We start from the raw sequence: 144179 nt of genomic DNA, 5'->3' as shown, positions 1-144179 counted from the left end.
ATTACATCCCGGCCCTTCTGCTGGCCGTGTCTCTGTGTTTCTGCCGTGTTTTCGCAGAAGAATTTCCACACACTGGTTGCCAGAACACACACACACACAAAAATGCAGAAACTATTTTAGTGCTGCTGAAATTGTGCGTCGCAGTTTTACTCTTTAGCGCAAAGAAGTTTTATGTGGCGGTTTACAGGCCTGTGATCTTCACTGCTCTGTTTAGGTGCGACGGCAGAACTGTGTTATGGGTCGTCTCTTTTTTTTGTTGTTTTTCTCCTTGTTTGTTATTGTATTTTAGACTTGGAATACGTTTGCTTCATGAAGCTGTAAAAGCCATGGCTTCTCGCCATGCTGACAAGGAGGACTTGTCCATAAATAATCAGATTTTGGCAGCAGCGCTGCTGCAGGACTGAGGCGAGCCGGAGCGTGAGCGAGAAGGAGCCCGTCCTGTTTTCTGTGAAACTACATAACAGATGTGTCGAAAAATTTGTTTTGCCATTAAAACTGCAAGTAATGAGCAGCCTGAGCCGGAGGGATGCATGCGCCGCCGTTCCCGACGTCTTGTAGCTCGCAGCTGTGACTTTTGAAGTTCATTTATTGAATTTTGCCCTGCGTGCATCACACCTTTTCCCATTTTAAATCTTTGGTTTTCTTCCCCTCCTCGGTGCCGTTGTTCTGTGGTCGTAACTCTCCTAATGCACAGTTAGTCATTAGCTGACACGTGGTTGTTTTTGCGTTTTCTTTTGGTCATCATTTTATTTGCATTGCTAAATATGTTTTATTTCCCATGTATGTAAAGATATTTTGCCGTTTGTACTCAAATCTCTGCCGTTCAATGAAATTTTACGTCCTGGTAGTTCTGTCCTTTTGATTCTTTGTAGTTGATTTCATTTCTTCGTACTCTGTCAGTTTCCTTTTTGTCATTGTGCTTTTCTTATTGCTTTGTAAGAGTCAAATTCCTCTGAAGTAATTCTTCTGTAGTTTTTGCAAACTCTTGTCGTTGTTTCATCTTGTTGTTTCACTTTTCTCTCTGTGACCGATCATATCTGCAGCTGTTTCGCTTTCCCTCTGGTGCTATTTTGCGATTTCCCTCAGTTGTGTTGCGATTTGTCGACTAAAATTAAGGATGTTAGAAGTTGATTTCTTATCCTTTTTCTTTGTAGTTTAGATGTGAAATTTTAGCCTCTGTGCTTTGAGTGTCACCTCTACGTCACATTTTAGGCAGCCGCTGTCTCCCCTGTGTCTGCTATTTGGAGTGCAGCCAATCAGGCAAATGCCACCCTTGGATTGGCTGCTTTATAAACGCCAGCCAATAGCGTGTGAGGTTGCAAAGTGCTAGCATTTCAGCTTCCCAAGCCCTGAATAAGTTACGTTCTGCCAACACTGAACCGTAAATAGACGAAGCTCCGTTCATTGAGTGATTTATTATTAAATAATTAAAAAAATAAAAACATTTTCTGAAAATAAATATAAACATCCAATGTGACATTGAGTGCACTCGGATTAATGGATGAAAATTTCTGAATTTAAATGCATTTTTCTTTTAGCGCGTTTGTACTGGCGGTCTCTAGAGTCACAGCGAAGGTTGCTGCGTTTCATTTAAACTCTCCTTGTAGGTTTCTTTCTTCCTGTTGTCTTGAGGTCGCTTCAGCCAGTTTGTAGCACCCACACTGCGCTCTTTAGCGTCACGTCTTAGAAATAATCGTGAAACGTGTGTAACGAGGGGCCCTCCAGGTCGCGTCTGAGTCGCCTTGTATGTAAAATCTCCGGACATCGTCGGGTCTTTATGTCTGCTGAAATGCCCCAAAATATCTCCCAAGACGTCAAAACGGATTCCATTTCCTGTAAGCACAAAGAGGTCACATGAAAACTGTGCCACAGCGTCGTTAATCTGCGAAACAAGAGCGCCGTAATTACATTCTTGTTTGCGGCCTATTTAACCAGCAGGTCATCGTGGCCTTTTAATTTATCGCATGTCAATGGAAACTCGTATCAGGAGAAAGGATTCAGCCGAACCATAACTGGGCCTGACCTGCGGTAATTGCATTGCATCCTGTGCGGGTTTTATTGTTCATTTCCTGGCTGTGGCACACATGCGTGTATCTCTTTAAGAACACGCGAGGTCTTTCACCAGCTCTGACCTTTGGCCTGCACGTCAACAGTCGCACCAAGTGTTTGTCAATGATGTTTGCATTCAAGTAGGTGTACTTGCTTTCTTCTCTCTCATATAAATCCTCCATTTGTGGAATATTACAAACACACACACACAAAAAAAAGCCAACAAGGAAAACCCTCAATGCACTACCTTGTTCTGCTTTTTCATGACCATTTTTTCAAAGAGACCGTTTAGGCCACGTGACGTCATCCGCAACATGGTGCTAACGAGAGAGGCCTGTAAACATTGACTGAGGGGAAAACTAGAGCCCTGGGGGCGGCATCTTCTCCTCCAGGGTCAAAAGTCGTCCACGTCCGAAGCTGTTGAAAATATTTATGCTTCTTGCTGCCATCTGCCATGTTCGGTGGCCTAGTGTTTGCAGTTCGCCGTCTCTCTCTCTTTCTCTCTCTCGAGTGTTGTAACTCAGAACGTTTCCACCTTTAAATGTTCCCTTCGAAGATAAAACGGTGAAAATTTGGTTGGCGGAGTTCAAAAGTCACGAATATCGCGACCCCATAATGTCGACCAGAACTCAAGAACCGCTCTCCGTCAGAAAACAGATAAATAAAACACAGAACAGCTGTACTAATTCACTGTAATTTATAACCAACTGCTGTCAATATTTGCCCGGTTTTGTTATTTTTCTCGGGATATGGATCACATTATTCACAAACAGGAAGTTTACCCCATTCAAATAAGAATCACTGAAACTACAAGTCGATTTTCAAACAATTAAAGGTCAGTCTGAGTGTCACAACACCAAAAAGTGCAAATATCTCATTAAAGGAAATCTAATGCAAGGGCTGCATTAATTCAGATCAGAATATTTTTTTTTAACATTTAATTTCTTATTTGTTTTAAACCTCAAATCCTTTCAGCTTTTGTTCCAGAATCTCATTTTGCATTTGGGAGAGCCCTTATCAAATATTCCTTATTGTTGCTAAATTTGCACCAATCTGCCTTCAGAAACGCCTGGACTCTCCGTGGCATTGAACCAGCAACGCGTTGGAGACGCTCCACACTCCCACACACGATGAGAACGCCGTCGCTCAGCGATTTGGAGAAAAAGGTTCCTCTCTGTTTCGGTGTGGCGAGAATGGAGATTGAAAGAGCAGACTTTCAGGAAAGAGATTGTAGGAGTTTATGATGTCGGGAAAAGAAGAATGTGAAACCGAGTCTGTAAGCAGAGGACATTGAAGAAACGGCTAAACGTGAAGGGCAAAAAGTAAACAAAGACCACGAATCATCCGCTCTCTGGAGGGATGAGTTTGAAACCGACATTTTCAGACACATCAACAGACAACAACTAATGCTTCGTTTCCTATGAGCAGCCCGGTGCCGGTGGGTGTGGTTCGGCCCGCCAGTTTGTTTGCTTCCCTCGTAAAGATGCCTCATCCAAACCAAGTGGCACCACAGCATCAGTTTGTTGGCGCATCGAACAATAGGCTACGGTTCGGGTCACAGAATGAGTTTTACTGCGAATCAAAGGAAAACAGGAACATTCTTCAAAGGCACAGTTACAGAAATCCGGGCCAGGTCAAAGTTCAGCGCTTGAGCTCACTGTGGTGGCTTGGAACAGAATGTACCTACAGGAAACCTTTCAAAAACATCCCAGCTAAAAGTAAGATGTAGCAGCACTCTGATCTCCAACGTCACAGACTGGTAGGCGTCTGCAAGAAGTGATTTCATTTTAAGCTGAAAACACTTTTTATTCACATATTCCACTGAACAGACAAACCATTGCGTTATTTTAAGTACATTCAAATCTCTCGAGCTTTTACATGCAACTATTTGAACACAATAAAGAACTTCGTACTGATCAAAGTGTCCTAATTGTTTCACATTACTGTATTTTTCCAAGAGCACCGATGGTGTTAATAAAGAAAACCAAACCATCCAACTCCACGTCCCGTATTAAATGGGGTATTTAATTCCTTTGTTCGCCACTAAGACTGCTTTCGTCTTTCAGGACTTTAAGACTCTCGGGGGACCGCTTCAGGCTTTGTTGGGTCCAGGCTGACTGCAGCGGAGCCGCCAAACAAACGAGCGGATCCAGATTCGGTGACTAATGAGCCGTAATGCAGCTCAGTGCCGGAGCTGGGGACACGAACTGGGTCTGCTGGTGAGCTAAAAGAAACCAGTCAGGCTTCAAGCTTCACTCCTGTTGCCTTGAGGCTGCAAAGAGTCTATTGGTTATTACTTTTTTGGTGTCAAAGGTGTGAAATTAAATATAAATATAAAAATATAAATTATATATATATATATATATATTTTTTTTTTTTTTTTAAATCTTCGTCTGCTCTAAAGTTATAGGACCTTGGGTAAGTGAGTTGAATCTTCAAGGCAAGCACTGTTTGACAAAAGTAGATATAAGTGTAGAAAACCTGAGGTGATATTGAGTTATTAGAAAGGGCTTCTATCTTTCACAAAAATGTCTCCTTTGGGAAATATCTAAACTCAATAGATGAAAAGCTCTTTCAGAAACTCAAGAATACCGACTTCAGTCTCAAGGTTTCCAGCTTTGGAAGCATTGAGATGTAGATATCAGCTTGCGTATCAAGAGCAGCATTTATTTATTTATTACAGAGGCGTTTCTTAAATTGCACACATTCAGCAACTGGGCAGCTGTTTCAGAGTATGCCATAAAAAAACTGGTACTCTAAAGATTCTGGTTCTGGGGGATGCAGAGCAGACCAGAACCAGAAGGCCTGAGAGGTCTGGAAGGGTTGATACGACGACAGCAACCAGTTTTTTGACGTTTTAAGCCCGACACAATAAGCAATAAACAAATTAATCACATGATAAATGAAAGAAAAGTGCAATAATTCCCATTTGCATGCTTGTTTGTGTAGTTAATTTATACGTTAAACATTTGACAATCAGCACAAAGTAATCAAATCAAATTTTATTTGTATAGCACATTTCAGCAGCAAGGCATTTCAAAGTGCTTTACATCATAAACACAAGAACACAAAGTCATGCAACATAGAATAAATATTAAATATTACATTTCAAAAACAATTCTAAACAGGTGTGCTTTTAGTTGCGATTTAAAGGAAGTCAGGGTTTCTGCTGTTTTACAGTTTTCTGGAAGTTTGTTCCAAATTTTTGGTGCATAGACGCTGAAAGCTGCTTCTCCTCTTTTGGTTCTGGTTCTGGAAGGTTGACACAACAGCAGATCTTTGATGTATTGTGGTGCTAAACCGTTCAGTGATTTGTAAACCAACAACAGTATTTTAAAATCTATTCTTTGAGCTACAGGGAGCCAGTGGAGGGACTTATGTCTCTATCTTCCTGGTTTTAGTGAGAACGCAAGCAGCAGTGATTTGATCATTTTTTTACAGTTTTGCCTGTTTTCCTGTCCTGAACCTGTTCATTACTACACATTTAATTTTGTAGAGACTGCGTAGTACGTTTTATTTATTGCTTTGTTTAATTATTTTGGATATCTGAAACGTCTTCCAGTTCCAGTGTTATATGGACATTAAAGTTCATTGATCTGACAGGGTTTCGTTGTGACGCCTTTACCAACATGTCAGTTGGAAATGCTCTCAAAATGACAACATCATCATGTATCGCAATCATTTCACAACTTATCGTTCACAAAGATTTGTCATCGTGATACGAACCTGAAGCTGACAAAAGCATTTTTACGGCTATTCTGAACTGTGTGAATTTAATGTTGGACACTAAAAGACAGGAGAGTAGAGAACAAGTCAAAAGTTGGACGGACACACCGAGGCTGACATCAAGATAGAGGACTAATCTGTCCACAGGTCGTGATTTAAACCCAAGGTGAGCCTCATGACATTTTGAGCTGATTAGGAATTTCACCAGCCTTAGCCTTTTGTGTTGTGTCAACTGCTTTGACATTGCACTATGCAGTTTCATTATCATGCAGTCACATCTAATAAGGGCGACCATCCTCCAACCTGGTGAGGAACAAGAAAGGGGGGAGAAAAAACCCCTAACCCTTTTAATCCACGGTGGCCTGGGAGGACGGCTAAGAAGACAAATCAAGCCTGTAACCGCTAGATAAGTGCGACTGGGCTTTTGGCCCAGAACAAATTGCATTACTGTCACATTATGTCCCCAGTATGCATGAATTAAGCAGTGGCAGGACGACTCTCAACCCTTCCTGTTTGACTCTTCCTCCACCCCTCAAAAAAAATCCTTCTCCTTTCTTCCTATTATTTATTTTCCACCAGGAGGGATAGACGGGCCCCAGTCGCTGACTTTCTGTTCTTCTTCCTGTCCTATTTGCATGGGGAACAATCTGACACTTTCTCCGAGCCGCTTCTGGAATGTGAGAATTGCTCTGGGGGACGAGTGCGGTCAGTCCGTGGCCTTTCGCTGCTGATTCAAGCATTGCGAGTTGATGGGTGGGGGTTGATTTCGTAGTCAGAGTGACTCTTCAGCCGACTCTGCAGATATGCATTTTTATTTTTTTTTCCACCCAGGTCAAATGTCAGCCTTTTAGTTTGTTCTCGGAGTAGAGCATGCAACTCAAGAAAAAAAGAAGAAGAGAAAAAAAGAAGAAGAGAGAGTCGCTGTTGCTTTGTAAGCAACGAGGAAAAGACGGCCAAAGACTTCTGGGAATACGCTTTCTTGCTCTCCCACCGGCGAGTTTAAGAGCTCCGAGCAAACCTGGAGTGAAGCGCTTTGTCATGCTAAGACTGACAAGTTGTCCAAACATATTACATTGCCATGGTCACTCTGCAAAGTGGACAAAAGCAGAAACAACCCTTCGGGCACCAAGCTGTCTGTCTCAGTCCCATCCTTCCAGCACGTGTCCCCTCTTGTGTCCAGACTTGGCTGCTGATGAAGTCTTCTAGGTAGACAAACATTCCCTCGGAGTAGTCCAGACGTCAGGAAAGTCACATCCTCCTGACACATGTGCGGCCGAGATAGGAGTTGGGCTGAGGGGGGCCGAGCGGATCGAGGGGAAGGGTAGAACAATGCGGGGACACGAACCGCGCTTTCGACCGTCCACGTCTGTCTAATCGTTTGTTTCCTGAGTGATTCAGCCGAGGGATGACACAATGAGGTAGGAAAAGAGAGTTCACATCAGCACGCATCGTCTTGCTATTTAAAAAGCGGGGAGGGGAAATCGGAGCGGCGTGCAGCAACAATGCGAGGCACCACGGCGCCCGTGCGCCACACATCCTCCTCGTGTCATCCCTCTCTCCTGCCATTAGCACTGAAAGCAGACTATTCTTAGCCGGAGGTGAATTATGGATGAGATGAAAAGCTCATAATGATATTTAGCTGATCGAGTATCGCACCGAAATGCCACTTAAAAGTGTGATACGGCTCGCTGGGACGGCGAGCTATCCTCGCTGACCTCTCCCCGAAGGCACTAAGCGAAGCAGCCAGACAGGGTAGAGAGAGGTGGGAAGGGGGGTGGGGGGGTTTGTTGTTGGGTGGAGGGGTTCATTTCATCGAGGCGGCTGAGCAGACGAGATATGAGGCGGCCAGCGTGGGTGACACACAAACAGCCGTGGTCAATGGGGGCAACCAGCAGGGAGAAACACTGTCTGGGTGTAGATAATAAGCTGCCGCCTCGCTTGGTTATTGCACCACAACCAATGGCAGATCCCCCCCCCCACCGCCGCCACCCCTGGAAACCAAATCCTCTGTTACTTAAAGGCAGAACCGACCCATCGGTGTCCGACACGTGACTCGGCCAGGTGTGTGTCCTAGTAATTTGGAATTTTGTGGCTTTGACTTTTTGCTGAATTTTAAACACGTCTCAGGGAGAACTGGGTTACAGCCTCGTAGAAGGTACCGATAAGAGTCCAACAGTCAGCTGTAAATGTGAAGTTCACGCGTGACGCTAATATTTTCCTGGCTGGCTGTACAAAAACCTCACCTTTACAAGGTTACGCGCCTTCGTCAGATCAGTGTTATCTATGGGCGAGACATGATGTATTTCCTCACGGATTGTTCGGCCTATCTCAAGTCTTGACCCTGACACAAAGCAGGTCAAACAAGAAAGGGCGCAGTTGCATTTTCAACAATGACATTAATCATTTTCTTCCAACAGCTGAGGTTCAATGGTCTCTCTCCTTTCACATAGAGATTGGAGCAGTTCCAATCCTATGTGGATATGATTGGTTAGACAGCGGAGAAGACATTCACAAACCTAATCTTTTCTATTCCATTGGAGGCATTGTGCTAAGGTTGAAAACGATGTCTGTTCATGACAAGCTCAGGAGCGTACAAAGAGGTTCAACGTGATCACCAATCCCAAGAGGTTGGCGATTTCCAAAAGGATCTAAATTATAATTAATCCAGACAAGTAACCAGGAGTAAAGGTTGTTTTAGTTGACTTGGACTGAAATCAATGCAGCATCGTTGTCACTTGATCATTCATGATAAAGGATTGCTGGCAAAGTCAAATGACTCCATGACCTTCCTTTGATAGATTTGATAGACTTTTTACCAATGCATCTTCCTGTGCTATTGTACAGGTACGTCTAAAAAAATGTGAATATTGTGAAAAAGTTCAATATTTTTGCCATGGATTTAAAACACATGTCTGTAATTTGGATGGTTGTGGCTTATGAATCATGAAAACGCAAAAGTCAATGTCTCTGAAAATGTTAATATTACATAAGATTGATAAATAAATTTGCGTAAAGTACTGGCAATGAGGCCATTGAGGTGGTCAGAGAGCCCCCGTTGCTTTGGTTGCATCTTTCAAGATGTCTTCATTGTTGGATCTGGTGTCTCTCATCTTCCTCTTGACAGTCCATGGAGTCTCGCTGGGGGGGAAAGGTCAGACTAGTTTGTGGGTCAACCATGGAACACCATGGTCAGGTTTTGGCAATTTTATAGTGGGGCTAGGTGGCACGACCTGTTGGAAAATGAAAGCGTCTCCTTAAAGCCGGTCAGCAAACCGAAGCATGAAACTCTTCTGGTAGACAACTACGTGGACTTCAGAAAACCCTAAAGACCAACACTGGCACATGACATGGCTCCCCAAACCATCACAGACAGGGAACTCATCTCAGACTTCAAGCAACATGGCTTCTGTATCTCTCCTCTCTTCCTTCTTTAAACTTTACTTTTAAACTACTGAGCAAAAGTCCAGTTCTTTTTCCTCTACTGAGTTCAGGTAAGTCGCATCGGACGTTGTGGCTCACGAGTGGCTTGACTCGAGAAATGTGTGGCACACAGTTCATTGAATCCTGTTACAGTGAAATTCATCCAAGTTTCAGCCCATTGACGCATTTGGCAGATTTAGCGTGGAACGGAGGACTAATCTATGGAAAAGCACTTCATGCCTGTTGTTGTGAACGGCGGAGAATCCGTAACGCTGCGGGTCTGTTTCTTCTCCAAAAGGCCCTGGGAACCCTATCAGGGCGCATGGCATCATGAACTCTGTGAAATACCAAGACATTGGGAAAGAAAGAAAAACACACACACAAGATACAAAAATAACCTTCCAAGGCCCCAGACATAAATCATATAGAAAAACTATGTGGTGAGCTGAAGAGAAAAGCTCATAAGAGAAGACCCAGGACTCTAGAGAGAGTATGTGAAGAAAATACTGTATTTTCCGCTGCATGCTCCAACCTGGTGATGTGTAGAAAGAGTGCTGTCATATTACCAAAGCAGGGCCCATTCAGAGTGGTGTTACCAACAACTCTGCAAAAACAGGCGTTCCTTAAAGTGTATTATTCCCCCCACCCCTGTGAGCAAATGTGCTCAAATTAAGCATTCTGTTTTACTTACAGTTTCAACGTGAGAATATATAGCGCTGCAATAAAAAAGCACATTCATTTTAAAGCTTTCTACAGATCTTAACCAGGGTTGCCAATAAAAGTTTCCAGTACTGTGTGTGTTAATTACCTCCTGCGGGATTTTTTTTTTTTCTTTTGCCTGTGCAGCTATTGCCACGTTGAACGCCTCCCTGCATGCCAAACGCAACACGACCCACAGCAGGTGGGGCCCCACGTCTCCCAACAGGCCAGCTCTCAATGTGCACAGCGATTAATGCGCCAAGAAAAGTTTCCTTGTGAATACCAAAGACGCGAGGTGTGCGTTGGCGCATCTCGAAGGCGGGCGCTGTGGACAACGTTCAAGGTTTCTTCGTCATGCTCGCGGCGTATGCTGATCCGTTCGGTCAGATTGTCACACGCTTAACACGACCTGACGGCTATGTCTGTCAGACAAGTATTCATTCTCATCACCTTATGATTTGATTTAATCAGCATCAGAGGATCATGACGTAGATCGTCATATACTGCTGTGTGACATCCTGACTTAGCGGTGAAGTAGGTTAATGAGTTTTAGCAGCTGCAGCTATACTCTGCTTTGAATGCACTTTGAAACCACGACAATACATGCATGTCTTTCTAGTTGTCACAGAAAAGATTTTACTGATTGACGTTCGTCGTGACGTGTCGCCTATGCTGAACCGACAGCTCCTCTCACGGTCGGACTTTTTAATGCGCGGGCGTGCAGACTCGCCGCATGATTCTGACAGAACACCGGACCGTCGGGCGTGAAAACACCTCGAGCATGTTGCGGTTTTAACTCTCTCTGCCTACTTCATGTCGTCAGCCAGGTTCTGTTTCAGCGATTCCCGGCAGCAGTCAACACCTGGAGAGGCTAATCGAATCAATGAAACCAAACAGTTACTAGGATCACCTTTTTCACGCACATTATTTTGGACAGATTTATTCCCAGTGTGTAGAAAGCCACTGTTTTTGCATGGTAAAAAGCTCTAAGACGAGAAATGCTGCAGCACAGAGTCGGAGTCAAGCTGTAGAACATCAACAGAGACGAGAACCCGTTTGGAAGATTTGTGAAGTGGTTTTTAAAAGGCCTGAAGAAGTCACATGCTGTTGGATAGTAAATGTTTTCACAGCTTCTTTTCATTGCGACGGCGCATAAATCCAACATGACAGATAACTGGAGAGAGTCTGGTCCGCCCTTCACCGGCGTCCCCCGGACACAAGAGGAACACAAGAAGTCCTCTGCAGTTTAATTTGCACCGTGTTCCACACGGCGGAAATAAATCACACGTTCATACTGTAAACACGTTTGCCCAAGTAGTAGCAAGGCATGCTGGGGGTGAAAACGCTGGAAGGTTACCGCCACAGAACACAATGAAATCAAATAATAATAATAACAGGAACGCACATGGAGCTGGAAGCGTACGAGCGAAATCGAAGGGGGTGTGGAGGAAAACCTGCCAGGCCAAAAGCGTAACCCACATCACCACGTCCCCTCGCTTTTTATTTACAAGCTCTCATTAGCAAATGACTTTCACACGGCCCTGCGCGCCACGGCCGACTCCTCGCTTTTGTTTTACACCAGAGAAAAGAAAATCCACGCAGACAGCGTCCTGGGAAATGTGGTCATAAATGCTGCGAGTTCTCAGGGTACTGCGAAGAAATTTTAAGAAAGGAAGAAGGAAAAAAATAAGTAAAATCCTCCGGTGTTCATACAAATCGGAGCAATTAACCTGCAGGAGAGAGCGCCGAGTTTCGTTTCATTGCCGCCCACAGGCATGGCGTCTGTTCAGAGAAGGGCCCTGTTCAGGGGCCCCCAGCATGCGCGCGCAGACCGACCAGCTTTCACCGCTCCACGTTTGCAACAGCTTCGACATGAAAGAGTCGCCTGCCTGCTCAGAAAAACAATAAAATATGAACAAAGGCGTGGCGAGCTCTTTTTTCTCTCTCTCTCTTTCTCTGCTTGGTAATGCTGCTACAAGTTTAACATTTTATCCCGGCCTCGCCGGCGGTGAAACCCATCCGGCGCCCCGGCTCGAGCCGATTGGACGACTGCTGCGTGCCCAGCGGACGGCTGCCTGCCAGGCGGATGCATTAACGCCTGGCATGTTGAACACCTCCACCTCCCCTCCGACTCTCCCTGCCGACAACCTCTGGACGCCTCGGCGGAGGAACTTTTGACGTTTCGTCCTCTGCGCACACCGACAGCGGAGTCGCTGCGGTGAAAACACGCTGTCAAAAACGAGAAGGACGCTACGTGGCGTAATGCGTCGGGAGGACAGAGAGGAACCACAAATCGATGCTGGCGTCGTCATCAGACGGTCACTCTGGATGGAAACGTTGCCTTCTTTGGACACCGCGACGCCGTTCGCTTCCTCCACCTTACGTCCCGAAATTGATCTCAAAAACTTGTGGATTTTATCTGAGTTATATGCGATCTGTTTAAAGCCTTCAGTTAATTGCTTGGTTCGCTCAAACTCAGACTCTGTTCACATGGAGGTGATTTTAGGCGAAGGCGCAACGTTTAGCTGTCCATCCACACGGATTCGGCTTCCCAGGAGAATGGAAACTGTCGTTTTTCAAACTGGCTGCCATAGTGAATAAATTTCAGAACTCCAGCTTCTTGTTTCTGTGTGGCAAAGCAAGTTGCAATTATTTATTTATTTATTTATTTATTTGTTCAAAGGGGCAATTTTATGTTTTCCAGTCACATAGTGCCATTTTATAACTCAATAAAGTGACTCCAGTTGTTCTAAAATTGCTGCATAAATCTAATATGATTACCAAGAAATTGGGCCTCTGTCTCTTTAAGAACCTCTTGCTCTTTCTCACGCTCCGCCTTCAGGAAGTGTCATTAACTCTATAACGAGATTTTTACCTGTGATGCACTGAGAAGCAGCTCCTTTAACGAGCTCAGCAGATGCTCGGTTCCACCAGGTGTTTGCTAATTGCTGCTGGCTAGTCTGAAGGAGCCAAGAAAGTCTCAACATTCCAGCTGTGTTTTTGATGAGGGACTAACTTTTTACCATGATACAAAGTGAAAAATATTTCATTTTACAATACACTGCCCCTTTAAACAATACTGCGGTAGCCATAGCACCATTTGGTGTTTTGTTGTATGTCATTCTCTAGCATTGTTACAGGGCCGCTGATTAACCAAACGCCTTGAGTTACCGGCTACGTCATTTTTTGTTGCACCTCATTTGTGCATAATCCTCTCATCTCTACTTTTTCCACTTCATAATTATGTAATATTTTGTGCTTGTCTGTCACGTTAACTCCCGCCCAAAACCCGCAAAAGTAATTCATTTTTCTAACTTTCTTGATGTCACTTGCAATATCTCTGTCAAAAACCGATATCATTTATTTAGCCTTTTGTTTTGAATTTGACGGCTTTTCGGAGCGTGAATACTTTAATATCCTGCAGGATGTCTCGGCTTCATGCGACTTGAACCCCCCGCCTTCCTCCGCCTCGGCTTTCCGAAAGGCAGGCTCTGTGTTTACTTTACGACCTGCTTTTCTTTTTAAAGCTTGTCAAAACCAAGAGGCAAACCGCAGCAGCGCGGCTGCAGGCAGCTGTAGTGCATAAAGTTCAAAAAGCAATTAAAAATAGATTTTACAGAATCCTGTAATGAAATGGCAGGCTCCATCTTAAGGTTCCCCGTGACAGCTTTTCTATGTTTAAAGAATGTGCGGAGATAACGCGGCGCTCCGAAAAAGAAAACAGAAGGAAAAAAAAAAAAAAAAAATCAAAGGAAAATGACAAAACTGTCCATAAAAGAGTTATGGCAGAAAAAAACAATCGGGTGACGCAAGACAGCTGGAGGAACGCAGGAAATGAGCAAATCTGCATGAAATTCGGCTTCACGTGTCTCCATCAGGCGCACACACACACACACACACACACACACAGGACCAGAAGATGTGTGTGTACCAGAACAATAATTCCACTAATGTTTTCTCTTTTGTTTGCAGATCTGTGCAGGTAGGAAGTGGCATTACTTTGGCTCCTGTGGGCCCCTAGGAGCCCATCAAGAGACGCATCAGTGTTTCCCCCCCCGCCCCTCTCTCCTGTTGATGTCATAGCCCTGCAGAGCACAAAGCCAGAGCGTTTCCTGTTCATGTTATTATGCTAGTGCCCATCTGTGTGTGCAGTACCCCCAACACACACACACATAAATCATAAGACCCAGTGATGCACCTTCACCCTCCCCCTGAACTGAGTCCCTACATGGGGATGCACTATGCCGGCTTCCTGTCCAGCTCTGCAGATCTCACCTCCCTGCAGCTCCCAGCGTGGGGTCGAACATTCCCAGTGAAAGTGCAGAGAGTTAATGGAGCAGAAGCGTGACGCCTCACACCGACCAATCGGGCTGCAGGATGGGGAACGTTCCCCGGCTTTGTGATTCGATGCAGGTTCGTTATGATTGACGAGGGTTCTGAAGCAGTTCAGAAAACTGAAGGATTTGGTTGGAATAAAGTGTTTTCAAAGAGGAAGCTTGGAAAAGTGACAAAGTATTGTACTTTGTGTAAAATCCATCCATCCATCAATTTGTACATCTGTGAAGCTGACTGACAGCTATTGGATATCTATTCATCCTCCACTTGTCAATCATCCAACCAACATCCATCCATCGTCCATCCTCCACTGATCCATCCGTCCGTCTTTCAGTCATCTAACTTAATATCCATCCACCCGTCCTCTCTCTGTGTCTCTCCGCCTCCAGACTTTTTTTTTTTTAGAACTATCTGACCTAAATTCAAGGTGATTTTTCAGTTCAAACTCTAATAAATTGGTCTATAAAGCAGCTAAGAACTGTGGAAATTGGAGCATGGAAAACCGTGGCGTTTGAATATAAAGAATGAGTGGGAACTTTGCTTAGAACAACACACTCACGCTCGGGGACCTGAGGCCACACAGCAGCAGTTACTCGTTGTTACTGTACGTTCCTGGAATGGGCTGTGTGCTCAGCTTGAGAAGTGCTTAAACGCGATGAGGTTACCGCGGCGATAAATAAGCAAAGAGCAAAGATGCGTGTGGGAAGTTCTCAGGCGTTCACAAATGTTGCGTCGTCCGCTCCGAATCGCTCGCTTCCGATCAGGCGCTCGTTTCATTGGCTGCCGTGACAGGAAGTGTTTCGGAGAGACGCCGTCCTGCTCCCGGAGTGTGAAGCGCCCTCTGGAGTGTCAGATGAAACCGAGACGGGAGCCCGCGCGGCCATAACGCCGGCGGTCGGTCGAGCTCTCTCTTCTGAGCTGCCGTTGGTCGCAGGCTGTGTGCGGCTACCCGAGGTCGCCCGTGCGTGCAGGCGCCTCATTTTGCGCCCGGTATCTGGGCGTGCGAGAGCACAGCTCGCGGCGCTCAGCGACGCGGCGCTTTGGACGCACGGGAGTCGAGCCGCCCGCTTCTTCTTCTCTTGTTTTTTTTTTTTTTTTTGTGGGGAAAATGAATATTAATAATTCAAAAGGGAGGAATCTCCAGCTCGCCGGCTGTTAAGCGTTTACCGCCAGATGAACTGATATTGCCTCTGCATGCAAGGCCACCAGCAGGCAAAAAGGCAAGAAAGGAGAAACTGTGAGGCTCCTCTAAAAGGCCCCCTGAGGTTGCTACTATCGGCTCAGCTGGTGTGGTAGATTTATATTGCTTTGAAAAGACAAAAACAAACCCCTTCAGAGCTTCCAGAAAGCAGCGGATGTTTATCATGAAAGCTGCTAAAAAAAAAAAAACCCAACAACAACTCAATCCTCTTTTCAAGGGGCAGCGTTGTGTAAGATCAACTTTTTAAAAGATTTACATCACACTGTGATATAAAACATACCTGGAGTCTTGCTTTGATTCTTTCGTTCATGTTTGAGAAATCCGTAATCCTCTCGTGGCGACCGTTGTGTTTGTTTTCCAGGCACATGGTGTCACTTTATAGCACAATCAAGCAGCTGTGTTACCTTCAGTTGTTACACAAAAGCTACAAATACAACAATCTGGCTTCATAATTTGACGCCTTGAAATTGGACTCTGTCTCTTTAAAAACTCCTGCTCTTTGTGAAACTTCGGGAAGTCGTCACATCGCTCCTCTAGTAACCCTTTAGCAAGGTTTGTACTGAGTACCAGCTTTTCACTGAGCAGTAGCTCCTATTAATGGGGTCAGCAGATGGTGTTTGCTAATTGCTGCTGGCTAGTCTGAAGGAGCCGAGTGAGAAAGTCGCAGGGGGAGGGATCCTTCTGGGGAACCGCAGCCCGGAGGACCAGGAGGAGCTGCGTCTCGAAGGCGGCACTAAGTCCATCCAGACGTATTGAACATAAAACATAAAAGAATCAAGGTGAGGGAATAACATAACATGAAGTAAAGATAAAAAAAACAACTAAATTTTTGGTAATACTGCCCCTTTAGAACATTTGCTGGTTCTTTAATTGCGTTAGCCAATGGAAAGTCCATCTGGAATCAGATTAAACAAATACGTCCCATACTTTTATTTCTTTGAATTTTTGAAAAGACGCGTGCGCCGTTACAGAAATGCAGTGCTTTGTCGTGGTTGATGACAAGTTTGCTGTGAAGCACAGACAGCTGTTTGGGCGTAATGTTATAAATGTGAAAGAGTTATAAATGTCTGCTCCACCCTAAAAAAAGTAGAAAAAAAAAAGATCCAAATTCCCTTCTTTTCACTCTCTGTCTGCCGCTGAGCCGTATTGACCTTAATTGGACCTTATTTTCCGAGTCGCCGGAGGCAGGTGCCCAACAAGAACTTTGTGTGAAAACGACCCCCTCCCCCACCCTCAAGAAGGTTGGCTTGACCTGCTGTGGCACGGCGGGGTTCGATCCCCGTAGTGCAGTGGGAGGGCGTTGAATCCAAGTCACACCGCTGAGTCTGGACGCATCTGCTTTCACCCTGCTGGCGCACAAACTACCCTCATCTGTCCGGGTGATGTCACACAGCGGCAGCTGTAGTGTGTCGCCCTCACGACGCTCGCGAGCAAAAGAAAGACACAGAAAAACATACGTGTGATCAAATAGAGTATTGTTAGACTGCGGAAGTTCTGTCCACATGAGTTGTTAACCAAAGATACTTCAGTGTGAAGTTAAAAAAATAAAAATAGTGGCGTCTCTCCGACATTAGTTGTATTGTGATTACTAAAAATGTCTGCCTTTCATCTTAGTAGTTTAATTAGTTTAACACTCAACAAAGTCACTGTTAGAATTTTTTTTTTTTTACACTTGTCAAACTACTTCTTGAGTATGAGTGTCACCACTTTAGAGAAGTGCTATTCCACACGCAACTCTATGCACACGCTCAGTCTGCACTGAGATGATTCACTCACCTCTGCATGCTGAATTCTTGAAATGGCAGTCCAGCATGTTTTCTGGTCAGAACAGAAAATTAATCAGCAAATAGAAGAGTGATTCCCAATCACTCGCTGGTTGACGGTTGCACACCTGGCCATGGAAATAAAAATGATGCTTGTCTCTCTATACAAACCTTTTGTCATGATTAAATTACTGGACAGATTCAAGTGTATCAATGTAAATAAATAAAAAAAAGGGAAGAAGAAAAAGTAAATCAATGCAGAAATACATTTTTTTGCACCATTTCTCTGCTCTTTTGCAGATGATGTTGTTCTGTTTGTGTTTTCAAGCCATGACCTCAACCAAGCATTGAAATGGTTGGCAGATAGATGCTAATCAGCCCAACTATCTTGGCCTCTTGTTCATGGTGAGGACAAAAAGACCAAAGAGCAGCAACCTAAAATCAAAGCTTGTTGTTTTACTGTGGTTTCTGTTTTACGACTCGACTTCTGGTCACGGGACGGAGCTCGTAAACAAAAGAGCAAGGCACAAGGTCCACGCTGCTAAAAGGTGTTTCCTCTGTAGGGGTGGAAGTGGAGTGGACTTCCTTTTAAGATGCATCCTAAATGTCTCCCTTTGCAGACGGCAAAGTTCGAGAAAACAATCTGGGAGCCTCAAAATTAGCTTGTATACCAATTCCAGTCCACGAGATCTGCTAATCTGAAACATTTAGATGCATTCCTGCTTCTATCAAATGCTATTTTTCATGACCTTTGCTGCCGGTGTGTTGGAGAAGAGAGGCATGGAAAAGCTGCAGGATAGTAGATCTCAAAGACTGGACTTGATTCACCCTTAATCCATCCATTAGCTACATCTCATGCAGCTTCATTTTTGTTGGGCAATTAAACTTTTTTAATGTGGAGATAAAAGCACTCCATTGATTAAAGCAGTTTTTTATTTAATTTAAGGATTTTGGTAGCTCTGGCTCTCCATACATGTCATGTCAACAGATACAAGTAATATCTCCTCTAATGACGTCGCTGATGACGTAGGGTGTTGGGCGCGTCAACGTAATCCATATTTCGATCCGTCCATACGTCCAGAGTTGCTCTACATGGAGAGAAGACGAGATGGCTTGCTGTTCCTGTGTAACTCAAACGTTTCGGCAAACATATTATGTGGACATTTGACCCCCTTCTTGTGTCTGGTGCAGATTGGAGGCCCATTTGAGACATGTGTTTCCTTTAAGGAAACATTTTTGTGCAAATGCCGAGCTTCATTCGAGGGACACGCAACACCGCGGCTTAATGGAAACAGCTTGCGCTTAAATGGTGTGTCTGCAGGGCATGAATTATACAGGAGGTTCCTGCCCAACAATCAAAAATAGAATTAGATTAGAATGCTGAACGTGGAGTCGCTGAAGTTTTCCCTAAATGGAAACATTGCTGTTGCAAAAATGCATCGATTAGAATTGTTCGGTGTGAGAAAGTACAGCGAGTTTCCAAAACAGTGAAAATCTTGAGTGTTGCTGGCAGCCGATGTAATAAACTTTTGTTGAAGAGTTTTCATATAATGTCCTACATTTTAGAGAGTACCTATCCTTTATCGTGGAAATGCTATTTATACCATTTTTGGAAAACACATCCCAGATATGAACTGTACATCATTGGTCTTTACAATGTCATTGAAAAGTCATCATCCGAGATGATTAGCTTTCCCTTTCCTTCCCAACTGAAGAAAAGAATCCAAATTTTTTCCAAATTTTTTCTTTCTCTGCCACACATGTTTTGCACATTGACCTGCAGTTTGATTTAATGTCCAACATAGAAGGACTTGTGAAGCCCCGTGTCACTGTTCCAGCGACTTGTCATTTGTTGACACCTTCCTTACTGAGGCAGGTGTTTCCTGCCATTATGCTGCATCCATAATTTAACAAGGCTCAGGTTTACAGGTCAGCACCACCTGATTCTGCCGTTTCCCAGGGAGCCTTTGAAGGAAGTATGCAAGCTATTTCACCTTGTTGCAAAGGTCGAAATTTTTGGTAATTAGGTCTGTTCCAGGATACCAGGTGATTTGAACAGACAAGCCGACCCAACTGAAGTTGAAACTGTCGGATTGGGTTCTTAACAAGACTTCAATCCCCTGTTTTGTACTTCTTGAGGGAGCAAACTTAACCTCGACCCTAAAGGAGCAGCCGAGATTTCAGAGGAAGCAGGGGAGAGTTAGGGGGTTTCCTTGAGAGTTTGGCTGACGGACCTAATTGAATAAGTTAGAGGATGTTTTTGAGAAGCCAGACATGGACGGTGAAGTGGATTGATCTCAGATTTATAGTCCGTACAAGCTCGAAACCACATAATGCTTGGATAATTGCCCCTGGAGCCAGAGAGGCAGCTGTGCTTCTCCTCACGCCCAAACGCAATACATGTGCAGGTGAACAGCCACTCCGCTTAGCATGCTCTCTGTCTCCCTCCCTGTGCTATCGCCCAGCTTCAATTTCAGCAGTTTGCACAAATCCATATTAAGCCGTGATATGTCTTTGGGGCCCGGCTCCGGCATCCTTGGCTCTTTCAGAGGCGAGGAGATGAGAGTTGACCTGTTAAATATTAATGCTGGACCAGATGCCTGACTGGTCGCTGGCATTTATCTTAACCTGCTCCAGCAGGTGTGAGCCCAGCGGGTCCCGCCGGCGTTCCGGGAGAAGCGCTCAACCTCTGGATCATTTGAAGGCGTTAAAGGATTATATCTGCGCTGGACCGAGACTGGACCAATATGCCCCCGAGGGGCAGGGGTAAAGGGGACGGACGAAAGGGGCCGGCGGGAGGGAGAAATGATTGTGTCTCCGCTTGCGAGTGGGGAGAGATGGATGGGGTGTGGCAGCGCGCCTGGGCAAACACTCCCCCGCTGTTTGCCTCCCTCATTCCTTCTAACTCCCAAGGGCAAACGGGGGAATGGAGCCGGCTGCAGCTGTCTGCAACGAGCAAGAGTGTGCGAGGGAGTGCGAGCGCTTCAAGTTGACCTCCGTAGCCTCGGCATAAGTACCAGGGAATCACCACCAACAAACCTCCCTCCTGGGGCTCCTGGGCACTGGCCTCCATCATTACTCCCTTGAGATCCCCATGCGGCAGCACAGCCCCCTTTGTATTAACGGTAATGAGGACACCGCGGCGAGGAGGAGAGGAAGAGTCCCAGCATGTGTCACCTAGCTTGAAAACGCAACACATCCTCCCTGCTCCCCCAGTTCTCATTGCTCATCCCGAACCACTCTTATTTTCCTTCGCCCCGGCTTTTCTTTTCTTTAGTTGGACAGAGGAAGCGCACTCAGTGGCATGCAGCAGCATCCAACCGGAGCGTGTGCTTGTCAGATCATCAGGGCAAGCAGCTGCGCATAAACCAGGGGAAACCAATCAAGTTGCTGTGAAGTTAAACGGCGGGGACGTTTTTAATCTGATGAAATTGAAAAGGCACACCCCCAAACACGAAAAAAGAAAGAATAACGAAGCATGCCTTTTCTGCTTGAAGATAGAATGAAAACCAATCCCTTTTTTTTTCTTTTTAATAAGAAATCACAGGGTTGGAGGAGGAAGAATCCCCGGCTGTTTGTTTGAAGTGTATATTTGATTCTCAGCACAGAGGAGACGGGGAGGTTGTAGAAATAATAAGAGCACAGGAGTAGAGAGGAAAGACCTCTGACTGATCTACGGGTGAACTGCACTGCTGCGCTCTTATGTTTCTAGTACACAATGTCTCAACAAAGAATTCGCACCCTGATTAACCTTTTCACGTTTCTTTTTTTTTTCAAATCGATTGTGCCTTTTGGGATTTTCTCCGACACGTCTGCACAGAGCGGTGCGGTATTGTGAAGTGGAACTAGTGACTCGAACGTTTCTGGAGAAGGGGCCCGTCGAAGTGCGCGTGTCGGTTCTAACCCGGCGCTCTGGTGGCGAAAATTAGCAACAGCAAAGGTGAACTAAAACGTCAACCGCATGTGGAGAACCGTTATTATGTTGACTGTGATATGCAAACAACGGTGTATAAGCTAGAAATAGCTAAAATGCTGAAGTTAGCTTAGATGTCAGTAGCATGTTGAGTTAATCTATTCAGTATGATAAACATTGCTAATGAATCAAAAATTTGCTAAAATGCTACAATTAGCATGAGGGCTATCATTAGCATAGTCATTAGCATGTTGGTACTACCAGCGAGATGAGAGTTAGCATGTCGACTAACAACAAAATATAATCATTCAGTGTGCAAACATTAGCATGAAAGCTAAAATTAGTGAAAATCTTAAGGTTGATGTAAACGCTGTCAGCAGTATGTCGGGTGTCACTGGCATGTTGACTCACTACATTCAATAGGCCCAACATAGAAAACATCAAAAATTAGCTCAAATGTTTATTTGGGCATAGTTATGTCACCGCACAGGCATCCAATAATTTGCAAAGAAATAAAACTATGTCAAGGCCCCAAATAGAGTCAACCGGCGAGTAATTTAATGTGGAAGTTGGATGGCAAGACCGACTCTATCTTTAAGTTGGTTGAAGGTGTTTCCTTGGCACCTATTTCCATTTTACAGCACAACTGAGTACCTGATACCTTCATGTTTGTTATGTCAAATATGTCTTCAGAAATTTGACTGTGTAACTTCACACCTTGAAATTGGGTCTCTGTCCCTTTAAAACCTCCTGCCCTGTCTGAAACTCCGCCTTAAGGAAGGCATCGCGACACGCCTCCTCTGTTAACCCTTTCAACGTTTCATAACCCTGACTATCAAGCAAACGTTCATTGAAACAGCCTGACTCTTTGAGTTTCCTATTATAACAGAAAAATAACTCAAGCAAAAAAAAAAAACAACATATATATAACAGAGACAAAACTTTCCTGGCAAAATGTATTTCGGACGTTTTGTTGCTCCGGAGGAACGTTTTGGATCCTTGCTAAGTCAAAAGACCGTTTACAAGCCATCTTCAGTGTTCCTCCTGAAAGAAGGAGATGTTTGTGTAAGATTTATTGGCACCAGGCTCCGTCCATCGACCCATTAGGTTTCCGCAATTGTGATTAACTGAGGGGCCGGGGTTTTTCGTCGTACTCAGCATTTTCCCTTCCCCAAATTTGCTGCAATCTGTGTGCAACAGGGAAACGAGGCCAAACCCTTGGAGACAGACCTCTTATACACTTATTATTAAACCTGTTTAATCTGCCTAATTTTAATCTGTTTGATGTGGGTTTTTTTCTTCTTATTGTCTGTCCTTTTTAAGTTCTCTGTGCGATCACTTCTAATTGCTCTCAGCAAAATAATGCTCACATAATTTGTAGCTCGACAGATGACGGCTGGTAAAAATGGCTGCTTTGGCTTCAGGTTTGGTGTCAATGGTCAAGGTATAAAATTGGAAATAAGACAGAAAACCATAACCTTGAATCATTAAAACTGACGATTATGTCAAATCAAATGCCGGTTTGTGATGCTGTAAGTTAACCCTTTAAGTCCCGCTGTGAAGAATATTTTCTGACAAACTTAAGAACATTTGGAGGAAGGAACTGAAGTGATCTTTCTAAAAACAAAAAGAAATCTAACCGTCCGTCCTCCGACTAGGGATGGCTGTGTGTTCCTTCGCTTTCCACTAATGGTTTGGGATTTTTGAAGTGAGATCCTATTAAAATATTATAAAACGGGTAACAGAGCCCTTGTGGTGTCTTCACTGTACGAATCAATCTGCTTGCCGGTAGCGTTCCACCAAAAATCCTTCTGTGTCGGGTCGCTTGCTCATCCAAAATTGCATTGGGCTTCCTGTGTGAGATCTACTTTCATTGGGCAATACAGACACTTTGCATTTCTAGTGTATTGATTCCAAACAAGCTGGTATTTGAACTCTTGAAATGTCTCAAAGTACTCTAAGGTGTAGAGCCTTGTCATAAAGACCAGGCAGTTGACTGGACAAGCGAAGCCACATTGTGTTCAAATTCCAATCCTTTTATGTGGATCTTCATTCCAAATTAAATGTTGTTTTTCATAACATCTTCCCAATATGTCTTTGTACATCTTGGCCATTCTGTTGTTTTTGAAATATCCACTGTTAGCTTAGAGCCGCTTTGCAAATTCCACTGAGGAAGTTTCTCCGACACGGCCGAAGACCCAAGACTTTAGGATATTAAAGATGGCAATAAGAACACCGGTGGTTTCACTGAAAATCACTTTTTGAAGTTTTAAAGAGGTGGGAATTCAACTTGGTCTTCCTCTCTCTTGAACCAGTCATTAGCTTCAGTGACCAGACAAACTGGTCATGATCTTCCAGCTGAACGCATCTGAAATAATTTCCATGGTGAGTCGAAAATTTCCCCCAAATCAGTTTTCCTCTTAGGAAGAAGCGTAAAAACACGTTGTTCAGTTGCTTTGTCCTGCTGCCCCGTCGACGTCTGCGACTCTTTTCTCTGAGGCGAGTCTGTCGACGTCTTTAGCCCAACAAGCCTCTCTTTGATTTTCTGTGCTTTTATCTAACAACCGCTTTCAAATAGTCTGCGTGTCTACTGAAAATGAGCATTTCGAATGCTAAGTATAGAAAAGAACACCCATGTTTATATTCGTTCTTCTTTTCCTCAAAATTTCTGTTTGTCTTTTTGACACTATTTTAAAATAGTTGCAGCAAATTTATTTTAAGGGCACACGCAAAAAAAGTATATATATATAAAAAAATGTAAAGGTCAACACCAGCTTATGTCTATTTATCTCCTGGGGGTAAAAAAAAAAAAAAGCATGGGTGAGGTTTGGTACCACAGAGAGGCCACTAGAGAAGAGGTGACCTTACTTAATATTCCAAAATGGGCTCCTTTTGTTGAGACGTTCACTTGGCATTTTAGGATTTTGCAAAGAAAAAAATAGCAAAATCTGATAGCATGATCTCAACAGCATGTGTGCTTTTTGAGATAGTGGCATGTTTCCTTTTAAGGCGGTATTGTCGAAAGCACTCTTCAGTAAGTTCTTCAAAATGTGCTGGGTGAAACGTTGAAGGTCACGACTACTGAGAGGAAACGTGGAGAAAAAAAAAACATTCGTCGGCCTGGTGTGTGTGTGTGAAGTCCCGGTTTCGCCTCAAATAGCAGATGGACGACTGATGGCCTCGCGTAACGTGAAGGTGTTGTGTCAATAAACCACGTTCCACCTCATCTATCAGCCTCTGGTGACCACTGTGCACATTTCTACACACCACTATCTGCACGTCTACACACACAGGCACAAAGTGCACCCCTCAATACCTGGGCTATATAAACACAGAACACCCACACAGACATTTTGAGCCTATGCAAACCCAGATGAAGCGCATACACACACACACACACACATATAACTTGCCTCTCCTCCACGCTCCTGGCTTGGATACGCGCAGTGTGTGGGACAAGGCTAAATGTTGCTAAGCAGACCATGAAGGTACTGAGGTTTCCACGTGTTGCCTGCACTTACGGCTTCACCGCAGAACGGTGCGAAAATAATTCTCTGGTTGCCGGCTCGGTTTTCTTTTAAATGGTCGGTGAGTTTCCACCCACTATCAGTTACACTCTAAATTCGTACTGGAACCCAACACCGTACGGACCGTCATACATGACGTCGCATTTTATTCCGTTACGTTTTTTTCCCCCATGTGTACGTTGAGCTCCCTTTCACCTGAAACCTCGAAATATGCTCCACTACCTTGTTACCCTGTTTGTGAAGTAAGTCCACCTGTCGTGTTGTCTTGGTACGAACAGAATCCTCTTATCTGTCCGTCGTCTGAAAATGGAGAGTACGGCACAAAAGCAAACGTACGGAAGGAGGAGAGTCTTTTTTTGGCGATTAAAAAAATAAATAAAAACATGCATTCTTTTTTTCATCGTCAGTTTTACAACTACGGGCTGCTTCCTCACGTTTGTGGTTGTAAAATACAAATGACCCACAAGCAACTTGACTTATTCCTTCATTTGTCGAAACCATTTGCTCTGACTCATAACAGAGCAGAGAAGCGGCATGAGACACAGGCAGGTGTGTTTGCGGGTTGCAGATTTTACTGAGAGAGACCAAAGTAGGAGTCTTTTGAGCGTGAGGTCAGAGATCTGAGCGTAAGCAGATCAACACCTCAACTTCAAAACAAGCATCTCAATGGACAAAAGATGGTTGTTTTCTTCTGAAGGTCCGTAATTCAGAGATATTTTGTGACCGGATGTATCACCTGTCACTTGCTCCTGTGAGGAAAGGGAATGTCTTTAAGCTAGTAACAAATAAAGGAAGTGGGCAACTCTGGGCTGTTGTGCGCTCAAGGAACAGTCCAATCACTTTAATCACGTTGAGACTTTGAACAGTAACAACTCTTAATGGAGAATGTTAGTGGCTTTAAAAACCATACGCTTTTCAAACATTAGCTAGACTTGAAGCAACCAGGAAGGGATGAAATACCTCTTCAAGTTTAAAAGAAAGAGAAGCACAATCGATATGTTTCCAACTGTAACGTAAAACATTTATTAGACTTCCCATTAAACTTTGGATATCAAAGACACACAGCCTGCTTCAAGGGCAAATGATTGCAGAACAGTGAGCTTGTTTTCCCGAACGCAGCTTCTGTGTGCAATCCTCAGATATGCAGAAATGAAAGAAAAACCAGAACTTTTAATATTGGCTGCAGTTATTTCCATCTGTGTGCCGTCTGTCTCTGCAGATTAAATCGTCGTCAGCGTCAGACAACGGCCGCCTGTCTGCCGTTTCTCCGTGTTTCCCAGACAAAAGAAAGAAAGAAATAAAAAATACACCCACGGCCCTCGTGACATTATTACTCTATCTATAAGAGTCTACCTCCAAATGTCAGGCCCGCGCCCCGAGGAACGCTACGCAACCACCGGCCCAATATGAGACGGGTCCAGCTGCACAGACTGTAAACACACGCAGACAATGCTGTTGTCCTTTGGACTTTAAACAGGAAGTTTTCTGCACACTGCCAGCAGACATCACTCACAGAACTGCCAGGCAAATCACAAGCGAATTCATTTTGCTGCTGCATGTTTTTTTTGTCGTTGTTTTGTTTTGTTTTGGGGGTTTTTTAGACCGATTTACTAAAGCCACGGTGCGTCACGGGGCGCGCGCATTACCAGTCATATAGATCACAATAAACGTCTCAGGACTTGTTTCCAGCTGTAATAGTCCTTCAAGGTTATGGAGGGTGCGGCTGAGTGCAAGATCTGTCTGCCGCGGAAAAAAATAACCCCAATTTTGCAGCAAAGGCCTCTAATGGCTCATAATACCATTACAAGGCTTAAGTGAAGGGAAAATGATGCCAGTGTTTTGATGCCAGTTGGTTTAATGTTTGTCTTTTTGTTGTTTTTAACAAAACGCAGCGTTACCGAGGTGATGGAGGATGTTACGTAGACAGGCACAACAAATGACTAACAACTGAAGGTAACATCGGTACCTGACTGTACTATAAAACGGCACCATGTGTCTGGAAATCGCATAGCGCTCTAACTAGAGTCCCCAGACTCTCTGAGGTTTGTGGTTGCAGTTACACAAAACGTGAAAACGTTGAAAGAGCGTCGATGTTTCTGCACAGCTCGGAAACGGCGCCGTTCAAACTGTAACGTTGTAAAGACGGAGACTTCGCTAGGGAAGCCCGCTTCTTTTCTCAACACACAAACAGTCGATACCTGCGCCGAGGTCTGGGCGAAACAATCCTATCCATGCGGTCATCACCTCCGCCTCGGGCTCTCTAAGGCCTCGATCTTCTCGTTTTGCTCTTTAGAGCTTTTCTAGCTTTTAACCGGCCGAGCAGCCTCTTCTGCGGCTTCCCTCCCTCGGCCCCGTTACGTGTGACGCGATGACACTGAGAGCGGACATATGGACGCCCAGGTTGCTTGGGTAATTCCTGGTCACGCGGCCGACAGGAGTTCTGGGCTGCCATTCATCAACCACGGCAGGTTAAACCCTGAGCACAATCTGTTTGTGTCGATAATTATGAAGCGTCATACAGCCTGAGGGTGCGACTACATCTGCTGCTGGAGCGTCAGCGCGAGGTCAGGCGTAGATGTGGGACGGTCTACGGGTTGTGTATCTACCGCAGGATGAACCCTTTGATAGGCGCATTAGTTGTGTGTGTGTGTGTGTGTGTGTGTGTGTGTGTGTGTGTGTGTGTGTGTGTGTGTGTGTGTGTGTGAGAGAGAGAGAGGAGGCTGGGAGGTAGAAAGCACGTCTCTGTCTGAGTGGACAGAGACTCTTTATTTCTTTCTACAACATTGGCCACAAATTGAGCTGTCATTCCGCTGCATCCAGGACCGGGCCTCGCTCCTGTGATGGAAATATTTCAGCCGCGTGATTTCTCCTCCAGGTCTCTGTTGGTCTGGGAACCCCATCAGGTTTTGATCACTTCATCCAACCTTCAGGGCAGCGGGGCGGAGCAAGACAGAACGAGGAACAGGGGAAATGTTCACACTTTAATATGAAAAGTCTCTGTGACATTTTTCTAATTGTCTTCAAATTAATTCGTTTTCGCCATAAGTCTGAAATGTGAACAGGATAAAATTAAGAGGGGCGGTATTTTGCAAAACTGACTCTTTTTTTAGTTTTATTGTTTTTAGCTTTATATCATGTGATAATGTTGCTCTCTCATCCAAAACATAGCTGGAGTGTTGCCTTGATTCCTTCATGCAATATTTGAGAAATCCTTCCACTCCTCAGTGAAATGCTGGGAGCAATGCTGTGATGACTTCCTGAAGGCGGAGCTTCAGAAAGAGCAGACGTTTCTTAAAGAGACAGAGGCCCAATTTCAAGGCTTTAAGTCAGGAAGTCAAATTAAGTGTAGGATCACTTAATTTGATCCTACATGTATCAAATTAAGTGATATCTGATACGTGTAGGATGACGCAGGCGACATAAGCTCATGGATGTGCCTGGAAAACATATTGATGCTCTTTATTATAGCAAGAATAAGTAAAACATTCCTACATATATATTACTTGCACACATGCTTCATGCTTGTTTGAAATACGAGCTAAACAAATGAAAGACACTTTATTCTGAAGGACCATCAGTCCAGTTTAATTTAGCGACACCGACTCTTGTTTAGGCTGTTTCCAGGGCAACCCGGTCATTTCCAGATGTAACCAGCCACTGTCTTCTGCTTTCAAGGTATATGGAGGTTTTAAACGCTGCATCTGCAAAAACCTTTCTACCTAACTGAGTCTGTCACTCAAGGACAGTCGAGAGCTCTGGGTAATTGTCGCAGCTGTATTCGTCCATGTTTATTTTAAAAATGATCTTTTTCTAAAAGGATCAGAGGCCAAAGGGCCAATAGTACGTTTATTAGAAAAAAAAAGTTTTTAGTGTTGTAAAGGATTCTGTACTTGACCATTTGGGGAACCGGAAGAAAATATGTGTCTTTGCCTTAAGCTTTCGGCCACACGAGACGGTATCAATTGCTCTGCTGGCCCTAATCTTCCTCCCGTTGCCACGGCTCCCAGAGGTCACAGAAGATTGATGATTTTGTCACCTTCCATTATATTGATTGTTAAATTGCTATATTTCACGATCCCTGCCCTTTTCTGTCTCGGTCCGCTGTAATTCATGGGGTGCAACGCCTCTATTAGCGTCTCAATGTCAAACCTTTGTAGCCAACAGGAAATGCAGCACAGGTTCCAGCAATGGAGACGGGGCAGAGTTATACATTTTCCAGTCATTTTACTGCACATTCAAGCAACTGTTACCTTCAGCTGTTCTAAAAGTGCTATCAATATTAAAGAAATGTGACACCTTGAAATTGGGCCTGTGTCTCTTTAAGAAGCTCCTGCTCTGAAACTCCGCCTACAGGAAATCATGCATGAAAGAAGCAAGAATTTTATTTTTTTTTTAATGAGGAAATAGTGTAATAACTTGATGAGAAGCTAAAAAAAGTTGATTATTCATAACAAATGTCCACAAGTGAGAAATGTTCTGTAATTTAAACAGAACCAGCATTTTATTTCTATTTTTAGGTTTAAACATAAAGCTATAGGGAAAAAAAATAAAAGAGTATAGATTCAATTTCTTCTGTGGGATGTGGATTTGTGGAATTAATAACAAAAGGGTAAAAATGAATAAATAAAAGTCTATAGTTTCCAACACTGAAAAAATATTAAACATCTTCAAAAATCTGACTTCATTTTTACACTGCTATTTAAAAGCATTAGAGAGCTCTTGATAATTTACAGCTGAAGTTATTAGGAGTCAGAGATCTGACCTGAACCGACAGGTCAGAAATCCAGAGGGTGGAATACAAAAGCATGCCACACTTTCCAGTGTTTATCTGTGGATATTATTTTTATTCCACATGACATTCATACACCCCGCTGTGTTCGCGAATCCGACAGAATGCGCTGGGTTTAGTGTTGGTGGCTTGTTGAAATGAGCCTGCGGCGCGTTTATATGGATGTAAATATTACATTTGGTGAGAAAAACAATCATCTTATCATCATTCCGACTGAGCCGTGTCTTCCTTTCTCTTCTTCGTGACGTTACAAAAGCTAAATAGGCTGGAGGGTTTTTTTTGTTGTTTTGCCGCCCCAGGATGGCGAAACCGCCGTAGCTCCGGTTTCCCGAGGGCCTCTGGGTACAGTAAACGCAACAATCCAGAGAGCAGCACACTGCTTGTGTTTTACTTACTGTCTGTAGCGCAGCAGCAGCGAGCGAGACGTCGCCTAATGGCATAATGATATTAATGAGAGCCCATTCATCACACAGACTCATCACTTAAGTTGATGAATACCAGCAATTCATAGCAGAGACTCGAGTGGAACACGAGTCTCTGCTAACCTCTCAGTCCATTATGCCGCGTCTCTCTCCTCTGGCTGCCCACCGAACGGACTGGCGAACCGGGCCGGGAAAAGAACGTCGCGCAAGAATGACGACTCTGACTTCCCCGTAGGCGGAGAGACAAGAAACCGTGTCTGACTGTGAACTCTCGGTCAGTTTGTCACTTGTCACTGTACCTGCGCTTTACTCTTCCCCGATCTGGTCATCCGGCAGATACTGTTGTCACTGCGGAGGAACGACGCGCAAGACGTGGAATGACATTTCCACGGACTTTTCGGCGCAAGACAAAACGCAGTCGAGTGTTTTCAGAATCACATTTACGGAATTTAGTTCTGTGTTGATACAGTTGATGGATGGATGGATGGATGGATGGATGGATGGATGGATGGATGGATGGATTGGTGGACGGATGGAAGGATGAATCTTTTGCTGTAATTAAAGACTCAGAAGCTGCAGCCCAGTTTGAAACCTTTAAAAAAACACAAAAACAGACAGAAAGCCTAAAATTAGAAGACTTCATAACTCACTCTCCTTTTAGAATTTCCTTTTAGTGGCACATTAATTATTCATGCAATAAGAGGCATGTTTTTATTACTGAGCTGAAGCATTTAGAGCCTTTGGCTGCTGTTGTTTTTTTTGAAGCGCATTTGTTGATTTATTTTTTTATTATTTCTTGCTCCTCTCTCCAGCAGCGACAAAAGACGACAAGCGTTTGGAGAGATATTCCATTTGTGCTCTGACTCGCCTTCCTCGTTCCGAGGTATCAGACTGAAACGAGCTTCAACGACTGCGACTGGATGCCTAAAAGAGACGATTTGCCTCCAGACGGCGCGCGCCTGCAGCCTCACATTTAAAAATAGCGGGGCGAGTTTGTTTAAGGGCAGTCGAATGATGCAGCTCCCCCCAACCCCCAAAACCAAATAAACAATCTATTTCTGCTGTACATGGGCTGCTGCTGCAGGGCTCACTTTTATCAGCCGAAACGCGGCGCCGCGCGCCAACCTCCCGCTCCCTCGCGAACGCGATTCATTCTGCGCCGAAAATCTTCTATCTGTGACTGTGACTCACCTCTTCCAGGCTTTAAATCCAGCCCCCTAAAACGGAAGCGCGAGCGAGCGCGACTGCCTTCCTTCTCCTCATTAAAGCGCGCCTGCAGATGATTAGCATTTATTCAATCAGAGCTGCATGCCGAGGACAAAAGGAAACTGTTAGCTGGGCTAATTTACTCGGTAATGAGCGCATTAGCGGCAACGTGATTTTTTTTTTTTATTTTTTTTTCGCAACGCCCCAAAGCAGCGTTGGATTCAAAGAGGCGTGAATTTTAACAGCCTGCATGCGCTCCTGTCGGCTCCTCATCCCCTTCACCCACTTTGTCCTGTTTGAGGAGATGTGGGCGCCACGGACCAACAGAACACAATGGCGTTATGGAAATAGCGTTTTTTTTCTCTTTTTTTCGTCCGTGAAATTCAGGCGTGACGGCAGCATCGAGATATGTAGGCTCACGCTAGAGATCAAAAATGTTTAAAGGCATACATAAAAAAAAGGCAAGATGAGCAATAATAACAGTGTTGTGTAACGGGTATTAAGATGAAATTCTTGCTAAAATGTTTTGTAATTACCATGTGATGAATGGTTTTTGGCGCCCCCTACTGGTTGCCTATAAATACAAAGCTAAACCGTAAATTCCACGCAGTCTGTTGAGCGCTCTACTGTGGTAAGTCACCAAATCCAGTTCTTTTCTGAATAGTCATAGTAGGTGTGCTCAAAGACTGACGTGGAGTTTTATTGCAGTATGCGGAGAGCTGATGGACCAGTAGTGGAGCTCACTGTACTAATTTGTGTTGACCATTTATTACAGGTAATTATATTATATTATTTATTAGTAAATTATTTTGTCAGTTATGTTTGTCAGTTTTTCTTCAGTTGAGTTGTCGGTTTGTCTGTTGTATTGTCGGTTTGCTGTATTTACCAGCTTGTCAGTTTGTTTGTTCCCTGTTTCAGTTAGAAGTTACTGTTAATTAGTTTATTAGTTAAATTTGATTGTTGTCTGTCTATTTTTTTTTTTATTTATAGGAAATAGACCAGATTGTGTTAAATTAATTTTAAAAAGATTAATAATCAAATATCACTATACGATCATTTGTTAGAAAAATATGTTGTTAAGCCAGATTGTAATGATTGTTTGTGACGCAGTCTGTTGAGCGCTCTACTGTGTATACGGAGAGCTGATGGACCAGTAGTGGAGCTCACTGTACTAATTTGTGTTGACCATTTATTACAGTTATTACAGAAAATTCAACCAACTGGCCTCCTCTGTGTGTATGACGGGACGGGCATAAAGGGGAAGCTGTTACAGTTGTACAAAACAGAGCTTAAAAATGACTGCAATGCTGTACAGTTAACAGAAGTGGAAGTGTACTTGCAATCCAGTGGATGTCCAGTTGAGTAGATTGACTTTTTAAATTATTTATAATGTGCAGTTGAAACAATGGGGGAAAAAAGATAGCCACTTGTCAGTGCAGAAAACAGATGTGCAATAGTTGTTGAAATGCAAGCAGGGACGTTGATCTTGTCAGAAGGAGCTTTGATTTTGCCGCTCTTTGCGCTCCGGACGAGTTGAAATCGCCGAGCTGAGGCCTTCGGATTGTTGGAAGTATCGTGCTGTCGCCAAACATTTTGTTTTGCCCAGACGAAATGTATCACGAAACGACAGTGAACCTTCTCTTTTGCCCGTCGCGTTGAAACGCTGGGACCGTTGCGCAACCAATGCAGGAAGTTAGAAAAGCAGCTCCTCCGAACGGATGAGCTCCAGAACGGAGTTGTGTGTTTTTTGTCGTGGTGAAGTGAACTCGCTCGGCACTGATGATGAAAGTTTTTATCAATCAGTATGACGCCTTTCAGGAAAAGCGTCCTTCTTTGGGGTATTTAAACATAAATAAACAAAATGCAGCTGCTGAAATATTGTACTTTTATTAGAGTTTAAAGAGAAAGTAAAGCAATCAGTTCCAGTCTTGTGCCTCTGTCACAGTTTTGCATATCAGCCTTGAGTTCTTATAAGGCACAAAGATTTCAGGCTGTATGTAAAACATGTACAAAGGTCAGACACCATATACAGTCATATTCAATAAATATGAATATGTGTTTATCAGATTAAAAGAGCCTTTTGAAAGTAAAGCCAACATTATGTATTGAATGTTTATATATATATATATATATATATATATATATATATATATATATATATATATATATATATATATATATATATAAATATATTATGTAATGCTATGACTTTAAATGCCATGTTTTTATGAGCTGCAAACATTAATCATCCTAACAAATAAAAGCTTAAATCTGTACATGTGTAATTAATTCATTTAGCTGCAGTTACTGAAAATCTACTTTCTGCTGCACATTTCCAGTGCTACTCAAATGTCGCAGCAGCAAGTGTTTGCTGTGCTGTGCGGACGCTCTGTCTTCACCGGTGAAGATTCTCGCCTCTCAGCATTCTTTGACCTTACGGTGGCTCCAGCAGGAGCTCATTTCTGCTACTAATTATACGGCCACTTAAATTATGTCAGTTCTGACAGAAACTAATAAAAAAAAAAGAAGAAAAATCGTATCGGTTTTTTTCAAACTGTACACCCAGCACACACACAAGTGACTTGCTATGACAGCTCACAGATATGAGAAAAAGACTCTCTGAGACTCTGAGACACAGGAGACAAGATGAGGAACAGTCTGGCTTCAGATCTGAGCTCGCTGCTGCCGCATCCTGGGAAGAGGATGTGCTTTAAATCGCTCAAGATCCAGGCCTATACATGTCGGAAGGCTGGATTCCAGACGCGCGTGTAGCTTCGTCTCTTTTTGTTTGTCTTTTGATTTTTTCTCGACTTAATCTCCGTCCCAGCTGTCGTTCATTTTCCCCCTCACACTTACGCGGAAGCTCGGAAGAAAGCTACAAAGTATGAAGATGAACTAAAACGAAAGGGTTTCCATCAAAGAGCCGTGACGTTTAGGTTTCACACCGTGGCTGTCGACAGTCTGAGTGCCGCGAGACGTTTTCACGTCACCGCTGCCTCTCTGTATCTCAACAATGTCATTTTCATCGCTCCTCTCCGACCCCATCCGTCATTTTCACCCCCTCCCTGCCGGGTGCGTGGACAGGCGACGCACAAGAGGGAGAGCACACAAGAGCACGATGGCGCTTTCATCACTGTCTCCACTCCACGGTGGGAAGTATTTTACCTAAATACCAAAAATGAAACATCCGTGGAAACAGCCATCCATTGAAGTATTAATGAAAAGATATTTACATAAAAAGAAATGAAAATAAAAACGCCGTTCAGTTTTTCCACTCGTGTGAAATGTCTGACAGTAAAATGTCTATTTTCTTCAGGGAAAGACATTAAGAGTGAATAGTAGCTTGTTCTTATTTGCAAAATGAATAATTATTTGTAAAAAGCAGAACATACAAGTAAGCCGGCAGGATTAAATATAAGTAAATAAGTTTAAATAAGTTTATGCTTCTGCCTACCTTCTTTACAAATAGCAGGGGGAAAAAATCCTATTGTGTTTAAATTCTGAATCTGAATGTTTGAATCAAATACATGAATTAAAATGGCTCAAGTTTCCACTGAGTGTTATTAATGCATATTAATACTCATTATGTATTTTTTCAGAGTGTTCTTTAAAGTATTCACGGATTTCAGTTTTTTGCAGGCAGACATGGTCAACTAATCTCTGTGGATCTTAAGTTACCAAGAATTTACGCTGCAGTCCAATTCTCATTCAGTCTTAAAGAGGCAGTACTGTGTATTTTCTTGTCACATAGTGTCACTGTAAGGCACAATCATGTAACTATGTTACCTTCAGTTACAAAATGCCATATATATCAAATATTTCTTTAAAAAGAAATGTAACTTTGTAATTAAGGCCCTGAAATTGGGCTTCTGTCTCTTTAAGAAACTCTTGTTCTTTCCAACATTGCACATTCAGGAAGACATCACAACATAGCTCCTCTACTAAGCCTTTAACAACATTTTTATCAGCGTTGCACTGAGAAAACAGTGCAATGTTTAACGAGCTCTTCAGATGCACAGTTCCATCAGGGCTTTGCTAAATGCTGCAAGCTAGTCAGAAGGAGCTGAGTTGCTAATTGCTGCAGGCTAGTCAGAAGGAGCTGAGTTGCTAATTGCTGCAGGCTAGTCAGAAGGAGCTGAGTTGCTAATTGCTGCAGGCTAGTCTGAAAGAGCTGAGTTGCTAATTGCTGCAGGCTAGTCTGAAGGAGCTGAGTTGCTAATTGCTGCAGGCTAGTCTGAAGGAGCTGAGTGGGGGAGGGTTACTCTGTGAGGCTGGATCTCAGGAGCTTATCTGAGGAGGAACGGTGTCCTGAAGGCGGCATGAAGCCGCCACAAACATTGCTGAACAGTTGCCACAGGAGACTCAGCGATTTCTCAAACATGCATTAAAAAAAAATCAAGGCGACACTCCAGATATGTTTTTGATGAGGGAATAACATTATAACATGATGGAAAAAAAAGAAGTTGCTTTTACATAACACTGCCCTTTAAGCATTGTCTCTATTATGTTGTAATATTGAACATCACAGTGACCTCTGTCTGATTCTCCATCTCGGCACGAAGTGAGAGAACAGCACCGAGGCCACGGCCCATATCTGCCTCCCCTGCCTCTCCACTGAGCAGCTGTGGCGATCTTTTTCTCTCTTTTTTATTTTTTTGTCATGAGTGAGCTTCCACTCCTCACATCTTCCTCATTTATCACTCCGTACCTCAATGGAATCTTTCCCTCCGTGTTCAGACGCATCCAGCGGCTCCATAACTCACCCGTCTGACGGGCTGACAGCCCCGTGCAGAATTATGAGCGTCTTACCGGGTTTCTGCGCCACTTTGTGTGGGCCGTACACGTAGGTGTGCGCATGCAGACATTTTGTGGATCCGTGTGTGTGTGCCTGGGCATTAATCTCCTGTCTCGTCACACACACACTCGCACCCATACGCCACACAAAGGTCTTTCTGTTCCACTCCACACACACACAAAAAAGTAGTGCTGTTTCTTTTCTGAGGACGTGACAGGACAGGTGTAAAAGGCTGGTGGCAGCAGCTCTTGGCAAAGAGAGAGTAGGGAGGGGGTAATGTAAACAGCCAAGAATGTGATCCACATCACAGCCACTGATTTAGGAGCGGCCGGGGGTTTGGCGGGGTGAGAGGTCACTCCCTGCAGTGCAACAAAAAGAGATGAAACATTATCTCCCGTGACAATTGAACTCTGTTCGAATCGTTCCCCCCCAACTTTTTTTTTTTTTTCAAACCAATTGCCATTGTCTGTCAACTTCCCGTGTGAGTAATGGATGCTTTTAGCCTCACTTATGATTTATGTAGATTAAATGTATCGCCGTGGCACAGCTGACTGCTGGGAGCGCCGGGCGTTGAGAATAATACTGTGAGGAATGACAATAACAGATGGGCTGGTTCGTCTTGGATGTATTTATTATCGCCAACATGCCTCATGTACGTTTAGGCTTCATGTTTCTGCCATTGGACTTTTTTTGTATTTTATCATGGAGAAAATGGATGACGTTAACAGAAAAATGATGAAAAGTTTGGGTTTGAAAGGGTATTTTGCATTTTTGAAGCGGGATTCTATGGAGCCGTTATTAACAGTCGGCATCATCAAAAAAAATTTCTAGATATGTGGAGTGATTTTGAAGTTAACCCAGCTGATTTAACATATTCAATTTATGAGTATTGTTTTTTTTAAGTCATGTTGTGAAATTTAACAATAAAGCAAACACAATAAAATCCTACTTGAAGTTTTTTTTTGTTCTTTTTCTTCAAAATCTCACCAAAAAATCCCAATGTGACCAGCATTTTCTCTACGAAGAACAGAACAACACAGCGCTGCTCCTCCGCACCTGTTGCTGCTTGCTTTTTACTTCGCAGTCCAAGAGGAGATATTGTCCGTTTCCCTTTCTCACTGCGAAGGAGTCGCGAATGGGATTGTCTGCAAACATTTCCGGTCGTGACGACGCCAGTCACTGTCCAGGAAACAAACAGAAGTGATCAAACTACATGGGAAACCTGACTCATCAAGCCGTCGTTTAGAGCTGTTACACGCACGTAAATGTTCGATTAAAAAAAGAAACAGTTTGTTTGTTTGTTTGTTTTTCTGGGATAACTCCTGAATTCTGCGGTGGCGCCGCAGCAGCAGCGACCACCACGCTGGCCCGGACGAGCGACCCTGACCTGCTCGCTCATCTGTGAACTGACAAACTGAAAGGGCAGCGGGATTAGTCACTTATTAAGCCAGGGAGGCTCGTCTCTTTAATCACTGGGGTTGTTTAGTGGACAGGGAAAGGCTCCTGGACTCGGTGAGTCACCGCTGCGGCCACGGAGACCGAAAACAGAAGTCCAAGAATAGCTTCGTGACAAAAGGAAAGAAATGAATAGATTCTGCAGCGACTGACCTCCTCATTATTTCCTCCATGTCTTAAAGACACTATGAAAATCCCACGACTTGCAACTTCAGCCCCTCGCTGTATGACCGCTTGTCATGACAGCAGATTAGATGAAAGACCTGGACAGTGCACTGCTGGGACTGGACTGCTTGGTTTTTCTTTTCTTTTTGCAGATGCTTCCCCATTCCCTGGCTACGACCTGAACAGCATTCGCGTGCGCTAATTACTACTAAGAACATGAGAGGGCCTTTGATTTGCTGGAAACGAGCTCTGCGCAAACGCGCCCCGATTCGAATCGTTCCACTCCACGATCAGATGACGGCAGAAGAAGAGATCGAGCGAAGCCGTGCGCTGTTTTGGTAATAAAAAGGGAAAAAAAGGCCAGATTTATATTGCACTGGCGTAGCCCCAAAGCCATGAGTGTTTCGTGTGTGAACCATTTCGGATGCGTACTTCAAGGCCCATTTAAGCTACTATCACAACGTACTTGACAAGTTTGTCATTTCTCTTGAAGACATTTCCTATTACCGTTTAACACTCTCTGCAGAAGTAATTAGTGACAGCCATCTGGTCGTGACTCCGTCACAGAGGAGCTCGAAGACGGCTGGTTGGCGTGAGACCAGAGTTTTCATCTGAATCCACAAAGTGAACATTGACAAAGAGAAGAAAAAAAACGCCTTTGAGGTCACAAAGTTTTTGTATTTGACTTATTGTTGTTCTCAATGTTTCACATTCATGCGTTTTGTCAGCAATACGTTTCACGTCGGGCTCCGCAGCAGTGCAAATGTCAGCAGCGAAGCTTTGCTGCAAAACGGATTGGGTTTCTGCATGTTCTCCCTGTGCATGCGTGGGTTCTCCCCGGGGACTCTGGCTTCCTCCCACAGTCTAAGAACACGAATGCTAGATTCATTGGTAAGAATGGGAAATGGTCTGTGTTCGCTTAGCGCTACATTCAGGCATACACTAATTCACACATCGGCAGGGATCAAACCAGCAAGACAAACTCTTACCATAGCCGTCATTGCCCTACGGTGTGAGTGTGTATTTATGGTTCAGAGAACCTGGACAGTCTCTTCCACTTCTGTGATCAGATTCCATTAAGCTTCTTTGTAGTCCAGGAAGCTTAATGGAAGAGCCTGGTAGCATTAATAGCATATCCACGTCTCTGTGGATTGGTTGTTAGAGAGCTTAAAGGAGAAAAGGCCAAATTTCAGCCACTAGCTCACATCTAGCTCACGTCAAATATCTTAATTTATGGTTACAGATTCACCAAAAAACGTCCAAAAGTCCTCCCTCCTCTCAGGAGCCGTGGCTTGAATTTGAACCACATCATTTGCAAAAAACCCAACCATAATGTTCCCGAACCAGTCACCCAGCTCCCCATGGTTACACCCCGAGGTCATGTCCATGAGCACCAAGAAGAGGATCATCGCCGTGAAACACAAGGCCAATGCTGAGTTTCCCTCTGCATTACAATAAAATCCCCCCCAAAGAATAAAACAAAAATTTTACTGGGCACACACATTGCTCAACCAGACATAAACCTATACACATATTTTGTTTTCAAACTCCACTGAAGGTCATTTCACGCTTCAGGCGGCATCAAAACAAACCACAAACCGTCTTTACAGTGAAACACTTTTGTGTAACTATTTTTTTCATTCATCCATCACCCCACCCTGCAATGGCACTTCGCCGCCCATAGGGGGCGCGATCCACACTTTGGTAACTGCTGTCTTAAAGGAAGTGAAATAATGACATCCCTGCCTGGAGGAATGTAGCATTCCTCTCTTGTCGAAAGATTTATTACAAGAGCAAATTAATCTAAGTGCCTTTAAGAAAGAAGACTAAAGCGTACAACACTGGAAATTGCTCTGGCAACACGACAGCGCTGTAATTGCTAACGTGTTGAGAAGTGTACCGGACGAAGACGAAAAAAGCTAAACAGCCGCAAAGGCCTCACAGATCCCGTGAAGAAAGCCGTGTTCGGCTGAGGTGAGGAGTTAAAAGCAAACTGCGGCTCAGGCAGGTTCCGACAGACCTCTGGCAGAGCGCAGAGTGAAACTGTATCATCCGTTGTCACCGATGGAAACAGATTGTCCTCAGTTTAGACTGGGGCTTTGTCTCGTTGGCACTCTGGGATTTCAAAACACAGCGCTTACCGCGAAGATGAAACCAGAGAGCAAGTCTCTGCTTGCAGCGTGTGGACGAGGCCGTGTCCTTCGTCCTCGACACTTTGTGAGGATCCACTTAAAAACGTCCCTCACTGATTGTACCTCTCGCTCACATCCCACGATTACGCCGAGGCTCTCGTATTTAGGAGCAAGCGCTTTGTTTTGGAGCACACGTCTGCGAGCGTTCCTCGCCGACAGCTCCTTGGCTAAGATGCGCTCGGGAAGACACAGAGGCCGGCGCATCAAAGTGCAGGTGGCGCGTTAGCGGCATAGGGGCAGAGCGGGATGGAGGCATCGCATCGACAGAGATAAGAGGCCAAAAACAACACCGCAGCGCCGGCAGGTTCCCCGTCGCCTCTCACCCGCTCACATCGACCTTCAAAAGGTCTTGTTTCATCTTTAGTCTACAAAGTCTCAGCCAGCTGGAGCGGGGAGGAACGTGCTGCTGTCTGCGAGCGATCGCTCAAGGTTGTGTGTTACAGTGGCAGGTGAAACAACAGAGCCAAGTTCACCTGCACTTGCAGGGAGTGTGTGTTTATCTTGAAACAACGCGCGCTCGGTGTTTGTGTCCATGCCGATACCTTCTACTTCTCCTTTCTGAAGCCTTCAGCTCGATTGAGGCGACTCCATGAGCTCAGACGTCTCTAAAGGCCAGACAAGGCAGCCGTCAGTCATGTCTCCACACCGGAAAGCCGACTTTATGCATCAGACGGAGGAGATGCGACCATCGTTCCTGATGTTGATGCATCCCGGCATGAATACTCAAAATGCTCCCTGCAGCAAAAGCTGCGGCGGATCTGGAGGTTTCTGGCTCACCCTTTGACCGGCTTCATACCTTCTTAGTGGACCGAGCCGAAGCGCTCACCTCTCCTCAATCTTTAATCACTCAGAGCGTCGCCAGCGCAGATAACTCAATCTCTAAATGTATTAAGGCTAAAGCCCAGTCTGGCAGGTTGATGAATTAATAATGATGTTCACATGAAGGTCTATTCAAAGTGGGAGAGAACAGCGGAGCGACTCGGCGACCCGTCAGCACCAACACCTTGGACTTAAGGGACATAACTGTGCTTCATAAACCTGTTAAAAGTAACTTGTAATTTTTTTAAAGATATATTATTCGGAAGGAGCATTTTATGTGAAATTACACTTTATCTCATGTTGTGCTTTTATAACTGCAAATTTAAATGTGACAGCGTGACATTTGGGATGTAACTTGATCTCAGTCGGGTACTTTTTAAATATTTCCACAGATTCCCCCATTGGATTTCGGTCTGGACTTTGACTAGGCCTTTGCACCACATAAGTATGCTTTGATCTAAATCATTCCATTGAGCCTCCAGTCGTTCATGACCTTTAGAGTGGACCTCCACCCCGGTCTCGTGTCTTCTCCAACCTCAGAGGTTTTCTTCCTGGACTGACCTCAGAAAGTTCCCTCAGCATGATGCAGCCAACACAAACCAGGGACGTCCAGAAAACCTCGGCTTCGTAACAGCAGGCCCGAAAAAACTTTCCGCTCACCGCATGATGGGCTCCTTCAGTTACATCGTGCCACCTTAATATCTGTGTGTTGTTTTAATGTTTTCTTTCCTTTTGAAGCGCCTAGTTGATGGTGTACATTTGAGTCACAGAACAGGAAGGAAAGATGGAGAACCAACATACGGCTTTGTACTTTGCAGTTCTAGTACATCCTCGGACGGTACCGTCTGCCTCGCAACCCATGAACAACAACGTGAAACTCATCTTGACTGACTCTGTGTACGAACGGTGGAGTACAGGCAGACCTGCCCCGGGTTGCCTCTGCTCCCCGTCCTGTTTGTCGTCTCTCTCCCGCTGGAAGGCCAGATGTGAAACGGAGCAGCCGCTGTTCAAGCACACCCTCGGGTGTCGCATCGGCGTCGGAACCCCTGATGGAAACGGCAGCTTCGCCGTCGGCCCAGACGGCAAACGCCGCATCAGGCCGCGACTCGGGATCGATAAACCCCGAGCTCTGCCAGCGCTGAAACGAGAACTCGCCGGGTTTTGGATTTCGAGAGCATATCTCTATTCAACATCTGTAAAACATGTGGAGACGGTGGGATGACACGGGCGCATAAATCGCTTCAGAGGGCCCGAAACGTTTATTGGCGATTTAATGGAGAACATAAGCGTCTGGACACAGTTCTGGAATTTGTGGCTCTAAACTGTAATCTGCTCTGCTGTCTAGTAGCTGAAGACAAACAGGGTTTTTTCTTTCTGTCTGTGTTAAAAACATTTACTGCACTCACGAGTTTTTGACCTTTTTTCTCCTTTAACAGCCTCACAAATGCAAAAGCAGCAGAAAAGACCAGAGAGTCTAGGAAAGCACAACTTCTCCAAGCCAAAGCGCATCGGCGGGGACGCCCTGCACAGCCGAGCTGCTCTCACTCAACTTTTGCGGCCGGGACCTCAGTCGTCATGGCAACGGTGTCCTTCTCTCCTCGTCCTGCCTGGCGCTGCGAAGTGCCGTGATTTTCTCGCCGCCGTGCTGCTCATCAGCAGGTACGCGGGGGCGTGCCTGCAGAAGCGGCGGGTGACCGGCCGTGACGACGGCTCTCTCTGAACGGCTCAGCGTGCGGCCCCCTGAGGGCCCCCAGGGGCCCTCAGGGCCCCCCCGGCTGCTGCAGCCTGTCTCAGCACTTCTTCTCCGTCAGTGGGAGGCGGCGCAGCCCGCAGGGTAGGATCAAATTGGCCAGTAGGAGTTGGAGGCTTTTAAGGTCAGGGAGGAAACAGGGTGGAGAGGAAAATGGAGGAGGTCCGGTCTTTACAAATCAGTCCAGTTTGGTTTAATACGTCGGTTTTGTCAGTTATTCCCAAAGATGATTTAACTGTATATTCCGACATGCAGTGAATGACTCAACCATCTGCCATTTTTGTTGTCTCACTCATTTGGACAATTTTCTCAAAAGACCAAAGAAAAATAAAAGTTGTATCTTTCTTTCTAAACAAAAACCTGCAAAGTGGTATTGGTAAAGGTATTCAGTCTCCGATGTCGGAAATCTTTTCAATTTGCATCGTTCATTTAAGCAACAAGACAGTTCAAAGCGCTTCACCCTATAAAAACATAATAGAGTATTATGTGCAACAGCACCCGGTGAACCAGAGCCAAACAGCATGTGTGGCTCCGGCTCAACTGGATGATAGCACCAGATGATTGGATGGAGATGTAGAGTGGACTCCACTTGATGCAGCAATAACAACAACAACAACAACAGGCCTCGGATGTATTTCAGCTCAGTGACTTATAAGCTAATAGAAACTTGTGACGCTCTGAGCGTTCTTATCGACCTCTTTGGACGGCGTCGTTGCGACTAAAGATGAAAATTGGGTTCTGCGCATCGTTTTCTTCTCTTCACAGAGTCGATTACGTTCTATTACTCCGGGCTTTGTTTGGCGCTTCGTGCCACCTGAGAGGTGCTGTTCTGATTTGTTGCTGTGCTTGTCTTGCAGCTCATTTCACATCCCTGTAATTGTCTGCAACACAACTGCCAACTTTCTACCGCGTTTTGCAGCACTCAGCCTCTGGGCTTTTCCATAATCTTTCCTCAACCGCCTCAGCTTAGGAACTGCCACCCCGGCTTCTCCCCTGCTCTAAGCATGTTTTCGGTTATTGTGCATTAGTGTGCAGCTTGGCCTCCTTTTGGCTGTTCTCTGTGTGGGAAGGGCCAGGCGTTTCAGATGGAAAGGCACGCTTAACCCGCCGTACGCCGGCTGCCCTGAAACAAGACCTCGAGGGAAGTCAGTTGTCCTCAGCAAGCTGCAAGACGTGGTGCGGCGTTCGGGTGACGGGGAACCCAGACCAAAGTCGAAAGCCGAGGTTTCTCTGACTCCGAATGGATTGTGATGTTACGACTTCACGGTTTTGCTGCCCGAGAGGCAGAGTGTTTGCAAACGCATCACTGATTTAGACGCAGGAAATGTGAAAGCGCACTGTCTCGTGAAGCATTGCAGACCCTTGACCCTTTCCATGTCCACTGTCGTGGGTTTAGAAGTTGATAAATCTTTAAACGGTTTAGCACCAGAATACAGCAAGACCTGTTGTTGTTGTTGCATCGGCTTAGAGGTCATAATAACCAGAACACTGATCAATACACTTGACATTCATTTACACTTTTAAACCTCCTTGTTTCGTATTTCTGCAGATTTTTTTTTTAATGCACAAAGACAGAAAAACGAAACTCAACACGGGCGACAAGCTGCTGTTGTCCTCCCCGCCTTAAACGCCACTTATCATGTGAAAGAGTCGACGATTTATTGGCGATAAGGTCAACACAACCTGTTCATCGGTCACTAATAATGCGACCGATGGCCTTCGGAGGTCTCATCATCAATCCAGCTGATTTGATCACAGAGCGACCACGGCGACCTGGACACGGCCGGTCACCTGACCCGACAAGGAACGCTTTAATCAGAGAACCGTTTGGCCTAGTCAAAGTCCATCCGAGAACCGTTGGAGAGACTTAAAACCTGTACAGAACCGATCAGTTCAGCCTGGAAGAGTTTGAGGTATCTTGATTAAATATTAAGTGGAAAAAAGAGTCTCTTAAGTGTGAAACTCAGACAGATCTGACGGACTTCCTGCCGCGATGTCGTGGAATATTAAAATGTATTTTAATAACGTGGTTGCAATGTGAGGAAAACGTGGGAAGATATTCAAGGTCTATCTTCCTGTTTTATCTCCCAGAATGCACTTTCAAAGTCCGCGAGTCACCTATTAAAAAAATCAAGAAGCCGTTGACTTGTAACCAATGAAATGCGTCGGTCGGACTGAAACGACAAACACTGCAAATATGCAGATAAAATATGGGAAGGAAATTATTACTAAAGGCATGTTGTCAAAAGAGAACCAATTATCTTGGGAACATGAATCTTTGGTGAAAACGGCTGAAAATTGTACCAGGGGAAAGAAGACCCCGTTAGAGCCGTGCCTTTAAATAGAGTCATTTATTACGGAACATGAAGTTCTGTAGAACCCAGCAGTGTGTCACTGAGAGCTTCTGTTGTGTTGATGGGGAAAAACACTGAAGTTGTGCTGTAAGACTGGAGATTTTAACTTTTATAAATAAATATATATATTTATGAGAGTACAAGTCAAGATAGATACTCTGTGAAAAGAAAAGTGGTCATGCATCCAGAAATTCACAGTGTGGTGAGAAACAGTCAATCACAGGTAGGAGGAGATTCTCAGCATTGTCAATCATTCTCGTGTACGTGCTGCCTAAACCCTCTCCATTGCTCTCTGCTGCGCTACAGCTGCCGCTGATGATGAGGCTAGTTAGCATGTTCTTTTCTGTTTCAGATGCAGTTTCTCCAACGTTAGCGCATTCAGCAGCATCTACACGACGGCGCCAGGACCCGCCTCCTGGCTCTGATTGGTTGTTTCCAGCCGGGAGCTGGAGGTATTTCTGCAGGTGGCTGTAGGACCAGATGGAGGTTTTTTTCTAGTGATTATTTATACCCGCCGTCTCTCTGGCGCCACCCTTTTGACTGCAGGTGTAATTGTCCTGGGCAGCCTTTTAATTCAACTTCCCTTTTCACGGTGTGTCTCGAGAGCCGCGCGTGCAAGAAGAAAGCACGCGCGACGCTAAGTGGCAGCATTTTCCTTTCCCCCAAATCTTATTTTCAAATTAAATTCAACGTATTTTAAAATCCTGCCTTTGTTTGGGAAGGTTACGTACAACAAGCTCCAGCTATTTTGGCAAAAGTAATGGTAAAAGTGAAGCTAAAAAAAATCCCAAACTTTAGTCGTAATTTCTTCAATTAGCAATTTTAAGCCACAGCAATCACAAAAAAAAAAAAACAACCCTGGGAGATTTTCTCAATTGCTGTTTCCACCTCCCAACTCAATAGATGCTTCATTCTGCTGGATTGTCTTGAGCGTTTCATACTGTGTTTACTTTGTAGTAGTTTTTTTTTACCCCATCAATCAAAAATAATTACAGTTCTTGTCAAGATAAGGAAAAGAAAACACTTGAAAATACTCATTCACTGTATTAAAAGTTGCAATTTTAATCACACTGGGGTCTATTTCCTAATGATGTAATTAAGAAAAGAGAAAAATTGAAACCAGAAATGTTTGAGAGGTAAAAAAAAAAAAGGGGGGGGGAAATTGCGGTGTGAGGAATGAACGTTCAAAGTATTCGCTAATCTGATCAAAAGTTTGGCTTTTTCTCAGCTTTGCTGGCCTTTCGTGAGTTTAAAAGATGGTTTCTGTGTTGCAGAATTTTGAAAGCAATACCTGATTATTGATTAAAGGGCAAAAAAGTCTGAGAGAAGAGAAAAGAAAAAAGCAAGCGTTTGGGAAGAGCCAGCAGGTCGCTCTGCGGCGGGCGGGCGGGCGGTCCGGGCCGGGTCTCTGCAGGTCGATGCAGGTTGCTGCGCGTTAGGATGCTTTGCTAGTTTAGATCGAACTGAGTCGGAAATGAAGAAAAATGATAAGAGTGTGTTTCATAAAAAGTTATTAGGTATCAGAGGTGGATGGAGGGCGATTAGAATCTTGTAAAGCAAAAATGGACAGATCACTATTTTTGTAAAGCACACACATTCATACACACATGTATGCATGTGTGTATGCAGGCACTATGCATACACTATGCATACACACTGTGTGTGCATGCATACAGTGCATGCACACTTTTATTTTTATTTTTTTACTGTAAACTAATAAAAATCTGAAGTTGGTAAGACCTTAAATCTGCTCAAGCAAAATTTCTCTTCATGTCTGGTGACTTGGTCTCAAAAGTCATTACGGAATTTTTTTTTTTTTCACTTTTATTAAAAGTGTAACGACATAGTGACACTTTTAACAAATACATACGACACATTTTTTGAAGTCAAAGTTACATTCAGCTGGCTTTAAGTCAGAAAAGTTAATATGACCAACCAACTTTTTTTTCAAGTTTAGTTTGTTTTAAGCAAACACAAAGAAAATCAAACTACACTTATTAGAAAGAATATGAATATTAGTGGCTTATTGGCTATTGCTAACGGTAACCACTAAGCTTTATTCCCTGCTTATGAAGAATGTTTTACAGGAAGCTGATCTTGCACTTCATTGATGATTCAGTATTTGTTCACTTTTGCAGATAAAGAAATCAGATGCAGTGACACATCTCTCTAAAACCTTCGCATTCTGTCGTATTGTGACCAAAAATGTGCTTCACTGCTTTATGGCAAACTGCATAAATAGTTCATAACAGAGAATTACAGGAAGATCATAGCTTTCTAAATGAAAAGTCTGGGAATGTGTATATATATATATATAATATATATATATATATATATATATATATATATATATATATATATATATAATTTGTGCAGTTGCTGACTAGAGAAATAGCAAAAGAAAAAGATGCGCTTTGTAAAAATTTCTCTGTAGTGATTTGAAATAAAAAGGTTTTTCAAACGATTTGCATAATTATGTTTATCTTGTGAAAAAATTGCACAACAGGAGCTGCTTCTGCAGACACACACACACACACACGTGTATCGTGTTGCAATTGACTCCATTGTGCTTGTTGCACATCAGAGCTCGCCAAATTGTTTGTCTGAGCACAAGGTTGCGAAACGCTCGACGCGGCGCGGGGACTACGCGGTGACTCAACGAAGCGTGATGGTTCTGCGAGCAAAACCAGAAGGAATACGTCAGCGGAGAGATAAGTGGAAGGAGGGGAAGGGGAAGGTGGGGGGGGGGGGCTTCAAACGGCAGGCGAAGGCCCGGGGAAACCAAAATGATGTGGAGGCCTTAATGCGGCCCTGCAATAAACAAAATTACAGATCAGCGTGGCTTTGTTTCACTTTTCAGAAACCGCAAAAAAAAAAAAAAAAAAGTTGATCTCCTGTTTACTGGGATGGGAAGATAAGAGACTTGAGGCAGAATTCCAACTCATATTTCATCTGTCTTTAACACGAGTGCTTGATTTCTTTTTTTTTTTTTCCCTGACTCGACGTCTGTGTGGCAACGCGCCCATGACCAGTCATGTGACTGTGTGTGTGTCATGGTGGCTTTGGGGCTATGAGAGCTTACAGAGCCAACCAAACTCCGCCTTGGATTATGGGTGGATGTGCATATTTGTCCAGAGCCTTAACACTAACAGCCAAGGTTTATGGTGAGAACCCTGCAGGGTGCGCTCTCACAGCTGATGGACTTCACAAGAGAAGTGGGAGGACACGTGGCAAAGGTCACCAGGTCAGGAATCGAACCTGCGACAACCACAGGTCTCCATATGTGGGTTGTGCTTAATCCCTGCACCACCACAGCACCCCCAGGGAGAAGCTGCTTTCAAGGAATTATGGGGCTTCACACCTTCACGGATTCCATCTTTTTCTGTCTTTTGTGTTTTATTTGAATGTTTTCAATCACCAAACTGACTTAAATATCAAATAACCATACAAAATGCAGTTTTCAAAGGATTGCCTTTTTTTTTAAGGACAATAAGCTATCCAAACCAATGTGGTGGCATGCGATAAAAGTAATTGCCTCCTTCAGCCAATAGCAGCTTGCTCGGCCCTTTGGCGGCTTTAGCTGCCATCAAGTGTTTGGGATAACTGGTAATGAGTCTTTGGAGGTATTTTGGCCAGATCTGTGGTTCTGATTTCTTCTAATTTAGCCGCATGATGTGGTTTTACAGCATAAAAGGTCGGCACTGCAGCGTCTCAGAGTGGATTTATGAACTTGGAGTGAGCCCCTCCAAAACGCCATCTTTTAGTTATTAAGAGGTGGTGTAATGGATTGTTCTGCTGTTAGACATTCAAAAACAATAATTAAAAAAAAATAAACAGATAGCAGGACTTTTCATGGTTTAATACCAATGAAAAGCAAAAAAGAAGACCACCTATGTTTGTTTACTTAAATGATGTGATAGTTTTAGGATGTAACAAGGTGCTCTAGTGTTTCCTTTGCTTTTGTTTTAAATTAATCTATAGTTTAATTCTGTCATTAAAATAGGTTCAATTAAGTCAAACTCAATCTAAACATGTATAATTTTGTCCCGTCAGTCCACAGTAGACCGCTCCAAAAGCAGGAAGCAGACTACATCGCAGGGCATTCTGGGTAAATGTGAGAGTCTAAAGCCGGCAGGAGAAATGGCAAAAGAGAAATCCTACAAATCGCTACATTGTGACATCAATCCATTTTTTTTTTCTATTCCATTTCGAGACGAAGGAAAGTTGGGTCTTCTCCAGAGGTTTCCTCCAGTGCAGCGCCCCCACAGGGCGGGAGGGGCAGAACTAGTATGGTGTGCTGCAGAGGAGATGGGAGCTCAGAACTAAAGTACATCTTGAATAAATACTAATCCAGAGCAGACTGTAAAGAAAAGCCCAGGCGGTCGTGACAGACGGATCGTCTCAGCGATGACTCCAGTCAACACCGGGGTGTTTCAGTGACCGGTCCAAACAGAGCAGAGAAAGAGGGAGAGAAAAAAAAAAAGAGCTACAAACAGCTGTGCTGCGGTAATGAAACTGTTCACATTAGTGTGTTATTACCACCCACTCAGGCGCTCGTCCTTGGCTCAAAAAAATCGAAAGGTTAGAATAACTTTCTGGAAGTGAAGCTGCTGCATTAAAGCTCATCAGACCTAAAGAGAAACACTTTCAAACTGCTGCAGTCCTCGCCTTGCTTCGCGCACATTTTCAGAGACGGATGCCTTCCAGAAACACAAACCAACGCCGTATTAATTAGCTCTCCGCTCCGCGCGGGAGGTTAATATTTCATACGCCGCAACCTTTAGTTCAAGTGAAAAAAAAACCCAAACAAACAAAAAAACGTGTGCAGAGGCAAAGTCAGAGGTAATTACAGCGCGCCGAGGCTCACACAGTGCCTCTTTTGTTGTGTGACAGGAGTTTACGCAATCAGCGAGAAATGCGAAAAGGTGAGCTTTTCCCCCACCATCCCCCAGGCCGGGCCTCTCTGACAGCCTCAACTCTCACTGCTATCAAAATACATCGGCTCTTTCCTGAGTGTCGGCCCGGCGGCAGAACACAAGACGAAGTCACCCCGGTCTCCATGCATGAAACATTATACAATAGCCAATAAATTTTGAACCTAAGCCCTGGCCTTAAAGCCTTAGCCCATAAATGTAAAACGACCTGAGTTGTCAGGAAACACCCCTTTAGCACCGGTGGGACGGAGCGGCTGGGTGGGAAAGACTTGTTGGAGTCAATCAAGGGGGTTTGGATTGCGGGGAGGCGTTGTCTGTAGATCATTAAAACAATAAAATAGGATCTGAAAGAGGCATTAACGATGAGAACAAAAGCCCCTAAACGGGGGAGTTTCTTAACATCTATCTATCACCCTGTTTTGTGATTTGATTCCCAGACTCTCCGACAGACTCACCGTTTTTTCCGAGAACAGTGAGTGAGTTGTCTTTCTGTCAAAAAATTAAATTCCTCATCCGGCCATAAAAATGCAAGTAACTCATCGGATAAGCTATGATTTGAATAATTAAATGGATACTCTGTATTCCAGCCACGTAATGCATTTTGTTGCACAACCAACTATCTCACCTTCAGTGGTCGTTGAATATGACTTAAAGGAAATTTGACCTTGAAATTTAATGCCTTGAAATTGGGCCTCTGTCCCTTTAAGACCCACCTGCTCTTTCTGAAACTCCACCTTCGGGAAGTTATCACAACATGGCTCCTCTTTTAATCCCTCATTAACGGTTTTGCCAAAGTTTCACTGAAAAGCAGCTGCTATAACGAGCTCAGCAGACCTACAGGTCCACCAGCTGTCTGCTAATTGCTGCTGGCTAGTCTGAAGGAGTTGAGAGGGGGAGTGGAGAAGGTGCTCTGTAATCCCGAAGCTTGAAAACTGTAGCTTTGAGTTAGTTGAAGGCGGAGTTAGGACCCCCCCGCCCCCCCCAGCCTTTTGAACAGCTGAATGGTTGCCATGAAAGACTCAAAACAACACTCCAGCTGTGTTCTGATGAGGTAACAACATTAAAACACAATGCAAAGCTCAAAAAAAGGAGATACTTTTTTAAATGAGATTTTATGATTTCCTTCCTTTAGTAATGATTCAGAAGGGTTATTGTTTGATCTCAAAATACATTTTAGACCAGAAGATTACTGGTTGTATGTATCTTCTTGCAAAAAAACACGGTATAGAGGAAACTTTGTGTGCAAAGCTTTTTTTTTTTTTTTTTTTCTGAGGACATGACGAGACAAATGCACTTAATCTGCTGTCAAACATGCTTTAGGAATGAAAAAGGCAAGACAAGCCAGACTGGGATATGCCAAGGATTTACTTCCAGCACCCGACTAAAAAAGGTTTTAAAAATATATATGAAGAAAATACGAAAAAGTCAAACGACGTTCTTGACTGGAAAGGCTCAAGTCACCTGAATAGTGCAACCATCGCAAAAAGCCACACACACTGAAACACAATATGCTGCGAAAGACAAAGTATGGATGTCCTTTTTGTCTCTGGCATTCAAAAGCTTCGGGAGGGAGGGAAGCGCTGATGGAATCAGATGCATCTACTCTTATCAGATTTGAGCTTGTTGACGGTGCATTCAGTCCCAGAAATGGAGCGTGAACTTGTCTTCCTCTCAATCACAGTATATTTAGAGTGACAAACACAGAATCTGTGCGTGTCACTCGGATTAGAACGGAGCGGAGTCTGGGGTTAAGTTGAGTCAACTCTTTTTGCTAAGGAAATGGTTAAAAACATTGATCATGTGACCAACTGGTTAGGAGACAGGCATCACTTTTCTGAAGTCTGTGAAGTGAAGAACCACACTAGTATATTTGGGAGACTTTAGAATTAGATATTTCTATATTTATTTGATTATTAGTGATTATTTATTCTGAGTTACAACAGGAGGTCAGAAACCGAAGGTAAAAGTGTGGCATTTCAGTTGTGAGCACAAATAAAGTGGAAATGGTAGCTTTGGGATAAGTTGAGCCACTGGCATGTCATGGAGCCTCATCTTGACAAGGATGAAGATACACAAGCTAGCGCCCAAACTTAGGGTGCATTCACGCTAGCCCTGTTCAGTTTGATTTAATCAGACGATAGTCTGTTTTGCCTGGAAAGTCCAGTTCACCTGGGAAGGTGTGAATGCACAGTCGAACTCTGATGCCGACCTAAAAAACAAACATTGCTCCTAATAAAACTTTAGGTCTCAGTTCGATTAAAGTGAACGCTGGTGGACCAGAGACTGCTCTAAAAGCAAGAAATAGACTACAGCGCCGGGCATCCTGGGTAAATTCAGCCAAAACAAACTTGCGAGTCTCACGTCTCGTCGTCTTTTGAAGCAACTACAACGGCTAAAATCTGACGCCACTCCATTTCTGCTTACATTCCGAAATGTCTTCTTCAGAGTTTTTTGTGCTGCTTCCTTCAGTAGTTTGCGGCGCAGCGCCACCACAGATGAAGGGCCTGAAAATGTTTTTTCAGCTAGTCTTGATTGTTTGAGACAGTGCTATGAGAAACATAACCACACCAGCTGAAACTGGGACAAATGTTGCAACTCTGGTCCATAAATCAAACAGAGTCTACCGGACTTTCAGGTGGGAAAACATCCTAAGGTTGCCTTGATGTAGGAATCCTAAACATGAGAAATGGCTCGTCTTACCCCGGCCTCCCCTATGTGACTGCTTGTGCTCCATTCTTACAGGAGATAAGAAGAAGAGCCCAAGCTTTGGTAACAACATACGGCACATCTCAGTATTTTGTCGCAGGAAACAAAGCCTGCAATGCAGTTTAAAGAGCGACTCCCGTTTGCAGCTGTATCATGGAGCCATTTTGTGCTAAAACGCCGTCGTCAAAGCAAGCCCCGCTCGCTTTCTGCCTCGGAGCTGGAACACAGTCGTCTGGGTGTGACGCCGTTCCCAGCACAGAGCTCTGGCTTCAGAGGCGAATGGAACGCAGCATTAGCTCCCCGTTGGGGCATCCATCAGATGTGTAGAGGGGACATCTGCAAGCCACTGAGTCACCCACCTCTCGAAATAGAGCCCTGACAGGATGCGCGCCGAGCAGGCAGCGCTATCTCACTCTCTGGTTACACAGGAGAGGATGTTTGTCAGGCTGAAGCTTTCACATTAGCATAATCCACGCTGATGCATTTAAGATTAGCGCAAGTAGAACAACGGGTATTACAAGGAACCTGTGTGGGAGAGACTGAAATCAGATCGAAATGATCCGTCGGATAGTTTATCCAAGGAATGTGATTGAAACTGTGCAATTGTTCCACTTTTGAGACGCAGGAGATGCAGTTTTGAGTTAAACTCAGACGAAACTTATTTCCAAGATGCTTAAGGTGAAATGAGTGAGAAACCTTTAAAACCCAATCACTGAAGAACATCAACATCAGTAAATATGAGCATCTTTTTTTCTTTTTCTTTTTACAACCATTGGTAGAAATATTTAAGGTATAGTTTCAATCATTGTTATGTATTATGCATGTAGGACGTCGTGTTAAATGTGGAACCAAGCAGGCTGTTTGCTGACACAAGATACGTCTCAGTCGTCGTAAAAGAGCAGCTGAATACATTTGTTTGAAATGTGGAGATTATCGAGCACCAACGAGGAGTTAAAGCTCAAGTCAATTAGACAAGCTCAGCGGCTAACAGGAAGCTCCTCAGACCCCTTCAGGTGCGAGAACCACATTTATCAGACCAAATCAGTTTTTACATTAATGTATTTTATTATTATAGACATATTTTAGGACATTTGGATACCAGGAACAACAGCCTGTCTGTCCTCCTTCCAACTCAGTTCCGCTCGATTCTCATCTCCCTTCAGGACTCCTTGGATTTCTCCCATTGAGTTTGATTTCTCCAGCTGAATTTCAACCAGAGCCTATCAGCAAACTGAGAGGGGAGTTGTGAACGATGACATCGATTTTCTGCCCTGTTTTAGGATTGTAGTCTGTCTCCGTAGGGTTGTAGTTTGGTAATGGCAGCAGAGGAAACTACTGAGTCAGTGTTGGCGACACTTCCAAATGCGGAGCAATTAAAATCAGAGCAAACAAACAAGAGGAATGTTTAGGATTTTGTTGCTGTTAAACATGTCGAGAGCCGACTTGCCACGGGGTTGTTAACAGCAATGTCGGTTCAGCATTATCATACGTCATGACTCAATATTAGCGGTTGGGTAAACTCAGATCTAATTGTTTAAAACCAACAGAGTCCACGGCTCCAGTAATCAATCGGTTTCTCAGTAATATACAGCAAGTTTCACAATCGACTTTCCTAGTTTTGCTTTTAAACGAGCCACCATCTTATTTATTTAATTTTTTTTAGAAAAAACATTGACAGGATGTTGGTGTCTGGGATGGTGAACCTCGATGGCATCAGGGGAGAACTTGGCGGTCTATGATAACCATGGTTACTTTGAGCTGCCACTACTCTTCTCTGCATTGTAACATCTTCGCAATTCCACGTGACGAATCTACTCAGCCACGTCCACGCTCACTCCCCATAAAAACAACCGAACAGGTCAAAGGTCATGCAAATGCTTCATTAACGAAGGCTTGTCTGCTGACGCCCAATGGATCATCCCCCTGAGTTCACAAGGTTGATCAAGAAATTGTGCTCCAATGTACGGATATCGTAGCGCAAAACTCCCGTGGCACATGCAGGTACGGTACGTCTGGAGGACATTTGAAGAAAAATAAATAAACGTGGTTCCTCCGCTATCTTTTCTGCTAGGCGCTGCAGAAGTCACCCTGTGCAACTCAAACCAGTTTCAAGCCATTAATCTTCCCACCAACTGAACAAACTCAATCTGACTTGTAAGCTCGCCCTCGGGGAACACTTGTGACGCGGTAACGACAACAAAACCTCTTGGTGCCACATGTTTCCCTGCTCTCCACAGCGCCGGCTGATTTATTAGGAACAGCCGCGTTTTAAGAGTTTAATACGGGAGTGATACAGCAACCCTCTGTTGCAGCCTGAGGACGACAATTACTGCGTGTCAACAAGAGCAGTAAATCAGCTGTCTGCTTTTTTATCTCCATGATGCATGACCAGTTAACTAGACTGAGGATTGACACGTTTCCATTTAGCATAATTATTAGATTTATTGCTTATTTATTCGCTTTGTTGACTGCAGTTGTGCTCGTTCATAGGCATTTGTGCAGCCAATCATCTTCAGAAATCTATTGGTGTATTTCAGGGTGCTCTAGTTGTACATTTATGACTGTGTTTTAAATGAGAAAAGAAACATTTGAAGTCAATCCAGCTGTTTTCTTCATCGGATCTGTATCGCCCAATACTCGCTTCAGATATCTGATACTGGAAGTGTGAAAGTGTTTTCCTACCCACCTCTGTGTAGGGCTACGCAGGTGACCTCTGAAGGCAAATAAATTTCATTTTGGAATACACCTAGCTCCTTCCACTCTTGTTGTGTTTCTCTGTCTGATGAAATCCCAGTGAAACTCACCGGGAGTCCAATGTGGCACAATGTGGACGAGTTAAAGGGGTACGAACACTTTTGTGAGGCACTGTAATCCAAAAGTCTCTAGCAGGTAGCTACATTTCTTCCTCAGGGTGACCTTCCTCTGTTTAATCTCAGCTGCTCAGGCTGTGGAAGTGTGTGAGTGCCATAGCAGCAGCTGATGAGCCATTTCAGGGCTGTGATGCATTCAACAGCTGGTGGTGCCAAGCCTGGGGTGGGTGCAGGAAGGCGTACGAGGCAGGCCGGGCGGGGCGCGCGCGGGGTTGCCTCTACGTTGAGGGATGTAGAGCATGTCGGAGGGCAGGAGAGAAGCCAATGGCTAAACAGAATTCGTGGAAGTTAGAGCCAATGGCGCATTGATCTGACGTCTGCATCTATAAGCTCCCTTCACTCCGATGACCCAGTTATGCATTCCATTCTTTGAATGTCTAGCTTAACATGCTGGACGAAAGGTATGCAAGCATGTTGACACAAAGAGTCGGGGTGGGTGTATCCATCTAATTATCGATACTATTGAATATTAGTATCGGATTGCTGCCCTGATGAGACAGAAGTTTTGGCTCGCAGTTTTACTCAAATTTCTTCTAAGAGTTCACACACAGAAATTAAAATACCAAATGTCGAGAACTTACATTTTACATTCACATCTTTCAGCTTGAGAGCAGGATTTCATACCTTTGTAGTGTTTGCACTCTAGACGTCTGCTTTCTTTAGGAAACAATCTGTTGAACTGCACCATGGGGAAAGCTTTACTCCAATACTGTCAGAGGAAACACCGTACCACTCTGTCTTGGCTATTTTAGCGTCGTTCTTATTCAGGCAGCTGAAAAACATCTGACACTCAAAAGTAAAGATTTACGTCAAACTTTATCTGTAGATAAGGCTGAATGTGACAATGCTTTTGTTTTAGGTTACATACAGGTTACAGTTTCAGACTCGGTTATAATAATAAACATTTGTATAGTAGTGCATTTTTTGATATCGACCAAGTAAAGAGCCAGTGTGACTGATATCGATAACATACCGATACGATAACTCCTTTTGCTCCCAATACTTTCTAAGTTTGATACATAATCAGACTTTTGCCCGTTTTAATAATTTTGTTCAAACCGAGGATCAACTTTGGACATAGTTTAAAGATGTTTACAAAATGCTTTCATAACATATTTGCATGACAAACGGTAACAATAGAAAAGCAAAAACGAATGAGTGTGTTTTATGTTACTTCCTAAACACATTTCAAAAAATTATCGCAATGTCAATTTAAAACAAAATCTTTATTGAGGGAGAGTTGAGAAATGGCAATGCAAAAATAAAATTCAGTTTCAAGAGGAAATCAGTTTGATACTAATATCAATTTGGTATCGATATTTCCACTCTCCAGTAGAAAGTAAAAAGAAAATTGTTGAAGTTCAGTTCGGCTAATTTGTAGGTAAAAAAAAAAATCTAGTTCACCTAAAATCTTTGTTCTGTATTTGATCATAAACAAACTCAAATTATTCAATGATAATGACATTTCTAGAAAAATGTATCATAGATACTAGCCTTGTATTTGTAAGCATCATCTATGCCAAAATTTCCAATATCACACCGTTAGAGTAAATGCATTTTACACAAAAAACCCCCCATAAAAGTTCAATTCCAGCAATACCAAAACTCTCAGTATTGAACACCCTCCACCATTCAACAACATAAGAAAAGCAAAAGTGATCAGTAAGTCCCTTTACTCCCAACTGTAGGTTTTCATAAAATCCGCTTTAATGCTGTCTGGTGAAGGAAAACCCTGTCAGCCTGAATGTTTACAGAGACTGGGAGATGAGAGCGAGGGAGCCGTTTAGTGCTTGACCTTAGTCTGGAAACATCTCCACCCTCTCGGTGTACCTCGCTCCAGCAGGATCCTCCTGCAGAGCCAGATGTTCCTCTGCTGCCCTCCTGGAGCTCTTTGGCAATTTAGAGAGCGAGCGAGCGAGAGAGAGAGAGAGAGAGAGAGCGAGAGAGCCATGGGAAGGCGGAGTTCCCTGTTGAGGCAGATCTCAGATGTAAATCCACCCGCACTTCTGATCTGACAATCTGGGAAGAGACTCAGTCCACCTTTATGTTTCACTCAATCACACGTCCCGCTGTGTGTGCTCCGAGTTCTCTCTGTCCTTACTAATGAAGCACCCTGTGTACTCTCCGGGCCCTGTGAGTGTGTGCGTGCTTTAAGAAGTGTCTGCAGTGATGACATGACAGCTGAACAAATGAAGAAAGAGATAAACATTGTTGGAGTTGGACACGCCAGATGGGTGCCGAGTGGCATCCAGACGGCGCTGACGAATCAGACGGCGATGCACGTCTTTATTTCTCTATTTTTTATTTATTTTTTTCCCCCCGATGAGAGACTTCAAATCGAAGCTCTTGTTTAAGAAGATGTAAACATATTTTATTAAAAAGTGCGTCCCGCACAGCTTGACGTTGCATGTTGAGCACAGTGCAGAACACGAGGACATATCTCGGGCACTAGACTTTCACGTCAGAATCAGCCGAAAGAAAATGCAGAGGTAAACAGTCAGTGAATCAAGAAAAATGTTTATGGATGAGTTCAAACGGGCCAAGAGATTTTGTGCCAAGGCACTCACTGTATGGCAGGAGTAAACATGCTGATATAATCATAGTCACTCACAGAAGTCAGTGCAGTGAACCCCCGACCGTTCAGGGCTCAGTCTGCAGAAGGAAAACGTGACAACTCACAGATTTTTTGCACATAGTGCTCCAAAGACGTGCATCTTGGGAAGCTGAAATACAGAGACACAGACACTCGACACTATGACGGAAAGAGCCAATCCAGGAGTGCCGTTTATTTATCTTGGCACTGATTGGCTGTATGTCCAACAGTGGAAATAAGGAAAAATGTTGATATTAGCTACTGCGGTAATTGTGGTATATAGTGTGTATTATTGATGCATATGAAGGAATAATTGGCATCTCAAGCATATTTTTGGATGTTATCTATTAGTGGCTGGTTGTGGCTTCTGACCGGCAGTTCTGCTGTGTTGAACTGGGAAAAAAAAGAGCCTTCATTCATTTCTACAGACGAAATGAATGAAAAACAACGGCGACTGAGTGAGGTAATCAGGACACCCCGTAAAGGCCTGTGTGTTTTTCCAACATACTTGGACACATTAATATCAAAAATCTGTTTTAGCAAAAGAGAGATTTAGAAATTCCAGCAACTATCATCCCGACAAATTCACTTTGGGTCGTATTCAAGAATAAAACAACAGCTGTAAAAAAAAACACAAATGAAAAAAACATTTGACATTTGCTCCAAAAAAAACCCAAAAACTGAAAAAATACTTTGATGACTGACCAGACAAATGTGGATCTTTTGTGAGGGTTCTGTTAAAAAATGTATCAAACTACCAGTCCAACATGGTGGTGGTGGTTTGATGCTTTGACCATGCTATAAAAGATGAAGCCATGAACTTTGCTCTTTATGGAATCATCCAGTCAGTCAGCGACCTCAAGGTCAAGCAAACTCATCCAACAGGACAAAGCTCTAAATTCCTGTCTGAACAGATTTTAAATTTTTTCCTTTGGGTCATAATACATTTATTTAGTTATTTATTCCAGTCACACCACATGAAGAAGCTGATTGGCTATCGGAGCGGTTCTGTCTGCAAATAGGATATCTAAAGATGGTAACATAATTGCCTGATTGACCTTATCCTGCGTCTGGCATCAGGACGGACATGTTGCTTTCACAAAATATGAACCTGTGTTGGTATGACCTTTGGCCTTTTTTGGTGTTCCCTGTTTGTGCTAGAGTGTTAAACATATCTCTGATTTGCCTGTGAAATATGAAGCAGTCTTCATAGTGAGTGATTACTTTGTGTTTCCGGGACCAGAGCGATTTGCTTCTACGCTGCTCTGCAACAAACAAACTCCCTGAAAACCTGACACGCGCGTGAACTCTTTTAAATCAGAACTGGAAACTTTTTTTCTTTTTTTGTTTGCCTGCTGAGTGAATGATATCGAATCAGATTTACATTCACCTTTATTTTTACATCTCTTCCTCCTACACGATGCTTTCCTGCTCATGTTGTGCTATTTCCTTTTTCTTTCCCCTGATGTCCCTTCATTGTCAAATTAATTCCATTCAAAAATGCTTCATCACTTTTCATTGTAACCAATGGACCTATCACCTTAAAATAATTTTTTGTATATTACATTCAAACTTGTTGACCTGGCAAAACAACAAGAAATCTTTAAAGGGACAAATACTCTCTATAAATGAGGAAATATTTCATATTAGTAACAGTCACTGCCATAAACTTATAACCTCATATTCACTCTTTCCCTCAGTGCAATACTTCTGTGAGCCTCCATATTATGAAAATCAGTTAATTTGTCCCATACAAAGTTTTCTCCCTGCCTGCTTCCTCTGTTCTGCGTTGCTCTGGCAGCATTCAAGTAGCTTTTTTGTTTCAGATTATTAGCTCCGATGTCAGTCACGCTCCGCGCCTTCAGAAGTCAAAATTGCTTCCAGTGACTGCTGTTTTTAGTCAAAGCCAGAGCAGAGACCCTGCTGCTAGCTACCGTTTCGGTGGTGTCGGCTCCGTGTTGACTCAGTATGGAAACGTAACTCTCGACGCCGCCAGCTGTCCTTGTGTGTTTCTGACGTTCAGATAATCGGTAAAAGAACTCCCCCCCCGCCCCCATTGAGAAAACTGAGTGTCATTAGGTTAGCAAGCATTTTCCTTGACGTACTGTGGGTTTGACTGAAACGGGCTTTCACTTTGACAAACGTGCTTTCAAAATACAACTCTTCATGCTTGCAGATATGACAGAGAATACACACGATTCATACTTTTGTCCCGAAAAGTCTCACTAAAATCTGCACCGGAGAAACATCTTCCTTTTCTAGCAAATTCCACTTTCATAAAAGAGTCGCTGCGATTAGCCTTCGTTTCAAACTGGGGTAAGGCGAGACCTGGTCCCATATCCTTATTTGACACTCTAGGCACCTTCTCCGGTGCACCCACGGTGTGCCGATGAATATTTCAGGATGTCAAAATGGATATTACTCCTGAGTCAGACATGCTGGCACAGCCTGCGGAGTCACAGGTGGGGCATTAGTGCCGGGCACGCTCAGAGAGCAGGGATAATGTATCAAGATGTTATGGGGCCGGGTCACCCCGGGCTTTCATTTTACCCCCCAAAGTTTGATAGAGGAAGGTCACATGTTTATTGAGCCGTTAACGAAGGTCACATAAGAAGCAATATTTGGGTCATATAGTATAAATTAAAGGATAAATCAGAAAATACTCAAAATCAATCAATCAATCAAATTTTATTTGTATAGCACATTTCAGCTACAAGGCATTTCAAAGTGCTTTACATCATAAACACAAAACACAAAGGCATGCAACATAGAATAAAATACCAAGTTTTTTTTTTTTTTTTTTTCCTCTTTTTTTCCCTTTCTTCCCCCTTCCCTTTGACACGGAATTTAAGCGCCTGTTACCGCCGGACTCCCGCCGTCCGTTTAACCGGGTATTCGCCGGGCCCCATTGCCCACAACAGGAAAAAAAAAATAAAAATTACATACATATCCACAAAATCAAATCCATACATATTACATTTCAAATGCAACTCTAAACAGGTGCGTTTTTTACTTGAGATTTGAAGGAAGTCAGGGTTTCCGCTGTTTTACAGTTTTCTGGAAGTTTGTTCCAAATTTTTGGTCCATAGATGCTGAAAGCTGTTTCTCCTCTTTTGGTTCTGGTTCTGGGATGCAGAGCAGACCAGAACCAGAAGACCTGAGAGGTCTGGAAGATTGATACAACAACAGCAGATCTTTAATGTATTGTGGTGCTAAACCATTCAGTGATTTATAACTAACAACAGTATTTTAAAATCTATTCTTTGAGCTACAGGGAGCCAGTGGAGGGACTTTAAAACTGGTGTTATGTCTCTATTTTCCTGGTTCTAGTGAGAACGCGAGCAGCAGCGTTCTGGATCAGTTGCAGCTGTTTGATTGATTTGTTGGACAGGCCTGTGAAGATGCTGTTGCAATAATCAATGCGACTAAAGACAAACGCATGAATGATTTTCTCTAGATCTGGCTGAGACATTAGTCCTCTAATCCTGGAGATGTTCTTCAGGTGATAGAAGGCCGATTTTGTTACTGTCTTTATGTGGCTCTGGAGGTTCAAGTCAGAGTCCATCACTACTCCCAGGTTTCGGGCCTGATCGCTAGGTTTTAGTTGTAATAACTGAAGCTGCGCATTGACTCTAGATTGTTCCTCTTTAGGTCCAAAAATAATGACTTCAGTTTTATTTTTTGTTCAGTTGGAGAAAGTTTTGGCACATCTACACATTTATCTGCTCTAAGCATTTATTCAGTGATTGGATGGGTTCAGAGTCACCTGGTGACATCGTAATGTAGAGCTGTGTGTCATCCGCATAGTTGTGGTAGCTAATATTATTTCCTGTTATGACCTGAGCTAGTGGGAGAATATAAATATTAAATAAGAGGGGTCCTAGGATTGAACCTTGGGGTACCCCACATGTGACCTTTGACCTCTTTGATGAGAAGTTTCCAATTGAAACAAAGAAATCCCTGTTCTTTATGTAGGATTCAATGTGGTTGTTTCACTTTGAATTGCTAACTAAAGATTTACTAGCCCTAAAGCGTGCTTATATCTACCTTCAAATGATTTTGACATAATTTCCACGTTACGTCATGTTGTTAAATGTTGTTTTTTTATCTTGTTTTTCGCTGTCTGTGTTTATTTTGTTCCTGTATGCTTCTAGTTTAAAATAAAGTTATTGGGGGAGGAGGGAAGAGAAAGAAAGAGAATGGGAGGAGAGAAAATAGAACTGCTGTATAAACTCACCCGCTTCAAAATAAGAGCATGGCTACAAATAGTTAACAACATGAAGAAACAGTCGATAATCAAAACTTCAGCCCAGAAGTTGCACTTTATTCAACTGAAAGTTTTCGGAAAGGCCAAGTAAATTGGAGTTTATCAGAAAAAAAAAAGGTGGGAGAATCTGTGTGCTGGAATTTGTCCGGTGCACATCATCCCGAACACACCACCTCTACTCTGAAACACGGTGGTGGCGACGTCATGCTGTGGGAACAAGCATTTAGAATTTGTACCACTAGAATTTATTTTTGTTTTTTCAAAACGATGGATCATTTTCCATCTCCTTCACACTTGTGTTGTAATTTCCTTAGTTCATCACCTCAAACTCTACTAGATTTAGGTAGCAACACGACAAAATATCCGTACTCGTGTTTCCCCATCTTTGTAAGCGTAGACCATTACATCAGCTCATCCGACTCCTGCAGAACTACGATATGATACAGTCGGCATGCTAACCCCGCAGCTAAAATTTTAGATCACGACTTTATCTCCAATTCCATCCGTGCCATTCGAGGGTGTTTTTTCTCTCTTTTTTTTTTTTTCCTTTCCCTTTTTTTGTTTGCAACAAACTTCTCTCGTATCTCTTCAAAAGATAATCCCGCCTCGCAATGGTTGCGCCGCAGCAGACAGGTTCTCCGGTTGCTGGTGTGACGCCAAGCACAGGAACTGCCTTCAGCCAGTCCGTATAAGTAGTCGGTAGACGTAATCCGCCGTGGCTGAAATGAGCCTGGGCGTCCTCCAGCCGAGTTTAACGGAAGACAAAAGGAAGATGAAAACGTGACACCTGGCTCTCATGCGCCGCTTTCCGCCCAAGTGAGCTTGACAACCAGTAACGTTGGGCATATAAAGAAGATATGCAGCCATAATTGTGTGGACATGTACAAAGCGCAGGAGCTATTATTTGGACATGAGAGGCACATTATGCTTGGCTGCTGGGCTCTAAATATGCAGCAGGCACTTTGACTGCGCGTACAAAAGTGCTGGGAGCCCTGTTCAGTTTTTCCTCTCATCCCTCTCACGCTCATTCATGACAATACATCTTATCTTCGAGTGTCCATCTGCTTTCATGTCTCCGCTCAGGATCTAAAGCTGCGTCGTAAGTGCTGTGCCATGATTCAAGTGTGCTTCTCCCAATTTATTTTCCATACGGCCGCATCACTCGGGCCTCAGAAGTAATAAGCCGGCGCTGCTGGTGAAGACATTTGCAAAGTAAATAAGGCCTCCGGTTCCAAACGCCACAAATCCGTGCCGGTAAAGTACGGTTGCCACAGCACCGCCTGTCTGCGTCGACATCACCGGTGTCGCCATGGCAGCGCGGGCTGATGTTAATCTTTTGTGCGGGTGACAGAGTCTGCTGGTCGGAGTGGGAAACCCCAGAGCACCGTTATGCAGAATGCATTAGAGATACATCATGCAGGTACAAACAGAGCGGAGGGGGAGGCCACGGCGTCGTAAGGGACAAATTATTTGGGTTTCGAATTTTACTTTTGCGCAACTTGATTCAAGTGACATGAAATTTGGCCATCATGTGTATTTAAATTTGTTTTACTTTTTCTCAAGGTTCACCATGTACTACAGCAATGCTGGTGAAGAAAAAGAATTGTAAGAATAAAGTCATAAAATTAAGTGAATACAGTCCTAATATTACAAGAATAAAGTCATATTAGTATAAACTCATATGAAAATAAGGCCATAATATTACAACTTTACTCTCGTAATGCGACTATTTTCAAATTAGTATTACTTTATTCTTAAAATGTGATTGTTCTCATATTATGACTTGCTTTGTTATAATAGGACTCATAATGCTATAATTTATTTTCAAGATATTTTGACTTTATTCATGTATGAGTTTATTCTTATGACTTTGAGCCATGTTTACTCTGTACCACTGACTGATCAATTATTATTATTTTTTTTTAATAAATTCAATTTTACTAAAATTTCACAAAAAATATTTGCATTTTTCATGCATGATCATCGCACACAAGGTGGATATATTTTTCTATGTTCCCTAAAATCTACGACTTTGCAAATCTTTTAAATAATATATTTTACATTTAAGAATATAAAAGAATGAAAATACTTTGAAAGTAAATGTTGCTGCTCAATTTGGAGGTTCCGAGACTCCCAGGGGAATGCGTTCACTCCACCCAGTCTTTGTCCAAAATAATTCAACTTTGATAAAACAAACAAAACGAAGGTTGTTTATGATACATGGTCAGGACTGAAGTTAACAATAGGATTTATAAAAACAAGTTGTAGAAAATGTATACAGATAGAAGATATTTTTTTGGCAATCTTCTCAAGGCCATTCCATGTGTCCATATGACAGAGACGGACACCGAAGAAAAGTCTGATTTAATGTTGCTACCGATTTGTGACACTCCAAGGTTTGGATAGTGTCCCTCTGAAAGCACATAGCCTTTTTAGATGATAAAAATATATTAGTTTTAGGGAGTAAATTGTTGTTTTTGGCAACAAACAATGAACAGATTAAAAATTCTGGAAATTGAAGCGGTGTAAGACATAGCAAAAGAGCGGATTTGTCCTTGACGCAAAATCTGAGCTCAGCTCTTCTGGCTCTTAGCTCAACCTCTGTCCGTTTCCTCTCTGAAAAGTGTGAATGAAGGCCACAAGGTCTGAAAAACCTTAAAAAAAAGAAGAAATCTTTTATTATTTGGTATGTTGAAAAAACATTTAAAAATGAAACAAGAAATAGTAACATAAAATGTTGGAACCCAGCTGATGATCTTCGATGGAGAGACAACAGTTACGCCACAGTGCTGTCTTCCACGGGTACCTGAAGAAAGCTGACATCCCATTGTTATCATTGGAAAACAACTCAAGATCGGCCTGAGTTAAGAGAAGAAACCGGAATCTCGGTTCTCAGAGAAAAGACCTGTAGAGGCAACTATTGCTACTCACAAAATAAAGCAACAGCCCATAAAGCAATGCCAATAAACGTGATCTGCCAACCTGATCCCATCTGGATTTGTTAGCCACCGAAGAATGCGTAATGTCTGAGCTCTGACATCAGGAGAATAACACCTTCGTCATTTGAGGGATTGATGCTAAACAAACAAAAGCTTTAGGATCTTGGTCATGAATGAAAAGGTGCGGGCAACAAAATGCAGCTGGATAAAAGAATTGCGTGAACGAATGGCACTCCAAATATTCCCGACACCCTTCAGAAGGTTGCTTTTGTAATTGCAATAATTAAGCTGGAGAAGGCAATGATGTTTGCAACTTAATTTGTTGACCAACTCTACTTCGATGACTGTCTCAAGTTACAACAACCAGAACATTTAACAAACATTTGTACACAAGTCAATGGTTCTCAGACTGACTTCTGACTTATTCAGATTCAAGTGGACGGCTGCTTTGAATTTAGTTTATTCAAAGCAGCCGTTTGAATAAACTAAATTTGCTGCTTTACATGCAAATCAAAACCAAGCCATGACAAATCCAAGTCTAGAATAACAAAACTCTTACTCATGCGACAAGCTCTTACTCAATCCAGTGATGCAGTCAACATCTGTGTTGAGAAACAGTCACCAGATCAGATTGGTCTTTCAACACCTTCCAGGATCTGACATGCTTCCAGTGTTGTCTCTGACCATCTCTTGAAGTTTTCTTTTATGTGACGGTTTAAACTCGCACAGAATTGTGTTAGAACAGAACAGTGATTAGCAATCTTTGTCCAAATTGAGTTTGGAAACCTTACATAAAACTATCTGAATGGCCTTTGCAAATTGCTAACATTAATTGAACCAAAATTAGTGGACAAACCAATTTAAATGAACTAGCGAACGCTACCAATTCTGCCAAACACTGGTACAATCAAAACAAGATTACACCAAATGTTTTTTGATAACTAAAGAAAAAAGCTAATAGTTTAGGTGCAACTTGCTAATACTTTGAAATATTAACAGGGATGTTTACCTATATATTGTGTATACAGTTTAACACGTTGGAAAAATCCACAGTGAATTCAAATTTGTACATCCCAATCTGGTTTTAAAAACTCATCAAGTTGCTCATTGTGAAAACCTTCCATCCTGGAAACAGAACAGTTCAGATGCTGGACATAAAACACAAAATTTACGTTCAGACCATTACATCCTCAGACAGACCCAGGCACATTGGTAAAGACAACTGCTGCCTGAAATGATGTAAAACTTGAGTTCATGAGAAAGGAAACAGCTCAAACACTGTACAAAGATTGAGATAGAAAATTGAAAAATTTAATTATGTAACATTATTAACTATCATCACTATTTTAGTCACATTTAGAGAATTAAAGAGATCACCACATTTCATAGATAAAAAGGGATTAGGATTTGCCACAGATTTACAAACCAGCACTGATGATGACAGACCATGAGACAGAAACCAGTAGACTTTCAAAAATGTTTGATTTTGGCTCAGTAGAAAATGACCAGAATAACAGAAACCATTGTGAGCAAAAAGACAAACACAGATATTAATGGATTGAGATCAACTGTGAAGAACCAAAAGGGTCGGTGTCGGCTCTATAGCATTTATTCATCACATCAAGAACTCATGTATCATTATATTTAAAAAATATATATAGAAGTGTAAAGTGGAACCCCACTTTACACACATTTCATATTTTTATGTGACGCTTAAGTCAAGTTATTTACAGGAAACGTACCTATTTACGGATTTCTTTCCCAAAATTATTCAAAAGAAAATGCAGCCGGGGAAGCGGAAACACATAACACCAATACTACTTAGCAGTCCGCGAGCACCATTCATTTACCTTAGCACTGATTGACTAAAACCCCAAGAGTAAAAAAAGTATAGTATTGACATCCTGTGGTGGTGCTAAGACGCCTTCTACTGTGTGTATTAATGCATACCAACACGCTGTGTAGTTGGTGTTTGAACTAGTAAAGTAAGTAGCTATAAGCGATTTTAGGAGTCTCGAGTATTCACGGGTATTAGCTAACAACAATGAACTCCAACACCGGTGAATACTCAGAGTTTGGGAACATTATAAACTTTAATGGAAGTCAAACTGACAGTGAAAAATGCAGAAAAATACTGAAGACTTCACTGGTCAAGTGTAGAGCAAATTAATTAAACTGGAGGGTTTGGTTAAATCAAATGGTGCATTTAAGAAGTAAACCCGTCAGTGGAAATGCAGATGAGAACACTAGTTTATTGTCTTGAACCATGATCACCTTGCGCGCGTTAAAGAATAACACCCATAGACAGCAAGACAGAAGCTTGGCTTCCTCAGTGACAAAACAGCCTTGAACCAAATCTATTCATCAGAAGAGTTGACACTCTGCTGCAGGAGGCGCCTGTGTGCCACAGAGTGAGGTCTGTTTCTGTTCTGTGGGAATCCGAAAGACGCTGGTCTTTCTTTTCTCAGTTTCTGCTCGGTTCGGTTCTCGCTCTGTCTCTTAGGAAAGGGGACAAGCCAAATCGTGGAGCACATCTGGGCTTGGAAGAGGCCATAGCATGTGTGTTTATGTTGGACAGGTGGTGGTGGGCGCAAGAATCGCCACTGTTTTCTTTCTCAGCAGCATGCCCTGCGACGGTTTACCTTGCAGCCGTGCCACATTCCCGACCCGGGGAAATAGGCTTTATTAATACCTCTAAGAACACACAGGGCATTGGCAATGTGAAGGTGCTTTGTCGACACCTTTTCCACAAATAAGACTGGGGCCTGAAACAGGTGAGTTAAAGACAAGGAAAGGCAAACATTCTCCTGGGGCCTCGGTGGAACAGGGGGCAGCTGGTTTTTGGCCCCTGTCAAACGGGACGGGGGCGGTGGGGCTGTTTCAGCCGAGCCTCTGGGTTCCAGGTGTTGCCTTTTAACTGGCAATTCCGCGAGCAATAAAGCATTTCACTTACTTTCGCGTGTAAAGTGCTTTCATTCCATCTCCAAATGATGTAATTACCCTGCTGTCCCAGGCGAGCGGAGCTGCGGAGAGGCGTTAGCTGCCGCTCGCTTTCCCAGCAAGAAGCCTTGGCGAAGGCTTCCTCGGCGAGTGTTTTCATTTAGGAGTCCAAACACCATAAAGTCAGGTAGTCGTTTGCACTGTAAACACGCGCTTTAATTTCATTTCGAGCCTGCCCCCGCTCTGTGCCGGGCTCATATTAATGAAAGAAAAAAATACATTATTTCCAGTCCAGCGTTCTGTTTGATGTACGAAGGGCAGAGGTAGACGTTTGCTCTCGGTTCCAGGACACAGATGGCGGATTTTGTGTTTGTCCAGCCCACAGGGCCGTGCAAAGGAAGTCGTACTGCTGAACGTTTTCCACATTTTCTCACAGATTCATTGTGTTTAATTGGGATTTGACGCAGAATTCCTTTGCATTCTGGAAAAGTCTGGAATTTGATCAGCGTATTTTCCAGATGTGGATGAAAAAAGGAGACAGTTTGAAATATTAGTTGTGTTTACACTTTACAAAGTGTCCTCTTATGTAAACAATTTTCTGTCCTTGTATTTGTCCTCTTTCCTTCCTCCCTCTCTCTTGACCTTATTTCTTCGATTTCTTTATTTCCTGCTCGCTTATATCCTTCCTCGTGTTCTACCTCCCTCCCTTTCTCTTTCCTTTTAGCTTTTCTATCTTGGGGTCTCTCTTGGTCTTGGAAGACCTTCATAGCCCCACTTGATGTAGGTCGAAGCGATGGGAACACAATTATGACGGAAAATCAAGAGAAGTAAAATGTGGACAAGGATCCATACAGTCATCACAATATTGAACAACACGTGTACAGTGTCATCAGGGTTTAATTCAAATATCTTTCTATACTGGAAAAAAATGATTAGCTGGCTAAATGACGTTTAGCCATTCTTAAATGACAGGAATAGTCCAGTCTGAAAAGTATCATGACATCCTGAAATTGGGCTTTGGGTGGGAAACGTTAAACTGGTTTAGTCCATACCTGCTTGACTGAACTTTTCCAACAGAAAAACTTTAGGTCCATGTCAGCATCTATTTCCTGTGGAGTTCCCCAAGATTTAATTCTCAACCCTCTCTGTTTTGTCTAGTATATTCTTCTGATAAGGTCAAAATTGAGCAACCAGTGTATCTCTTTTCATTGTTATCCAGATGACTGCCAGATTTACCTCCCTATTAAGCCTCAAGGCTCACTCAGCACTCCTACAGCGACTAGTGACTCAAAGCAGTCATAGCCACAGATTTCTGAGCCGTAGTGCTCCTCCACCCCTTTCCAGCCTCCTCCACCCATGTTTCACCACAGGCTCTAATCAAGAGACTTTGTTGTAGCTCCAAAACAATGGGACAAGTTGCCTTTACATTTTAGACATACTTTTTCTTTTGCAGTTTCTTTCTTTAAAACACTTGGTTTTTGACACATGGTTTGTTGTGAGGTTTCTTTTCATTTTACTACAGTATTTGTAATTTGTTTTCTTTTTTTTTTTTTTTGGTTTTCTTCTATATCTTATGATTGTCTTTATCTTTCTCTGATCTATCTCGGTACTGGACAGCACTTTCGCTAAGCTATAATGAAAGCTGGATAGTGTTAGCCGCGCATTTCCCAGACGTTGCAGAGGGACGAGGTCTTTCAGAAACCCGACAAGGCCTCCCGATTACAAATATGCTAATGAAGTCAGCGAACCCATGTAGTGATGTTATCGTTGGAAATTTTATGTTAAAGAGGAGATCATTTTCTTTCTTTTCTTTTCTTTCCCCTGCCCGACTTGGTGTGGAATTTCCTTAGCGACATGGTGAGGTCAGAACTCAACCCAAATGTCTGTCCAGCAGGCATGTGGGACGGCAGTCGTTTGACGGGAGGGGGCCCTCTCTGCCCTGGAGAACAAGTTCAGCCTGTCCGCTCGTGGCACCAGGCACGCTGTGAAACGTGAACAGAGTTCGGTCAGGAGAACAGGTGAAGAAGTTCGTGTGAACCCGGCAGACTTCGGCGTGGGTGTGAAAAACACAGCGGAGGAAGTGGGAGTGAAAGCATCTTCTCCCACAGGGTCTACCTGGCAATGATTTCCTTTCTTTCTTTTGCGTATCAGACCTCCCCAGTGCCTGTCAGTTTTTCAGCAAGCGGCGACACTTGCCAAAAAACACAAAAACAAGCTGTTCGCTAGCGCTGCCGTTCCCATGGGAACAGGCCCGCCGGTGGCGCGCGCCCCGCTCCGACACTCGTCTGCACAAATGACATGCGAGCCTTTCTGTTTTTTCTTCTTCCTCCTTCCTACCGGCGCACTGCGTGAAACCAGGAGGGCGGGAAGAGAGCGACACGGGCTCCATCGTGGAGAACCGAAGCCCTCGCTATCATTGAGCGATTAGCCGGACCCCGTTTGAAAGAGGTCCCGCGTAGGGGGGGAAGAAAAGGGATCAGGACACCTGAGATGTTGGGCCTGCGGTGCTCACTTCCTGCTGCTAATAAAGACCACACATTCCTAGTGGCTGGGGAAGCAGGGGCAGAGTGAGGCCGGGGGGTAGTGGTGGTGGTTGTTGTCAGGGAGCAATGGAAGGAGAGAAGTACGAAACAAACACACGCTAAACCACTTCAGTGAGCCATTTCTACGACGCCGGAAAGTCAGTCTGACAGCTAACACTTTGTCCTCGAATATTAGCCGTTTCCTTCCGCGGTCCGTGTCGTCGGGTTAGCCTTCGGTAGGAATTAGCACCTGTCCTCACGCCTCTGCTGTTCCCCTCCAGGTGGCACAAACGCCGTGTAATTATCCCACCGTTGTACCTGCGTGGCCTCGCGGAGGCGAAAGCGAGCGCGTGCCTCGGAACAGGTGTCAGTAATTGCTAACAGTTGCGTGTCAACGAGAGCCGAGAAGTTCGACGGCGGCGACGACGGTGTGCGACCAGGAGAAAGAGAGAAAAAATATATACACATTACAGTAAAGGATTTGAGGTAAGATAAATATTCTGACTTTTAAATTCGCTTCAGAACTTTCAACCCAACCCAGAAGTCAAACCGAGAAAAGCAGAGATGCTTGCTAAGTGTTTGTATGTTCATGGGGGGTGAAAACCAAAAAAAAAAAAAAAAAAAAAATGTAGAGCCAGTTTTAATAGAAACTTATTTTAAATAAGAGAATGCAGTTTATTTTGTCTGTGCGGCTGGTAAAAAAAAAGTGCATTGGCTTTGTAGGTTCGCCATCTTAAATTAAGCACAGTCGGATGTGAAAGCCCAGAAATAATTCCTCCTAGATCTCTGCACTTTAACTAATCTCCCTTTGAGACTTTGGCCAGTTTTTCCTCAGTAAATGCACTCTCCCTTGCTAAGGCTTTGTGGACTGACTTGTTTTAATAAAAACTGCTTTTTCTGAAAATTTATTTGAAACAGGTTTTTTTTTTTGTTCAATTCTTAATTTGGTATTTATTTTTTTTTGGCAGAGCTGTGTGTAAGAATACAAATGCATGATCACTTTGTTCAAAATGCCTTATAACCAAGGAGGTCAAGTTATTTAATCAAATCTTCTCTCTGGATATCACATTCCCTAAACAAGCAAGAGACGTTCCAGAAGAGGAAAAAACATCAGTTTTTTTTTTTAAACGAGTGAGAAATTACATTTATCTGGTAACAACATAGCGGGGAAAAAAATGTTAAAAATCCAACCTCAAATTTGAAAACTTTTATTCAATAGATTCAAGATCCTATTTTAAGGTTGTTTTTAAATGTAAAAATCTCAGCAAATCCATTGAAAAAAATAATAATCTCAAGAAATCCTTTAATAAACAATTTTTTATTTATGCCATTTCCCTGGGCCATAAATATGTGGCAGAGTTTCAATTCTCCAAGCTGTTTGTCAAAATGGGCAAGACAAGAAGATGAAGATGGAAGGAGACAAATCATCGCTGCACATTTGTATAGTCACAGCAAGAACTGTATAGTTTAAATCTTTGAAAACAGAGACTGAGGGAGGAGACAGGCTCATTCAGAGAATAAGTTTAAGGTTTTCTGATTGATGCCATTTTGGAAAATAAGCTCTATTTAATAACTTTGTTTGATCCAATTGTAGATTTCATATTGCTGACCTAACTCTGTGAAAGCAGTAGCTCAACAAAAGGGGGTGGGAAAAAACAAGTCTCTCCCTGAGGAAAACACTCCGGTCTCTAAGTGAGCAGTAAATCTGGCACTTAGGAGTGGTAGTGTGTGCTGGTGTGTGAATTTGAGCGTGTAAATGTACTGAGCGTCGCCTAGTCCATAGCCTCAAGAGCTGTCAAATGTTGCCTTGCTACACAACATCCGTAACCCGTGACCCTTGTAACTCCTGTTATGTTCTCGGCTCTGCAGACCCCTCAGATTTCCCTCCATTGGTCCCAGATGACAGATACCCCTGTCGTCCTAGTTTCTCCAAACTGCCCCGGTAGCCTTTGACCTCGCCCGGCAGCTCTGCCTCTGCGAACGCTGCCCTCGCATTCCAGCCGAAGGAGCTGAAACCTGAGCCCGCGGTGAGCTCATCACCCGGGCCGCGGAACCCAGAGTTAAGCGATACCAAAAAAAAAAAAAAACTAGAGAAAAACCTGAGAGAGAAGAAGGGGGTGAGGCAGCCGTCGAGAGTGGGACAGGTCTGGAACTGGTTCTGTGCGCCTGCCTGCTGTGTCCTCCTCGAAGCAGGTCGAATTACACCAGGGAGAGCCAGGAGTAAAGAGGAAGAAGCGTCTTTGAATTCTCCCTGGCTTTTTTTTTTTTTTTTTTTTGTCCGTTTTGTTTCTTCTCCTTCGTGGCTTGACCAACTGAGCGGCTTCCTCTGAACTCACGGCGGCAGGAACCCACCGCACTCCGTCTGGGCTTTCAAGTTAGCGAGACTTGCTGCTCTCTTGCTCATGCCTGGGATGTGAGCGTAAACGCCGTGGGGTCGCGCTCTCTCTTCTCTCAGCTCCTCTGTTCTCCCTCTGACCCTGCCATGACCACCAAGTGACCGAAGATGGTGAGTGGCCCTCTTGAAATTTTCACAGTGTGTGTGGAAGTGTTTGTGCGTGGATGGCTTTAGGGGCTGTGCAGCCCTTTTTTTTTTTTTTCTTCTTCTTTTTTTTTTGACTTTTTGGTGAAAAACAACTGAAAAAAGAAAAACAGTCTGTTCCAGAAACTTAATTCAGAAATCATTGTGATTCATGTCTCATATTTTGATGAGTGCCATTAAGATAAGTAATCACTGAAAACATAATTACACCAATCAGTGTCTCACTCACACTGAGTTTGGAGGATGACTTCATGTACGTCGGTGGGGTGGGAGAAAGAGGCTTTTTAGCCAAGAGCATCCTCGGCTGAAAAATGAACTTTTAAAACTTTTAAGAGTGCCATTAGACAAAACCTTTGGTGCATGCATTATTCATAAGCGCCGTGTTCCCTTCTAGCTCGATGCCTGTTGTTCTTCCATGACCCCGTGCTTATCTCGTCAACCTTCGGGGTGACGTGAAACATCCGAGGAAGAGTTTTAAAGAGGTTTGATGATTTTAATGAGCGACCTGCAGGTAACGGTAAATAAAAGATTGGCTACGCATTTATTTTTTTCTTTTTCTCTCACTCTTTTTTTTTTTTTACCGAGCGTGATAAAAGAGCACTTGCATGCTTTCTCAGGGGGTCGTTTTAAAAATTCAAATCAGTTTAAAGGCCGGTCTGGAGTCTGCCATCGTCTTTTTTTTTTTCCCTCCGCTGAAAGCCATTAAAAATAACTTTGGAGCCTTTTAAGTTTTACCTTTTTATTAGTCTGAGGGTGAAACGCAAACATTTATCTCTAATCTCTGCCTTGTTGCAGAGGTGTCATTATTTAGAAAAAAGGAAAAAGGTGTGAAGTCTTCCTCTGCCTCATGCAAGTAAACACACCAAAAAAATAATGACATTCACTATGATCAAAAGCTTTGTCGGCAGGAAAAAGAGCTGCCCCCAAATGCACTCAATTTACAAAGCTGCTTTATTTACGGCTCTCACTTAATACACCTCCGGCGCGCTGAACACCAGACCCCGACGTGATTAATGACGGAACGTAACATCTTATAAGGAATAACAATGCATACCTCCCTGGTGTCAACATATTCTACTGAAGTTTATTTTACTGAAGATCCACACTTGCTGTATAGAAAACCTAACTTTTTAATTTTTTTAAAAAGGGAGAAATTCTATTTACAGAATGATTCAATAGCAGCTTTTACCGAATCCAATGAATGGCCAAATGAGTCAAGAGGTCAGATCTATAATGTGCTAAAAAGGAAATAAAGCGCTTCATAACACTGATTCCCCTGGAGATCAGATGAGCTCACCTTCACTGACTCACTCATTTTATGTTTTTTTAAAGAAATCAATGTGTTTTTTCAGGCAATGAAATTTATACTTTCTTTCATCTAACATGTCAAAGTCATGTCAACGTATGTCAAGTTTTCCGTTCAGTATTTCTAAAATTCCAGCTGTTATGTCCCGTATTTCAACTATTAAAAGTAATGTTTTTTTTTTAACAGCTCTAATGTCAAACCACTGCTGAAACCACTTCACTATGCGTAAATATAAAAACAATAATTCATTCACATATCAATCCATGACAGACTGTGTGGAAAGAATTAAAGATTAGGGCGATGGCACAGAGGGTTTCCAACCTCAAGAAGTTGAGGAACATTTTTAAAATACCAATTGGCAATCACAAGTCGGGTTTGATGTCTATAATACCAGTCAAGTATGTCCGTTGACTATTGGAAAGGACATGCATCATTTTTGTCATATTGTGTTAAATAACAAATAAAAACAAATCTGTGTATTTAATTTAAACTTATTTTACTTTGGTTTAATAAATTGGAAAATTTCTTCATTTTACTTCCAAAATGAAGAAAAGCTGTAGCTTTTTCTTGAGCAATTTTTTTTATTATATAAAAAAGTAATAATGGGCTCTTTTCAACAAGTCTAACTACTTTTACCTTCCTTTGTAGCCTAAAAGCTACTTTAAAAAAACAACTTGGGATTACTTACTGAATTTGTATGCTAGCTTTAGCTTCACGAGGCTAGCTTACGGCAATTTCAAATGGCAATTTCAAAAGAATCTTTGAAACACCGGCTTTTAAAAACTCAGGAAATACTTTTTTTTAAAAAGTAATTTACAATGATTACCATGCATCAGCAAGCCTTGCTTTAGCTAGTCATTTTTAGCTAATTGTAGTTAATTAAATATTTTCTGCCTAATCACATTCTTTTGCTTATTCTGTTAATCTTGGTCACTTGTTTTTGTTGGCACTGTGTTCCATCTAATTGACTTAACCTTTTTGTGCCAAATTGTTTTGATCAAATTTTGCTAAATTAAACTAGCGTACAGTGCAATTTACATTCTTTTTATAATAATAATAATTATTATTATTATTTTCCTACATCCTGCCTGCAGTATTAGCTTTAAAACTAAAATAAACGTCACACGGTACTTCTCTTTTGTGGAGAAATCTCCTGAAGCGACATCTTTCCTAATCTGTGAATTCCATGCATTGTCATTCATGTGTCAACTGGAAGACAAAGCATGTTACTAATGTGTCAGGGAAGGTGACAGCTCAACAGGTACCTTTTGAGGCGTTCGGGTTTAAGAGCCAAAAGTGAGCTCTGTCACTTGTAATTGCTTTAGGGGACAGGCAGGTAGTCTGAAACAGTTTTATATATTGCAGCAGGATTGAACACATTCGACAGCTGGAATGTGTTTTTACAAGAAGCAGGAGGGGGGGCGGGAGAAAAAAGGGGAAAAAAAAAACGGTTTATGCCTCTGTTTCAATACTGTCCATTCTTACAGTTTTTGGCTAAGAAGTAAAATTATCCAACACAGCGATGACCTACTTAGTCTGGAGAGTTTTGTAAAAAATAAAAATGGAAATGTTCGAAATAGAAAGCACACTTGGATGACATTTCTTGACTTTTTTTTCCTCTTTTAACAGTCCTCTTGAATTTCTTTCTCATGTGGAAACATTTGCTTGCTCAAAGCCCAATCCTGTTGTACAGTGAAGTCAAGTAAAGGCAGCAGCCTACTATGGGCATGAATCAGACGTTATCTGAAGCTGGTCATAGCCTGAGGGTAATCCTGCAATGGAGTGGGGAAAGAAGGAGAGTGAGACAACGAGAGGGGGCTAAGACGAGAAGTAATGAGAGATCTTAGAGTAGGGAAAGAGAAAACGGACAAAGAAGACTATAGCATGTTTCACCGGGCAATAGAGAGATCCAACACAAGGAGAAGCTTGTTCTTGCGCCGCTTCACTGTTCTTTGGGCATGTAGCAGAGGGGTACAAAAATGGACTCGAATACCGTCGGATAATGTGATTAAAGGCAAATCAGAGAATGAAGGTTAATTGGAGTTAAGTGTCTGTAAAAAGAAAAAAGAAAAAGCTCCCTCTATATACATCTGAAAGTTAGCCTCCATCCCGCCAACTGGGCTCGAATTCCCTCTGCCTCCTGGAAAATAAACAGAAACTAAATAGTTCAGAAAGAATGTTGCAAATGTATATTTTTTGAAGATAATACCTGGGTACTTATGACACGGTCATTAGATTAAAGTCCATTGCCGAGACATTAGAATAACACAAAAACCAAGACTCAAAAAAAAAAAAAAAGGCCGTAGCGGTAAATTCACATCGTCTGGAGGTTGAACCACGGCGTTGACGTCACCTGTAACAACTTAAACCAACAGACGTTTTCATCAAACGCTCATAATCTCTTGCTTAGCAACCTGTTTATTTGCGCTCTGTCATTCAAAGTTACAGACAGCAGAAGAAAAGAAAACACAAGAATTTAACCTTGGTCTCTAAAAGATGACCAGAGCTAAACAAGCGGGGGAAAAATAACACCACCACTTCCGACATACCTCAGTTTGCAGCCGAGTCGTCCACAATAACCTTCGTTGTACAACATTACGGATGTAAGCATCGTTGGTGAAACGCAATCTTTTTCTTAAAAGAACCCCTGCCAACCTAAATGAGAAAATCAGCCTGACTGCAATAGCAACAATGACGCACAAAATGTTGAATCTAAACTCTTTTGGCATAGTGACATTTTTTGAACATTAAACACATAAGGAGAGATTTGAGCTTGACCTCCAGTCCTTCCCGAATGAAAAGAAGGAACTGCTTCAATGAAAAAAAAAAACATTAATACATTTCTGACTTGCATAAATTAAAAACAAAAAACTATGGTTAGAATTTTTTCATTTTTATTTTACTGATATTTAAAAGAAGAAAATTTATTAGCAGAAGTTTCACTTGCCTGTTTTTGTGTAGCAAAGTAGCAGCTAACAAATGAAGATCAGACGGCGTATATTCACTCGGATAATGAAATGTAATTTAAGCTCTTGAGTTTCATACGATGGCTCATCTGGCTGTGTCTGCTTGATACTCAAGGTCTAATCATGCCCTTTACACCATGATTGAATAAACAAAGTGATTTTTCTTTAGCTAAAAGGCCTCTCACAAAAACTACACAAATAACCATGTCTCACATTTTCATGTACGTATTTCATTTTAAAGAAGCACCACTTCAAATAATGTTGCAGCTTTAGCTTTCTCTACATCTGATATTGTTGCATATGTTGTTTTATTAATAATTGAAACAGATTTTTCTATACTAATAAACTAATAAAAATAGTCTCACATCAGTATGCTGAAATTCTTGATGTAGCTTCAACGGCGTGGCAGCGGGATCAATTTTCTAATCCGTTTGCAGTGAATAGAGTCTTTAATCCTTAAGGTTCATCCATAGATGGTCATACAGTCTGTAACAGGGAACCTGGAAGAATGTAAATGATGTAAAATATACATATGTTATAAATGTTTCACGAAATGAGAGCATCTCAGACCTACAGAAAATGCTTATTTACCGTACTTTCCGGACTATTAGCCGCACCTGAATATAAGCTGCAGAAGCTAAATTGCATGATTTGTACATATACAAGCCGCACTGGACTATAAGCCTCAGGTTTTTTATATTTACGTAATTACCATATGGTTTGTGCACAGAGGGGATTGTTGGGAAAGAGGCAACTGTTTGGGGAATCTTCTATTTATTAACATTTCAACACAAATTGCATATTTGCATATGTTAACTGTTACAATTTAGTGCAATAGTAGCTCCCATTTATAAACATTTGAACAAACAAGTTGCATATTTGCTTAACGTTTTCAACCATTTAGTGCAATAGTAGCTACAGAAGCTAGAGAACATATAAAGCTACAACAAATAAAGTGCCTGTGACACGACAGTAAGTCTTAATTGCAGTAACACGGCTGCTTAAAATATACGGTTATCAGCCTACCAGAAAAGTTATTACCATAACCCTCCTCTTCAATCTTTGGTGAAGTAAACGGCTGTAACCAGAAAAGTAAAGTCATTAATCCTCATCTTCATCTTCTTCCTCCGTACTAAAACCACAAAAGTCCTCATCTTCAGTGTCGGAAACAAACAGGTTCAGGGCTTCGTCAGTCACTCTCCCCTCTCTTTCGATGTCGCTCTCAAAACCAACAAACTCCTTTTCGTCACTGTCGGAATCGAACAGCCCTGAAGGCCTCAGGTGTGGCGGCGTCCTCCTCTCAATCACGCAGCAGTCCAGCCTTTCTGAACCCGTTGGTGATTGTGAATTTTTTTACATTCCTCCACGCATTCAGGATCCACTCGCAAACTTGTGTGAGTGGATAATGAGAGTGTCTCACAAACTGTCTTGTGCTCGCAATGTCCGTCTTTCTCGCTGTCGTTCTGTCTCGTACCACTCGCGGCAGAAGTCTGCTTCCGGAGGACCTCCGCGTTCCCGTGCGCGCGGCTACTTGTGTGTCGAAGCAAATGTGACGTCAACATGGTGGATGGTAAAATCCATAGATTTTATGGCAAGCCGTTTTAACATAAATTTGGTTTTGCCGCCCTTACATTCCAGATATCTCAAATTGTTTTATGACTAGACATTTTAGCAATTTAAGATATCTCTAATTATATTTTGACTAGACAAAATACCTATTTGAGATATCTCTAATTACATTCTGACTAGTCAAAATGTAATTGAAGATATCTTGAATTATTATTCTTACTAGTCAGAATATAAGTGCAGATATCTTAAATTACCATTCCGGATAGTCAAAATGCAGTTTTGTCTAGTCAAAATGCATTTTCAGATATCTAGAATATAATTACGGATAGTCAGACGAAACCAAATTTATGTTAAAATGGCTTGCCATAGAGAATTTAGGTATCCCCCTAGTGGCCGTTAGCTGTAAAAATCCATAGATAAGCCGCACTGTTATATAAGCCGCAGGGTCGAAAAAATGGGAAAAAAGTCGCGGCTTATAGTCCGAAAATTACGGTACATAATATTTAGAAAAAAAGAGTCACTGCACTGTGAATATTGGGTCTGGTGATCTGGACGTTAAGTACTCTATTTCCAATTGAGGTGGAAAAGTCTGATCTTGGAGCAGTTTTTAGGGTGGCAGGCTGCTCGATTCTGGTTTATACCATATTTTTTTTATAATTCTTATTTTGCAGATTACAAATCTTCCAGGGCCGAAGAACAAAATCTTCTTTATGAAAAATAATTTTTGACTTTGAACATGTTCCAACCTTATTTTGGAACATGAACACTAAGGTTTTTTTGATCAAGTTACAAACAGTCTTACTTGATCTTTGGTGTAATCCTCAGGTAGATGGAGATCTTGGAAAACATAGGCATTTTTATGCATTTGGCCTCACTACAAACAATTATTTACAAAAACTCTGACCAAAGAGGAGATTTAAGAAAACTGTGTGTGCATGGAAAAACATGTGCACTGGCACGTTGGCACAACAAATAATGTGCCAATGTATCTCGATTCTTGCTTTGACATGATTCCTAATTGGCATTGCCTTGCGTTTTTATAACTTTATATTCTAATACTCTATTTAAAAGTAGTTCAGCCTTTGTATTGTCCAAACAAATTAAACTTCTGGCAACCAGGTTTAATTCCTGACAGGAAGTCTTGGTTGTTTTGACAACCTATGTTTGGCTGACATAGATTTTAGCTACTCTGCCCCCTATTCAATTGCCATATCAACAACAATTCTTCATGGTATATTGCACAAATATACCATCAACACAAACTTCAAGCTTGTGTTGATGAAAAAGTTTCTAAAAGCAACCCCTATTTTCAGTATTATTTTTGTAAATTATGTAATATATTCTCACCAAATTAGTCTTTACAGTGAAATCCACCATTTGTAAAATCCTGCAGATTGCAAGTACAACACTTCATTTAGCTACATTTAAATATTAATTTTGGAAAATGGTAACATGACGAGGAAACATGTTCAGACTAGATTCAGGACTGATTTGAGAAAGTTGAGGTCTTTCGATTTATCCCAAGAGAAATCTGGTGAATATGACTGATTCTGACTAGACCAAACAATGGACTGATGCTTATCTTGGTATAAGACCAATTCAGTGGACCAATACTAATGGTGAAAGAATGTCATCCAACCACAGGAGCCTGTCGATCACTAGCGTGGGAAATACATTTACAAATAGTTTAAACATTAGATCGTTTTCGCTAATTTGTTCAAAGAATACAAAAGCGCTCTCACTGTACTAAAGAATCAACATGCTGTCGTCCAACATACCATTAATTTAAATCCCACAAGGGGGCCTGTTTTAAGACAAGGGTTTATAGAATATGAGGTTAACATTTAGTGTTAATCTGATATGAGAGGTAATAATACCATTGCGCTATTCTTTTTTGCGCGCACTGCGCTGGCTATGACTGAGTAGGCTGACACACATTTTACAGCCCATAATCAGAACCATTACTGTTTGCTTTGGAGCCATCGTGAATTGGCCAAAAACACATCAGTGACTCTGAGCCAGAAGGCCTGCCAACAGGCGTACAGCACTTAAAATGGATCCTCACTATGATTTTCTGCTCCAGCCACACCGAACCTTGAACGGGGCCTCGCGCCTCTGACTCGTTCTCGACCCCGTGTGCCCTCAACTTTCCTTTCCATCTTCCATTTTTATGTTCGCGCTTGATAAAAAAAAATCACCTTGCCTTCAGGAGCATGTCTTCAACAGTCGGGATCTTTTGGAGCGAGAAACCTTTTGTTGTCGTTTTCTGCGTTTATGTAGAAGCAGAGAATTCATAGTGATGGATGACGCGTTTTTTTTTTTTCACCTCACTCCAAAAATGCAGCAGATGATAAGATGAAAAATGGAGATGAGTCCCACTTCACAACACAGATATGGTGGCGGTGCGGGCAGATATCTGCAGCACACAGATGTTTCTGTGTTTACGCTCCAAACAAACTGTTAAATGACACAATTTAGCCGTTTCGATTTTCTCCTACCTTCTGCAACATTTAGGGAATTTTCTCCTTGTTACAATTTCATTTTCAAAACATGTTTGTACATGATTCCTTTTCACATCAGTGTAAACTGTGAACCCTTAAATGAAGCTTTCACCTAAAAAAAGCTGCACACCTGGAAACTTTCAAATAAACAATTTGATTCAATCAGAGAAGAAAGGAATCTTTGGGGAGATTTTATATGAAATTCATCCTCAAAATAAGGACACGTGCTGATATTTTTTTCCCTTTATGGCAAACAATGGCTTGTAATGTCATGATTCAATTATTGTATAACCAGAAGTGAAGTGCAATCCTGTAATCACAGGACAAGGCTAATAGGTTTAAAATCTGAGGCAAAATTTTCAAATTGCTGCTCTTCAATTTTATCCGACTGAGCTTTAGCTATGTTTCAAAGAAAATGCAGAACATTTGAGCCTCTCGAGCTGCTACACTGGCTAGGACATTCCCCAAATGAATGGTTTGCTGCAATATAATTGCACCAAAAAGGGGTTCTAAATTTGAAGACCATTTATCATCCTACAGTACTTCCTGTTTACAGTTATCTGCTTTATGGTTTTGGTTACATAAAGTCTAAATGAAATGCATTGAAGTTTGATGCTGTAACATTACTCGCATCAAGAAGTTAAAGGTGTGTTGGTTCCTCTTCTAAAGTAAATTAATCTTCTTTCTGTCCTCGAGGCAAAAGATGGTTTGGATCAAATTTCAATGCGCCTAATAGTTTTACGCTGTTCAAGTCACCACTTGATGAGATCTTAGGCAGCTCATGAAAAAGTACCCTTGTTTTCATCCCCCTTTCTCGACTGCCCTGTTAGTCTTTCCATTTCCAGCATGACATCACCACCTGGTTTCTTATTGCGATACCAAGAGTTGTGACTCAAGGATGCAGGTGGGAACAATAGCCTGATTGACACAAGACGGTTTCGCTCCCAACCCAAACAGTATTCTAACACCATATATGTAACACTTTGCCTCTCCTCTTAGGGGTTACCATGATTCTTGTCTTTCTAAGCTTTTTCACATGTACAAAGAGAGCGTATTTGTATTTGTTTTCGTACCAACTGGTTTATCTTGAAGATGCCTATCTGGGGCGAGGTACCGCTCTCTGTTTTGATTTTATCTGGAAAATACCTTCATATCTCTGTGGACATGTGTCTTGTTTGTATACACACGTTAGTGTGGCCTCACTACCTGTGTACATTCTTTGCCTATTTGTTTATCTTATGCCTCGGCGTGGTACAGACTGTCTACATTCTGGCACAAAACACAATTATTCTCCTGGTTTGCATGTCGCTTGCTGGGTTAACTCGTTCTGTCAGCGGCCCGCTGATTGACGGATTTCCTTCTATCACTAAATCTTAACCGTTTGTTTTTTGCCAGACGATAGCTGATCCAGTTAAACAGCAGACTTTTCCCTAACCGTAGAAACACAAAATCTTATCAATTGATTTTGATCTAGCTTCAAGTGCAAATACCTTGGTACACTTGAATTAAGACTAACGTAAAAGTAATTTTTATCAAGATATAGAGGCTTGTTTGAAGTAAATAATTCCTTAATATTGATGGAAATGGTCTAGTTTCATTGGAAGATTATTTCACTTCTAACAAGATATTTTTCACATTTATCTGACAATGCGAAGTGTACTTTTTCATCGATATTAAGGAATTATTTACAAAAGATCATTTATCTTGCTGAAATTTGACTTTAAGGTTGGTCTTAATTAAAGACAAACTTAAGTTTCAAGATATTTGCACTAGAAACTAGACCAAAACTCTTGGTTATAATTTGTTTTTGTGGTGATTATGTCATACAAAATCCTTCAGCAGCAGCGAGCTATTTCTCTAGTAGTAAGATAGCTTAATTGGTTTCAATTATCCATATCTAAAATGTCTTGAAATGGAGAGAAAGAATCTCTCCCAAGTGGCAGACAGGTCTCACTTTGCTTAAGAAAGTGGGAACTCAACTGAACACAGCCTCTGGCGACCGTCCAGCTGAGCCACATTCCACTTTCACATGACCTTCTCAATAGACCTGGCGCAGAGCGAGGCGAGAGCCGCCCAGTCCGTCCCTGACCACACTTCAGCTCGAGTGGCCTACATAATTCCAGGCCTCCTTGTCTCCTTTTCTCCTCTTCAGCATTTACAAAGTTGACTCAATTCCAGGCGGCTCAATTGGCTTGTAAATTTCAATCTGCGTATTTACAGTTTTGTTTTACAACGACAGACAGACATCTTCTCAAATTGTGGGGCCTTTTTAAGACTCCGCAACATCTCGGATGTTTTACAGCCTGTCCTCGGCAGGTGAAAATAAGCCTTGAAAGATTTGCTTTTTAAAATGTAAAATGTGTTAACTAACTTTGGGTTTTGTGTTGGTACTCTTTTCCATCTAACTGAATAATTTTATTTATTTATTTATTTTTTGCTTTATTCAAGTTTGTTCAAAACGATACTTATTTTCTTGAAAACTTTTGATGTACCCTAGCTTTTTTCGTTTAACCCCAAAGTGCTTATGAAACCAAACTGTTATGTGGAATTCATCATGCAAAAAGTCTGACTGCATGATACAAAAAAAATACCAAGAAATAAATTATGTGCGCTGTTCTGAACACAAATGTCGAACATTGTAAAAATTCCTTTCTGTATGATGAAATCGGGGGTTTTGCCGCCCCCCGCGGAGCGTCGACGGCACCAGCTGTCCTTCACACACTTAAAAAGTTTCGGGTTGGGTTTTTATTGATTCCATGGAAAACAAATGCGGTGGGTCGAGTTTATAGAGCAGGAAATGGAATTGGCTTTTGCAAATGATGTTGTGGGTGTTTGTATTTACAAAGTCAGGGAGACAAAGCCGCGGCGCACTTTAATACGCCCAGTAATGCGAGAGAGAGAGACGGCACATCTGTTTGAGAATCCAACATAAAAGCAGGTGGTGTGTCATCACAGGGCTACGCATATATTTTCCTTGTTCTTCCCATCTATCAAGGAATAGGCATAAGATAAAGAGCTATAGAAAATACAATTACAGAAAGAAATGATGCACAGAAACAAAACCAAGGAGATGGGTGAGCAAGTTACAACTCCAGCATACCTAGCTAATCAGTCGCCTTCTCAAGGTTCTTGTCCTTGTTTAGGTCTTGTGTGGGTGGGGATAATTTTGTTCTATGGGGGCATCTGGAGGAGATTAGGGCTCAATCTGACACTTCAACCCAGCTGAAACATAACTCAGGGATGAATGGGGGGCTTTTAGACTGGTATCTGTCTTCCCACACGCTGTTCTGCTATTCTTTATTTATCTGTCACCCAATAAAACACTCCGCGTTATCTGATACCCACAGACTTAGCGAGAAAACAAGGTTCTGCCAATCCTATTGTCCGCCTGCTTTTAGACGAGCCTTTGTTGACGCTCTCGACACATGCTGATTATTTTTTATCTTGCATGAGAAAAAAAAACATCATTGCCTTCGAATAAAACACGACGTTACAGACGAGGTTGAGAATTTGAAATCAGCTGTCTGCACAGACTACAGCATCATTGTGAGAGAATTTGCAAGCTCAGCAAACGTCTCCTTTTTTTCCCCTCTCTTGTGGAGGGAATCGGAGAACTTAGCAGAATAACAGCAGTTTCAACCCGGCCAGGAACCAAATTACCCGTTTAAGGACGTCCATGTTTCACGGGCCTTGTTTAGCTACGTTTTTCATTGGATGCGGGTTGTGCTCTTATTGGATTCCGACTGCGTTTCCACTCGCGAGCCAGACAACAGCGTTTATCCAGTTATCCTGGGGCCCCCTGATCAGCACTCTGGGGGGGATCTGATTGACTTCTCCAATGCCACCTGCAGTCAGAGCAAACATAGCCACCCATCAGCTGAGCAGTACAGCGGAGGGAGGAGCTATATATCTATGTAGTGGTGGGACTTCAGATTCTTCATTGAGCTGATTGGAGGGTCTGTAATTAAACGCATTCGGCGTTCAAGTGTTCTGATTATTCAAGTAACTTCTTTGAGAAATGACTTATTTAGAAATATGGGCCGTGGACACTGACATGAACGCTGGGGACGTCTCTTCTGCTGCAACGTGTTTCGCATTGAGATGCTTTTGTTAGGCTTGAATAGCTTCCCTGATTGGCTAACTCCGTTTTGAATAATATTTACTAAGATCAGTTTTTGAAGCAGACTGAAACTAACTAAAGGGTCCAGATGGAACCTTTGAATGTAAAATAAATAAATAAAATGAGTGATAAAACTGTTTTACAGCTTTAGACCCTTTCAAATCTCTTATTAATTAAAACTATGTATACAGCACATTATAAAATCATTTAGACACCCATTTCTGTATTCACTGACCTCACAAATTTCTATGTAATTTACTGGGATTCTACACAAGACAAAACTATGTAGTATACAATTGTCATATGGAGTGAAAATAAAATGTGGATTTCTTAGACAAATAAACGTCTGAAAAGTCAGGCGTTAATTTTTTGAGGAATATGCACTTTTGCCACAAGATGCCAAATGTTTAGTGCAAATTAGTTTAGGCTCAATCAGATTGGATGGAGAGTAGATTAATAATGGCGTCGTAGCTTTGGTTGTACTTTTAAGTTTGTTTTCCTGCTGGAAGGCGGACAGAATGACTTCTTCCAGAGTCTATCTGTAGTTGATGTTCCCATCAACTCAATTTTGCTCTCAATCTGCATCTGGGAACACACTGTGAGGTACATGATCAGCAGTTTTCCTACCAACTTATTCTGCCACCTACGTTTTGGATATCTACAGGTCCTCCAGTTACAATGTGATTCAGTAGACTTAGTGATTTTACAAGTCCTGGATTTAACTGTCCTAGTCAAGATGTTTTCTATATTTCTAACAAGGCAAAAATGATTTTATTGTATTTATTGGTACAATGCTAAGAAGGTTGAAAATCTCACTGTTGTCTTTCACCTTAGATTTATGTAACTTTGTGTTAATTCATAAAATTCTCAATAAAACCCATCGAAGTTTGTGGTTTTAACATGACAAACTGTGAAATAGTTCAAGCGATAAGAGAACCGCTATGCAATAACCTATGCATTGCAAGGCAATGCATAGGTTATGTGTCTATTTCCGAGTGTGTGTTTGTTCCTACAGGTTTCAATCATCATAAGAGCCTCCCGTGGCTGTTTAACGCAGCAATTGCATTTCCATATCTCTGTTTGGTTGTCGTCACAATTACCCGACTAGATGCTGCTGCTGTCAATCGGATTCTCATTTTTCGCAAAGGAAAAAACAAAATAAGGGAGTGGAGGTTATCGCTTGACACATCTATAGATGCAGTTCCGCTGCCAAGAGTGCTCAGCCCGACTAACGTTTTCATGACCCAGAGAAAGCCTTGGCATCGCAAAAGAGGGTGAAGGGGGACTTGGGGAATTGTTTCAGCTCATCTCCCTGTAGTCAAAGCGAGGGGCCGCCTGGGTGCTTCTCCCCCTTTGAGAGTGTGCCACTGTCACCGAGCCGGGTTTCAATTTCATCTCCCTCAGCACATCGGTGACACAATTGCTTCCTGCTGCAATTTATTACCCTCAAATTGAAGGATTCCAAGGCGTGAGTCACCGTGTGCGGGCTTCTGGATGTGCAGGTTGGGTTTACGTGCGTGCCTTTCCTCCATCTCTCTCGCAGCCGGGGCTCTGACCGGAGTTTGTGAGAGCTGTAGTTATTGTAACCAGTCTCCTGGAAAGACAAACAGAAAGCGGCGGGTGGCAGGGTGGGGGAAGAAGAAGAAATTGACGCTCTTCCAAGGTAAAGAGAAAAGAGGATGGCCCATTAGGTGAACTCCCCTCCCCCCACCACCACCACCACCACCAATCGAGCTCCCTAGAGGCATATAGACTTACTAGCATTAAAGCACAGGAGTATGCTCTGGAAAGCATCAGAGTGCTGCATCATTTCAGCTGAGACACGGGCAATGTGGGACAGCACTCTCCGCCCGTTGTTACCGTGGATCCCCACATCATCTATTTATAATCAATTTTCCATCCTCAAAACATGCTGCGTCTCAATCTCCCATATGGTGGAGAGGGAAGGGGGGTACAAAGAAGAGAGAAAGAAAGAGGGAGCCTCTGGAGGAGTTACACAACGCTTTTCACATAAATGGGCCCAGACATGTTAAAAAAAACTGGATTTATTGAGGCCGTTTTGCTTTGAAAGCAAAGCTCAAATGAGGAGAAAAATACTCAACCCAAACGGGCCGTAAGTCTGGAGCAGTCCTCCTCTTTAAATTAGCCCCTAAACCGTGGAAACCCGCTTTGTTATCAGCAGCAAAATGGCCTCATTTGCACCGCCGCAAAATATCACCAGTCAGCCAGCGAGGGAGCTTCGTTCTCCGTCCTCTTCCTCTGCCGCCTTTATTATCCAGGGACGCTCTTACACTCTGATTACTCCGGGTATGGCTTTAAACGTTTTTTTTTTCTTTTTTGTGTGTATTGGAAGCGCACTCATGGGTGGAATTTGTTTTGCTTTGGGTAAATGTCAGAGGAGCCGCACTGTCAGGGGATGAGTACGGCGAAGACGTCGCACATCTTGGTGTGCACAGATGACAAACTAAAACGTAGCTGTGTGGGAGTTAGGTGTGAGTGTGTGTGTCCTTTTTCAGAGCAAATGATGAGTTGCTTCAGTCTTGATGGAGGTGATGAACCCACGTTGTGATGACATTCTGTCTAAGTGTGTGTCTCTGCACGCCCGCCGTGTTATTTTGTCTCAGACATTGATACGGTGAAGGAAGTGAAGTTCAGCATGTGCCTGTGATGGTGACGGAGAAATATGACCAAACACAGAAACAATGGGGTTCAAGAGCTCGGTTTTACACTAATAACACTCATTCAGAGCCATATGGAGGAGGATCGGGGCTTTTTGATGCCACCTCACCCTCGCCGCAGCATATTAGCCAGGAAGTACCTACAATAAAAACCAGAATTATTTCCTATATTCACATCCCTTGTCCACATGCAGTTCTTGTGTGAAGACATTTTTTCTCAGATTTGAAAAACTTGTATGTCAGCATGAACTGGCTAGCCTCACCATATGAGACAAAGTGGTCGAGCTAGGAAGCTACATCACACACCCACTCACTCGTTGCATGCTGGGCAAAAAAGAGAAACATTCATATGAAGCTCATTGTTTGAAACATCAACTGAAATTTATGAAAAATGTGCCACTTAGGCTATGTTCACTCAACAGGCAAATACAACCCATATCAGGCTTTGTCATGGCAGTCTGATCGACCCCATTCCGTAATCAGATTTTGGCAGTACATTGGATCTGAGAATTAAGACCTGCTGTGTGAAAGTAGCACCAGGTCCTGTTTTGAACAGAGGACGTATATTTGGATGAAGGGTGTCAAATTCTGTATTCTGCAATATCAGGACAGGGCGTGCTGCTTTTCTCGTAATTGTATTGCCATATCTAATTAGGGGATCAATATTTAAGTTTCTATACACAGTAAGTGAATGTGTGCAATTTGTTTTTTATTGTGACAAAGCTTCTTGGCATTAGTGGAGAGGATTTGTCAACCCTAGTACTTTACTTTGCTGCTCAATCAACCATGTATTTCCTCTACAAATATGGCATAATTTAAAGTGAAACAAACAAGCTTTTCAATAATTTATGATTGTTCAGTGGTATCCATTTACAAGTGAAATCATCATAACTGTCTTTCTGGTATTTTCATTATAAAGACTGCCAATAGACATGTGATTGATCCAGATTTATTAAGGAGTGGTATAATCTCTGTTAGCTGTCGTCTGTTAACCAAAAGCTGAGGCAGAGGCTAGAAAAACAAAAATCTGCTGCAACAATAGAGCATGTTGATGTTTCAAAAGAACTGGCAGAGGAAAAATTTCTTTCTAACATTGACAAACAGCAGAAAATCCTCTGTAATGTCACGCTGCTGTCAAAACAACAGCTTCAAATTCCAACCAACATTCTACACTGGAGCTGCCCACATTCAGCCGTCTTTCAGCTGGGCTTTCGAAAGCAAATTTAAGATGTTTGAAAGCGCTGCACGCAGTTGCTAAAGAGAAGTTTCAACGGGTGGCAGTTTGGGCCGAGCGAGGCACGACGGCACTCCACAGCTGCAGCTCCGGTGCAGAGAGACTTGGCACCACATTCGGCCATTGTTTAAGAAGATGAGGTGTTAGGTTGTGAAGTATTCTCCGCTGTACATCAGTGCCGGCTGCAAAGGGGACATTTAAATTGCTCCTTTCACCACATTTGGAAACAGACGCAGTTTCTTTGCTCTTGAGCTCACGATTTCTAATCCATAATCACGTGGATTGATGTGCCACCATAACGTTTTTACGCCAAACGGGGGATGTTTCACGCATGTAACACGTTCCGGCATCATTAGTCGGTTGTCTTTGAATACGGCAGCATTAGTAAAGCACACACTCAAATTTGCTTTATATAGACTCAAACATAAATATCTGAAGCGTATAAATGTTTTTCTGACCGCCCTACAAGCCTCTCCTATGGGCTTTGTGGAAAACATTTTTCTCATTTACAAAAGCGCACACCGTACAATGTGACTACAGGTTCAGGTTGAGGACTATGAGGCTTAAAATCCATCTGACAGTCTTGTACAAGTGGAAGTACAACCAGCCGGGGAGACATGAGATTGAAAGTGCCGCTCAATTTGGAACAACAAGGAGATTAAAAAGCTTAAACCTTGTTTTCTTTTTCTTTTGGATCGTTGTAGCTACAACGCTTTGCAGTTCTGCACATTGGGATAAGCTGAATACGTCCATATTCCACATAAGTGTGTAATTGGATGTTACTAAGCACTGGTGTCAGCAAGGTTTCTGAGTGTTATCTGCTTGGTTATTTTTTTTTGTGAAATTTCAAATATTTCTTGGCAGCTTAGCTAATCTAATGCTAGTCATTTTTGTTACAGAATATTATGCCCAAACCTATCTCTATTTAAAAATAAACTTGCAAATGTACAAACTTCTCACAAATACTGCAGTAATAGCATGGTGTGAAATCTCTCCAATCTTTTTTTATTGATTCTTTTATTCTTTTCCTCTTCTGATTAGACATTACACAGATATTATACATGCTAAGAAGCTGTAGTAAAAATTAGCTATGTCTGAGCATAACATAGGTAGTTTGGCTAAGGTAGCTTAAAGCTAAAAATACTATGAACACTGAAAGTCCTTCAGGCAGTTCTTTAAGTTCATATCAGAGTTATGGATGCACCAATTTGTCAGCCGGTTTCTTTGCATCACATCTGACCGGCGATCACCAGGCCTAAACAAAGTCTGGTTTATTCGTAATCAAATAACCACAAACTTTCTCGTCTTTGGGTCATAAACTTATCTGGAAGTAGAATATGCTCTGATGTGTATTCAGTTAAAGAATAGACATAAACTTTTGTAGAAATAAGCCACAAAAAAACCCCCCTGTTTTCTCTTTAATTCATAAGCATTACTACCCAACAAGGTTTGAAAGGTGATTTATTGAGAAATTTAATGTTACTCATTACAAAAGTTGAAGAACTTCCTAAAGTATATATATAGACTTGCATAAGAATAATGATACCACCAATTATAATTAGTTTGGAAGTAAAATAACTGAGAAATAATGCAAAATACATTTTTCATTCATGAGGAATATAAAATCCCTCATGAATGAGGGATGAAAAATGAATGAGGCATTTAAAGCAGAGGTTAAAACAATTTTCTATTGCAGTGAAACTTTTATTACTTTGTAAAACTTTATATATATATATAAAGCACTGGAGGTATTGAAATAGTCCAGTCATGTACATTTAATAATTTAAAGTTCAGAAAGCCAAGCGAAAAAAAAGCATAAATCTGAAAGGTAATACAGTACGAAGCTTTAAGGTTCCCTAATACCCAAGGACACATTCACAGCTACTCATTTCCAGAGGATTATAAATATTTTTAATATGAGTTTATCAATTATACATTACATTATGAATACTTTACAAATCTCAGCTTGAATGAAAGGAGCTTTTTTACTCTCAAGCTCTCCCCAGGGACAATCGAGGTGTTTAAAAAATTAGCACCTCATTACGGGAAGAGAAGAAAATACGTTTGAAACAATTCCTCTGATCAGCATGTCTCCATCTGCTAATGCTCGCCTGCTGCCGAGCTTCTCGGACTCTGAGGCCCCGCGTTGTTCCCGCCTGAGCCTCAGCGTTACGGGGATGGCCTGATGAGTAGCTGTCGCATCAGAAGGTCCTTGGCTGGAATCCCTGGGCATCACTCGAAGACTACCGGAGTGCAGAGTCATTAGAAATCCCTCGTTCTCGCTCCGGTGCGTGAAAATGGCCCCGCGGCCTGCAGCCCGACAGAGCTCGGAGGAGGGATCGGAGACCGGCTGAAATCGGATCGAGTGTAGATGAGGGAGCCGTGGGAGCAGAGCGGGAGAAAGTAAAAAGTTGTGTGTTTGTGTGTTCAGGCGGCGCGGCTGTGTAAACTGTTTCAAGTTTAAGGAGATTTTCTCAGAAGCGCTGCAGGCATTTGGGGAAGGACAAGGCAAAACTTTATAAAAACGCTCCATGGTTACTTGGAACAGAACTCCACTGGAAACAGACTCTCACAGCTGAAATTACCTTTGTTCCATAGTAATATTCAAGTGAGTAGATGTTCATAAATCCTTCTGGAATAATGTTGTGAGAGAAACACCAAATAATAGAAACGCAAACAGATTTAACTGGTATGTGCATCATTTTTTTGGTAGTGATGTCAAACACAAGAAAAACATGATGTATTTTCAAAATGGATTCTAAGAAAGATGCTAGCAGTCATGACGGCAAGGAAATAAATCAAAAGTTTGTCTTATAATAAAACATATTTCCGTGCGTTACCCTGCCAACCCCCCATATCCTTTAGCACTTTGTTCCAGGAGCAGATGAAATATTCTACAGCAAAACTGGATATTCTGTCAAGAAGCTGATGGATGTAGCGCTGCATCCAGATCGCAACATGAGACGATCCACAATGCTGGGTTCCTGAGAGCACGAGATTTTTAACATAAAAGGTGATATCAAGCCTGAACCCGACCATATAGCATATAATGCCAAAAGGAACAAGAAAAAATGAAAATGTTGTGAGAATGACAAGTTTTGGAAATATGAAACACTATTTTCAGGATCTCTGTCTAGAATTCGTACTCGGCGTTTGGCCAGTCAACGAGAAGAAAGTGTAAAATTAGGAATAGGAAACTCTAAAACAGATTCCTATTCCTGCAAGCCATTAGTTAAAGAAAAGAAAAACGATAAAAAATTTCGATGACACGATCAGAAATGGTGACGGGTAAAAAGGGAAACTACCAAGACGAAGACATTTGATCATAAAACAGGAGTCGAGGGCTTACATGACTCAACGCCAGACTATGTTCATGTCCACTTCTTTTCTTCAGCCTCTGTACCGTTTGTAATAATAGTTCAATTATATTTTGAACATCATGAGGTTCTCGATTAGAACTGGGTCACAACAAGCAGTTCAGTTCCTAAACCTGAACTGCTTGGTGTCTAGTATGGGTTGAGTTCTGAATAAAAATGCACATTAAGTGTCATTGTTTTATAGTTGAACCTCCTTAAGATTTCATTGGATAAAAAAAACATTGGATAAAAACACATCTCAAAGTTTCTGTTTTGCCTAATGAGACTTGTTTGTCAGATTACAAGTACCTTTTGAAAATAGGCTTCAAACTTTTAATTAAGTCTGTATTTGTGCTTGAAATATAGTACTTTTCACCACCAGCTTTGTTGAGCTTTCTGTCAAGCTAGAATGTTATTTCCTTATCAAGATGTAGCTGGAGTGTTGCTTTTGATTCTTTCATGCATGTTTGAGAAATCCTTGAATCGCTCACGGCAACCAGTTGGGAGACACTAAATGCTAAAAACTTGTCAACGACACACTTTTTACATCTTCACACTGTTGTGAGGACGAATTGTCATAAGAGCAGGAGCTTAAAGAGATAGAGGCCAATTCCAAGGCATTAAATTGCAAAGTCTGATTTATTTTAACTTATGTTTGATATATACAGCATTTTTACAACAGAAGGCAACATAGTTACTTGATTGTGTTATAAAATGGCACTATTTGCCTACAAAAATACATAAAACATACATACATAAAGCCTTGACATCACTTTGTGCATAATAATCTATATAATGTGTTCTGCTTAGTTAATTGAGTTGCTGTAATAAGTCATTTATTAGGCCCGAGCAGCTAAGCGCTGCGAAGGCCTATTGTTTTCCTATTGTACGAAACTTTGTACACATGTGTACCTTGTCAGGACGTACAAAAAAGTATCTTGGAGCCATGGTCTAAACCCCACAGGAAGTCGGCCATTTTGGATTCAAGTTCGGTTTTTGACCCCATTTTTGCCGTTTACAGCCTTCATATTTGATCTATCTCCTCCTAGGGATTTTGATTGATCGGCTTCAAACTCGGTCAGTCTGTTCATAAGGCATGTCTCATCTAAAGTTATCTAAACGGTGAGTTTTTGAGTATGCTGAAGGGGGTTAGCAGGGGTCAAAGTTCACCTACTCGCCGTAAAAAAATAAACTGTTATATCTCCTACACGAAACTCACACAGGCACCAAAATTATTGTTGTTGATCATCGGGTCTACTACAATACCCCATGGTCGAATGATGACATCACTTAGGCCACGCCCCCTGAGAACAGGAAGTGTCATGTTTTACTGTCAACGATCACTATCTGACCCCTTTGACCTCATCAACATGAAACTGTGCCCAGACACAGAAAACATGTTGGTGTGTTGAGGATTCCAACCCCGACCAGCTTTGATGGAGCAGGTGGGCGTGGTGGCGTGGCGAAGTGACCTGTAACGCCATCGCCATACGTTTGGCTCTAAATTCCACATTTTCAGGCCCAGCTGCTGCAAACTCACAAGGATGGATCTTCATCCACTCCCCGACAGGAATCCATCAGAATATTTGGTGTGTGTAGCCTAATTTCTCTATAGCGCCCCCTAGAAAACTTTAAATGATCAGCCCCAAGCCATGCTTTAACCTACAAATACGAAACTTTGTACACATGTGTACCTTGTCAGGACATACAAAAAAGTCTCTTGGAGCCATGGTCTAAACCCCACAGGAAGTCGGCCATTTTGGATTCAAGTTCGGTTTTTTTACTCCATTTTTGCCGTTTACAGCCTTCATATTTGATCTATCTCCTCCTAGGGATTTCGATTGATCGGCTTCAAACTCGGTCAGTCTGTTCATAAGGCATGTCCCATCTAAAGTTTATCTAAACGGTGAGTTTTTGAGTATGCTGAAGGGGGGTTAGCAGGGGTCAAGTTCACCTACTCGCCGTAAAAAATAAACTAATATATCTCCTACACAGAAACTCACACAGGTACCAAAATTACTGTTGTTGATCATCATCGGGTCTACTACAATACCCTATGGTCGAATGATGACATCACTTAGGCCACGCCCCCTGAGAACAGGAAGTGTCATGTTTTACTGTTAATGGTCGCTATCTGACCCCTTTGACCTCATCAACATGAAACTGTGCCCAGACACAGAAGCCATGTTGGTGTGTTGAGGATTCCAACCCCCAGCTTCGATGGAGCAGGTGGGCATGGCGGCGTGGCGAAGTGACCTGTAACGCCATCGCCATACGGTTGGCTCTCAATTTTATTTTTAAAGTTTTATTTTTTTAAATAATTTTGTGGGTTTGAGTACAAACATTCATTAATTTTGGCTAGAAATAATACAAACATCGTCATTCAGCAAACGTTTATTCACTACACAAATGACAGCTCCGCTGAGTAAAATGGGGTCAGGTTGATGGAGTACCACAAAACGTTTCGAGCGCGTTTGCCGTGAGATTTCCAAAAGGATAGCGGTTACATTTAACCTGAAATGTTATATGTAAGCCCTCAGATAATATTTGTTGGCTTAAACACGGAGTAAATGTAGCGTTTTCTTAATGACTGTTATTTAATACCGCAAGTAAATGCATCAATTCCAGCCGTCTGTGCCTTACTGGTCAGTTAAGTGTAACTGTCGTGGAGCTGCTACGTCATAGCAGTCGGCCGGCGACAGCTGCAGCTGCGAAGTTTTCCTGAACATTTTGCCTGCTTTTAGGAGCCACAGAACTGGACTACGCTCAACATTTTGCTTGTGCTTTGGAGTTGGAAATCCGAACCACGCTTTTGAGCAAGAAGGCTCTGTTTGACCGGAGTTGGAGCAGTTTTAATGCGCTCTTTGCACCTGAGCTTCCGCGTTCCGGAAATACGGCTCAAATGTTTTTCCAAGGTAACAATTAATAATGTACATCGATCCGAAGCCCAAACAAGTAAGCCGGAGAAAAGTTTTAAGATGTTCGCCTCGTTATACATTCACAGATATGAAGAGTTTTATTTTCTCTAAACTGCTAGCACAAGCCTGCTAGCTTGTGCTAGCAGTGATTATTCTCTGACATTTTTCTTGTAAAAATCTGCTATTTAATTATCTAAAGATTTCTCAGCCATTTTAACGGACACTGTTTGTGCCTTATTTTCAAGCATATTACGTGTGTTTATTGTTAACGACAATAAAGCAGCGGGGAGATGAGGGTAGGGGGGGGGTAGATTACAGGTCAGACTTTTTGCTTGAATTATGACAAGAAAAACGACCCCAGAGTTTACTCTGGTATCGGAGTTCTAGTTCAGCTGACTGTTGAACTAGATTGAGAGTTATTACTTTTTAGAAAAATATGGCCGTGTTGCTTAAGATTTCTGTGTTATTTCATTTTATTACTTTGCATGCTTGTTGTGAATGGCTCATTAAGACAGTGCTTAGAGCGGTGTGTACGGCGTTAGCTTCAAGTGGTAGCTTTAACTTGTAGCAACAAATATTTACAAGCTGTCTTAATTGAGGATCGCTTGGAAATTCATAAAAACTTAAACAAAGTACATAGTATTGTTTTATTTGTGTCTTAAGTACGACTTTGTCTTTTATAGCAGTCATAGTTCTGAAAGTGGAAAAAAAGAGCCGCATTCGGGTATACAGTTGTGACGTCAGCGCGGCAGGTGCAAAGAGCCCATTGCTGTTCGTTTAAACAGTCGTAACTCGCGGTGCAGTGAGTCATTTATTCCTTCCTGCTGGTTCTGGAAGCCGTCATGTTTGGAACAGTTATTCTGAGGAGGATGCTAACCCAATGCCTGAGGCCTGCAACGTTTTTAATGCTAACAAAGCGCTTTACTAATTCAATAAACTGAATAGTGTTTTTGATACATCCAGTTTCATACATTCAGAGTTGTTTGTTATTATGTATAGAAGATGTTTAAAATGTCGTTTAAAAAAAGCTCTGAGAAAATGCTAAGTATCTTTTTACCGATCCATTGGGGTTGTAATATTTAGTTGCAGCACTTCCTGTGATTAATACCTAATTACTGGGTGGGATTCAGCCTGTGCTATTGTTCTAATGTGCTGAAAGTTACCTGTGCTCTGTTAATGTGTATTGCCCTTGGTTTATTACTGAACAGTACGATTTATTAAACTGGTACATCTTACCCTTCACCATTTTCCTGACTCATTTCACGATAAAGTTGCACTGCATTTAGATCTCAGTTGTAGTTAACATCAAGCATGTGGGTGTGGCTTAGTGTAAAACTTTCACTATTTGCCATGAAACATCAACATTAAATGACTTCCAAATGCAAGATCACAGCTGCATCATCACACTTCCTCTGTCTTTCTAGAGAACAGCCCTGAACACATTTCCATGGTCACTAGATGACCTCACTGTAGTCCCGCCCACTTTTAAGAGGCAGTCATGTTTTTTTCTGCTGTATATTTTACTGTTATTCTATAATTTATATGGATTTCATCATGTGAATACTGACTAAAAACGATAACATGATGAACTCTATGAATGCTGGCTGCTGACCGAACCGCATTGGGGTGTAGAAATGATGAAATGCATTACTTCGCCATGTGCATATGATCGGCTCTAAATGACACATGGATCATCCGACTGGCGCCAAATTGGATACGTATGACCTTTGTTGACCTCTAAAAAGCACAACATAATTGAAATGTATTTTGACTCCACTGTGTCCCCTACATTAATCCGCCAGCTATATTTCCTCGCTAAACCAATGAATCTGCACCACATTTTTTTGCGTCGTCAAGGAGCGCCCCCGAATGCATCAATGCGTACCGCCTGGTGGACGGGCGCGGAAACTGCGCAACAACTTCTGTGTTGGAACATGGGCAGCGTTGATGGAAACTGAGCAACAGCTTCCGCGGTGCGGGCGGAGGTGCTGAAAACTGCGTGAGAGCTTCTGTGGTGGCTGGCGTCGGGCGGCGGTTGCTAGTACCCCGCGTGGCCAATAGGCCGTAGCGGCGCTTGGCTGCGAGGGCCGTTCGAGGCTGCTTGCAGCTTTAATTATTAGGCCCGAGCAGCTAAGCGCTGCGAAGGCCTATTGTTTTCCTATTGTTTATTATTAGGCCCGAGCAGCTAAGCGCTGCGAAGGCCTATTGTATCTGTACTGTTTATTATTATTATTATTATTATTATTTATTTTTTCTTCCCACCTCTTTGGGGGGCTTTTTGGGGGCCTTATCATATTGGAAAACTCACCAAACTTGGCGGAGGCCTTAAGCCTGTTTAAAATTTTGATTTTTAAGGTCATCACAAAAATCCCACAAGAAATGGCTCAATAGCGCCACCTAGAAATTTTCAAAGGACCCTTTGCTATTCACTTACTTTATCCTAGAGACATGAAATTTGGTACACTTGTAGAGCTCCCCAGGACGCTCAAAATTTACAATTAATGTCATAGTGCAAGTATCACAGGAAGTCGGCCATTTTGGATTGAAGGTCCAATTTTGAGGCCATTTTTGCCATTTACAGCCTTCGTATTTGATCGAACTCCTCCTAGGGATTTCGATTGATCGGCTTCAAATTCGGTCAGTCTGTTCATAAGGCATGTCTCATCTAAAGTTATCAAAACTGTGAGTTTTTGAGTATGCTGAAGGGGGTTTAGCAGGGGTCAAAGTTCACCTACTCGCCAAAAAAACATAAACTGCTATATCTCCTACACAGAAACTCACAGAGGCACCAGAGTTACTGTGATTAATCATCATTGGCTGCCCTACAATACCCTATGGTCGAATGATGACAACACTTAGACCACGCCCCCTGAGAACAGGAAGTGTCATGTTTAACTGAGAAAGGTCGCTATCTGACCCCTTTGACCTCATCAACATGAAACTGTGCCAAGACACAGAGAACATGTTGGTGTGTTGAGGATTCCAACCCCGACCAGCTTTGATGGAGCAGATGGGCGTGGGGGCGTGGCGAAGTGACCTGTAACGCCATCGCCATACGTTTGGCTCTCAATTCCACATTTTCAGGCCCAGCTGCTCCAAACTCACAAGGATGGTCCCTCATCTACTCCCCTACATGAATCCATCACAATATTTGGTGGGCGTGGCCTAATTTCTCTATAGCGCCCCTAGAAAATTTTAAATGATCAGCCCCAAGCCATGCTTTAACCTACAATTACGAAACTTTGTACACATTTGTATCATGTCAGGACTTAAAAGAAAGTCTCTTGGAGCCATGGTCTAAACCCCACAGGAAGTCGGCCATTTTGGATTGAAGTTCAGATTTTGACCCCATTTTTGCCGTTTACAGCCTTCCTATTTGATCGAACTCCTCCTAGGGATTTCGATTGATCGGCTTCAAACTCGGTCAGTCTGTTCATAAGGCATGTCCCATCTAAAGTTATCAAAACGGTGAGTTTTTGAGTATGCTGAAGGGGGGTTAGCAGGGGTCAAAGTTCACCTACTCGCCATAAAAAAATAAACTGCTATATCTCCTACACAGAAACTCACAGAGGCACCAGAGTTACTGTGATTAATCATCATTGGCTGCCCTACAATACCCTATGGTGGAATGATGACATCACTTAGACCACGCCCCCTGAGAACAGGAAGTGTCATGTTTTACTGAGAACTGTCGCTATCTGACCCCTTTGACCTCATCAACATGAAACTGTGCCAAGACATAGAGAACATGTTGGTGTGTTGAGGATTCCAACCCCGACCAGCTTTGATGGAGCAGATGGGCGTGGCGGCGTGGCGAATTGACCTGTAACGCCATCGCCATACGTTTGGCTCTCAATTCCACATTTTCAGGCCCAGCTGCTCCAAACTCATAAGGATGGACCCTCATCTACTCCCCGACAGGAATCCATCACAATATTTGGTGGGCGTGGCCTAATTTCTCTATAGCGCCCCCTAGAAAACAGCAGCCCATAGGTTATGTATTTATTAATTATTTAAATATACATTATTATAACTTTTTATATATATATAAGTTTATTTTGTGGGTTAAAGTACAAACATTCATTCATTTTTGCTAGAAATAATACCAACAAAGTCATTCAGCAAAACTTATGACACAGAGAAGTAAGAACACACTGGGGTCAGTGTTGATGGAGTACCACTGGCACCTTGTGGAGATATACTGGTACTGCTAGTGCAATACCAGTATTGCCCCAGCAGGAGGCAGTGGTACTCCATCAATGAGAAAACAGATCAACGCTATGTAATAACAGTCAGCCGGCGACAGCTGGAGCTGCGAAGTTTTCCTGAACATTTTGCCTGCTTTTTGGAGCCACAGAACTGAACTACGCTCAACATTTTGCTTGGATTTTGGAGTTGCAAATCCGAACCACGCTTTTGAGCAAGAAGGCTCTGTTGGACCGGAGTTGGAGAAGTTTAAACTGAGCAACAGCTTCCGCGGTGCGGGCGGAGGCGCTGAAAACTGCGTGAGAGCTTCTGTGGTGGCTGGCGTGAGGCGGCGGTTGCTCGTACCCAGCGGTGGCAATAGGCCGGAGCGGCGCTTGGCTGCGAGGGCCGTTCGAGGCTGCTTGCAGCTTTAATTATTATTATTATTCTCCCTCCAAATGAATTGGCTTTTTGGGGGCTTTATCATATTCAAAAACTCACCAAACTTGGCGGAGGGCTTAAGCCTGTTTCAAATTTACGTATTTTAAAGTCGTCGCAAAAATCCCACAAGAAATGGCTCAATAGCGCCACCTAGAAATTTTCAAAGGACCCTTTGCTATTCACTTACTTTATCCTAGAGACATGAAATTTGGTACACTTGTAGAGCTCCCCAAGATACTCAAAATTTACAATTAATGTCATAGTGCAAGTATCACAGGAAGTCGGCCATTTTGGATTGAAGGTCCAATTTTGAGGCCATTTTTTGCCGTTTACAGCCTCCGTATTTCATCGAACTCCTCCTAGGGATTTCCATTGACCGGCTTCAAACTCGGTCAGTCTGTTCATAAGGCATGTCCCATCTAAAGTTATCAAAACGGTGAGTTTTTGAGTATGCTGAAGGGGGGTTAGCAGGGGTCAAAGTTCACCTACTCGCCGTAAAAAAATAAACTGCTATATCTCCTACACAGAAACTCACAGAGGCACCAAAGTTACTGTGATTGATCATCATCGGCTGCCCTACAATAAACTATGGTCGAATGATGACATCACTTAGGCCACGCCCCCTGAGAACAGGAAGTGTAATGTTTTACTGTGAACGGTCGCTCTCTGACCCCTTTGACCTCATCAACATGAAACTGTGCCAAGACACAGAAAACATGTTGGTGTATTGAGGATTCCAACCCCGACCAGCTTCGATGGAGCAGATGGGCGTGGCGGCGTGGCGAAGTGACCTGTAACGCCATCGCCATACGTTTGGCTCTCAATTCCACATTTTTAGGCCCAGCTGCTCCAATTTCACAAAGATGGATCCTCATCCACTCCCCGACAGGAATCCATCACAATATTTGGTGGGCGTGGCCTAATTTCTCTATAGCGCCCCCTAGAAAACTTTAAATGATCAGCCCCAAGCCATGCTTTAACCTACAATTACGAAACTTTGTACACGTGTGTACCTTGTCAGGACTTACAAAAAAGTCTCTTGGAGCCATGGTCTAAACCCCACAGGAAGTCGGCCATTTTGGATTGAAGTTCGGATTTTGACCCATTTTTGCAGTTTGCAGCCTTCGTATTTGATCGAACTCCTCCTAGGGATTTCGATTGATCGGCTTCAAACTCGGTCAGTCTGCTCATAAGGCATGTCCCATCTAAAGTTATCAAAACGGTGAGTTTTTGAGTATGCTGAAGGGGGGTTGGCAGGGGTCAAAGTTCACCAACTCCCCATAAAAAATAAACTGCTATATCTCCTACACAGAAACTCACAGAGGCACCAAAGTTACTGTGATTGATCATCATCGGCTGCCCTACAATACCCTATGGTCGAATGATGACATCACTTAGGCCACGCCCCTGAGAACAGGAAGTGTAATGTTTTACTGTGAACGGTCGCTATCTGACCCCTTTGACCTCATCAACATGAAACTGTGACCAGACACCGAAGACATGTTGGTGTATTGAGGATTTCAACCCCGACCAGCTACGATGGAGCAGGTGGGCGTGGCGGCGTGGCGAAGTGACCTGTAACGCCATCGCCATACGTTTGGCTCTCAATTCCACATTTTTGGGCCAGCTGCTCCAAACTCACAAGGATGGATTCCCATCAACTCCCCGACAGGAATCCATCACAATATTTGGTGGGCGTGGCCTAATTTCTCTATAGCGCCCCCTAGAAAACTTTAAATGATCAGCCCCAAGCCATGCTTTAACCTACAATTACGAAACTTTGTACACGTGTGTACCTTGTCAGGACTTACAAAAAGTCTCTTGGAGCCATGGTCTAAACCCCACAGGAAGTCGGCCATTTTGGATTGAAGTTTCGGATTTTGACCCCATTTTTGCAGTTTGCAGCCTTCGTATTTGATCGAACTCCTCTCAGGGATTTCGATTGATCGGCTTCAAACTCGGTCAGTCTGTTCATAAGGCATGTCCCATCTAAAGTTATCAAAACGGTGACTTTTTCAGTATGCTGAAGGGGGGTTGGCAGGGGTCAAAGTTCACCTACTCCCCATAAAAAATAAACTGCTATATCTCCTACACAGAAACTCACAAAGGCACCAAAGTTTCAGTGATTGATCATCATCGGGTGTCCTACAATACCTTATGGTCGAATGATGACATCACTTAGGCCACGCCCCCTGAGAACAGGAAGTGTCATGTTTTACTGTGAACGGTCGCTATCTGAACCTTTTGACCTCATCAACATGAAACTGTGACCAGACACCGAAGACATGTTGGTGTATTGGATTTCAACCCCGACCAGCTTCGATGGAGCAGCTGGGCGTGGCGCCGTGGCGAAGTGACCTGTAACGCCATCGCCATACGTTTGGCTCTCAATTCCACATTTTTGGGCCCAGCTGCTCCAAACTCACAAGGATGGATCTTCATCCTCTCCCCGACAGAAATCCATCACAATATTTGTAGGGTGTGGCCTAATTTCTCTATAGCGCCCCCTAGAAAATTTTAAATGATCAGCCCCCAAGCCATGCTTTAACCTACAATTACGAAACTTTGTACACGTGTGTACCATGTCAAGACTTACAAGAAAGTCTCTTGGAGCCATGGTCTAAACCCCAGAGGAAGTCGGCCATTTAGATTGAAGTTCAGACTCCACTGCGGGTCCTACATTAACCTGCCAGCTATATTTCCTCGCTAAACCAATGAATCTGCACCACATTTTTTGCATCGTCAAGGAGCGCCTCCGAACGCATCAGTGCGTACCGCCTGGTGGACGGCGGGAAACTGCGCAACAACTTCTGTGTTAGCACGTGGCCAGCGTTGATGGAAACTGAGCAACAGCTTCCGCGATGCGGGCGGAGGAGCTGAAAACTACGTGAGAGCTTCTGTGGTTGCTGACGTGAGGCGACGGTTGCTAGTACCCCGCGGTGGCAATAGGCCGGAGCGGCGCTTGGCTGCGAGGGCCGTTCGAGGCTGCTTGCAGCTTTAATTATTATTATTATTCTTCCACCCAAATGAATTGGCTTTTTGGGGGCTTTATCATATTCAAAAACTCACCAAACTTGGCGGAGGCCTTAAGCCTGTTTAAAATTTACGTATTTTAAAGTCGTCGCAAAAATTGCAACAGAAATGTCTCTACGGCGCCACCTAGAAATTGGAAAAACACCCTTTTTTACCCTCTGCTATTCACTTACTTTATCGTAGAGACATGAAATTTGGTACACTTGTAGAGCTCCCCAAGACGCTCAAAATTTATAATTAATGTCATAGTGCAAGTATCACAGGAAGTCAACCATTTTTGATTGAAGTTCCCATTTTGACCCCATTTTTGCCGATTTTTGCCTTTTACAGCCTTTGTATTTGATCTATCTCCTCCTACGGATTTTGATTGATCGACGTCAAACTTGGTCAGTCTGTTCATAAGGCATGTCCCATCTAAAGTTATCTAAACGGTGAGTTTTTGAGTATGCTGAAGGGGGGTTAGCAGGGGTCAAAGTTCACCTACTCGCCATAAATAAATAAACTGCTATATCTCCTACACAGAAACTCACAGAAGCATCAAAGTTGCTGTGATTGATCATCATCAGGTGTCCTACAATACCCTATGGTCGAATGATGACATCACTTAGGCCACGCCCCCTGAGAACAGGAAGTGTAATGTTTTACTGTGAACTGTCGCTATCTGACCCCTTTGACCTCATCAACATGAAACTGTGCCCAGACACAGAAAACATGTTGGTGTATTGAGGATTCCAACCCCGACCAGCTACGATAGAGCAGGTGGGCATGGTGGCGTGGCGATGTGACCTGTAACGCCATCGCCATACGTTTGGCTCTCAATTCCACATTTTCGGGCCCAGCTGCTGCAAACTCATAAGGATGGACCCTCATCCACTCCCCAACAGGAATCCATCACAATATTTGGTGGGCGTAGCCTAATTTCTCTATAGCGCCCCTAGAAAACTTTAAATGATCAGCCCCAAGCCATGCTTTAACCTACAAATACGAAACTTTGTACACATGTGTACCTTGTCAGGACGTACAAAAAAGTATCTTGGAGCCATGGTCTAAACCCCACAGGAAGTCGGCCATTTTGGATTCAAGTTCGGTTTTTGACCCCATTTTTGCCGTTTACAGCCTTCATATTTGATCTATCTCCTCCTAGGGATTTTGATTGATCGGCTTCAAACTCGGTCAGTCTGTTCATAAGGCATGTCTCATCTAAAGTTATCTAAACGGTGAGTTTTTGAGTATGCTGAAGGGGGGTTAGCAGGGGTCAAAGTTCACCTACACGCCATAAAAACATAACTGCTATATTTCCTACACAGAAACTCACAGAGGCACCAAAGTTACTGTGATTGATCATCATCGGGTGTCCTACAATACCCTATGGTCGAATGATGACATCACTTAGACCACGCCCCCTGAGAAATGAAGTGTCATGTTTTACTCTGAATGGTCGCTATCTGACCCCTTTGACCTCATCAACATGAAACTGTGCCCAGACACAGAAGACATGTTGGTGTGTTGAGGATTCCAACCCCGAACAGCTTCGATGGAGCAGCAGGGCGTGGCGGCGTGGCGAAGTGACCTGTAACGCCATCGCCATACGTTTGGCTCTCAATTCCACATTTTTGGGCGCAGCTGCTCCAAACTCACAAGGATGGATCTTCATCCACTCCCCGACAGGAATCCATCACAATATTTGTAGGGTGTGGCCTAATTTCTCTATAGCGCCCCCTAGAAAATTTTAAATGATCAGCCCCAAGCCATGCTTTAGCCTACAATTACGAAACTTTGTACACGTGTGTACCATGTCAGGACTTACAAAAAAGTCTCTTGGAGCCATGGTCTAAACCCCAGAGGAAGTCGGCCATTTTAGATTGAAGTTCAGATTTTGATCCTATGTTTGGTGTTTATAAACCATTTCAGTAATTCGCCACTTGGGGTCAGTATTGCTCCACAAATGAAACAGCAGATAAACAGGATGAAGAACAATATCAGTATTTCGCCAGTAGGTGTCAGTGTTCCTCCACCGATGATAAACAGATCCATGGGCGGATGGGCGCGAAAACTTTGTGAGAGCGTTGCCATGAAATTTCTAAAAGGATAGAAATGTCTCAGATAATTTTTGTTGAATTAAATCATGCAGTAAATGTAGCGTTTTCTTACTTCTTACAAACCATTTCAGTAATTCGCCACTCTGAGTAAGAATTACTCCAACAATGAAATAGAGTGCTTTAGAAACACAGCTGAAAATGATGAAAAATGACGAACTGTAGTACTTCGCCATGTGCATATGATCGGCTGTAAATTACACGTGGATCATCCGACTGACGACAAATTGGATACGTATGACCTTTGTTGACCTCTAAAGAGAACAACAGCATTGAAATATATTTTGACTCCACTGCGCGTCCTACATTAATCCGCCAGCTATATTTCCTCGCTAAACCAATGAATCTGCACCACATTTTTTGCATCGTCAAGGAGCGCCTCCGAACGCATCAGTGCGTACCGCCTGGTGGACGGGCGCGGAAACTGCGCAACAACTTCTGTGTTAGCACGTGGCCAGCGTTGATGGAAACTGAGCAACAGCTTCCGCGATGCGGGCGGAAGAGCTGAAAACTGCGTGAGAGCTTCTGTGGTGGCTGGCGTGAGGCGCCGGTTGCTAGTACCCCGCGGTGGAAATAGGCCGGAGCGGCGCTTGGCTGCGAGGGCCGTTCGAGGCTGCTTGCAGCTTTAATTCAATTTTGTAATTCATTGACGGGATCTGCGTAAAAGTCCCGTTTGTAAATCTCATTTGTGACTCCCACCATAATTTTTCCCTGCATAAAAAATCTCATATAGGACCCAGCATCATCCAGACACCATGAATCCAGTTCGAATTCTTTTAACTGCTCTAATCTGACTCTTGTACCCGACCAAGTCCCGGATTGCAACCACCAGAACTGAAAATGCAACAAACACAGCAGGATTTTGATAACTTCAGCACTCCCGAGTTTGGGGTTTGCGCTCCTAACTAAAAAGCACAGAGGCTGTGATTCGGAGCAGAATAAGCAATAACAGTCCGTTAAACCCAAGAGTGAGCCTCCTGACCAAGGATGCAACACAATGCGCGCATGTGTACATGTGACTTCCTGTGCGAGACAAAAAAACCTTGTGGGATCAGATAGAAGAGACTCCTGATGGTGTCAACCACATGGCAGATTTTTCAGACCCTTCCAGCTATAATAACACTGTGCTGAGGGAAAAAGTATTAACATCTTGCCTCCGCACAAGCCTCGCACTCTTTGTTCAAATGACACAGAGTGTGAGTAATGCAGCACTTGGCCTTGGTACTACTCGAGAGTGGGAGTTGTGTTTTACACTCTGTGCGTGTGTGTGTGCTGCATGTGGGCAGCAGTCCGAGCGACGGAAAATGAAAAAGTGAAGGCTTTTCTGTTGGCATAAGTAAACGGGTCTGATTGCGACAAGGGAGGAAGCACGGGAGGTCTGCGGAGGAGTCGCCGATCGAGAGAATCGGAGAAAGTGGAGGAGCTTGTAATTGCGCTCCTCTGTCACGGAGGAGGGCCGCGGGGGGGAGGGCGGGTGACGGCGGGGGCAATGCGGCGCTCTGCCTCACCCCGAGTCAGTGTCAGCGGGCCGACCTGGAGGAGACGCCGCTTGGTTCTCTCTGCGCTTGAACTCCTGTCAGCTAGCAGAAACAATGGTGTCACATTTTTGTTTTCCTCAGCTTCTCTCTCTCTGTCTCCAGAAGTTCACTTTGTGTCTTTTATAATGCAGAGAGGCTTACAGAGCACAGCTACTCCCCAGATTTACTAATAAAATGTGCTGAGATAAAGTTGCGGAGATGTGAAAAGCAGAGTTATCCCAGACTTTTAATGTCTTGCTGAGGAACGATAGGGAGAGTGTGGAACTGCTGCAGGCCTACCGACTGACAATCAGGGATGCCAAACTGATTTTCATTTTGGGTCACATCAAGATCATGAATGTTCTCAATGGGCCGGTTGAACCAGAACTTGTAGACAAAAACCATAAAGAAACTTGTAATATATCAATAGTTGTCTCTGCATTCTATTAGTTCTTCTTGAAGTTCAATAATGTTGACGATCTTTTTATATTCATGTAATTTAGCAGCATACAAATAAAACCTGCTTTTATTTGATTGATAAAATATTAAAGCACACATCTGTTACCCTGCAAGTTCTGTTTATGTGGCCCTCTATGGTGTAGTGATCCACACCTCAGGTGGGAGAACTGCAGTTGTTTGCTGCACAAATCTGGACTTTTATGCGTTAATTTCAATTAATTATTCCTATTTCAATACATTAAGAATTTTAACGCAATTTATGATGCTTTTTAAATTGATTCTTACAGCCAAAGGGACCGGCCAGAACCTTTGGATTCACTCGTCTCTGTTACGCCCTTTAATCCGACACACAAGCGACATCCAAAAACGGCAACGGACGACAGACACTTCTCTCAGTCCACTAAATGTTAAATTTTTGCTTCAGAAACGCTGGAAAAAGACTATCGCTGTGTTCAAGTTGTGCTAAAAGACATCAGCCTACCTATCGGCAAAGCTGTTCCAGCCTTACATGCCAATCTGAATGGTGAACATGTAGCAGCAGCGCAGATTCATGAAACATTTGAAAGATGAATGGCTATAATGGCCCTTGAAACCAAACGGATGGATCATTAAGTCAAATAACAGATTTAAAACAATAGTTAGCTCAAGTGTCTTTTTTCCCCCCACAAACAGAGCAGCACAAGCGGCTTTTGACTTTAAAGTGCTCCTCATTTTGTGTATGATTAACTACAGAATTTGCAATTAACTGGATTTTAAATTTTTTAGTTAGTCCCACCACCAGAGAAAACATAAAAACAGACTCTGCTCACAGATGGTTTCCATCCAGTCCATCTGGGATTCTTTTCCTTTCTAAAGAAGAATGCACAAAGCTGTTAGAAGCATTCCCCAAAAGACTTGTTGCTTTAATTGCAGGGGTGTGAATTTATACAAAGTTTCCTTTCACTGCACAGCTATGTCGAGACGATTTCCTGCCTTCTAATTGGCTGGCAGCAGGCAGAGGGAGGGGCTCACCGGCCTACGTCTCACCATCACACCAAGACGTTGGCACTCTTCCCATTGAGGCAACAACAGAGTTTATGTGCTTAAAATGTTGCCAACATCAAAAAATGCAGAGCAGTGGTTAAATCTTTTGCTTTGCAGCGGATCGCGACTTCGGTTATCAGGCTCGCATCTGCCCAACACATCATCTGATTGTTTTTTGTTTTTTTCGTGGCGTCTCTCGGTTCATTTTCTTCCCTCTGCCTTCTGACTTTACCTTTTACTTGTTTAGATTCCCTCTGCTGCCTCTCATCAGCGCTCTGAGGTGTTGTTTATCAGTGCCACTCAGCCCTCTCCTCTCAGCAGGGGTTTTGAATTCAGACTTTTCTTAACGAGCGGGCCCGCTTGGCACGCTCCTCGGTGTCGTGGGCGAGGAGCAGAAGGGGAGGGGGATCGATAGCGAAGATATCAATAGGCCCGAGGTCCCGGCTTTAAGTAATGACGCAGGATTTGAGGCAAACAGTGGGAAGAATGGAGCCATCTCAGGTTTGTTTTCAACAGGAACGCCGCGGCGCGGAAGTGGAAAAACGTGAGGATTATTCTGAACATTTGTCACGTGGCAAAAACAACCCGTCCTACAAGAACAACGGGGTTTTAAACCAGCATGACTTTTAATCTTAATCGTTTCTTATACACACCAATAGCACTGTCAATATGTACAGTGGGAGATTCCAAGAGTTTTCTACAGCACAGTAAGAACTGAGCTGAAATTGGCACATATTCATACATGATGAGATTGGAGATGGTAACAGGGTTTATACAGGAATCCCAGTAGTTGAATGTACTACTTTTTTTTTTTTTTTTACTACCTCTACAATATTTTTACTACCCACACAAAATCCAGCCAATTTCACGCCAATTTCCTCAATTTTGGGAGATCGGACGGGCGATATTTACGTGAAGCCAATCTCATTCTCTGAATTTTTGTACTTCAGCAAAGGTCAAAAAAACATCAAACAATTTCCTCTTTTGCTCTGCGGTGAGAAATTTGACTAACAGACCGGCCCACCAGGTCATGTCTGCAAGCTTTTAGTTATCAATAGTGACCCCACTGTTACCAACTCGGAGACTTTCTTCCTACATTTAGCGACATTTCAATAAATAAAAAAAAATGCGGCCACAGAAAAGTGTGTATCGGTGCGTCTCTGCAGACGACAAGAGGTCCAGCGTTACTTTTGTACATTTGTCTTTATTTCAGAGGCTGGTTGAGTCGCTCCTTTGCTGGTCTATCTGGATGTTTGTGTTGCTGTGTGTAGACTCGAGCAACAGCACTGGAATTTTTCATGTTAGCATTTTTGTTGATCCGTGTGTGTGTAATAGGAATAAAGCAGCCCATTGATAAGAACAAGTTCTTCTTGTTAACATATCAGGAGAGCTGGACCGGAGCCAGGACTCAAGTCCCAGGGGTGTATTTCTGCTCAACCCCCCACCTTAACGTGGCAGTTGCTTTGCTGCGAGGCTGGTCACACACGCATACAAACGCACGCACACCCACACTTGTGGGCCAGGGCAGCCAGGGAACCAAACATGTGCTAACACTCTCTCCAAGAGATGCATTGAAGAGGACATTGAGCGATGTTTCTCCTCACATCCCTCTCGCATACGGTTGGTCTAAAACGATTCCACGTGCAACCTTTGCAGTCTGCCTACCTTTAGCACTACCTTCCGCAACTTTTCCTGCAGATACCAGACACCCAGGGGGAAAGCAGATAGTCATGAGAAATACCTGCTGGCTTTTAGAAGTTTTAAATAACAGCAGGGGGGGAATTTTTGCCATTCCCTCCGTCATGCTTTTGGCTTTGCGTCACCCATTGTTTCCCGCTTTGCAGACACCCAGGAGATGCCGACGGATGCCAGGGCTGTTTCTATCATTTTCACAATCGCCAACCTGTCCAGTCGGACTTGGCGGACCACACCTCGCCGTCAGACGGGAGCGTCTGGACCGAGGTTGTGGCAGAACAAAGACCTACAGTGTGCGGGAAACGAGGCACCTGCAAATCTCAGCCGTGCGGCGCGCGTTCACGCTCCGTTTCGCGTTAATGTTTTCGCAGACCCTCTTTACAGCCTGTGTACACAAATCCCTCGACAGCAGGAGCCGACCCTGGTTCGTGCGTGCCGAGGCCACCAATCGTGGCGGTGGGTTGGCGAACGCATGCGGACGGCTTGTGCCGGGAGCCCGAAACGTGCCGTTTAATGGGCCGATTGCGTACATTGACGTGGTATTTAATAAAAAACAGACTTTTTTTTTAACGTGTTTGGGGGGAGGGGCTGAAGATTAAAACGCTCTCAAAGAACAGCGTCACTCACATCTGTTTTTATACACAGATGGGGAAATGTGAGGGGCGTCTGGGGACGCGCACTGCCGCGATGACAGACAAGTGTTTAACTCTCACTGCGTCTAAATTTAACGCGTCGTCATCGTCGTCCTCAAAGTGTTTTGAGCGTGTGCACGAACTGATTTACTCGCTTCACCCCCACACCCCACCGCACCCGCATCAGACCACAAAATTCAAAAAAAAAAAAAAAAAAGCACAAAACATGCTTTTAAAATGCAAGCCGAGAACTTTTATATTCCAGATGGCTTTCATAGAGATCACAAGAATATCACCAGCAAAGCATGCTTTCTGTTACTGGGAGTGCTTAAAAGCTTCGCTCCTTAAAGCAAATGCAAAGTGACAAATGCAAAAAGGTTCCAGAGTCGGGAGGTAAGGCTTTACAAATGGAATTGTCCCTGTGGGCAAACCGCGTAATATTCATATCAAACCTGATACATCCACCACTTGAATTTCTAACCATGCAATCAGGGTCCCTGCCAAGTTAGTGAATGCACCCTGATGAGGCTGATGATAAGAAGGGGGGATCAATAGGGCGCTGCGGCTTTGTGAAAGCCTGTCCTCTCATTAGCTATCAGACATCTCGAGTCGCTACTAAATATTAGCTCCCAGGCAGTAAACTCCCGCAATGCCGGCCTGCTGGAAGATCAAATTTGACAGGAGCAAACCAACCCCACAAGCGCCGCGAATGCCGTGTTTCCTCTCCGCTAATGATTTTCTTCCAACTTCGGTAGAGTGCCTTTCGTCTTACGAGATCTTGCTGGAAAGCTGCAGCACACTGCCTGAGCCTTCAAACCTCTGGGAAAAAGTTATGGGATGTCTCTGCTAAGCTTTGGAGACCTCAAAATTATACATTTTTTGCACAATTTTTAGCTAAATACCACAATTTACCAGCACTGCTACAGATTCTTCACTGAATTTGTCTACATTTGGACTGGGCTTTGGACGTTCTACATATATTTAATTTACCTTCACATCAATGCTCATCAGGTCCTTAATAAGAGCATTCCCACACCACGATGCTACCAACACCATTTTGTGTTGGGAATGATTTATTCCAATTAAAGTTGTGAAGTTAGTTTTTCAATAGATAACGTGTGTCAAACAACAGTACAGCAAAATGAAATTGAGCAGAACTACAGAAATACTTCTATAGTGTCTACTACTAGTAGACACTATAGAAGATCTCAACCCAATTGAGACCTTAGGATGCTAATTGCTAAAAAGAGGTATTTCTATAGTTTGTTTTTTTTCTTTTTCTTGAGGTCAATTACTATATATGTAAATTTTCCTTGTGGTGAAAATTACAAGCTCTCGTAAAATTACTCCGTCATTTTACTACTCCAAAAAAAGAGAAACAACCAACACTTAAAACGGTGCCAAAGCCAACAAATCCAAATGGCTTCAATCCGTTTACAGCCATTAAAATAAGCAAATCCTCTTCACACAGCTTTTGTCCAAGCCTGATGTTTATGTGACAAGCATGCCGCGTTGACATGACAACCCAATTGAGCCGTCTGGCGGGGCACTGCGGTTAATGTCACTTTGGTCAACACTTTCCCATTACTTCCCTGTGAGCGTTGCCAGAAACCGCCGCTGGCTCCCGCGTTCAGCCTGTCTCTTTCTTTTTAGTGCTGTTATTCTGGGCAGTGGGTCCTTATAAATAACTAATGAAGACCAACGCTGGGACGCATTCATCTTAATGCGTGGTGGCACGGCGGACAGGTGCGCAGGCCCGTTCCTACCTTTCGTACGACAGAGCAATTAATCTGCTTTGTGCCAGGTTAAGAGCAAAGAGTGGACCGCGGTACGAGACAAATGGAAAAAGCCAAAATGGAAAGTCATGAATTTTACAGTGAACTCCAGCCAATGAGCACCTGACCTCGGTTATCTTTACTCTTCCTCTTTTTTTTTTACCCCCTTCACCCTTTTTTTTTCCTTAAAAGGAAAGAAGAGTCAACAGGGAGAGAACAACACATAAATCAGTAACGTTCATACAGTGTCTAGCAACAGTATTGATACTGTAGGTGTGCGGTGCTGTGTATTTTGGTATTGATCCGATACCAAGTGAATACATGACCAGAATCAACAATATTAATACCAATACCGAAACTTATCATTTATGTTTGAGATAAAATCAAACAAATGAACTTCAGGTGTTTTTGTGGTTTGTCTTTTGAATTATTTTGTTAAACCTTTTTAACTTTTGTCAGAAATTTGGACAAAGCTGATAGGTGTCTAGGAAATACTTTTGGGAATATACTAACAGAGGCCGCAAAAGAGTTGACTGTCAAATAAAAGGACAATGAAGCCTGGTGAAAACCAGTCCCTCGTTTGCTTTGCACAGAAGCATCAGGACCACTGACGATTAGGAAACGATTGCTAGCTACGCTACGAAGCCTGTTGGAAATTATGCGGGCTGTAAACAACCTGCAAAAAGAAAGAAACACTGAGCTGAATGACATCTTTACCAGCAATAAAGTGTCTCAAACACTTTTCTTGCTCTGATTTCAATTGCTCTATATTTGGAAATCCAACACCGACTTACTGGCTTCGTTTGCTTTCTCAGCTGACATTGCTAAACGTAAACCTCATGTACAGATCTCGGTTCTAAACCAGTTGACATTGTTCATAAATCTTCCTTCTGTTCGCTGATTGGCACTGTTGAAATTCTGCCGGAGAAATTGAACTCAATAGGAGAAATCCCAGATGGAGCTCTGAATGGAGATGAGAAACGAGTTGAATCCCATGGGAAGGCAACAGCCAGATTAGCAACAATGCTAAAAACACAGCTAAAGCTACAATGAGATTAAAACCTTCAAGTTTGAGCAAAGAGACGCTCTCCATCCTACCTAACGTTGAGCTATTTGCAAAGAACTGACACAACCTTCATTCCTTGAAAGTACAAATCTGGTAGACTCTGAAGACTCGGTATGCCAGAACTTTCTGATTTTTATTTGTAGCAATTCAAAACTCATGTACCATTTCAACTCAAACTAAATTTTATCACAAAATCTTGGTTAAAATTAATAGAAATGAGTTCTTTTGTTGTGAAAAGCCACTAGTTCAGCTATCATAAAGGTATTAGCCACATGCGATTCATTTACAACGGCACGCTCCAATTAATGTGGGCATGGTGGCAGGCGCCAGAGAGGGGCCCACTGCCACCTGAGAGAGAAGGCAGGAGCCATGAAAAGCAATCCGTCTGAACCGATTGCTTGCTTTGAGCTCTTCTTCCTCTTCCTCCTCTTGGCCATCGTACCTCATGGGGACAGAGCGACTTGTTCTCTGGACGTCTCGGAAGCGTCCTGCCAGGGACGAGGGGTGGAAGCTGCCATCCACTTCGAAGAACGCCCTCTGGAAGTTTCAGAAAATCACTCTCAAGCCGGTCAGCGAGTGGAAGGAAGCTGATGAGGACGGGGAGGCGAAAAACCCACGGCGACCAGATGGAACCGCAGATTGTCTAAAAGAGGAAGAGGGCCTCCGCTAACCCCCCCACCAATAGCAGCGCAATCTTATGTTACGCTGTAAGGTTTGAGGGGAAACGATGGCAGGAACGCCACGAACGCGTGAGAGAGAAGTCTGTCGGCGGGAAGTTTCGCCTCGACTTGAGAGCAATATTCCCGAAATGAAAGCAAATGAACACTTGCCAGACTTTAATATCACAGCGCATTAAATTACGCTTGAGCGTGCCAAGGCCAATACCGTGATTGTTACCAGAATAAATAACATGGAAAAGTATGATGATGATGAATTAACGAGAGGAAAGAAACGCATATTAAGGCCGGGGATAAGAATATTGGATTTCGGCTGGTGATGGGAGAAGACAAGCAGCGATATCTGCATGGCGAGGGATTAAAGGCTGCAGCTTAGCAGCGTCTGACAGCATAATTATATTTTTAGTTGCGTGGGTTTTTTTTTTATTTCTTTGAGTTGGTTCACCTGCCTTATGATGTAATCTGGATTTATCTAAATTCCCACATCAGGCGTGAAAGCATTTCAAATGCTGAAGGGGGAATGACAAAAAATAAAAAGAATAGATAATAGGGGCCAAAACAATGCCTGCTTTTGGGCGCAATGCGAGCCTGAAAACGTCTCTCTCTGCTTCAGAGGCAATTAAACGTCTCCGGAAGGGATAGAGATTGGCAGAGTGCTTCATCTGAAACTGAAGAAGTGGAAGCGGGAGTGAACAGCCTCGTCTCCAGAGTGCCTGCGCATCCGGTTTGATAACCCAAAACCTGCCGTCCAAAATTAAAAGACAAGAAAAGCATAAATGAAATAAAAATCCAGGTGAAAATAAAAAAAAAAAAAAAAACGCAAACCAGCGGGCTCCCTCGATCATCCGCCTGTAATTCACGCATAATAACCCAAACTTGACAGTTACATTCCACTGTATGCTTACGATAGAGTAATTTCTCCTTTAATTAAAATATAGCAATTAATGAGTGTCTCAGGCCACATGAGTACAAATTGTTGCGAGACATCTTCCACTCGGCACTAATTTAAAAACGGCCCAATGATACGTCAGCTGTCAGAGCCAGGGGTGGGAAGGTTCTGGAGGGACTGTGTGTTTTGGTGTTCCGGGGTTTAGTTAATTAGTTGGAGAGGAAAGCCAAAGATAAACACAGATTGTCATTCAAGCGCAGGCGGAGCTTTTAAACAGCTGCAAGGACCCGATCAAATCAAGGTGGTGCTGAGACGGAGCAGAACGCCGCTGCTGTGCTGAGCTTCATTTAAACGCACCGGGCTTCACATCACAGGTCCTTGTTCTACATACAGGCTGCTGTTTTAACATGATTAATGCCTCGGATTATAAAGTTACATGCACTTAACGCTGTGAAGGTATATTTCAATAGTTTGCTTGCTTTATGAAAAGACGATTACTGTTAAAGTGATTCAACTCAAACAAATTACATTTATGCAGATACTTTCAGACAATCTGTGTTTTGTTTTGTTCTTTTATTATACATTATATAGAATGAAGAAACCCAAAGGTGAATGTCTCGAACAATTTAAATATACCATTGTCAAGCATAAAAGGAAGCCGCAAAATGTTTCTTCTAATGAAGCTCACTACTTCATGTCTGAAAGTTTAGTGGAAAGAAAAAGTTTTTTTACCCAAATGTTGCAAAAGGACAAATATTTTTTTAAATTGGGTCTCAAATAATTGAAATGTACCACTCACAAAAAAGAAACTACAAAGTGTAATATCCATTGAAGCTAGCTACTTATTAATGGAAAGTTTAGTGGAAGGAGAAAAGGTTTGGTAGAAAAAAGCTCCAGAAGAACAAATATGAGGTGAAGTAGTTTGCTAAATTATCACTGAATAGACATTGTTGTGGTTGAAAACCCTTTGCTAAATTATGCAGGTGCTTAAAAAAATTGTTAAAATAAAAATGTGTTTATTTTAGAATAACACTACTTGGTGGACCCATTCAATATGAGTTTTGCTTGGGAATAAATGAACTTTTCCATTATGGGATGGGGTTTGCAGATGTTTAAGCTATTGTTAGGTTATGAAATATCATAGAAAATATGTGGAAGAATGTCTTTAGGTGAGATAAGACGTAGGCTGGTAAAAACCGGCCCATTGTTCTACGCTTCACCTCGTCAATAGGGCCTGAACAATCGGCTGTTGAGAAGTGATTGCTGCCTGCAGGCGTGGATTCTGTGGAGGGTTTCAATTTTACCCAGTCACTAACATTTGTCCGTGATGCATGTGATGCGTCAGTTTGATGTTACGCGGCTTACCGGAAACGACCGTCCTCCACTGCGGAGAGATGTGCCAATCTGAACGAGGCGGCTGTTCCAGTTCATTCAGTATTTGGACTGAGTAGTTTCGTTGACTTCCACTGTCATTTCTCAAAGTGAAATCAGACTGCAATTTTAAACACAACTTCGCCTTCTGTTCACTGATGGACGCAGTAGAAATTCTACAAGGAGAATCCAAGTAACTGGAAGAAATCCCAGAGTGTGTGAAGTGAGAATTGAATTGAGCCGAATTGCATAGGAAGCCAATGGTGACACTCGTTTGGTTTTGGTTTTCCAGTTGAATTAAGGGAATACTCCATCAAAGAGTTATTTTATTTCATATTATGTAGCATTTTAGTTTTCATGGTCAAAGGTCAAAGCAAAGCAAAATTTAATTGAGGTGAGAAGTTCATGGAGTATTTTTTCCTTCTCTTTTCCACTGTATGTTGAGTCAGCGCTGTTTGTGGTAAATGTCGTGATTAGTACCCTCTAGCCCCCAGGTTCTTTCCTTGCTTATCTGTCTTCAGTGTCTAAACATGTCTGCACTCCTGTGTGTCACTGAATGACTTATCTGACACATTCTTATCCTCACCGTTGGATCCCGTGATGAACCCTGGACTACGTGTCTGTGGCCCCCCCCCCTCCACCCCTGGCTTCTGTCCCTTCTGCCGTGACTCATGGCAGCTGCAGAGTTTAGCACAGTTCATCCCGGCAGGCCACGGCGGGCCGCGTCCTCCTCACACCCACCCAGAAGACTTCCTCTCTGCTCGAGTCAGAAATGGGGGGGAAATTTGGCCCAGATGTGACTTCAAACAAAAGAAAAGCTGCAGGGATTGGAGGTGGGAATCAGGCCCATCTTTCGCCTGACCCCGGGACCCGCTCCTTCCTGGCATCTGTCTATTTTTCTTCTCCACTGCGTCTCTTCTGTGCTGAGCTCTTCAAAGTTGTTGTTTTTTTGTTTTTTCCCCGTTGTTCCTTTTCTGGCTCGTAGAAGGACAAGGCTGTTTTTAACAAGTGCTGATCCGTCTGACCGGCCTTGTTGCTGAACATCATGCGCAGAAAGATTAAGAGACAATGTGATACAAGATCAGTGTCTCAAAGAACTTTGTTCTCCTTTGAACTATCAATCACGACATGCATTGTTCTCTGGTTTTTCCTCCCCCCTCTGCTTCCTCAACTCATACACTATGACAGTACAATGGACTTTGAGTAAGTAAGTGTTATAATTCACTCTAATGAAGGTCATTATTATTGTTTGAGCTGCTGAGCTCAGCAAGAGGCTTAGCACAGATACGCCAACACGGTCATTTTTTAGCAATCTTGAAAGCTCGGAATGCGGCTCTGCGAAGCTATCAAGACTCAAAATGCTAACACCTGCATCAGAGTTCCTGCACATTTTCCCAAAAATTTCCATCCACAAATGTCTTGTTTTGCTGCTTTTCTCTGGACTCAGGGATATTTTAGTACAGAACATTTAAGTGGATTGGATTTTTGTTGTTGTTTTGCGCAGTACGGTGGATTCACACAGGGGTTATTGATAGCCGCCAGCGAGAAGCTAAAATCTGCAAACACTTCAGACGCCATCGAAAAATCCTGACCACTACAAATGGAAACTGTCTTGCTATGTGTAGTCTTCCTAATTCCTAACTGGGCATCTCACAATAAATAACCATCTGTGTTATACCATCTGTGTTATACCTAAAAATACAAACCATATTGAAGTCTGTAGAAATGTTGCCAGACAAATAAAATGCAAGTAAAATCACAGGGCTGCCTGAAAATCTTCTGAATGCGTCTAAAACCTGTCAGACCAGGATGAGTCAAGTTATTAAGAATGAATTGATTTTTTCCCCACTGTTTGGTTAAAAACAGTAATAAAAAAAAATCAATAGTGACGATATAATTTTTTCCCCGATTCATAACTGTCGGTGGGATGTCAGCAGTGGAGCCTCCTGCTGTCTGTTTCTGGAGAAGCTGAATTGATGACATCCCGACGAAGAGAGGCAGGACAGTCGGTTCGCTTAGCTGACACATCATCAGTTCGTGAAAGTGTGGTTGGGTCATCTCCGGTTGCACCGACATCGGCAGGTTGCTACCCAGTTCATCCAAAAGGAGGAGCGGAGCCACACCTTCATCCTCCGACGCTTTCGGTTTCTCACTCTTAACAAAGTCAACGATCAAATCACACAGTTCTTTCTGGTTCACTTAAACAATGAACACGAGCGGCACTTCCATCGTCAGTCGAGGTCGCAACTGTCTGCAGCTGCTCTGTATTCAATGCACAAACTTTTTTCTGTATCTTGAATACGAGTGCTCAAAGTGGATTGATGGTAGCCATGTTGACGTTTCACTGGTTGCCTGGGCTCTCTGGATGACAGCCTTCCCTGAAGCCTCAGGAAGCGTCTCTCGTCGTCTCCGCACCAACTTCTCCTGGCAAGACACTTGGGTTCCCGGACGTAGCCCCCAATCGTTAGCGGCACCAGATCTCGGGGAATCGAGCTGCACATTTTGATACCACATATGTGGGTGGGCACGCGGTGGTACGAGCCACATTAACAGCCACAGAAGAAGAATAAATAAAGACGATAAAATAATAGAGATATTCTATTGGGTGTAGAACAATAAGTGGCCGCAATGCAATGCATAGGGAGAGGAGTGACTGCAATGCTTCACAAGTCAGTCACTCCTCTCCCTTTGCCCAAATATAATATTACATGGCAGTTATCTGATATACTAAACAGTAGGAGGACAAGGATGACATGGCAGTTCTGTCAAAGCAATTCTCTTTTTCTTTTTTTTTTTTTACCTCCCCACCCTCCCAGTTACCCTCCATCTCTGTGCGGCCCTCGTACCTCCCACCTCCCGCCATCCCGCTTCCCATCCCTCTCTCAGCGGCACTACAGGGGCTCGCTTGTTGTCAAGTCGGTGTTTTCACAGCCCGGCATCAGCACAGGGCAGCGTTCAGCGAGGATCACGCGTTCCCTCCTCGATCAACTCGCGTCCGAGACCTTGCTTACTGCATGCACCGCCACATATGAAATGGCTCTGATTGAGTGCTGCTAGGCCTTTTGACAGCTTCCCCATCAATTTTAGACTTTTTAAAAAACATTTTTAATACTGCTGATCAATCTTCTTGCCAGACGTCATGTCGTACCTGACATTTTGCTGTACAGTGTCTTTCAAAACTATCTATGTCCTCCGAGTACTTTTACATTTTTTTTCTCATGTTACAAACCACAAACTTAATTAAATTGCATTGCCACTTTGATACTCTTTTAATTATTTACTTTACAAAAGAAAAGTCTGTAATTGAAGCATGTATCTGTAACCATCCTTCATTAAAACTCCATTCTTTCCTCTCTTTCTGCTAGAGGCAGACAAGTTGGGTGTTGACTTATGTTCTCGGTTTCTTCCACTCTTTTTTTTTTCTTTTCCCTTTAAACCTTTTCTGACCAACATATAAACATATGGAAACGGCATTAATCTTTCACGTGCCTGAGAAAACGTAATCAATAGTGTTAACTTCTGCCTCATATGACATCCTGATGTTCAAAATGAACAGACTCAAACGCTTTATTTGAAGGAGAACGGAGCCGCAGCGTTGTTTGTACCGTTGCCTGTACAGCTGGGTGAAAAGCCGGCGTGCTCCACAAGCAAAACATACGGCGTGTTGTCGACTGGCTCGTCTGGTCGGCTCTCCTCAGAGCCCCGCCGCGGCGTGAGCTGTATGTAGATTGATAATCGACAGGCGCAGGCGTAATTACACCGCCCTGGAAATTAATGAATGCATTGATCGCCCACTCTAAACGTAATCAGAATATTTTTCCCTCAAAGCCTGGCGAACCTCGAGCGACGGGGCCCGATTACATCACCGCTCGTCGTGATGCCGCGGTTTCCCACACTCGGGCTCCTGAGAAGAGTCTCGCCGAAGGGAAAGGGGTTTTTAAACACTCACGCTGTTGGCACCTTTGAAGTGCCTCTCAGTGTCCAGATGTAAATTCGTGCAGGAGGGCGGCGGGGAGGAATGTGATAAGCTAATGACGTCTTCAGGGAACAGAGTGGATGCAACCAGGGGGAGAAACATATCTGCATATCTAAGTGGATCGTGTTTTTTGTGTGTGTGTGTGTGTTTTTCTTTTTTAAAACCCATCTACTCTCCGTTAGTCTGAGCAGGAGCAGATGGACGGAGCAGGCTTTGAAGTTCTCTGGGGTCATGGGTATCTGCAGTTTTATCACGCCACGCTTGCGTGCCGAGTAAATATGCCACACCAAAACACGGGGCAAGGCAGGGGGAATTTCCACTTTGAGATTTGAGAGAGGGCTCACATGGATGCTTTACCGTTTCACTCTGTCTTTATGGAATATGGGCAGACGAAATGCCCTGCAAAGGGATTGAATCTACCTACATTTGTCATGTGAAAAAAAAAGCACAAATTCCAATGTACTTTATCTTTTTATGGAGTAGAATAAATATAGAATAAGGAAAATGAAAAAATGGTTTTTTTACAGGCTTGCAACTTAAAAATGCACCTGCCTATTTATCTGCCATTTCTCTATTAAATGAAATCCACAGGTCATCAAGTTACTTCTTATTATTTTCTAATAACAAAACATACATTTTGTGAATTTTTCCTCAATAAATGCAAAATATTATTTGAAAGCAAATCAAAACAAAATATCTGAAGTAGAGTTGAGAAACTTTAATGCAAAAAAAAAGAAAATTAAAAGAGAGAATCTGAAACTAAAGAGTCGACCTCACCCCGCTCTCATGGACCCAATATTTATATCTATTTGGTGTCTGTCATTCATATTTTGGATCGTTCCACCTCTACTGTACATCCTGCACATGCTCGAGCATGGTGATGGCAGTGTCATGCTGTGGGGGTTATTTTTTGTCAACAGGAAAGCTGCTCAGAATTAATTAATGGAAAAAATTCATGGAGCTTAATCAGGATCTAGAAGGATTTGGGCCCCTGAGCTTCAGCCAGTGCAAGAAACATATCAGTCCTATAAAGTGATATATGGTGGGTTTCATACGTCCCCTGGTCAGTAGCTCCATATTGTTCCTAAAGAAATCTACTATAACTTCATAATCTTCAATTACTTTAGTATTGTATGCCATGTAGAGTATGAACGCATGCCACAATTTTTACAGTATGCATAAAATAATCAAACAGTTAGAACAGCGTAGAGTGTAATGTCACAAAATATCAAAAACTTAATCGGGTGTGAGTACTTTGGCAATACAATGCAGTCATCAAACCTTAAAATAATGCACCAAGCAGACTCACTTCATCGGAATAATACGCTTGTTTTTTAAAAAAAGAAATAAAACTAAAGCGCTAATACTCGCCCAGCCTTTTCACACGTAAATGGCGCTCGGCTATTTTCCTTGGCAACAATAAACACTATTAAATTAACGGGCCGTATAATGGCGCCGGTGTGTTTTGTCCTCTCAGGGCCCCTCAGGTAGCTGTAATTTTTATTCTCATTTGCGCACTCGAAACAGACATTCCATAATGCAGCAGCGGCCGGGAAGGAAGTGCACCGCCGCGAAGCACGTCCATCAAAGGCAAAATAAAAACAGGCCGTTTCCTCTAAATCCACTCAATCAATAATGCATGCCGTGCAGAGAAGCTTGATTTATGAAGGAATTAAACGTTGTGGACTGGGGCTTCGCAACAGCCGTCCGTCCCCGGGAAGAGGCAGACGAAATTGGACATGAAAGGAGGGGACGCTTGGAACAACCGAATTGTCTCGTGACGGAGTTGACGAGTCGGGCCGACGCAGCGCGTGAGCGAAATGACAGATGGCGGTTTAAACGGGAGCCTTGTTATTTGCTGCCAGTGGTGTGTGATTCATATATGTTGAAACGGGTCACCAGAAGTCAAACATTAATGCCGCTCGGGAACCGGAGGCGGAGATGAAAGGGAAAATGTGCACCTGCTGACCCGCGTGGATCCTGTGACTCCTGTGTGCCTTTCTGACCTTGACTGCAAAACAAAGAACGCGACAGGTTTAATCTAATTTCTTTTTTCTTTCTTTTCAAAGTAAAACCGGGGGCCTTTGAATCTGCTCGACTTATGGCTTTCATTTGTATTTCATTTCTTTTCTGCCTCGGTGGATATAAATTAAACAGAAACTGCAATAAGATGAAATGGCTTAAGCTGATGTACCGCTGAAATTTGATGCCTGAAATTGCATAACGGCCATAAACTACCACTCTGCACCACTGAGTCGCTTCTTCGTAGCCCAAAACAGATCAAATCTATTTTCTGTCATCATTCAGCTGTCAGGTTCTCATTTAACTCAGATCAAGAGTCGGTTTATTGTACTTTCAGAGGTAAGTTAGTTCATAAATGCTGAAAAGTGTGTAGACCTAGCTAAGATGGGGTTACGATTTTAGCTTCAGTTGGCAAAAATTGGTCCTTTTCCACCATCTTAGAAGAGGTGTTGAGATTAAAATGTCTGAGCATCTGGTGAAAAGACAACTTCCATCTAATTCTGTTTTAAAAATGGGAAATGCTCCTCACCGCCCAGGGTGACGTTCTGCCTGGGGGCGGCAAAAGCATTTAAATACTTTTAAGAGTTCTGCCACTTTTATATTATTCTCCTCTCTGTGTTGACAGTGTTAAATACTCAGCTAGAGGCTAAAGACATGACTTTACAGATTCACTCTCTTTGTGATTACTTTGTGCTACTCATCACTCATTCAAAAATCCGAATCACTTAAGAAACAACTGTTTATAAACTGCATTTAATCTTACTATTTTACTATTTTTTCATTTTAAAGAGGAATGTTGCCATTACAAGATGGCGGTGGAAATACACATCAGAACAGCATTGAGACGCACAATCGCTGTAAAATCTAATATTAATATTAATATATAAGTTATTCTCTACAATAAATGAATGGGTAACACCAAAGAGAGTCAAGTCCAGTCAATATTTTCATCATAGTCATGCTAGCACCATCAAGTTTTTAAGCTATGTTAACTACTAGCAAATATTTGGCACTCTGATCCATAAATTATAAGATAAACGCTGAAGCAGTAAATCCAAACAGGGCCAGGGTTTAACTTATAGTTCAATGTTTTCCCATTGGCTTCCTAAAACATTTGCAATCTGCGTCCGCAACCCTGTATGTTTTCAGAAGCTACAAAACGTACATTTTATAGTTTATAGCTTAATCTTGGTTGCTTTTCCACTGCATTCTCTGTATGAGTAGAACCAGAGGCTGGAATGGTGAGGCGGAGGAGTAGAGGAGATAAAGAGTGCGACAGACACGCGGAACATCTTAGGATTTGGACAGGTGAAGAAGAGGTTATCGGACAGATAAGGCGTGGAGTTATCAGCTTGTCACAGTTGAAAGTGACCCCGGTTGCATAAGAGAACACCGAGTGCTCCAACAAACAATTCACTGGACGACTTGTCATCAGCGTTGAAGCTGTAATTACTTCCTGGTGTTTGACTTGCACTGGGAACAATTGAAGTAATGACCCAGATGAATGCGGATTCAATCAGTGGTCGTTTCTGTTTCATTTCTAAATGCACAATCCAGCAGAGCACATCACATACTCATTTCAACATTAAAGATGGTCAGACATGTTTGATTAGGGTCAAAGGTTACAACCTGAACACCACCTTTGGGTTTATCTTAGTTGGGGAAAAAATGTAAAACTTTCACGATTTATTTCCCCATTTGTTTTTTGTAAGATTATTCCGAGTGCATGAGAAATAACAGAGAGAAGTAGGGGTTTGTATGTATTTTTGTATGTATTTCAATGCATACAAACCCCTACTTCTCTCTTTACAAATTCCAGCTGAAAATCCAACATGGCTGCCATAGTCAAAGAACATTGGAAGTTGGAGCCATTTGCACACACGCTATCAGACATCAATTTTCCATAAAATTCAGAAAAATACTTTGTCCTCGATTTGTAATGCTAATTCTACTGGAGCATCCTCTAGCTAGCAATTGTAATAGATTTAATTTGGGAGTCATGTCACTCTGAGCTGCTTTCTCAAACCAAGCCTACAAACCACAGCAGTGACTTAAAACACTCTGTGTTCATTTTTGCTTCAAAAACTGATGCTAGACATGCCAGAAAAGATGATTGTTGTGGCCCATCACTGAAGCATCAGCAGCACAGATGTACCCAATGCTAATGTTAGCATCCACATGTCTAAAGAAGTATTTTTTTCAAAGAAGCTGCATGGCTGATGAGGGAAACACTTGAAAGCTGAATAAATATAATAGGACTTTGCACCAATATCATGGCTGATTAACCTTGGCAGATAAAAAAAGAATATTTTTGTTGTTGAGCTCATCTCTCTATTCATTCAATAATTTGACAGCTAAAAAAGGGGTTTTTGAATGGAAAATAATTTTTTTTGTTCAATGATTAGATTAAATTGTGATTAATCGTAATAAATTACAGACCAGTTAAAGATTGTTATCGATTCTCATCACTAATAAAACTTCATGTGATGTGTTTTGTTTGTGGTCCAATAAAATACCTTGTGACAAAAAAAAAAAAAAGAAAAAAAATGAAGGAGAGATGACTGGGCTACTGTCCCTTTAAGCCCTTTCTAAACTCAGGCAGAGAGGATGTGTTCAGTTTTCTTTGGAGAGTGGGTGTGGGGGGTGGGGGGCACAGAGGAAGGGTCTGCCCATGGCCCAATTCATGCTATTATCGCCACTGGATGTAAGGTTAGGGTTAAACTTTAATGCTGAAAATCTTTGTTAAATTAGTTCTGCTGTGAGGGCTGATCCAGACAACCCGTGGAAAACTCAAAGGGGTTCAGCTTTTCACTGTTTAACTCGATCAAATCACGAATTAAAACCAAAACTTTCAAGCGAGTTGGAGCTAATCATAAAATATCCCCACATAGCGAGCAGTGCAGCTGAAGGTTTTAGCCAACAAAATCCACTAATCCAAAGAAATAAAGGAATCCGCCGTGTGGTTATTGTTGGGGGGCGGAGGGGGGGTTTATTTATTAATTTTTTTTCCCACCGTGGATGTGACTCCAAGTCGAATGCCTGGATTTTGTGCGTGAAGCGCGGATGAAAGCCGCGGGGCGAGGAGGAGGCTGGGCGAATAACGCGCAAGGATCAAGTCTGTTGAGAGGCAAACTATTTTGTGCAGTTTGAGGGGCGGCGGGGAGGATCTGTGGCTTGGAGCCATCACCGAGCTGCTGGAAGGAGAGGCATTCTTCACGGTGAGGAGGGGGCGGAGGGACGGAGGAGAGGAGAGGAGAGGGAGGGAGAGGTGAGCGGAGCAGGCACGTCGCACTATCAACTGAATCCATCTTGGAAAAACAGCTCGCAGGGAGTCCGAGCTCCGAGTTGCGCAGACAGAAGAAAAGACTTGAGCCTCCCGACTTTTTCCCTTTTTCTTTTTTTTTTTTCTTTCTAAAAAAAAAAAGAAAAAAGAAATAAAAGACGGACGCAGCTGCCCGCCATGGCCCGCCGGAGCGGATCGGGAGAGTGCGTCCTCGCCGCGCGGAGACGGTGTGTGAGCGGGGAGCCGCGTTCCTCGGTCCCGGTGCGCCGCGGACTGTGCTGAGTGGAAGCGGCGGAGCTTCTCGCTCTCGCTCCAGACAGACGCACGCACCCGGTGAAAAAGTGCGGACGGAGGAGGAAGCGGGGAACCCATGCGGGGTAAAAATGTTGCGCCGTTCCGAGGAGTCGTCGGCTCCACGCCGCTGATGGGAGCCTTTTACGCACGGACACGCAGCGGGACCGCACGAAGGACGGAGGACCAGAGAGAGGGCGAAAGTTAAACGCGGCGGCGGGGGATCGAGATGGACGCGGGGTCGCAAAAGGTACGGAGAGCATCTGATGTTAAAGCGGGAGCGAAATGGAAAGAAATGCATGAGGCTCTGGCCTAAAACACATTACGACCCAAGAGTTTTTCTATAATGTATGCGCACAGAACAACTCGACCTCTCTACAGTCATCGCGTTATACACTTTTGTTGTTGTTGTTTTTTTTCCAATTAATTTTACATTTTCAGTCCACGTCGGTTGGATGCCGTGGATTGCTGCGCTGTAGGTTTTTATTTCTCCTCCTTTTCTGTGTGATTTAGAGCTTTTCTCTCTCCTGCCCCCTTCCTTTAGAAATAACTCATTCAGATGAACAGCCCTTTCAAGTGTACCTGATCGCCTTCTTTCTAAAAGCCCCTACCCGTTAGAAAAAAAAAAATAGAAAACTTTTTTTTTTTTATTGTGTTTCAGGCGCTAAGCCCAGTCCTAATCGGATTGTCCTGGCCGCGTATCGCCGCGTTCATCTGGCGGTGAGAAACTGTGCTCCCTCGACTGGAAATGAAATTAAAGAAAAGAAGAAAGAGAGGAGGGGGAGAGATTTAAAAAAAAAAAAGAAAGAGAGAGAGAGAGCACCCCCTGACGCGCCGGTTCCTGTCTCCATTTGACATGAGGGAATTTTGGTGTTTTCCTGTAAACTTGTGCTGCTTTTTGAAGGTTATAATTTGGATTCTTGGAGGCGTTTGATTCACCCTGCCATAATAATCTTGATGCTGCTGCCTTCTGCTGTTGATTCAGCCGCATTTTATGGCCTCCTGCGGTTGCTTATCCTGATCCCCACCCCTACACCACCACCACCACCCCTGAAGCTTATTTGATTAAATTTAGCTCTTTTCAATTTAGAAAAGTAGATCAGAGATGTGTGTCAAAGGATTGCTTCTCTGGCTCCCATCTCCACAACAAGCAAAGGCTGGGGATATTTCTTTAAAGCGTGGCTATATATGTTGCATATTTGGGTTGAGTCGATAAAACCAGTTTAGACGATGATGGTTCGGGAAACGGAGAACCCAGTTTTTGTTCCTGAAGGGTCCATTGACTGAGCATCACGGTCCTGGAAGTCACAGAAAGTAATATTGCTTTGTTTTCTCAAAAAGAGCAAATCTAGCATCACTTTGGAGAAAAGCTGCGAAGCTAATGCTAACGTTGCTGGTTTCTTAGCTAACAGTTAGCTAAAAACTGTGACGTATTCTGGAGCTGCTTCCATATATGTTTGCCAGCGTCTCTTTTCTCACGTGAGCGTCCAAAATGCGTCCATATAAATGAGTGAAGTGTTACATGTTTTTTTCCCAATGAGTCATATGTATGTTCACTCTTTAAAGCACTCACTTTAGTAAATGGATCTTATAAGAATAGTCTATTCTAATAGGCCCAATCGAGGTATTGGTGGCATACATACTGTAAAACTGCATACACACACACACACACATATATATATAAATAAAGGTGTGAGATATTTTTCATAACTAATTAGCTATGAATTCTTTTGCTTTCATGTTTAACTAAGGGTAACATGGTGATTTCTTCACTTTCTAATCTATCCATAGCTACTAATCCCATAAAAAAAACTGCAGCATATTTTTCCACGTTTATATTTTAGAATTGTTAGCGTAAAACAAAAAAACCGGGACCAGTCAATGAGACGTGATCAGTACATCTGTTGATCCATCGATCTTTTTTTTTTTTTTTTTAAATACATTTTACCCGTTATGGATGCCAGATGTAATTCGCCCCAAATTTCATTAGCGAAAGCGTCCTACTCTCTTTAAAAGAGACATGAACTCTGTCTGTTTTCCCAATCCGTCTCTTTCTGGCTGCTCCAAACCGAGCAGGAACCCTTCATCTACACTCATGGCCACTGCAGTGCTTAACATTCAACTCCTCGCTCCCACCGCTGTGGCCGACTCGGGGAGGGGCTTTGGTCAGAGCTGAAAGCTGCAGATGACGACCACTATCTTTAAATCACGCAAAGATGGCAGAAGAGGTGTTTGATGACTTGTAAAAGTTGAAATAATGGATCTGGAGGGGTGGTGCTAGTGTTGGGGTTGGTACTCAATATCTCCCCAATGCTAAGTTATGTTTATGCATTGCAGCTTGAAGGGGAATATGATTTTTCCAATCCCATTCCAGTTGGCAGGTCATGTATGTTACGCCGATCCGAAGGAGGAGCCGACACGCAGTGTCTCTATTCCTCGACTGCCTCTGCTCCCCCAATGTCCCTGGCCTTAAATCTGCACGTCATTCCAGTCTGCGCTGGTAATGACAAGCTCCTCTGCGGGCCACCGGCAAAACAGTCGCCTCTGTTTACAGTAAGCAGGCGTATTTACTCGTGCACCTCTCCGTGCAACGTCTGCGCAAGCAGCTGGAAATACAGAGAAAATAATAACAATAAAAGCAGGTTCAGCTCTCATTTATTCCCCCTTTCCTCATGTTGTCTCCTCACCAGGTACCGTCTTGTGCATCCATGTTGGCACTTAGAAAGCCGATGTCTTTATTAGCCTTATCTCTTTTTATCATGCTTTCCATTAAGCGGGCCCCGATGTTGCCGAGAAGCCCTCGTGAATCCATGAGTGAGTGTCCTTGCAGTGCTCTATTACCTCCTTTGATAGAGCGCGAGGGGAATAAAAGCCTTCTTTATGTCTGTGAGACCGGATGTGCGAGAGCTGTTCTGAATATTTATCAGATGGCTCCTTTTTGTTTTTTTTTCCTATATAACATAGTCGGTATATAATTCCAAACAATATGTGACCTGGGTTGTCTATTCAACAGACAGGGACACATCGATGGAAAAGTGTGTGTTTGTATGTTAAATAAAGGTACATAAGGCTCGGAAGAAAAACTGAAGTCCCTATTTTTCAAGAATTAACCTTCCTTGGAAAAAAAAAAAAAACTTATCGAGCTTCCCTTCATTTTCCCACAGGTCTCTGGATCCAAATGCCGCCCCCTGCGGGCTCCGCGGTGGTCTGGGACCAGCTGTGTGTGACGGACAGGCAAGCGAAGCCTGCGGCGGCCTACTCCTGTGAATCTTCAAATTGGCCCCGGCTGAGCTCTTTGTGGCGCGGCGAGTGAAGGGTCCCAACATTGTTTGACGTCTCAGCATGGATGGAGTCACCGCCGTGAATGAGGCTGTTGCTCTTCAGCTGAGGACTAGCATTTATGGGATTACTGTCTTTGTTCCCAACTAACGGTAAATTGTTGGTAGACTCTCCTTTGGTGGACATTTTTGGCCAGGTCTGCTTTTTTTTGTTTTTGTTTTTTTTTGTGGATACCAAAATTGCCCTTTTTTGAGGGAATATATTTTTAAAATTTTTGGTTTTCCGTTTTTTGGTTTTCCACTATGGAGTTTCTTTCTGGACCGTGGAATAAAGATTGGGCATCATTTTTGCAGTTTTGGTTGACTGTCATCCTTAGCCTTCAAATGCAGTTCAGCCCAATTGCTTCTTGCCCCCAAGTGTGCCGTTGTGACAAAGCGTTTATATACTGCAACGAACGCAGCCTGACATCAGTGCCTCTGGGGATAGGGGAGGGCTACAGCATCCTCTTCCTACACAACAACCAGATCAACAATGCCGGCTTCCCTATGGAATTTCACAATCTAGAATCCATAGAAGTTGTTTATCTGTATGGCAACCAGCTGGATGAATTCCCCATAAATCTGCCCAAAAACACAAAAATCCTGCATCTTCAGGAAAACAACATACAAACAATCTCCAGAGCAGCCTTGGCTCAGCTGAGTAAACTTGAGGAATTGCACCTTGATGATAACTCCATCTCTACAGTGGGGGTGGAGGAAGGGGCCTTTAGGGAGGCGCAAAGCCTTAAGCTCCTTTTCCTTACCAAGAACCACTTAAGCAGTGTTCCTATTGGCCTTCCTGAGGACCTGAAGGAGCTGCGGTTGGATGAGAACCGCATAGCTGTTATTGCAGAGGAGGCCTTTCAGAATGTGACGCGCCTGCAGCGTCTCCTGCTGGACGGGAACCTACTGACGGACGAGGGCATAGCACCAGGGACTTTCAGGGACCTGGGCTCTCTCCGAGAGCTGGCTCTGGCTAGGAATTCCCTCACCTTTCCCCCACCTCTCTTACCCAGCCAGTCTCTGGTCAAGCTGAGTCTGCAGGAGAACCTGATCGACCAGATCCCTGTGGCGGCCTTTGCCGACCTGAACAGGCTCGAAAGACTGGATATTTCCTCCAACCACCTGCAGACTCTTACACAAGGAGTGTTCAATGGCCTGTCGAGCTTAAAGCACCTCATGGTGCGCAGCAACCCCTGGCGTTGCGACTGCTCTGTCAAGTGGGTGGTGGTGTGGCTCAAGTCATTGCCGTCCTCCATCAACGCCAGAGGGTTTGTGTGTAACAGTCCAGAGAAGGTGCGAGGCATGACAATCAGAGAGCTCACGCTGGATATTATTGAGTGCCCTATTTTCCCTGACCAAACACCCTGGCCCACCCTCCGCTCCACACCCCCTCCTCCACCCACCACCGCCCCTATCACAACCATGATTTCCACCCTCATCACCACATCTAACCCTTACTACTTTGACTCCCCCTCTCCTCCCTTACCACCCATCCATAATAACCCCCCTGGGCCACTTCCCCCCTATGAGGATCCCCTTCAGATCTCCTTCCATGTGATCAACTCCACCAACATCGAGGTGAGCTGGGCGTCCTATTTCACTGTCACAGCTTACAAAGTCACTTGGGTCAAAAGTAGCCAAAGGCAAAACGAAGGGATGCGGGAGAGGACGGTGAGCGGGGATCGGCGCCACTTAAGCCTCGCTGACCTCGAGCCCCGCTCGGTGTATCGGATCTGCGTTCACGTTCTGGACACCCTCAACTCCTACAGACCAGGAGAGGATACTATCTGCTCCGACGCCAGGACCAAGGCGCCCGCTTCCACTAAGCCTCCCGGACGCGAGCAAGCCCCGCAGGACACCCTGAACTCCACGCTGCTCATGGCTGGGATTATAGGCGGAGCGGTCCTCATCATCCTGGTGACGCTGCTGGGCTTGTTCTGCTGGCACATGCACCGGAAGAGCCGGTCGTCCTCGACCAAGTGGAAATACAACCGCGGGCGGAGAAAAGACGACTACTGCGAGGCGGGAACCAAGAAGGACAACTCCATCCTGGAGATGACTGAGACCAGTTTCCAGATAGTGGCTCTGAACAATGAGCAGCTGCTTAAGGGAGACTTCCGGATCCAGCCCATTTACACACCCAACGGGGGCATTGGATTTAGAGACTGTCACCTCAGCAACAACAGCATAGCCTACTGCAAGAGCAGCAATGTGCCCAGTACAGAGTTCTGCCACACGTGATGCAGAGCTCGGACGGATACGGACCAGAAAAAACTGCTTAAATACACACTGTTTGTGTAGATGACATCTAAAAAAAATATACAAAAATTCTAGTGAAATATAACTGTACCATATATATTTCCAAGATATGTCTACAATGTAATTTATACTGTGGATAATAATGTGGGATTCTCTGCTATCTTTTTTATTCTTAGAAAAAAAGAGACACAAGTGGGGTTTTTTTCTTCTTTTTTTTAACCAGCAGGGTTTTGAAAGTCGTTTCAACGGTCAGTACTGTACACGAACATAGGTTTGTACAATCACAGCACCCTGGTGTAGCTCCTGACAGACAAATATAGCGTCAGCCTCGGAAACGAAAGGGCCGCTCCGGAGGGCTGGGATCCTTTTGCTAACCACAGAAACAAAATATGACCTTTTCTGGTTATTATCCTCACAACTCCAAAAATGATTATTCCCTCCCACCCCAGTCACTCCCTGGTAAACCAGAGCAAGGGGAATTGAAGCACTGCTGATTAGTGTTGTAAAATTTATATATATATTTATATAAGACCACCTTCTTATTGACAGCAGCCAGACAGGAAGTGAGTAGGTGACTCGAGGTGATGGAATTGTGGATAGAGAATGTCAAATTTGAGTATTTGTTGAAAATTTCCCAAAAGTGCCACACGATGATAAAACGCGTCTTTGTTCTGTTGCTTCACAGAGGAGGATGGAAATAGTCGTGACACAAACAAGAAGTCTAGGAAAGGATGTTGTGCAGCTTCCAGCAAAAATAATTAATGTGGGCTTAGAAGCAACAAAAGGATTGTTGTCTGTAATGAGGAGACTTGAAGCTGCATTTCTAATTGTAACGTGCACTTCTGTCTTTTTCTTGGCCTAATCTTTTGGCCACAAGGGGGCAGGTTTTCCTTCATCTGCTGAGTGTGGGACCAAGTAACGGTAGAGAGGCCAGAGAGATCACTTTACCTCCACCGTTCGTTCTCCCCAGAGCCTTTTGCCCAGACAGCATTACTCACGCTCAAGCAGCATAGTCATGCTCATCGAGCTACTTAATGACACGGAAGCTTTTAAAACTAACAGTGTTTTCAGCGTTTGGTGGCTAAATGATATGGATTTTCAGCTACAGCATAAAGATTCCTCTGAGATTGGAGCAAGAACGAAAGAGGGGAGGAATGATGAATTTGCAGATGGCTTACACATAACGCTAATTATACACCTACATATTTCATCCTTGTCCCGCCGTTTATTAGACATAGTGATGAATTAGAAAATGACTTTGAGATCACACCCCGCCCATGATCACGCCGAGCTCTTCGCCTAGCTCATCATTATTTATCTCTTTGTCCCCACCCAGCACCCCCACCCCCTGCGAGGCGCCTTATTTCATTTTCGGGTTTGCTCGTCTCACACGTTTGTACCTGCTCTCTTCAGAGCGACAGTAGCTGGAAGGATGACTCGCACTCTGTCCAACCCGATTTACCCTTCATTTCTGGGCTGCATGCTCTTGATCCCTGCATGGGCTCAATTAAAACCCTCTTCCTGCCCTCCGGCTCAGACGCAGCAGCAGCAGCAGCTCTTCAACGTGTGAGAGGTCTCCATTTATGCACTTCTTAGGACTCTATTTGATCTGACACAATTTGATTTTAAGGCGGCCAAGCTTAGAGAATTCCCACCCACCTCTTTCCTCGTAATCCTACCAAAAAAGGAAGAAAAATATGTCAACCGTATTTTCACTCGGCCGCATGAAGCCCGCTCTCGATGAAGCAGCCTGTAACTCTTTGCGAGGCTCCACAGACGTGTGCAAACGTTTGCAGCGGCAAAACGTTCCAGATTTTTCCTTTTCCAAAATCTCTTGGTTTTAATTTCAGCCATGATTACTTGTTTTAAGGCATCCAAATCCCTGCTGCTAAACAGTGGATCACTATGGTAAAACCGTTCGACAATTAGCAAGTTAAATGACGACTGTTTTTGTATTTGTTTTTAAATTGAAGTTAATTTCTTAAAGAGTGACGAGTCCATTTCCATTAGAAAGGATTGGATTTTATAAAAGCACCATATCAAGTTGGAACAGCACCAGCGTTTACAGTCTAATTTACAGTAATTGCTACACAAACACTATTGTCAAAACAACCACGACCTCACAATTTCCAAGTTGGAATTGGAGGTCGGTTGCTTTTTTTCTGGCAAATTATTTGCTTTGACTGTGTCTGATTTTATAGTAATATTCGATCACATTTCCTAATAATCCGACCTGAAAACTGGGAGAAAAATCTGCAGCGCCTGTTTTTTCCTATCGGCTGCATGAAGCTCCCTCTGGAAGATTAACTTTAGTTGTTGGAATTAATTTTACAGAGTAGATGAACATTTAGAGCTGAAAAAAAAAGAAACACACTTGTTCCAGGTCATGGAGATAATCGGTGGAAGTATTTATCCTCAGAGTTCTTGGCAAAATTAGCTTCACTTGTCAGCAATTCCAGCAGCAGCGGTTGATTATGTTTTTAGCTAATTATATTTTGCACATATATTTTGCATCATTTCCTATGTCAGCCCTGGTAGATTTATATGTTAAATCAGATTTGAAACCTGACGGGGAACAAAGCAGACATTTTAAGGGAACATTTTTACAAAAAGATCCTGATGTTGGAGCTGATTCACTGCTATGTGCAGTTCCTGCATCTTTCATTATGTTTCTCTTTCACACATTTGAATCTGAGGCGGGAAAACTAGCTTAGCATATCGCAAACGTTAGAAATGGGCAAGAGGTTCAATTCAAACATAAAATGATTCTCTCCAGCTGATTTGTTGATAAATTCACAGGCATGATTTATAATAATTGGTCTGAGTCCGGTCTCGCGTGTGTTTGGGTTTAATCTAAGCAACTGGCTGCTTGCCTTTCAAATAATGAGGCATCAGTTTAGTCATTAGTTTTGAGAGTGAGGTATGTTGATTCAACTTTCCCTTTAAATATAACATAGTCAGCGGTTCTGTGTGAAATAAAATCTAAAAAAAACCCTGAGGTATTGCATTCTAAAAAGCCGACAAAAATCAGCTTGCTAAACTTCTTGTTATTTCATTTTCCTTTGTATGACCTGCCAATTCAGCTGCCTTTTCATAAACACCTAGAAAAATAAGAAAGCAACCAACAGACATTTCTTGATTGTCTCCATAAGAGTATCACAGGATGTGAGCCTCACTGGATCAAATTTTTTTAATTCCCAAACAAAATCTATCAAAATGTTCTCAAAGCACATGTCGGTTGTTGCATTCACTGGCTCAAAACTCTGGGAATTCTGAGGTTTGATATGTTAAGAGACTTAAAAAAAAAAAAATTTAAATATTCAGTGAATCGTTTTGATAACAAAGTACATTAACTCTGTTCACAAAGCGAAACCCATTAGACGTATTACTTGCACATACAAAGCTGTTTTCAAACTTTTATTTCTCTCATTTATGATAATTTTCCACTTCAGCCAATGAAAACAAGGCACTTAAAGTTGGAAGATGACAGACCAATAAAAAAGGACAGCAAAATGTTTAGATTTTAATGTTCACAGTTCAGAAATGTAGGCTTAGTAAAAATGTGTTTCATACTTTATTTCACAAGCTTGCTTTCAAAATGTACTTTTAATCCGACCAAAAGCATCATTGGTTGCATATTCTAATTTATTGAATATACCTGGCATCTAGGGCCAAAATTGTGTGATTCTAATATTAAAATAAATTTGTTTTTAATTTTCAAAACATGTCACTGTTGTGATATCTATTTTAGCTCACCAACTACACCATAAAGAACCAAAATCATCTCCAAATGCATGTATTTTACTGTAAATTAGAGATTTTTTTACAGTGCAGTAATGCCTGCCTGCTCAATCGATAGTTGAAAGTCTAGTGTTTCTGCTGCTGTTGTTTTGTGGGCCGGAAGGTGAAAAGTTTGGGAATCGGTTCTCTACGCAAATATTGCCCAAGTCGGACACGATTAGGCGGGTTAATCATCAGCTTCTGTGGTTACCGAAGCCTCCCCGATTTTTTTATCCCACCATTTTTCTACCAACACCTGCATATCAGCTCGCCCTGCTCCCAATGTCCAGCGACGGAGACCGGACTAGCCCGCCGAGCGCCCGACAGGTCTCCCGGTTCCCGCCGTCCACGCGCCGTTCCCGCGGAACGCTCTCCCACGCGGCGACGCGCCGCCGTCAACCTTTGTCTGCCCATGCCTTTTCAAAGACAGAAGCCCCATTTTAAAGCCACCTGCTGGCCAAACAAGTCAGGTCAAATCATTGCCGCCTAGTATCTGCCCCGTCTGTGAATGTTTAACGGAGACGGATGTTTGCCTTGCCTTCATTTTGCTAGCCACAGAGAGCTAACGGGGCGAAAGATGGGAAGAGACGTCAAGGAAAGCACATTTCTTACAGAGCCCGAAGAGGCAAACAAACCGTTGGCATCGAGCGCTCTACCTAACCGTAGACGGTTGGTCCAACGTTTGGTGCCAAAAAATGAGCCTGAGCAGGCAGCGGTGGAGCTTTGGTTGTTTTAAGGCATTTCTCATAACTTTGCTGACAGAACGTGGCGTCAGCGTCAGGACCAACAGAAACCCTTTCACAGTGTTCCCTTTGTGTGTGTGTGTGTGTGTGTGTGTGTGTGTGTGTGTGTGCGCGCGCCGAGACGCTAACAGGCATGTTTTAGTCCAAAACCAGGAACAAAAAACAACAGAAAACAAAGATGATTGGACTTTTGTTGTAAAATACAAATAAAATTAAGACACAGACTTTTTATTTGTTATTCTTTGCAGCCCTCAACAGATGATAGAAATCTGAATGTTGCTTTTGTATCATACAAACAAACTCGCAGGCAAAGAGAAAAGAAAAAAAAAAAAATCCACCTTCCCCTCCACCCCCACAGTCCAAGATGGACACATCTGCAACCGTTTTTCTATCTCAAAAGTTTCTGCTACTTTTGTGTACCTCGAAGGAGTTCTGCTGCTTTTTTTTTTTTTTGACCGGAGTTCAAATACAGCTGAATAAAAGCATACGAAATAAACACATGTCTGAAATTTTAAGGCGTCTAGACAAAGATGATTGTTTTTGTGTCATATTTTAGAGGCTGTGATTCTGGCGAAAGTGAGATGAAGAGTGTCAGAATGCGAGAAAGCGTTTAGTTTAGTTTTTTTTTTGGGCCTGTACATGTTTGGTAAACGAATGTTCCCATCATAAAACCATAATGTCAAAACATAATGCATCGTTTGATTATTTTAGTTTGAAAATGCAAAATACTCGGTTCTCAGGGTCAAAAATGGATGAATAGAGATTTGAATTGTGGTTGAAATGATCAAATTTTGAGTGTAAAAAAAAGCAAACAATTTTTATTTCATCGGCGCTTGTGACCTTAGGAAGTACCGTGTCAAAGTTGATGTCACAAATATTTTTTACCACAAATAATGAAGGAGCAAAATCATACAAAGTGAAAACCTCTACAGTTTGGAGAATGACAATAATAGATAGAAAAAAACAATAAAGATAAAAAAAACCTCTGAAGCATTTACTACTGCAACTTCAAATATGGAGGCTGTTTTCATTGGCCGGTGGATTTTTATTATTTCATTATATTTAAGAAATATGTGTTCTTGTCCTTCTTTGACCCGAGAAATACTGACTGCTTGCATTTCAATGTCATATTCTACATTTAAAAATGCAAACAAAAATTCTTTGTTTTTAGGTTGCCATCATTTCCAAAGAGAAAATCCAAACATTAAGACACATGTGAGCTTTTGCACCAATTGTTTTTACATTGTGGGGTGAAGAAAATCATTGACATAATATTTTAATCACAGGAAAAAACAAACAAACTGCATTTTAAATTGAACATTAATTAAAACCTCTCAATAATTTTGTTTCTTAATTACTGTTTCTGTGAACATTCAACATGGATGAACTGTTCACATTAAAGCGTTTTTTTGTTTGTTTGTTTTGTTTTTGAGTCAAAGACTCTGGGTTCATGTCATCTTTACTCCATACCGACAAAACCAAATTATTAGTGACATTTTTAGTTTTTTTTTTTTGCATGTACTGTATTTAGCTTCCTAGCCTTTCATTTTGTTCTCTCACCAGGTTTTGGACTGGCCTTTTTTTTGTTTGTTTTTTTCTTTTCTCCGTCTCTCTGCTGAAGAAAATCCCCGGAGGTGGTCGAGCTGCAGCGTGAGCGAGCGTCCGCAGAACGCTTCATGTGGTTCGCAGGACGCAGGCTGGAAAAAAAACAAAAAATAATTGAAAAATTTTTTTTTGCAGTGCATGTAAAATGGCTTCGTTCAGAGTACCAGCTTCTCGTTTAGACGCGGCAGTGTTACATTAGCCATCCACACCGAGACATTTTTAGGAACCAAAGTTGATTTTTTTATTTTTTCTTGGTTTTGTTTTTTGTTCTCATGATGAAATATTGATGTTGTTCCATGTATGTGCCTTGAGGTTGAACTTACAATGTAAAGTCCTTGAAACCTTTAAATGTTTTTGCACAAACTGTAAATACTTAAGTGAAGCTTTTGGAGAAATAAAAAGAGCCATTGGATTTAAACTAACTATTTTTTCTTCTTCTTCTTCTTTTTTTTTTTTCTTGTGAAGTCACCCAGCATTCTTGGGTTTTACGCAGAAGCTGGCTAAATTTATTCTGGGTCAGACGGTCGTAATTCTGGGTCAAAGATTTCAGCTATCCGCGTCTCGCTGCGCAGCGTAGCGCAGCCGCCGCAGCGAGCCGGGGGAAATCCAGGCTTTGACTCGTATGGCACTGGTTTAATCCCAGAGTGAACTATTTCCCCTAAACTCCGTCCCAGTTTGGAAACCCACATTAGCCCGGTCCTAATTCACTCTGACAATTAACCGCAGCTGGAACACGAAAGGGCGTGTCACCCTGGTGTTTGCAGTGGGAAGTTTCTACAGTCCTTAAAAGCCCCCAAAACGTCAAAACGTGATTTGTTATTACAGAAGTGAAGGTTTTATGGAGAGGCTAACCGGGTGAAATGAACTGTGGCTTCTGGCGCTGGCATCCGCCACCTTGTTGTTCTTCCCTCCTCCTGTGCTGTCCACTTATATAAAAGTTATGCCCTCGTCAACTTTTTTTTTTTTTTACTAAACTTATGCTCCCAGCTTTAGAGCTAATGGCATAAAGCTCCACTATGGGTTCTATGTGATGTGGAAATCTTTGTTTTCTAAGAGAGAGAGGGAAAAAAAACCCCAGAGCTTTAGGATTTGGTTTGACCCAAAGTACAGTAATAGCTTTGAACGGCGCCGGGTCTGAGGAAGGAACGGTCTGGACAAAATCCTAAAAGCTGCGAGAAGCGTCGAGGTGTTTAGGCAGAAAAACGAACCGTCAGTCGTGCAGCAATGCAAGTGTTTCATTTTCATGCTTCGCAGCTCAGATTATTGTCAAAAACCTTTTGACAAACGTTGGCTGAGTCGTGCCAACCTAGCAGAAATAACCTGTTTGGTTCTTCCACGTTTACTGGTTAAAATATGTGCATAAGATTGCGCTCATAAATGAACATCTTGACAAAAAAAGGCCAAATATGACATTTTTAAAATAAATATCTGGATTTATATGCAGAACATTCATGTCCAGGTAAGCACGAAACCTTTCCGACACCTGGAATATTTACATTTGAAATTCTAGTATGGAAAGAAACTTTCTCTTTAAAAAAAAAAAAAAAAAAGTTGTTAAATTATTTAGATCTTTCTTGTGTATAAAACAAACCCTTCTTGTAATTCCTGGTTGATGTTGGAAAGCTTTTTGCTGTCGCCATAATCTTTAGTTGCCTCCAGAGTTTTCCGGGTTAAAATCTGGTTTTGCCACGAAACCAGATTTCAACCACAAAATGTCAATTTAAGAGAAGCAACACGGTAAGATTGAAGGATTATATTAAACCTAAATTTGTCAAAAGCTTAAGCAGTTGTGGGGTTTGTTGCGCTGCATATGTGAAAGGTTGCAAAACTAAATCCTTCCACCTTGAATTAGTAAAAGTCTGGAGAGAAAAAAAATCACTATCAGAATGTATCTTTTTTGTATTGCATGTTAAAGATGTTTTACATTTTTAAAATAAAATTCTACCTTCTACATTTGATGTAACTGTGTGTGCCACTGAGTTTACCTTTCACAATTCAAAAGTTTTAAGCAATCCCATTAAACCGTTTCTAATTCCTGCAAACTGTGATTGGAAGGTATTTTATTCTACGAAGCTAAAATAGTTTTTTTTCTCTTGGTTTTTGTTACTGCTATCTGATCAGATGACTTCCAAAGCGTCATTCTTTGATTTTCCTGATGACGTGGCGCTAAAGGCCTTATCCAAATGCTAATGTTGGCAGCTAATAAGCTGTTGCGCAATAAATCTACCTTCTTAGCAGCTGTATTCATTTTTACTTATTTGCATATCAGTTTTATGTAAGGAGTTTCAAAGAAGCAGATTTCTAAAGTATTTCTTTTCATTGGAGAACAAATGCAGGCAAAGCTTCACGTTTGAACTCTGAGAAAAGTACCTTCAGCAATCAACAAGCTGGGCGCTATTGATGTTTGTCAATGAAATGATCTCCTTGGTAAAGATTTACAATGAGGCCGACACGCAATCAAAAATAAGCTGCTTTTTTTGAACATCAACAGTATTTTGAAGACGCTTCCTCACTGCACAGAGTCCGTTTGCAATGCAGCAAGTCTGCGAAGTCCATTCAGTGAAACTACGGCGGGGTCAACCGGGCCCAACTCTATCTCCGGTCCTGACACAATAAAAGCGCCGGCCACCATCTGAGGCCTGATGCAACCCACAAACAGAGCCGTGCAACCAGCTCAGCGTCTGGGAAGTTTCCCACGGTCGGATTCGTTGCTTCAGTTTCCCTGCGGATTATTTGTTTGCGAGTTTTGAGCTCACCTGCAGCGGCTGGAAAAGGTTTACACGACCTGGTTACGCACCATCTTTTTATGATGTGATGAACCGTATTGAAGGATTTTGTAAGTTGTATTGTGGAATATATAAAAATGTCAACAGAAAAAAGAAGTTACATTTAAAAAAAAAAAAGAAAAATGTGTTTATTGTTTTGATTCAGGTCTACAGTTGGCACTCCATCCATCTTGAATGAACTTTTACCGTGTTTTTTAAGTGGTGTTGCGATTATTATACACGTACATGTTTATCAATGTGATTTCTCTTTTTTTTTTTGCCTTAAACAGGTTTACAGGCAGACTTTAACTTATGTCTTTCTCGCTTCCACTCCTAACTCCTTCGTTCCCTTTAAACCTTTTCGCCACCTTTGTCTCTCTTTATGTTTTCCTTGTTACGTTTGAAATAAATGTAAAAGCAACTTCTAGTTAAAGTCACATGTGTACAGGTAAGAAAAACAAATAACTGAACCCCATTGAAATCCTGCTGGTTTGTATTGATTCTGGTCTCTTCCTGAGTTCAGACATTAGTTTCTAAATGAACATGAACTTGTTAGCTTTGCATTATTTGAGGTCTGAAAGCATCATTCCTGTTATTTTGGACCATTTCTCATTGTTTGCAAATAAATACTACATTTTTGCTTGGGATTTTGGAGACATGTTATCAGCAGTTCACAGAATTAAACAAAAAAAAAAAAACGTTTGTTTTACTCAAAAATAAACATGTAAAGAGTGAAATCAGAGAAACTGATCATCTTAAGTTGTCTTTGAGTTTTTTTTTCACAGCTGTACATCCATTGGGTGAAAGTAAATCCATTGGGCCTCACGTAACAGTTTGGAGACGGGACGCGTTAAAATAAAATAAAATAAAACAGTTGCTTCTCTGCTACCTAGAGAACTTCTCACAGTGGCGCCTCCCACTTAACCGGGTCTATAAACCACTTCCCGTTTTGGTCCAAACCGTCTCTTTGTATCTTTTCCTCCAACTCCAGTTAATCCTCCTGATCCTGCAGGTTGAACTTTAACCTCTCAATTTCATTCTGGCTTTAAATCTGCAAGGATAATGTGAACGGTTCTGAGCGCCGTTGGAAAACGTAGCGCAGAAAGTGTCGCATTTCTGTAGCACTTCAGCGTGATTACAGCATAGTACTGATGATCTGCTTCCATAAGTAAAAAGTCATAAGCTGACGGTTGAGTGATACAAGTTTTCCAACATTTTTCTGCTTCTGCCAACTAACAACCTATAGGTCTCGACACATTTTTCTTCTCATTATAACAAAAGAAAACAAAAAAAACTATTTTTTTTTGTTTTTTTACAGAAGTTGCACTGAAGAAAACTTCTTCTCTAATAGGTGATTTCTCCATTCGCCGTACGCTGCAGTGTTGGGCGCCTTGGAAAAGCCTTTTATCATAGGAAAGGTGATGTCTCCGGAGACAGGAGTACAGAGGAATAATTGGCTCGGACATAAACAACGCTTTCTCGTCGTCTGGTTTCCTTGATTTAAAGGCGCGGTGCCTTCGCCAGCCAAGGATTTTTGAAAATATAAACTTTGTCTAGGGCTGAGCTGGGCGAGAGATTTAATAGAGAGAAAGAAACAAAAAACAAGAAAAGGCTTTTTTTTTTTTTCTTTTTGCATGCACAAGATGAAGAAAAGCTCAAAATAGCTTCAAATGTGCTGCATATGGCGACTTCTGGCTCCCAGTTGCTGCTGATGTAAAAGTCACCGGTGGCTAAACTAAATGTGAACCCGACTCTGTCAATAATTAAAGCGCCACCTGCCAAGGAAACTTTGAGCAAATTCCCGAGTTGCTGACCAGATTAAGGCTCCGGGAGCTCGCGGAGCGTGGCGACGCCTCCATATGCCGGGCCGGCGGGTCGCAGGAGTCGCCCATCCAGGTGGGACGACGCAGCTGTGACCTTGAGAAGGACCTGGTACGGCCCGTAACCCGTGGAGACGGTGATGAACAGTGAAGGCGGCGGTGAGGGACTCACAGCTACTTTCATGTTGGGTGGGGTTGGGGTGGGGGGTTGGGGTGGGGTTGGGGGTGCTCGGTGTTCTCGGGAGACCTGGGAGAGTTGGACTCTAGGCGGTGGACTTTAAAACAACTTCCAGAAAAGTCAAGATTTCATAGAAGAAGAAGAAAATTTCAGTTCACATTTTGTTCTGCTTTAAATTCTCCATCGACGACGTTAACCCTCTTATCAATTTTTTTTTTTCGGTCCAAGGCCCAAACTGCGTCTTACGGGGATGTATTTATTACAATGGCAGTGACTTGAATATTAAAGGTCAACTCATCTTAACATGAGTTATGAAGAGCCTTGATAAGACTAAATGAAGTGAGCGCATTTAAAGACTTTCAAGGCCTGCAGCGAACCTGAAGCGTCTGGGAGCCTCAGGACTCGCCTCAGTCAATCTGACCTGTACAAAGGCTGTGGAGGAGAGACGAAATACCTTCGGTTCAAGCACACAGGAAGTCCCCATAAATCATTGGTGGAGTTAATCTTTGGGGTTGTGATGGCTTTCATTAAAAAAGAAGAAGAAGAAGGAAAAAAAAGGGGCCAATAAACTCATGTAATACTTGAGCGATGTTTCTCCCTCGTGAAGTAAGAAGACAAAAGATGTGACCAAAAACGTTGAGAGATCTAATCATAGCGACGATCATGATTAGCTAGTACAACTACAGACTACTTGTTCTTAAACACAGGGAACTAATATGTAGTTTTATACTTTTTTTTTCTTTTGGTTTGTTGTTTTATTCTAATTCACGTGAAGCACTTTGAAAATGTGCTACGTTAATAAAATTACCTTACCTTGCAAGGACATAAAATTAATTCAAAATACCACCAACTTATTATAAACAAAGAAAGAGCGTTAGCACCATTCCAGCCTCTGCAAACGGTTTGGTTCCCACCCCGTTCTGCATAACTGAGCTCATTAAACAACTGTACTTGAGATGGTCAGTTGGATCATCTTAAAACAGTTCAACATATGCTGGCCTGGTCGTTGTTTTCCTATGCAACTGCTGTCTATGCGCTTCTTAGTTTAGCCTGCTAGCTTCCTGGGTCACAGGTCATATGCCGAGGTAGGATTAATAAATCAGAAGGATACACCGTCCAACTTTATGGCCATTTACTTCTGGACTTCATGGTCCAGAAGCACAGACGTATTTCGACACATCCTCTAACAAGTGGAAACTGAAGATCCGGGTCAATTTTCCTGTTTAAGAAAGTTGAAGCATTCACACTCGAAAAAGTTGCAATGATGTGTTTTTTTTTTTTTTCCAACTTCAAAATTTCTAGTTTTCCTCGGCTTTGTGCAAGTCAGGATCAAGCGTCCAACTTTTCAGAGTGTGCCACTTTCCCACTATCCCGCCGTCGTTCTTCTGCCGTATCGGCGGAAGGCTTCAATTGGAACGCGAGACGCCGCGTTTCTCTCAATCGGGAGCTCCCCGTTCGCCGCCGCGTTCTCTGGACCGCAGTCATAAAAGCCGCTCTTGCGGAGGCAGCGATGCAGATAGAAAGAAGGCTTTTGAGAAGCGAAGCATTTTCTCATTTATGACAGAAAGACTGCAGAGGTTTCTTTTTTTTTTTTTTTGTCTGGCAAACATCTGCAGCTGATGTAACGCTGGGAAGTGGCTTTTGATGTTCACTTATTTATGGTCTCACTCAACTCCCGAGTTCATTTCTGGCAAGAATTTAAAAATAAAAAAAAACTTGGAAAGACTTTTTACTTAGTTC

At 42.8% G+C, this 144179-nt stretch overlaps 1 protein-coding gene across 2 annotated transcripts; it reads left to right on the top strand.

Moving 5' to 3' along the window:
- The first annotated feature begins 71562 nt into the window (after positions 1 to 71562).
- Positions 71563 to 138098, top strand: flrt2 (fibronectin leucine rich transmembrane protein 2). Of its 2 annotated transcripts, none has more exons than XM_055044373.1 (2): positions 71563 to 72857; positions 129134 to 138098. In XM_055044373.1, the coding sequence occupies exon 2, from the start codon at positions 129551 to 129553 to the stop codon at positions 131528 to 131530; it is 1980 nt and encodes a 659-aa protein (XP_054900348.1). In that variant the 5' UTR covers positions 71563 to 72857; positions 129134 to 129550; the 3' UTR covers positions 131531 to 138098. The 2 variants fall into 2 exon arrangements, with proteins under 2 accessions (XP_054900348.1, XP_054900347.1); XM_055044372.1 differs by lacking the exon at positions 71563 to 72857 and adding an exon at positions 125820 to 126219.
- The last annotated feature ends 6081 nt before the right edge of the window (positions 138099 to 144179 follow it).

The sequence above is a fragment of the Poeciliopsis prolifica genome, unplaced genomic scaffold (assembly GCF_027474105.1).
Source record: "Poeciliopsis prolifica strain line A6 unplaced genomic scaffold, Auburn_PproV2 SCAFFOLD020, whole genome shotgun sequence".
NCBI classification, from domain to species: Eukaryota; Metazoa; Chordata; class Actinopteri; order Cyprinodontiformes; family Poeciliidae; genus Poeciliopsis; species Poeciliopsis prolifica.
Note: the sequence above shows the minus strand (reverse complement) of the source record. Positions and strands in the feature narration are given on the sequence as shown.

Excerpts from the sequence above, each read along its gene's own strand:
- flrt2 (XM_055044373.1), top strand. The coding sequence starts at position 129,551 with ATGGAGTTTCTTTCTGGACCGTGGAATAAAGATTGGGCATCATTTTTG.